Below are 143,424 nucleotides of genomic sequence, written 5' to 3'. Positions count from 1 at the left end.
GTTCCTTGCGTGTGGTCGTGCGTAGGGCCGTGCCCTTGTCAGCGAGTGAGGGCTCCAAAAATTATTTTAAAATTTTGAGCATGTTCATGGAGTTGTGTAGGTCACGATGGTATATTTATATACCTCAGTTGAGCAATGTATGAGAATTTATTAGCTAGTATTGGTTATGTGCTTTAAATTAACGTTTTTATAGTTGTTTCTCATATAGAGAAGACTTATCCCGAGGACAAGCGCAGTCAAGGATGACTCGGGCGCTACGACCCTTCGACATACCAGTGAGTGGGCTTTTGGTTTTCAGTATATACTTATATACTTGATATCCCAGAAAATGCGTTTAAATGAAAGTATGCTTTGAAATGCCATGCATATAAATTTATATTCAGCATATGAATTAATATATGATGTATAATATGAATTGGTGCTATGGACGCTCAGGTAAGTACCAGATGAGTTATGTTTTATTATATGAGATATTTATAATATGACATGTGATTGAAAGCTCATAAACCTGCACCCCAGGTGATTGTGATTTAGCCAGAGATATGGTACATGCCTGTTTATAATGTCACATCCTGCACCCTATGCTCACATTGGATCCAATTTAGGTGCACAATCTTGTCGTACAGACCATCATAGGTGGTTCCGACTCATAGGTGACTAGCGATTTATCGCATAGCTATCATGAGTGCGTAGCATTGAGCATAACTATATTACACCCAGTCTTGTCGTACAGACCCTTTCAGTGGTTCCGACTAGTGTGCAGTGTAGTGCCGTATAGGTCACTTGTAGTGACTCCAGCTAGATTGATTATTGAGCTATGAATTTAACCGTACAGACTTTTGCAGGGGTTCCAGCTAATATGTTATTTTCCATGAATTTATTTTCACTTGAGTTACTTATTCTGTTTTATATTTTTGGCATGGGATACTTATGATTTTGGATATGTGAAGCATGATTTGATATATATATATATATATATATATATATATATATATATATATATTCCATTTATGGGAAAATTATACATGTTTTACGGGCGAGGGGTTAGAGCATTTGGTAAATGAAATGATTTTGAAAAGCTTTGTTTTTGCCCACTCACACTTTCTGTTTTGCGCCCCTCCAGGTTTTAGGTAGACTTGTTGTTGGTGACATTTGCGGATCTTGGCGGTTCTGACAAAGTATAATGTTCGTAGGACTTCTTCTGGTACTGTATAACTAGTACTTGTCCTACTGGAATGCACCTAAACTTCTATGCTCTAATTAGGTGTATTTACACTTGTATCTCATTCCTAGCACTTTCTACTTATTAGTGCACATTAATTAGCTTTCGGTTCTTATTTATTTGTATATTTCATATCCTTATTGCTTCCGCACTGTGCACATGGCTACATCACCCTCACGTGACGGGCAACACGCCTTGATTTTAGGTCGAGGTGTGTCAATCAGTATTTTTAACCTTAAACAACTTAAACTCTCCCTATGCTAGAGCCCACCTTAGCCCTGTTACTAGCTCCACCGTTGGTCGGGCGGCGGGCTAGCACCTAGCGCCTAAGCGGATTTAGGTAAATTTCTTATATATCTTGTAAATAAGTTTATATTGACATTTACAAAAAATTATACTTATATGAAATACATGCATAAGATAATAAAAGAATGATAAAATGCAAAAACAGTATCCAACAAGTCCAAAATTTAAAAACACATTAAGCATATATGCTATATAACCATAGTGAGGAGTATTGTAGGATGACACATGTACAACAAGTTCACAATTTAAAACAACATAAAATGGAAAATAGGAGGAAAATAAAGAAATTTAGTAATGTAAGATACTCATCTTTAGCATCCCGGAATTTAAGTTGATACACAACACACCTATTCTATAAAATTAACAAAATTTCAAGGTATAATTAGAACTTAGATTTTAAACAAATTTCATAAAATAAATAAAATAAAAAACCACCCAGCTACCTAGCACCGCCTAAAGCCACCCCGATTTTTCCAGCCGTTTTGCACAAAATCGCCTCAGTTCCAATGCGCCTAGGGCGTTTTTTAGAACATTGCTTATGCACCGTTGGATTAGGTTCTTTCATCACAATCTCATCCATTGGTTTATTTATGTTTTAGGTTTATGTCTCTAAACTACCAATGTTAAATTTCATCATCACTTTTTTTTTATAAACTTTTCAACCTAAAAAATTAAACACAAAGCACAACATTTTTTTTTAAACAATTTGTCCCAGCTTCATTTTTCCCAACAATTGGATCTTCACTAATCACAATCCATGCTCAACTTAGCGATACATCTTCCTCAATCGAGTAATTTGTGCCTTTTTGTGATTTTTCCGCCATTGGTAGAAAAGGATGCAAGCAAATAGACAAAAAAAAATGTTACAAATAACAAATTTGGCAAATGAAACAAAAATTGAGAAGTTTCTGAATGATACAAGTTTTTGGAGAAAAATTATGTCATATTTATATTAAGGGTAATGCTAGGGAGACAAAATTTGTAGACAAAATTTCCAAACTAAATGATGTGTCACCTATAAAAATAAGCACGTTTATCAATGGTTAAGTAATAATCCAATCATCAACTTTCATGTTATTTAGCTTACAAAGTCTTGTTCACAAATTTAATGTCCCTAGCATTATCCTTAGTTTATATGTGAAGAAAAAAAGAATAACAAAACAAAACAAAACAAAAAATCTATCCGTTGAAATCATGCATTTGAAATTAGGAAATGTATTAGCTAGCTTTTATGATTCGAAACTGCTAATTAATGGGAAAGGGTTCACATTTATAAATCAAGAATCTAGTTTCCCATATAAATAACATTCATTCTTCACTGTGAATAAGTAGTCATTTCTACTCATTTAAAATTGTAGTCATTCTTTTTCTCTACAAACGAGTTTTTGAGATGAGTAGTTATTCTTTCTAAGATGTATTACAGTTTGATATGTATACAACTCTCAGTTGGTATAATAAGTAACTGTCTCGCATTATCACAAACCTAATACATATATTTGCAATGTGAAGCAATTTATGCACACTCGTTTTTCTACTTCTCGAATACTCTGTTTATTTTTAACTTAATTCTAATGTGATTTACGCAATACAAGATTTAAAAAATGCACAGAAATCACTTTCCTATATGAAATTGAGCTATATGACTATAACTGTAAGTAAGAAAATATATACTGAACAATAAACATTAAAACGTAGTACTAGTGCCAACTAGCCCTTATTTAGTCACATGTTTCAAATTTCCCTTTTTCTATTGAATCCAAAAACAAAAGCACAAGGGAGCAAACTTTATGGCATAATTTAAGAATCTTTGTGCACAATTTCATGGCAGTAAGCATACTGATCCATTAAGTATCATCAATCAATAAAATCAAATGACATAAGAATCAATGTATAAAAATCAAATTGACAGAAGAATCAATACATAAAAATAAGCATGAACAACAAATCAAATACATAGTGTGTCATGATTCATTAATCTCCCAAATGCATGTGCAAAAGCTCAGTGTCAGCGTGCCATGAATTCAATGAATGTATCCTTCCCAATTGCATGTGTGTATCCATTGGCTGATTAAGAATTTTGACATCGAAAGTTTGTAACGTAAAAGGTTAAAAAAAAAATTGGACAAAAAGAATATCGAGAGAATAAAAAATAACACTCTTTATATATAAATCATGGTAAAAACAACATTACCTATTGCAAAGTCTACCTAAATGTCTTTTTTAGACAGGCCATAAAGCTTTTACTATACTTTATGAAGAAAGAAAATAAAACAGGTTTTTCTTACAATACTTAAGAAATTTTCTCTAATAGCTTTAGCTTATCTAAGTAAAAGGTCAACTTCTTGGGCTTTATCACTTTTAAGTCCACTCGGAATGCTAGCCCATATTGGGTGAGGGTCATGTTATGTGAAACGGTCCATTCCATTTAATATTAGTAAAATGAAGTAAGAAACAACGAGGTCTTCTTCCTTGCGGAAAAGCTTATGTAACCTCACGTCTCCTCCATGGATGCATCATGCACCAGAATTTTGATTAGACCAACTATATATCATCTAACAAAATAAACAAAGTGTTGGACGTAACCCATACATAACCCTAGACGTAGGTCGGACCCTCCGTCGAAACATTTGGAGGGTCCCTAAAGAACGTCCCTCCATAGGTGTTTTCGGGCCTCCAGAGGATCTTTGGGACCACCTTGTCCTTGTATGTGTGTATCACCCATATACTGAAGATGCGTAGGCACGTTCGGAGGATCGTTTCATAAATTCACATAGTTTAATCTGTTGAAGTTTTTGGGAACAAGTAGCTGAACAATATGCTTACTTAACCCACTTCCTTTCTGCACTTTTCCATTTTGGCTTCTGGTACAGAGCTCCGTTAAGAAAGAAATGTCAACGAAAACACAAAAAAAAGTGTTGGAAAAAACAAAATGGCCGGTGAGTTAGAAGATCAACAGAAAGAATCGCATTTTAAAGACATTACTATATCCCTAAGGTCCTTGGACCCTGCATGATTATAGAGACAATGCAGAACTATAGCAGAAACCCTGTCGGTGACAATGCGTTAAATCTCCCTCCTCAAGTCAAAACCTCTGTGCCACAGATACAATCATTTACAACAACAGAAATGAATCAGTTCTCCTGAGTCCAGATCTTCACCGTCTTGTCATTGCCAAGTGCACCAGAAGCAATTATGTTCTTAGTTGGGTGACATGATACTGATATAACAGTGTCAGTGTGACCTTCCAATTTCTGAACTACCTTCCTGCTTTGCAATTCCCACAAGTACAAACAATTATCTTCAGAACCACTTACAATGTATATCCCATTTGTCACAGAAAATGCGGAAGAAATGCAGAATCTCGAGCTCTTGTGACCGGTGTAAGTCTTTAGACATTTCCCAGTTGAAAAGTTCCAGAGCCTCTGCAGACACAAGATAGAAATTCCAGATCAGCTGTATGCAATAATTACTTCCGGAAAATGAATATAGTGCTCAGTTGCTCACAGTCTTCTTCTTTATTTTTTTGTTTCATAAAAGAAAATGAAGATGTAGGAGAGAGGGAAGGCCCGGAAGGGTGGAGAAGAAAGAGATGACATGAGACGAGAATATTAGCCAACCACTTCCTCCCTCTCTAAAAAGTAAAAAGGTTGGTGAATGTGCATGTAATAATAACCGTTCCAGCTTATCAAATTGTTTTAACATAGTCAATTGTTCTCCCTATTGTACTTTCATGCACATAACATCATAGCCAAAGGACAAACCCACTTGTTTGTCTTCAAATCATGCACAGGGAACATACCAAAAATTGCAAAAGGAAATGGGCAGAAAACCAAAAAGTATTAGAAATGTGGCGAAGCATGTCAAAAAAGAGGGAGCATTACCAATTTACCACAGGAAATACCCATATGCCCTAACTCAGTTTTCCAAGGAAAATTTATTGAACCTACAATCTAGTTCAAGCTGCATTGTTCAAAAAAGCACGCAAAAAGCAGTAAAGTCCGATCTGTCAGATGCTGAAAGCAATGTGTCAAATGTGGCATCAACAGATAAACCTGGCCTAAACAACTAGTTCAGATGTTTCAGAACCAATTATCAGGCATTTCACCAATAAATAAATAACATCATACGAAAAGGTTGAAACTTGAGTACGAACAAGTACGACGGAATTAATATTTTGTCATGAGTCCCCTCCTAACGTCTACTTTCCACTACCCAATTAACAGAGTTCGAATCAGTATTTAGCCTCCACCATCATGAATTTTGAAGCTCTTAATCTTATAAGTTGAAGTGAGCATCGATAGCGAATTCAAACAAAGCCATTCAAATTAAAAACGATAATCATAAATTACGAAAAACAAGAAGAAATGGGGATTGGGATTACCAGAGTGTCATCCAAGGTGCCAACAAGAATGTACTTTCCATTAGGCGCAAACTTAACAAACGAAACCGGAGGATTCTCATCGTCAATCAATGTCTTGGTGCAGTGGCCAGTGGAGGCATCCCAGGTCCTGCACAACCCATCGTAGCTGCTCGAAACGATAACCGAGCCATCCCGATTGAAATCAACGGCGGTGACAGGGTCGGAGTGAGCCGGCAAAACCTTCAAGCATTTCCCGGTCTTGACATCCCAAATACGCACCGTTTCGTCGAAGGAACCGGAGACGATCATATTGGACTGAGGGTTGAAGTTGGCGCAGAAGACGTAGTTGGTGTGGCCATGGAGGGTCTTGATGGTTTGGCCGGTGGCGACGTCCCAGAGGCGGAGGGTCTTGTCGTCGGAGGCGGAGACCATTAAGCGAGAGTCGGCCGAGAAGGCGAGATCGGAGACGCCCTGGGAGTGGCCTTCGAAGGTCTGGGCGGCGGAGATGGTGGGAGTGGAGGAGTCATCGGGGAAGGAAAGGGAGTAGGTGCGGATGGTCTTGTCGGCGGAAGCGGAACCGAGGAGGCCGCCGTCGGAGGAGAATTTGACACCGGAGATGGCGCTCTTGTGGCCCGTTAAGGTTTCGCAGAGGGTGTAGGGTTTGAAGGTCGTGGATGGTTCCTTCGACATTGGCGATTGATTAGGTTTAGGTTGCTGATTTTGGGGGGTTTGGGTTTTCCGGGGTTTTAGGATTTTCGGAGGGAGGGACTGTGACTCTGAGTGAGAATAGCTCAAGTACTCATTTGGATAGTTGGAAAATGAGTCCGGATGGATAACAGCATCTCCAAATAAACACGTATACAAGAGCAACTCCACCTTGCAGCCTTACCAGCCAATCCACTATTCAATCAATCTTTTAAACAGTAACTGCTTTTTGTATCTCCACCTTTGCACTTGAATAGTCTTGGTAATAGGTAATAAAATATTATTATTTTTTTTTTACAAAATAATACTAAATAAATTTATTTGTAATTTCAAATAAGATATTTTAAATCGTTCTCGTTGCGCCACGTGTCATTTACCCAAAACGACTATTATTGGTCATAGATTTCGATAAGATTTTTATCCAATGTCATCATGCAACGTGTCATTATCTTTTCAGAATATTTGAGGATAGATTTCGATCAGATTTTAAATCGTTTTCGTTGCGCCACGTGTCATTATCCGAAAAGATAATTATTGGTGATGGATTTCGATAAGATTTTTATCCAATGTCGTGGTGCTACGTGTTGTTATCTTTTCAGAATCTTTTAGGATAGATTTCGATGAGATTTTTAACGAATGACGGCATGCCACGTGGCACTATCTACAACCTAATCATTTCAGAATCCTCTATATAATCCATCATCCATCCTGTTAAATCTCACACCAATTTTCTCAATATCTCTATCATTATTCAAAGTTTCTGCTTCCTTCTTCACCAAATCAAAATCTGTATCATTATTCATAGTTTCTACTTACAATGTCTTCTTCTTCAAGCATGATGTGGGAAATCGATCAAGAAGAGGAAGAATTGTTTAACCAATCTGAAGGAATGTTCAATCTCCATATAGCCCAAAATGAGAAGGAAGAGGATGAGGAGTGGAGAATGAGAGATGACGAAGCAAGAATGGCCAGAGACTCACATTCCTGTCGAGTCATCCAAGCTGTGGGTCAGATATGTGATAGGAACATATTTATGCGACTTAGTTAGCTTGTTCTTGTGCATTTGTGTTGTTATTTCTTAGTTAATTATGTATTTTAAGCTATTTTCGTGTGTTTGTAGGTCATAATAACAAAGTTGGCAAGAAAATGCATTTTGGAGCATTTTTTAGCCAAGATTGGATAGTGCAAGCATGGAGACATGAGGATGGACGTTTTTGAAGATTTGAAGGCTAGAAATCAACATGTGTGTGTGCAAGTGTGTTGACCTACAACTCCAAACATCCATCCACTACACCCATTACATCCACTCATTACCAAACATCCACCCACTACACCCATTACATCCACTCATTACCACAACACTCACCCACTACACCCATTACATCCACTCATTACAACTCCATACACTCCTCTCCCTAGCCTATAAATACATCCACCCTTCACCATAATCCAGGGGCCATCATCCAAAGACACCACATCATCTACACAACTCTCCACCCTTCACCATAACTCACCTATATCCATCCACCACCACAAGAGACCATCCATTCACCACTCACACCTTGGTGCCGCATATTTGCAAGGAAGGAGGATTGCTTTGAGTTGTGCTAGTCATTCAATTTGGATTGCTGGAGCATTCTAGGTGTATTCTACTTTGGTTTTCAATGTTTAATTTCAATTGTTTCTGTTTAATTGCAAGTATGAGGAACTAAACCTCTTTTGGCTAGAGGAGAATTCGAAACCATGAATATATTTGCAATATGAATTGATTTCTTCCAATTGTGATTTGATAAGTTGTGATTGCAATTCAATTATCTATTTTATTCATAACGGATTTGTGTATGTTTATTAAGGATGCATACTTAGTTTTCATGCATGAATTTGATGCTAGGATATAAATAAGTTTCACCTAATCGTTATAAGTTTATATTCATGAGTAGTGAAGGTTGCTTGTCACAATCGCGTTAATTGAATTCTTGGCAAACGTATCATGCATTCAGAGTTACAATTGCCTCGTCAACGCTTATGATTTTCATGGAACTTAATGATCTTTAATTGTATCTCTATTATGCATTCATATAGGGGACTTTTAGAGAATGATTTGGGTTGTCGCATGCATTCATCCAATTCAATGAGTAAAGGAAAATATGAGGGTTAATTTGTGCATCACGGTTAATCTGGGGTGTTGAGCATCATAGTTTGTTGAAAAGCAATTGGAGATTGATTTGTATGCAAGTGTGTCATGTGTGGAGAAAGACCTTCTAGCTAGCCCATCATCCATCCAAAACAACCAATTTCATGCAAATCTGTTTAGTTCTAGTTTCTGTTTAGTTTTACTTTATTTTCGTCCAAAACGCAATCCCCTTTTACTTTAGTGTGTCTAATTAGTTAGAATCTATTTTAGTTTGTGTTTTTAAGTGTTTTGAGTCTATAGAGTCTAGTTAAGTGTTTTTAAGTTTCTTTTTGTAAGTCAGTTTAGTTTAGATTAGCAATCCCTCCTAATCCCCGATCTAGAACGATCCCTACTTATATATATACTACAATTGTCAAAAGAGGGTTTAATTTGAGTGCTTAACTTTAATCGCATCAAATTTTGGCGCCATTGCCGGGGATTAGCAATTTTGCTAATCCCTTGTTATTTCTTTTTGTTTATTTTCATGTTTTTTGTTTTAGTTACTGACTTTGTTTCTATTTGTGTCTCTTATTTTTACTTATGATATTTGATTTAGTTTTGTTTCCTTGATTTCAAGTACTAGAGAAGCAAGACATGGATTTTGCTACTATTCAAGCTCAATTGGCGAAACTTACTTCTCAATTGTCACAATATGCCGAAAGGACCACAATGCAAAGTGTCCCTACAGATGGTGTGTCCCATGGGCAAGGATATCCAACTCATCAATGTTCTCAATTCGCTGCGAATGAAGATGCTTGGGGTTATCAAGGCCGTAGCCAATCAGGGGACAGCATGTTTTCCAACGCTTACAATTCGGATTGGAGAGATTATTCAGATTACATGTGTGGAGACCGCAATAATTCCAACAAGATGGATATTGGCAGCAAGAAGAGGAGTTCTATCACTGGCCATATGAACCATCACAGCCACCACAACAATCTACCCAATTCAATTCAGGTACATCTTTGAATAATGATATGTTTAATAAGTTACTCACCTCTTTGAACCAGGATGTAAAAAACCGAAACAAAGAGGTGCAAAATCAAGCCAAGAAGACAGGCGAATTGGAAAAGCAATTTGGGCAAATTATGGAGTTCACGGCACAAATTCAAGAGCAAAGTGAATTCTCCAACTCAACTGTTGAAAATTTGAAGGAAGATTTTGAAAGCCATGATGCTATCACTTTGGGAAGTGTTATGGAGGTTGAAGGTGAACTGAAGACATCCAAACCAAGCCAAAACATGGATGAACAGCTGATGCTCGAAGAAGAAGAGAGTAACAAGGCCACGGCAAGGAAAGAACCACCCTTGCCACAGCCCTATATGCCTTCTATGCCGTCCACTACAACCAAGGTAAGCCTAAATTTAATTTGTCCTGACCCCGTTTCACCAAATGTCCTTATTCCTTGCAGGATCATACAATCCAAGGAAGAATAGGGTGAGAAAGACATCTTTAAAACCTTTCCAAAGAATCAAGAGCAAGAAGTGGATGGGGAATGTCTAGAATTCATCAAAGAAGATACATTTGAAACGAAAATTCCCAAAAAAGTTGGATTTTATGACATAGGACAAGTCATAACTCTCAAAACACTAAATCTAGCCAAGTCCCATATCCTTGCAACCTTCAAAGATGTGGTGTTCGTAATTGAGTTTGTGTTGGAGCAAGCAAGTAAGCCATCTTCTCCAACTTCGATTTTATTATATACTAACTTGCTGATTTTGATGATTCAGGCACCTACACTAGAATTTAAACCATTGCCGGATCATGTCAAGTATCACCGTCCATTCAAGGATCAATTCCATGCTATGGGCCCTATCCAAGTTTAGAAGGAGGTATCGTCCAGCTGGAAGACGTTAAAGCAAGTGCTTCTTGGAGGGCAACCCATGTATTCAAATAAGGAAGATTTTTGAATTGCTCCACAATCAGTTTTGCGTTTCTAAAAACCTTCCCTTTTCTGTAGTTTTATTTTGCCATGATTGTCATTTTTATTTGTTGCTTGTTTAATTGTTTTTTGTGTGGGTTTATTTTTGAAACACTGACAGTTATGCAAGGTATTTTTACATTCATAAAAAAGGACAGGAACATTAAGCAGATAAATACAAGAGGGAGCCTTCACAAAGGCTGCTTAGGAGAAGTCTCAGTATTCGGCGGAGCCTCAGCAGTCGGCGGAGCCCCAGAAGGAGGAGGCATCAGAGGTTGATCATTTAGAGCTTCATTACGCGGTACAGCCCCAGAAGACGAAGGCAAATGCTATTGGAACAAACCCACAAACCTCTGATGATCAAGTAAAATATGACCATCAGATTCCTGCATCTGGTCAATCTTCCTCTTCATGTTTGTAGCATAATTATGTGCGAGCCTATGCAATTGTTTATTCTCATGCTTAAGCCCTCTAATCTCATGCTTGAGACTTATCACTTCAGCCGCCAATGATTTAACTTGACGGGTTCGGGCAAATAGGCGTTGGGCCATATTCGACACGGAACCTGCGCATTGCACACTGAGAGCCAGAGAATCTTTAACAGCCAACTCATCAGATCATTTGGCAAGTAGTCTGTTATCTTTAGGAGTGACAAGGTTCTTGGCCACCACCGCAGTTGTCATATCATTCTTCATCACCGAATCCCCAACAGTAAGGGGACCAGTAGGGGATATGAAGGATGGGCGCCATATGTTGTCTGGAGAAGGCGGGACTGCCTCTTCACCAAGGTTCAAGTCAAAACGACGGTCGGAGGGGCCAGACATTTTCAGAGGTGTTAAAGAAAGAAGAGGTCGGACAAGTCAAGTTTGTAGAAGTGCAAGAAGGGAGTTTCTACGGGCAGAAACTCAAGTGTGCTTTGAACGTCCTGCGTACCTCTATAAAAATCAGTACTCGACGGGATTTCAGAGATCGAAGAGGCGAGCTCATAAATCGAAGAGGCTAACTCAAAAATCGAAAAGGCGCTAGCTTTCTCAAAAGCTGGGCTTGCTCAGAAACCACAGCCAATCCTCTTTTCCAGATTTGTCCGCACTTGTCACATGCAACTCTGCACTCGACGGGATTTCAGAGATCGAAGAGGCGAGCTCAGAACTCGAAGAGGCAAGCTCAGAAATCGGAGAGGCATCTGCTTTTCCAGATGTGTCAGCATTTGTCACATGCAGACTCAGATTTGTAGAAATCACGGGCAGTTTGTTGAAGCGCCGATTCTAGATATCGAAGAGGCACTTGCTTTTCCAGACGTGTCAGCGCCTGTCACATGCACACTCAGCCTTGCGAAAATTACCGGCAATCTGTCAAAGATCTCTTGTGAAGTAGAAAGCACGTGAAGTTCAATATTAAATCATCCAACGATTGCTGACAAGAGTCAAAGAATAGTACCGGTTATTAATTCCTATAAATGTCACCCTTCACCCTCCATTGCAAGGCAGACATACATAACCCTTCTTCTTCTCCGAGAATGCCTTTCCAACAAACCCTCTCGAGTCACTCAGTGTTCCTTATTCCTTGGAGTACCTCTGCAAACAACTCATCCAAAGAAAAAGTATTTCATATCATGAAGGTTGAAAGCAAGAGTATCTCATATCATGTTTTCTCCCTGTCCTTCTCCTTGTCGTTGTTTTGGGACAAGGAGAAAGAGAGCAATCAGCCAGCACTTGGTATCAATCTTCCGATCTGGAACCGAGTGCCTGGAACCCCTTCCTGATTGCTTACCTAGCCTTGCTCTCGAGTACTCATCTTTATCATCTTATGCTTCCTCTTCGTCTACCACATCTACCTGGGGAACAGATAAGAGAAGTGAAAATGATACCTCGAATCATGTGGAGACAATGTGCTAATTCATCCGCAGCTAGGGACAAGGAGAAAGAAAGCAAGAGGTGGGCACTTGGAAGGATTGAAGAAAGAAACAGACCAACACCTCTACCTCGTACCTGCCCGCCGTGCAAAAGAAACAAGCAGAGAAGAATGTAGACTGCACAATCAAATCAACCCAGCAGAAGGAGTCTGATTTGAAACCAAGGAACTCTGATATTCCTCGCTCAGAATTCCAAACCAGTTTGAGATCAAAGCTGTGGAAAGTCAACAAGATTATCTATCTCCAAAACCAGATTTGCGTTCTTAAACTCTACTCTGTCTGTTTTTTTTTTTTACTTTGCCATACTTGTCATGTTTATTCGTTGTTTGTTTATTTGCTTGTTTTTGTGTGAGTATATGCTTGAAACATTGAGGACAATGTTTGATTTAAGTGTGAGGGGGTAACCAAGTTGTTTTGCATGAAATTCATAGAAGTTTATCACCCATTACTTCTAGTGTTGTTCCTTGCTGTTTTTAAGTGTTTTTAAGCTGTTTTGGAGTGTTTTAGTGTGTGTTGACATAAAAATTCGAAAATCTCATAAAAATTTGAAAAATTGTTTTGAAAAAAAACCCAAGAAGAGTTGTTTTTGTGTGTTTATTTGTGTCTTAGGGTACCTTCCAACACAATGATGAGGATTTGGTTTTTAATTACATGACTGTTAAAGAGAGTTATAAACATGGATGAAATTTTGATTTACTCTTTGATGTATGCTTGGTTGTGGTTATAATTTAAGAATTCACATGCAATCATAAAAGGAAAAATCAGTTTTTTTTGTAACATGCTTGAAAGAAGGAACTCAAACTAACATTACATCATTGAGAGACTTAGGCCTAAACGTTTATTTGGAGAGTTATTAATCTGTGCAATTTTTTTGTTTTCTAAAGTCGTTGCATGATCTCATTATTCTTTGCTTGGTTGTTACTTAGAAGGTGTTTCATCATTTTGTTCCAAATGCTAGAACTCATGCTTATTTCATTTAAAGCATGTTATTGATTTGCATAACACATATTCAAGATGAAGTTGTTTAGTGAGCCAAGAGCCAAAAAGCCTATCCCGTTCATTATGTGTTTAAGTTTAACCCCGTTGAGTCTTGTGTTGCCTATGTTCTTTGTTACCCACACTATCCTCACCTAGCCTAGATTAGGACCATCCATACCCTTGTTCTTGAAGCATAGTAAAGCATAATTTAGAAGGAATTCCTTTTGTTGAACTCTTGCAGAAAAACAAGTGTGGGGGAAGTGATTCTTGTGTGTGTGTGCGCCAAAGTCCTTCATAAGGCACGGGTAGAAAAGGAAAAGAAAAAGAAAAATTCGTGGAAAATAGAATGAAAAGAAGAAAAGTTGTGAAAAGAGTTGAAAAATTTATGAGAAAGAGCTCTAAAGTGTTGTTTGTTGAAGAAAGGGTCCAAAGCATTGAATTCGACCCTAAGTGTTGCATGAATCTTCCCTTTGTGTTTAAAAGTTGATTTTTGCATTCTAAAGTAAATTTCAAGTGTTGATTCCATTATTTTGCTTGTTATCGCTTTAAGAACGTTTGTTATTCCTTTCCATTACTTTGCTTGCTATCGCTTTAAGAACGTTTGTTATTCCTATCCTTTCTTTGTTAGCCATTACCCCCAAGCCCTGTTACAACCCTTGACTTCAATCTTGAGTGTTGTGTGTTTCAATTTATGGAGTTTGAAATTGATATGAGCATATGGTGTCACTGGTTCTCGCATCTAAGTAGTAGCATTCCATTTATGAGATCATATATATACATGAATTAATAATTCTAGAAATTGCTTCTTTGTTGAAAAACATATGTGAGTACTAGTTTTCATGTTTACATCAATCTTCTCACATATACATAATATAGGGAGTGTAGTCAGAAATTCTTGTGTGAAAATAAGAGTGTATCTAGTAAGGAATTGAGGAAATTCTCTAAGGCATGTTACTATATTCAAAATGCTGTTTTAATTGATTAAATGTGAGCTAGTGAATGGTGACTGTGATTAAGTATGCTCGAGGGTAAGGAATGCTTAAATCTATGTAAGTGGTGATCTTTGGCATGTCATGTTTCATTGAAAATCCCTAACGCAAATGTTGGAAGGTTAGGTTGTGTTTTGTTTGTTTTGTTTCGTTTTGTTTCTTTTGTTTTGCTCGAGGACTAGCAAAAGCTAAGTGTGGGGGAATTTGATAGGAACATATTTATGCGACTTGGTTAGCTTGTTCTTGTGCATTTGTGTTGTTATTTCTTAGTTAACTATGTATTTTAAGCTATTTTCGTGTGTTTGTAGGTCATAATAACAAAGTTGGCAAGAAAGTGCATTTTGGAGCATTTTTGAGCATTTTTGAGCCAAGATTGGATAGTGCAAGCATGGAGACATGAGGATGGACGTTTTTGAAGATTTGAAGGCTAGAAATCAACATGTGTGTGTGCAAGTGTGTTGACCTACAACTCCAAACATCCATCCACTACACCCATTACATCCACTCATTACCAAACATCCACCCACTACACCCATTACATCCACTCATTACCACAACACTCACCCACTACACCCATTACATCCACTCATTACAACTCCATACACTCCTCTCCCTAGCCTATAAATACATCCACCCTTCACCATAATCTAAGGGCCATCATCCAAAGACACCACATCATCTACACAACTCTCCACCCTTCACCATAACTCACCTATATCCATCCACCACCACAAGAGACCATCCATTCACCACTCACACCTTGCTGCCGCATATTTGCAAGGAAGGAGGATTGCTTGGAGTTGTGCTAGTCATTCAATTTGGATTGTTGGAGCATTCTAGGTGTATTCTACTTTGGTTTTCAATGTTTAATTTCAATTGTTTCTGTTTAATTGCAAGTATGAGGAACTAAACCACTTTTGGCTAGAGGAGAATTCAAAACCATGAATATATTTGCAATATGAATTGATTTCTTCCAATTGTGATTGCAATTCAATTATCTATTTTATTCATAACGGATTTGTGTATGTTTATTAAGGATGCATACTTAGTTTTCATGCATGAATTTGATGCTAGGATATAAATAAGTTTCACCTAATCGTTACAAGTTTATATTCATGAGTAGTGAAAGTTGCTTGTCACAATCGCGTTAATTGAATTCTTGGCAAACGTATCATGCATTCATAGTTACAATTGCCTCGTCAACGCTTATGATTTTCATGGAACTTAATGATCTTTAATTGTATCTCTATTATGCATTCATATAGGGGACTTTTAGAGAATGATTTGGGTTGTCGCATGCATTCATCCAATTCAATGAGTAAAGGAAAATCTGAGGGTTAATTTGTGCATCACGGTTAATCTGGGGTGTTGAGCATCATAGTTTGTTGAAAAGCAATTGGAGATTGATTTGTATGCAAGTGTGTCATGTGTGGAGAAAGACCTTCTAGCTAGCCCATTATCCATCCAAAACAACCAATTTCATGCAAATCTGTTTAGTTCTAGTTTCTGTTTAGTTTTACTTTATTTTCGTCCAAAACCCAATCCCCCTTTACTTTAGTGTGTCTAATTAGTTAGAATCTATTTTAGTTTGTGTTTTTAAGTGTTTTGAGTCTATAGAGTCTAGTTAAGTGTTTTTAAGTTTCTTTTTGTAAGTCAGTTTAGTTTAAATTAGCAATCCCTCCTAATCCCCGGTCCAGAACAATCCCTACTTATACATTTACTACAATTGTCAAAAGAGGGTTTAATTTGAGGGCTTAACTTTCATCGCATCAATATGCAAGTCCACCCATTCCAGAAACCTTGATAGAAGCAGGCAACAACGAGGTGATGAGCTGTTGGACGATTATTTTATCTATAATCGTGCATTTCCTGATACGTACTTCAGACATCGTTTTAGAATGGAATGACATTTGTTCAACAAAATCATGATTACTGTTTGCAACCATGATTCTTACTTTCAGCAAAAGAAGGATGCTTGTGGTGCTATGGGTCTCATTCCCGAGCAAAAAATTACTTCTGCGCTGCGGATGCTTGCGTATGGAGCATCTGCAGACCAAGTGGATGAGATAGCGAGGATGGGGAAATCAACCATTCTTAAGTCCCTGATGAGGTTTTGTGGAGTAATCGAATCTATCTACACCGCATAGTACCTCCGGAAACCTATTCACATGGACTTGGAAAGGCTTCTGAAGAAGGCCGAGATGTGAGGTTTTCCTGGGATGATTGGGAGCATTGATTATATGCATTGGACGTGGAAAAACTGTCCAAGTGCATGGCAAGGCACTTATGGAGACAGAAAATGAGCAAAAAGTATCATTTTGGAGGCGGTGGCATACTTTGATACATGGATTTGGCACGCCTTTTTCGGGGTTCCGGGAGCTCAAAATGACTTCAACGTCCTTGCCTAATCCCCAGTGTTCAACGATGTCCTGCAAGGAAAGGCACCAAAAGTCACGTATGAGGTCAACAGACGTATGTACGACGGGCCATACTACCTAGCTGACGGCATTTACCCAAGGTGGTCAACACTTGTCAAAATAGTGCCACGTCTGTAAAGTGCAAAGGAAAAACACTTTGCAAGGTGTCAAGAGGGGTGCAGGAAGGATGTGGAGCGTTGTTTCGGTATCCTTCAAGCTCGTTGGGCGATCGTCAAAGGTGCTACCAGATTGTTTGATGTAGAGTCACTTCGATCCATCATGATGACGTGCATCATTCTTCACAACATGATTGTGGAAGATGAGTACGATTATGAAGCCGTTGATGAATGTGAGCCAAACACGATGAACAATTCAAGAACACGTATATATTGTGCTCATGACGCCACCGATGAGCCCGTGCAACATGAGCCATTAGAAAGGGATAGACGTTACAATGAAAGGGTCATTCAACGATATACTGCATTTCAAAGGCCAAACATGCACAATGCCAGGCAAAATGACTTGATAGAGCACCAGTGGGCATTGAAACAAGCTGAAGATAATTAAGTTCATTTAGTGAGGTTTTTTTTATTTGGTATGTTTATGTAATTTTATTTGATGTGTTTTATTTTAGTTCATTTAGTGAGGTTTTTATTATTTGGTGTGTTTATGTAATTTTATTTGGAATGTTTTATTTTAGTGAGGTTTTTATTATTTGGTGTGTTTATGTAATTTTATTTGGTACGTTTTATTTGGTGCTCATTTCATGATTTTTTTTATTTGGTGTGTTTATGTCATTTGAATAAAGATTCTCTTATAGTATAAATATATTACCATATTAAATAAATTTACTCTCACTTTAAATAAAGTACTAAATTCAATAAATTGGAAACAACATAAAATACTCAATTAATAAATAATAAATTACAACCCAAGGTGATTGGAAAACTATGGGTGATTACAAAAAGTACTCTATTCATCATCACTTAACCAATTTGTGATGCTAGGACCATCTCCTCTTGTTCTCGCTTCTCTTGCACGCCTCCTACGCACCACATCCTCTTTCTCCGACTTCCAAAAATATTTAGAATTTGGAGACTTCCCTTCTAAGGCGTGTTCATAATCTCACAATCTCGTTGAGCCATTCTTTCTTCTCTAACTAGTTCCCTTTCTTGCCTAAGTAGCTCTCTTTCTCTCTGATTAGCTTGAAACTCTCTCTCCACAACTGCAGCTTTTGCCTCCTCTCTAGCCTTATCAGCCGCAAATTTCGCCATTTCCCGTGCCAAAGTCAATTCACAATGGCGAGCAAGTTCTTCCATGTACTTTGCATAATCATGCTTGGAAGCACTACCTTTTCTCTTTGAAGCCTTCTTACCTTGAGGCCTAATTGGATAACGGGTCGAACCCGACGCTTGTTCAGGGATAGGCGCTTCGGACACTTCTTTTGCATCATCTTCATATGAGCCATTATCAGGTGTAGAGTATAGCGGGGTACTGTTCATAACAACTTCTGGACCGACAGGCACAACTCTGAATTTAGGACAATCTTTGACAATATTCCAACATTCCCACCGGTTGAATGATTTCTTTTTGCTTTTGGCACCATACTAAGCTTGTGCTTGAATTAGCTACACAATGGGGGAGAAGAAATAATTATAATCAAAGTAGGTAACAAATAAATAATACAAACAAATAAATATTGTTGATGCACAAAATCAGTGAGGACTTTGGTACAACAGAAAGTGTTAAGTTTATGACCTTCGCTAGATTGCTCTAGTCACTAGTGTGGATAAGTATGTAAATGGATAGAGACAGGGAAGCAAACACAAGATGTACGTGATTCACCCACATTGGCTACGTCCACGGAGTAGAGGAGTTCTCATTAATTATGAAAGGTTTACACAAGTACTTAGGTTCAAGCTCTCATTTAGTGAGCATTAGTGAATGATTTAGTACAAATGACATTAGGAAATATTGTGAGAGAATGATCACTATTTATAGAAGAGAGTTTCTAGTTTCATTCTGACATTGACATGTGTCGTGCTATGATTGGCCTCTGATGTCGACATGTGTCGCGTTATGATTGGCCTCTGATGTTGACATATGTCGTGTTGTGATTGCCTTCCTGGTTGGAGGGAGACTCTTGTGGGTCCTTGGTGGTATAATGTTGACCGGTGTTTAGTAGTTTTGGGATTGGTCAAGTATGGTACAAAAAGTGCTCCTCTAAGTTCCCGAGTGAGGGAAGCTCCTCGGTTGGGGACTTGCAAGATCCAAGCCATTGAGTAATCACGAAACTTCTAAGTACCGAAGTGTGGTATCATTTTCACTTGCCTTATCTGTCTCATAAGTAAGAGTCCCCTAAGTCGCTGAGTTATGAGATTTGCTGAATGAGGTAACATATAAGGTAAGCAATCAGACTTTCAAACAAGTAACCTAGATCAGAGGTTTGACTTCGGCTTCCGGTTGATTGTTCTCCTCCTCCTTGTGTCGTAAACAGCAACAAGGATAAGGAGAAGCAAATGGAGAAGAGATGATATGAGATACTTTTGCTTTTGAAGAAGTAACTTTCCACAATCTTATTTTTGAACTGGGCTGGAGGGTTTTCAGGTTTCCTCCAGAGTATAAGGCTGACTCAAGAATTGAAGGTCAAAACAAGTCCATCAAATCTAGAGTATGTTCGACCCTGATGATATGGGATACTTTTGTTGTTGACAAAGTAGTGGATGTATCGGCACGTGTACTGTTACGCTTGTCTCCACATGTTTCCTTGTATCCTTCTCACTTGCCCTATCTGTTCCTCAGGCAGATGTGGTATCTTCTCTAGAAGCATATGATGTTGAAGATGAGTACTCGAGAGCAATGCCAGGTAAGTAGTCAGGCAAGGGGTTCCAGGCAGTCAATTCCTGACTGGAAGCTTGATTCCAAGTGCTGACTGATTGCTCTCTTTCTCCTTGTCTTGCAGATAAGAACAAGGCCGAAGGAAAAGACAGCGAAAAAGCATGATATGGGATACTCTTGCTTTTAACCCTGATGATATGAGATACTTTTGCTCTGGTGTGGCTTGTTTGCGGATGTATTATCAGGGGGAAAAAGAACTGAGTATTTCGAGAGACTCTGCTGAGAGTGCCCTTTCGGATGTGAAGAAAAGTTGAGCATTTTTTTTATTTGCAGGTCTGCCTGGCTGTGGAGGATGAAGGTTGACATATATAGGAATTATCCCAACAGCAAGTGGTAACGCTGTTCCTTTACCCTTATCGGTCATAGCAATGTAGTGGGAGCTGCAAGATTCACATGTTTTAACTTTGTGAGAGCACTTTGAAAAAGTGGTATGTGGTATCTGGAAAGTTGATGTTGCGTGTGAAGATTGCAGACAAGCTTTATCCAAGGAAATCTGGCTCTCGAAGTTCGGAGAGCGGTGCCTCTTCGATTTTCGAACAAGCAATCTTGTCGGGGATCTGGCTCTCGAGATTCGAAGAACGGTGACTCTTCGATTTTTGAGAAAGCAATCATGTTGGCAGTCAGGCTCTTAAGATTTGGAGAGCGGTGCCTCTTCGATTTTTTGAGCAAGTAATCTTTTTGGGAGTATAGCTCTCGAGATTCGAAGAGATGTGCCTTTTCAATTTTTGAGCAAGTAATCCTGTTGGGAGTCTGGCTCTTGAGATTTGGAGGGCAGTGCCTCTTCGATTTTTGAGAAAGCAATCCTGGTGGGAGTTTGGCTCTCGAGATTCGGGGAGCGGTGCCTCTTCGATTTTTAAGCAAGTAATCATGTTGGGAGTGTTTTCTCGATGTGAGTACAGGTTGGGCATTTTTGCCAATCTGCCTTGCCACGGAGCACAAAGGTTGACACACATAGGGACTTTCCAGTTATCAAGCAGTGGTGCTGTTCCTTTACCCTTATGGGTAATGCTAGGGTAGCTGATCCTTCAAAATTTTTATGTGTCTAAACTTTGTCAGAGATCTTTGGCAAAGTTATCTGTGGTACCCGAGGAGCTGTTGTTGCGTGTGAAAAGTGGTGCCTCTTCGGAATCCGGAGAATGGTGCCTCTTCGATTTTTGAACCAAATGCCCTGTTGCCCTTTCTTTTATAAGGGTACCAATTGTGTGCAAGAAGTACATTCAGAGAGTTATTACTTGTAGGAATTTTCCCCTTACTTCAAAGATTTATTGAACCTCATTTCTCCTTCATAATTTCTAAGAATGTATGGCCTATCTGACCGTCGTTTTGACTTGAACTTTGGTGAAGAGGCAACCATGCCTTCTCAAGACAACATATGGCGCCCATCCTTCTTATCCTCTACTGGTCCTTTTACCGTTGGGGACTCTGTGATGAAGAATGATATGACCGCTGCGGTGGTGGCCAGGAACCTTTTCAATCCCAAAGATAATAGACTACTTTCCAAACAGTCGGAGGAGTTAGCTGTTAAGGATTCTTTGGCTCTCATTGTTTAGTGTGCAGGTTCTGTGTCTAATATGGCACAACGCCTATTTGCTCGAACCCGTCAAGTTGAATCATTAGCGGCTGAAGTGATAAGTCTCAAATAGAATATCAGAGGGCTCAAGCACAAGAATAAACAGTTGCACAGGCTCGCACATGACTATGCTACAAACATGAAGAGGAAGCTCGACCAGCTGCAGGAATCTGATGTTCAGATTTTACTTGACCATCAGAGGTTTGTGGGTTTGTTCCAAAGGCATTTATTGCCTTCGTCTTCTGGAGCTGTACCGCGTAATGAAGCTCCAAATGATCAACCTTTGGTGCCTCCTCCTTCTGGGGTTTTGCCTAGTACTGAGGCTCCGAATAATCACCCTATGGTGCCTCCTCTTTCTGGGGCTCTGCCGACTGCTGAGACTTCTCCTGAGAAACCTTTGTGAAGGCTCCCTCTTGTTTGTTTATTTTGATTCATGTATATGTACATATTTGTAACTTATCGGAGATATCCATAAATAAGCTTTGCTTCATTTCAACGTATTGTGTTAAATACACCAAGGCCTTATTCACAAAGTTCTTTGAATTTTTCCTTTTGTTGAAGCTTTGTGAGTGAAGCATGTAGGTTGAGGCAGTGCTCCCTTAATTTCCCGAGTGAGGAAAACTTCTCGGTTGGAGACTTGAAAAAATCCAAGTCACTGAGTGGTCGTGAGACTTCCGAGTATCAAGGTGCAGTAATATATGATAGGAGTCCCCCAAGTCTCTAGTCGAGGGAGTTGATGAAGGAGGTGTATTGCTAGTAGCCAAGTTTCCAAAGTAACAAAACTTCACTATTTTCCTTTCTAAGTGGTAGCCCAAAACTCCTCCTTCATATATATTTGTTATGAAAGTTGTTAGGCCCAAAGAAGATGATGCCTAGGCAAATTTTTTTTATTACTATTATTTTTTTTTTTTTGAATTTTCGAATTTCCAAATTTTTGAATTTTCCCAATTTCCAAAAAAAAAAATATATATATATATATATATATATATTTTAAGCTTTGAAGGTGAAGCTTTGAGGTTGAAGCTTTGTTGGGTACCATGAATTGATTTTGCTTCACACTAACTTGATCAAAATAGTGTGAAGTTTTGTAGGTGAAGCTTTTGTGGGTGAAGCTTTTGTGGTGGGTGAAGCTTTTGTTGGTGAAGCTTTTATGAGTGAAGCTTTTGTGATAGGGGCTTTTGTGGTGGGTGAAGCTTTTGTGGGTGAAGTTTTTGTGGTTGGGAAAGCTTTTGTTGGTGAAGCTTTTGTGGTGGGTGAAGCTTTTGTTGGTGAAGCTTTTATGGGTGAAGCTTTTGTGGGTGAAGCTATTATGGGGGAAGCTATTGTGGGTAAAGCTTTGGAGTTGAAGCTTTGTAGGTGAAGCTTTGTAGTTGAACCTTTTGTTGGGTACCATGAATTGATTTTGCTTCACACTATCTTGATCAAGATAGTGTGAAGCTTTTGAGAATTTGTAGTTGTCCTCCATTGGTGAAGCTTTTGTGGTAAACCTTTGTTGGGTACCACGACTTGATTTTGCTTCACACTATCTTGATCAAGATAGTGTGAAACTTTTGAGAATTTGTAATTGTCCTCTATTGATGAAGCTTTGTTGAATTTCCCATTTTTTTTATTTTTTATTTTTTGGAAACTAGAAATTTGAAAATGTGGGAGAGACAACATATACAAATTTTGCTTCCACACTGTTGAGCAAGAGATTGTGATGCAAGCCACACCTTGTAGTAGTCGAAGGTTTGGATGAACCATATAAATTGAATTTGCTTCGAACAATCTTGAATTTGCAAAAAGGTTTGAGAATTGTAGTTGCCCTCTATTGATGAAGCTTTTGTTGGCACCATAAATTGGTTTTGCTTCACACTGTCTTGATCAAGAGTGTGTGAAGCTTTTGAGAATTGTGGTTGAACTCCTTTGATTAAGCTTTTGTTGGCACCATAAATTGGTTTTGCTTCACACTGTCTTGATCAAGAGTGTGTGAAGCTTTTGAGAATTGTGGTTGAACTCCTTTGATGAAGCTTTTGTTGGCACCATAAATTAGTTTTGCTTCACACTGTCTTGATCAAGAGTGTGTAAAGCTTTTGAGAATTGTGGTTGCCCTCCATTGATGAAGCTCTTGTTGGCACCATAAATTGGTTTTGCTTCACACTGTCTTGATCAAGAGTGTGTGAAGCTTTTGAAATTGTGGTTGAACTCCTTTAATGAAGCTCTTGTTGGCACCATAAATTGGTTTTGCTTCACACTGTCTTGATTAAGAGTGTGTGAAGCTTTTAAGAATTGTGGTTGAACTCCTTTGATGAAGCTTTTGTTGGCACCATAAATTTGTTTTACTTCACACTCTCTTGATCAAGAGTGTGTGAAGTTTTTGAGAATTGTGGTTGCCCTCCATTGATGAAGCTCTTGTTGGCACCATAAATTTGTTTTACTTCACACTCTCTTGATCAAGAGTGTGTGAAGCTTTTGAGAATTGTGGTTGCCTTCCATTGATGAAGCTCTTGTTGGGCATAAGTGCTCCCCTAGTTGAGTTGTCAAGCTTGAGGGTTTTTGAATATTTGTGAATGCTAGGAGTTCACATGTACAAGTTGTACCACTCGTCTTCTAGTAGGTGGAATGAATGGTGAGTTGCTTTCATCACTTGGTTGGTGGTACGAAAGTGAGTTCCTTCATCACATTTCATCACCTGGTTGGTGACACAAGGATGAGTTCCTTCTTCACCTGGTTGGTGGCATGAATGACAAGTTGTCAAATGATATTAGAGTACGGGTTGTACATTTCATCACCTGGTTGGTGGCATGAAGATGAGTTCCTTCTTCACCTGGTTGGTGGCATGAGTGGCAAGTTGCCAAATGATATTAGAGTACAGGTTGTACATTTCATCACCTAGTTGGTGGCATGAAGGAGAGTACGGGTTGTATAATTCATTACCTGGTTGGTGGCATAAAGGAGAGTACGTGTTGTACATTTCATCACCTGGTTGGTGACATGAAGATGGGTTCCTTATTCACATTTCATCACCTGGTTGGTGAGAATAAGGGTAAGGTGTCGAGGCACATTGTAGCAAGTGTCGAAGACACAAAGTATGTTGAACCCTTTCGAAGCATAGTTGGCTTATGTATGGATGTGTTCGAATGTATGATGTTTATGTATGAATGTGTTGGAATGTATGATGTTTATGTATGAATGTGTTGGAATGTATGATGTTTATGTTGATTGATATGAGTGATGCTTATGAATGTTTGCTATGCATGAAGGGATCCATGATTTTGATATGTGAACCATGTTGGTTGTAACACTTAGTATCACATACTTTGTGTCAAAGTACACATGTTGAAGCTCTGAGTTAGAATATAAGGGTAGGTCAGCGTAGACCAAATGTTCCAGTGCTAGGAACGCAAAAGACTCAGAATAAATTGTCTGAATTCCCTTTTCTTTAAATATTTGCCGAATGGCTTGTGTGACAAAAGATCTCAAGTGTTTGAGAGTCAAAACATTTGTAATGTGTATGCTTTCTTATAATAGCATTTCCTTCAGTACCTAGTCCTCCACTTTGAAAGAGTGAGGCTTGGCCCCATAGTCATAATAGTCGACGGTACGTTCATCCCTGGTTGTCTATCTTGATACGAACTTTTATCCCTCTTGTTGTAATGGGCTTGCTGAGAGTAAAAAGCATTCCTCTTACCAAGAGACAGATACGTTTGGTGACTTAGCGAGTAGCTAAATGAGGCAGGAGATGATGCAATGGGTGTCTGAATGGCCAAGATCTCCTCACTTGGTATAACTTGACTTCCACTTCCCACTTGTTGATAGGGTTTAACCATATGGGGGTTCCCTTAGTATGTCATTGCTTCGGCGGATGCGTGGTTGTAAGTATGTGCTATCACCTCAAAGTAAGTCTTCCAAGTGTTGGCATTGATCATGTACTTGAAGAAACAATCACATAGGTCTGCTGTGAAGGCCTTGAGGGCGGTCTTATCATCTGCCTCAGCGCAGCGAGAATACTCATGGCTGAAGCGACCGGCATACTCTTGTAATGACTCGTCCGGTTTCTGGCGAATAGTGTACAAGTCATCTGCAGAATGCAAGTGATCGGTCTAGAAGATGTGTTGAGAGACAAACAGTTTCCTCAGTTCCTCAAATGAGTCTACTATCTCAGGTGGAAGACGGTAATACCAGTTTAGAGCTCCACCAGAGATGGTGGTGGGGAAGAGAAGACATCGTTCTTCGTCGGTGTGCATCTGATATGCCATGGTGGACTCAAAGAGGTTAAGGTGTTCAATTGGGTCCTCCCTTCCAATATAGAGTTGTAAACCAAGTTTTTGTTTTGTCTTCCCTTGAAGGGGGTGTCGATGATCCTTCTTGTGAGAGGGACAGGCCTAGGTTGGTTCCAGTTAGGTATCTCAGCCTGACGTTCGACCTTCAACTTGTTTACTTCCTTAATGAGCTGTAGGACAAGGGAGTCTTGAGTGGAGTCATATACCACTGGAATTTTCTTTCGTAAGTCTCCATCGTTTCTTAGAAGTAGGAAAGTTTGAGCAAGAGCGTGTGGTTTTTCCTTGGACTCGCCGTACTGACTTCTAGGGCGAGTCTGTCGGAATACCTCAGAGTCCCATGTACTTTCATGTTCCTCTGGGACCTGTCGTTCATTCTCTAGATTGGCAGCTGGCCTGGGTTGTGGGATAGGACTGAGTCTTTCAGAAACCCTTGGGTCATTGATCTTCGAGCATATGTGGAGGGGATTCTTTCGACATTGCTTTAGGAAGCCTCGGTAGTCGCGATAAACGGCTTTCGATTCTTCCAACCCTTCTGCAATGAGGTGTCTTCCTCCACTTCTCCTGTTTCGGGTCGAAGCATCTGGGTTGAGAGAAGTCACATGTTGATCAATGTTTTGATGATTAGCTTGCTCCTCATCAGGGATACCCATGTCGAATGAAGGTGACCCTCCGTGTTGGGGTGCACCCAGATGATGGTTGATGTCCACAGAGGCAACGAGCTCACGTGTTTGAGTACGCCTAGTTTTGTGGAGCATCTCAAAGAGCTTCTCATACTGCTTCTGGAAGACCTTATTCTTCATTGCTATCTTGCTGTTCTGAGCTTCTAGCTCATCGACTTTAGCTTGAAGAGCAACCATGTTTCCTTCCTTCTTTCGTTGCTTCGCACTAGGTGTAAGAGGGGTGTCATTCTGTGTGTTGTGGCTTCCTTCACTCCCCAAGTTTGAGAGGGATGTCTGGTCAAAAGAGAGTGTACGAATGGTGGAAACCAGCTTGACAAAGCTGAAGAGAGTGGGAATAAGTGTCGTTCCCACAGGCGGCGCCAAATGTTGATACAAAAAATCAGTGAGGACTTTGGTACAACAGAAAGTATTAAGTTTGTGACCTTCGCTAGGTTGCTCCGATCACTAGTGTGGATAAGTATGTAAATGGATAGAGACAGGGAAGTAAACACAAGATGTACGTGGTTCACCCACATTGGCTACGTCCACGGAGTAGAGGAGTTCTCATTAATTGTAATGGTTTACACAAGTACATTGGTTCAAGCTCTCCTTTAGTGAGTACTAGTGAATGATTTAGTACAAATGACATTAGGAAATATTGTGAGAGAATGATCTCTATTTATAGAAGAGAGTTTCTAGTTTCATTCTGACATTGACACGTGTCGTGCTGTGATTAGCCTCTGATGTCAACACGTGTCGCATTATGATTGGCCTCTGATGTTGACATGTGTCGCATTGTGATTGGTCTCCTAGTTGGAGGGAGACTCTTATGGGTCCTTGGCGGTATAATGTTGACCGGTGTTTAGTAGTTTCGGGGTTGGTCAAGTATGGTACAAACAAATATAATTAAAGTAGGTAACAAATAAATAATACAAACAAAAAATTATAGTCAAAGTATGTAACAAATAAATAATACAAACAAATAATTATAATTAAAGTAGGTAACAAATAAATATAATTAAAGTAGGAAACAAATAAATAATACAAACAAAAAATTATAATCAAAGTATGTAACAAATAAATAATACAAACAAATAATTATAATTAAAGTATGTAACAAACAAATAATTACAATGTAAATTTGGGTATAGTACAAACAAATAAATAATATATTGTTACCTGATCCGTGCAATTTTCCCCACTTCGAAGATTACTACTTGCTTGTGCCAAAGCGTCTCTCCAAATACTAAACGATTGGCTAAGTAATTTCCAACGACTAGACATCGATTCTTTGGTTCCACTCCCACCCATTTTTTCAAGATAATTGGTATGAATAAGACTCCACATTTCTCGTAACTGCATCTCATTACCCGTACGCGAACTATGAGTAACTTCAACCCAGATAGTACACAATGCAACATCTTCAAGAAGCGTCCAATTCGTACCTTCATCAGTAGTCATTTTGTTGAAAAAAATTGGATTGAAACTTTAAGAGAAAGATAGGAATGTGTTTGAAAGTAGTTGAGAAAATATGAAATTGTGGTGTAAAGTAGATGATAATGAGAAGGTATTTATAGAAAAGTAGAAACATTTTTTTTTAATTTTCAGATTTTTTTTCAGATTTTTTACAATTTTTTTAAAAAAATTATTCAAATAATTAATCTCTGCCGTTGGATTTAAAAAAAAATTGAATTCCAACACTCCAGATTGTGCCACGTGTCACAACGGTAACTTTTCTTAATTTTAAAACTATTTTTCTTTTATTTATAAAGCATATTAATATCGACCGTTGATCTCAGATCGAACGGTTGATATTAAATAAGATTTTTTTTTTTTACCGTTGAGATCCAACGGTCCAAATTAAAGAGTCGTTGAGATCGAACGGACCGTGGGAAGCCACATGGCTTCCCAACGGTAACTTTTTTGTCTGAAAAGTCTGCTGACTTTTCTGAAAACTGGTCGGGCGATGCGCCCCCACGCGCGAGTGGGATGCACGCGCTTGACAGAAAAAAATAAAAAAAGGGTCAGACGCCAAGGCTGGCGTCAGCCTGGCGTCACACCCACTCGGGGGCTCGAGCTGTTAGCTCTTCACAGGCCCGAAGCTCGAGCCTCACCTCCGCTCGGTTTCCTTCAAGGCTAGAGCAAGTTCACAGGGCCTCGGGCCCTTTCCTCTCCCATGTCCCCCGAGCAATGTCCATGGGTGGACTTGCTCTAACAATAAAAAATAAAAATAAAAACTTTCTTCAATTGAGCCTTTCATTTTTATGTGGTGCTGCTGACACCGCTAAGTTGATTAAAGACAGTTTTTGCTGTCAAATTTCGCAGCAGTTGTGAACTCATTTAATGATTTTTTAATAAATGTGATGCAATATATAATAAATATTGGGTGTGTTATCCACAAATCTCATTTTACTTTTCACTCATTTCTTGATAATTTTTGTCCGTTGATCTGTCAAAGTGAGTTACGGGTCCCTTTCCTACAGTGAATTACAAATCCACGAGTAAGGAACTGCTGAGCAAGCGATTCAGAACGACTACAAACAGAAGATCCTCTAATAGTTATAATAATTGTAGTCATTGAACCAAATTTCAACAGTCCGGATAGCCTACTCAGCAAGCTCAATATATATGAATCCAGAGGGGATTCGGTTCCCAAGAGTAATTGTAAGTAGTACTTTAAGTATTTGTTTATGACTTTAGTCTCTCTAGTATTATCTTGGTATTTAATATAACTGAGTTTTAATGAAAAGCCCGTTGTACTGTTCACTTTAACAAAAAAAAACCATATTTTTATACTAAAAAGTCAAACCTGGTACTATTCATTTTACCCTTTATTTTGTCCTTATCGTTAAAACTCAAAGTTTTCAAGCCCTTATCATTAGTTTTCCATTTAATATATCTGGAGGTTCTGGATTCGATGATTCGAGCTAGTAAGTCTACTTGATTGTGGCTAGGTTATGTTGAAATTCTCCATAGCCTCTGGCCCTGAAGAGATAGCCTCTGGCCCTGAAGAGGTGGATAATGATGGCTTAACACCAATCGTCCTCCTTTCCTTTTAAGAAAAAATAAATAAAAATAAAAAATGGATACTTTGGATGCGGTCCCTAATCTTTAACATTTTTTGACTAAAACCTTAATGTTATTCAAAGTTTGATCAAAGTCCCTTGACTTTTACACCTCATTATATTACAATTAATATTTATAGTTTTATAGTTTTGACATTAATTGTTTGATATTTTATGAGATTTATAATCATATAAATTTAAATCCCTCGTTATAATACTATTAGAAACGGTTATAATAAAAAAAAAATTCAAACATTTTGATTGAATAAATGGATAAAAACTATGTAAAAATAAGAAATAAGAAATGGCAAAAGAATGTATCCATAGTGTTAAAAAAATGGTACATTTCACATATAACAAAGTGGTACATTAATAAAGAAGAATGGGTACATTATAAATAAATTAGGGTACAGAAAAAAAATTAAAAAATTATGAGTACAAATGAATTTTTTTTTAAAATATAGGCACTAAAAGAAATTAATACATGGGTACAAAATAAAACTAAAAAGAAAATACTACAAATTTAAAAAAATGTTGCAAATTAATAGTGGGTACAAACTAAAAATATAAATATATGATACAAAGTTTAGACATAAAACATAAATATACCATATGTAATTTTTCTATCATTGATTAAATATACAATGTCATGTGGCGGTGTACACATGGATACAAATACAAATAAAACTTTAAAAAATATGGGCACAAAAAGAAACTAATATATGGGTACAAATTAAAAATGAAAAGAAAATTGGTACAAATTAAAAATAGGTACAAACTAAAAATAAAAATATATGATAAAAAATTTAGCCATAAATATAAATATACTAATTTTAACATTTTTAACACTAAAGGAATATATTTAAAAATAAAAATATTTTATTATTCAAATAATTAATGATGTTATTAATATCCAAGGACCTTGATCAAAAATTGAAAATGAATAGGATTTTAATCAATGGAGTAGCAAAATAAAGGATGTGAACCTAATTTCTCCAATAAAAAATTGTACAAAATGTCAAATTGCCACATAAGCCATCAAATATCATTTTGATGTTTAAAATTTGACATTTCTTTTAAAGATGTTCTAAGGGTGAAAGGGAATGCAAATTTCTAAACTATCTATTAACAAAACTCTCTTGACAAACAAAGAGGGCTGAAAAAAAAAATTTGATCTTCTATTACAAAATAAAACGATGACAAATTTTGTTGTTTTTTTCTTCTTTCCTCACTCACATGTCATCACATCATTTTTCTAATTTTTAAATTTTAAAGAATAAAAATTTAAACCTATTTCATGTTCTTTCTCTCTGTTTTTCACATTTCTCTCAAACTTCTCTCTTTCATATATTTTTTTTAATTATATTTTTACACAGTGTATATGTGTGTGGTTTCATCTTCAAACCGTTTAATTTTTTCAGTTTTATTTGAAGATTAGCACTATTAAAAAAAAGTAACTCAAATCGAAAATTGATTAGTTATCTGAATGAATAAAATAAATGAACAACTCATTATAAGAATAAGAAATTAAACAGTTCTACTTATAATAGTGAAGATATGTAAAAACTTTTACACATTTTATATTGGAAAAAATTGTTCATAATGATCATGTTTTTCGTATGTTATAGTTCTACTTATAATAGTGAAGATATGTAAAAACTTTTACACATTTTATATTGGATAAAATTGTTCATAATGATCATGTTTTTCGTATGTTATCAATCATACGATCGATCGCGACATCATCAATTTGAATCGTTGTGCCGTTAAAGTTTGATTGTTATATTGTTAATTTTGTATCGTTACTATAAACTCAAAATTTTCTACAACGAATAACAAAAGAGCACGTGTAGAATTTATTTGAATTATCATATTGAAATTTGAGTTATAAACTACTTTTTTGCCTTGCCTTTGTTTAAGAATTTGTTGCTTTGTTCTTTTAGTTCTCTACGTTGTAGGTTGGTGCTAGAAGCGAAAGAGACGAGTACTTACAACTTCAAAGAAATGAAGCAATTAACACACAGGAAAGTTGTAATAAGTTTGATAACATATGTACACAGCAATAGCAGTCTAGCACTACATTCCGCGAGGCGGAGTTTCAGAAGACTAGACATACCTCTTTTAACCAACCCCTTTCATTTCTCTTCTTCCTCCTATCCAAAAACTCCCGTCTTTGCATACAGTCAGTAAAACTACCTGCCAAGTTAACCTCACAGAGACCCTAACACTACAACATGCTTACATGCGGGGAACAAGATAGCGAACAAACAACGATAAGGTTAGAGCAACTCCACCCATGGAGCCCTCCCCCCTGGCAATCCACTATTCAATCCACCCTATTGAACAGTAACTGCCTTAAATGAATAGTAATTACCATTAATGAACAGTAATTGCCATTTACATCTCCACCCTTGGAACCCTCCCCCTGGCAATAAGCAATAAAAATAATAGTTTTTTATGTTTGTTTAAATAATAAAAAATTACAAAAGCTATCTCTCTCTCTCTCTGACACAAAAAAAATAAAAAAATACAAAACCCTCGGGCCACAGGCCCGTCGACTCCCCACCCCCCCTTCGCTCGACCTCCCACCCTCACTCGGGCCCTTCCCCGCTGGATTTGCTCCCACCGGCCCGAGGGCCCTTTCTCCTCGCCTGACTCCCGAGCAACCAGCAAGGCTGGAGTTGCTCTTAGAGAAGGGGTAAAAACTAATTACAACAACACTACCGAAGATTAGATGGGAGGCCTGTGCATCAGGGTTATCTGGAACCAAAAGAAATTGGCCTTGTACAGAATGTGGGATAAATCTGAGCAGTGGAATGGGTTATACGCGTACCTTGACTTGTACCACTGTGGCCTACATATAAATCTACTTGGCTGCTACTTGTTACATCAGGAGGACCGATGTACAGATGTAGGCTCAAAACTAGCACTCCACCACTACAATCATTGCAAATACTTTGTTCTGCTTGGTAAAATCAACACCGAAAGAAGACACTGGTATACAGATTTTACCATCTGCTGAAGCTTGAGTTCTCTGTCACTGGATATGATTTTCGCAAATCTTGAGGATGTTTATCGATAGTTCCAAACCACGGACTTGACCTTCCACCAACCCAGTGCTCACTACTTGTCCTCATACTCATACAGGCTGAAGGAGACTGATCATGTGACAGTAAGTAATACGAACTGTGGTGTTCCTCTCTGCAAAAAGACTGAGTCAAATCCAAATGCCCCCAGGGCAATGATCTCAGACCTAACTCTTGAGAGTGCTGAAAGGTGGAAGACGATCTAGAATACAAATGCCCCATGCCATGACAAGGACCTAAAGAAGCATATTTTCCGGAATCCAAATCTGGTGATTGCTCCCTAGCAGAAAGCCCCAGAAGGGGTGTCGTTGTAGAGTCTTCTTCTATTGTTATTCCCTTGTTAGATGCAAAGTCCATGATCTGTCTCTCATCAAGTCCTAACCCCATAAGCAAGTCCCACATGTTTCGCAGTGCTTCCCGTTGGTTGTTAATCACTTGATCCCTCATTGCCATTTCAAACTGAAGCTCAGTATTTGCCATTCCCTATATTAATCGAAGTAAAATTGTTACGCCAAACAGAAAGTTTACCACAAATATGCAAAAATAAGAAATTGAGCTGTAGAAAATATTAAATATGGTAATATTGATGCAACTCATAGCAGTTAGCAGTATACTAATGCAACTCTAAGAATATCTTAAGAAAACTTGTGTCATTGGCATTAGATAAGCATTTTTCTCGAGAGAACATAAAATGTATGCCAATGATCTTGCTCAAGTTCTTTTTTGGTCAAGAGTTTTAAATAAATGCATATTCAACTCAAAACAGTCATTTCCTAATTTATTTTGTCCAGTATATGTATATTCAGTCTGGGTTTAATCAACTCACCAAGAGCCTGTATTGACTAAGAATACGCAAGTACGTTTTATTTCCATTGTTACTAATGGCCTCCTCAATCATATTTTGAAGATTGCATCGATGCTTCTCATTTGCTTCGATATCCTACAAAAGGTAGAGTTGGCAACTTGGCAATAAAATCAAAAGCTGATAAAAGTTGTTTTTTTTTTTTTTTTGTGAGTTTGATTACATATTACCATATGGTAATTAACACCAGATTCATCATTGTCCCGGATGTTATCCAGAATAACTTGTCGCCTCGTTCTCATGGCCTCTAAAATTTCACCATCGTTTCCAATAGCCTGTAACACAGTTAAGGTACTCAAGAATTAGTTTATATTATTATCAGAAAAAAAGCAATAGGCCCAGACGATATACCAATCGAAGTGTGGAAATTTTTGGGAGAGACAGGTATAACATGGCTCACTGACCTTTTCAATAGGATTTTGAAAACGAAGAAGATGCCAAATGAGTGGCGAACGAGCACTTTGGTGCCTATCTACAAGAATAAGGGCGACATACAAAATTGCATGAACTATAGGGGTATTAAGCTAATGAGTCATACAATGAAGCTCTGGGAGAGAGTCATTGAGCATAGATTGAGGCAAGAGACACGGGTTTCGGACAACCAATTCGGGTTCATGCCAGGGCGCTCAACCATGGAGGCAATCTATCTCTTACGAAGATTGATGGAAAGATATAGAGATGGGAAAAAGGATTTACACATGGTCTTTATAGATTTGGAAAAAGCGTATGATAGGGTCCCAAGAGACATTCTTTGGAGGATTTTAGAGAAGAAAGGAGTACGAGTAGCATATATCCAAGCTATAAAGGATATGTATGAAGGAGCAAAGACTGCCGTAAGAACTCATGAAGGACAAACCGAAAGCTTTCCCATAACTGTAGGATTACATCAAGGCTCATCCTTAAGTCCTTACCTTTTTGCGTTGGTAATGGATGAGTTAACAAGACATATTCAAGATGATATTCCTTGGTGTATGCTTTTCGCAGACGATATAGTGTTGATAGATGAAACTCAGGAAGGGGTAAATGCAAAGCTTAACCTTTGGAGAGAAGTGTTGGAATCTAAAGGTCTTCGCCTAAGCCGATCAAAGACAGAATATATGGAGTGCAAGTTCAGTGCAAATGGAGGCCAAAACGAGTTAGGGGTGAGGATCGGAGATCAAGAAATACCAAAGAGCGACCGTTTTCGTTACCTAGGATCTATCTTGCAAAAGAACGGAGAATTAGATGGAGATCTCAACCATAGAATACAAGCTGGATGGATGAAGTGGAAGAGTGCATCCGGCGTGTTATGTGACCGCCGTATGCCACTGAAGCTCAAGGGAAAATTTTATAGGACGGCAATAAGGCCGGCGATGCTGTATGGCACAGAATGTTGGGCGGTGAAACATCAACACGTACACAAAATGGGTGTAGCGGAGATGAGGATGCTTCGTTGGATGTGTGGGCATACAAGAAAGGATAAGATTAGGAATGAGGATATCCGGGGTAAAGTAGGAGTAGCCGAAATTGAAGGAAATATGAGAGAAAATCGGTTACGGTGGTTTGGACATGTGCAAAGAAGGCCTACTGACGCTCCGATTAGAAGATGCGACGATGGGACAGAGGTTCAGGGCCGAAGGGGTAGAGGAAGACCTAGGAAAACTTTGGAAGAGACTCTAAGAAAAGACTTAGAGTACTTGGATCTAACGAAGGACATGACACAGGATCGAGCACAATGGCGTTCTAAGATTCATATAGCCGATCCCACTCAGTGACTTGGATTTTCCAAGTCGCCAACCGAGAAGTTTTCCTCACTCGAAAAATTAAGGGAACACTACCCCAACCTACATGCTCCACTCAGAAAGCTTCAACATACAAGCTTCAACAAAAGAAAATTCAAAGAACTTAGCGAAGAAGGCTTTGGTGTATTTAACACAATACGTTGAAATGAAGGAAAGCTTATTTATTGATATCCCCGATAAGCTACAAATATGTACATATACATGAGTCAAAATAAACACACAAGAGGGAGCCTTCACAAAGGTTGCTTAGGAGAAGTCTCAGCAGTCGGTAGAGCCCCAGAAAGAGAAGGCACCGGAGGGGGATCATTTGGAGCCTCAGTACTGGACAGAACCCTAGAAGGAGGAGGCATCAGAGGTTGATCATTTGGAGCTTCATTACGCGGTACAGCCCCAGAAGACGAAGGCAATAAATGCCTTTGGAACAAACCTACAAATCTCTGATGATTAAGTAAAACCTGACCATCAGTTTCCTTCATCTGGTCAAGCTTCCTCTTCATGTTTGTAGCATAGTCATGTGCGAGCCGGTGCAACTGTTTATTCTCATGCTTGAGCCCTCTAATCTCCTGTTTGAGACTCATCACTTCAGCCGCCAATGATTCAACTTGGCGGGTTCGAGCAAATAGGCGTTGGGCCATATTAGACACAGAACCTGCACACTGAACACTGAGAGCCAGCGAATCCTTAACAGCTAACTCATCAGACCGTTTGGAAAGTAGTCTGTTATCTTTGGGAGTGAGAAGGTTCCTGGCCACCACCGCAGCGGTCATATCATTCTTCATCACGGAATCCCCAACGGTAAGAGGACCAGTAGGGGAGACGAAGGATGGGCGCCATATGTTGTCTGGAGAAGGCGGGGCTGCCTCTTCAACAAGGTTCAAGTCAAAACGACGGTCGGAGGGGCCAGACATTTTCAAAGGTGTTGAAGAGAGAAGAGGTCGGACAAATCAAGATCTTAGAAGTGCAAGAATGAAGCTTCTACTGGTGGAGATTCAAGTGTGCTTTGGAACTTAATGCCAGCCCTTATAAAAATCTGCACTCGACGGAGCTTCAGAAATCGAAGAGGCGCCTGCTCAGAAATCGAAGAGGCGTTTGCTTTCTCAAAAGCTGGGCTGCTTAGAGATCACGAGGGTTGATCTCAGAAATCTAAGAGGCGTTTGCTTTCTCAAAAGTTGGGCTGCTCAAAGACCACGAAGGCTGGTCTCAGAAATTGAAGAGGCGCTCGCTTTCTCAAAAGCTGGGCTCCCCAGAGACCACGAGGGCCGATCTCAGAAATCGAAGAGGCACCTACTTTTCCAGCCTTGTCAGCACCTGTCACACGCACACTCAGCTTTGCGGAAATTATGGGCATTCTGTCGAAGACTTCTGGGGAAGTAGAAAACACATGAATCTTACTGTTCAATCACCCACTTCCCACACGCAACAATAGCTCATGGGTACCACAGAAAACTTTGCCAAAGTTCTCTGCCAAAGTTGAGCACGTGAAGCTTGCAGCTCCCACTACATCGCTCTGACCAAGAAGGGTAAAAGAATAGCAAAGAAACAGCACTAACAAAGTTTAGACCCATAAATTTTGAAGGTCTAGCTACCATATTATTACCCACAAGGGTAAAGGAACAGTACCACTGCTGGATAATTGGACAGTCCCTGTGTGTCAACCTCTGTGCTTCGTGGCAAGGTAGACTAGCAAACATGCCCAACCTTTACTCACATTCGAGAAAACACTCCCAACAAGATTGCTTGCTCCAAAATCGAAGAGGCACCGTCCTCCGAATCTCGAGAGCCAAACTCCCAACATGACTACTTTCTTAAAAATCGAAGAGAGGGTAAAGGAACAGTACCATTGCTGGATAATTGGAAAGTCCCTGTGTGTCAACCTCTGTGCTTCGTGGCAAGGTAGACTAGCAAACATGCCCAACCTTTACTCACATTCGAGAAAACACTCCCAACAAGATTGCTTGCTCCAAAATCGAAGAGGCACCGCCCTCCGAATCTCGAGAGCCAGACTCCCAACATGATTAATTTCTCAAAAATCGAAGAGACACTGCTCCCCGAATCTTCGAGAGCCAGACCCCCAGCGTGACTGCTTTCTCAAAAATCGATGAGGCATCGTTCTTCGAATCAATCGAAGAGGCGCTCGCTTTCTCAAAAGCTGGGCTGCTCAGAGACCACGAGGGCCGATCTCAGAAATCGAAGAGGCACCTACTTTTCTAGCCTTGTCAGCACCTGTCACACGCACACTCAGCTTTGCAGAAATTATGGGCATTCTGTCGAAGACTTCTGGTGAAGTAGAAAGCACATGAATCTTACTGTTCAATCACCCACTTCCCACACGCAACAATAGCTCATGGGTACCACAGATAACTTTGCCAAAGTTCTCTGCCAAAGTTGAGCACGTGAAGCTTGCAGCTCCCACTACATCGCTCTGACCAAGAAAGGTAAAAGAATAGCAAAGAAACAACACTAACAAAGTTTAGACACATAAATTTTGAAGGTCTAGCTACCATATTATTACCCACAAGGGTAAAGGAACAGTACCACTGCTGGATAATTGGAAACTCCCTGTGTGTCAACCTCTGTGCTTCGTGGCAAGGTAGACTAGCAAACATGCCCAACCTTTACTCACATTCGAGAAAACACTCCCAACAAGATTGCTTGCTCCAAAATCGAAGAGGCACCGTCCTCCGAATCTCGAGAGCCAGACTCCCAACATGACTACTTTCTCAAAATCGAAGAGAGGGTAAAGGAACAGTACCATTGCTGGATAATTAGAAAGTCCCTGTGTATCAACATTTGTGCTTCGTGGCAAGGTAGACTAGCAAAAATGCCCAACCTTTACTCACATTCGAGACAACACTCCCAACAAGATTGCTTGCTCCAAAATCGAAGAGGCACCGCCCTCCGAATCTCGAGAGCCAGACTCCCAACATGATTACTTCCTCAAAAATCGAAGAGACACTGCTCTCCGAATCTCGAGAGCCAGACCCCCAGCATGATTGCTTTCTCAAAAATCGAAGAGGCATTGTTCTCCGAATCTCGAGAGCCAGATACCACAGACCACTTTTTCAAAGTGCTCTGACAGAGTTAAAACATGTGAAACTGACAGCTCCCACTACCGTGCTATGACCAAGCAGGGTAAAGGAATAGCATTACTACTTGTTAGGGAGACTCCTATATATGTCAACCTCCATCCCCAACGGACAGGCAGACCTGCAAAAATGCTCAACCCTTCATCATATCTGAGAGGGCACTCCCAACGAAGCCTTTCGAAATATTCAGCTTTCTTTCCCCCCGATAATACCTCTGCAAACAAGCTATACTAGAGCAAGAATATCTCATATCATCAGGGTTAAAAGCAAGAGTATCCCATATCATGCTTTTTCCCTGTCTTTTCCTTTGGCCTTGTTTTTACCTGCAAGACAAGGAGAAAGAGAGCAATCAGTCAGCACTTGGAATCAAGCTTCCAGCCAAGAACTGACTGCCTGGAACCCCTTACCTGATTACTTACCTGGCATTGCTCTCGAGTACTCATCTTCAACATCTTATGTTTCCAGGGAAGATTCCGCATCTGCTTGAGGAACAGATAGGGCAAGTGCGAAGGATACAAGGAAGCATGTGGAGACAAGCGTAACAGCACACGTGCCGATACATCCATTACTCTGTCAAAAGCAAAAGTATCCCATATCAGCAGGGTGGAACGTACTCTAGATTTGATGGACTTGTTTTGACCCTCAAATTCTTCAGTCGGCCTTATACTCTGGAGGAAACCAGAAAACCCTCCAGCTCAGTTCAAGAATAAGCCTGTGGAAAGTTACTTCTTCAAAAGCAAAAGTATCTCATATCATCTCTTCTCATTTTTCTTCTCTTTATCCTTCATGCTGCTGCAAGATGGGGAGAAGGTGAACAATCAGTCGGAGCTCTGATTGCTTACCTTGTCTGTCACCTCTTTCAGCAGACCCCCTAGCTCGGCGACTTGGGGGACTCCTACTACATGGTTTGTATCGCGCTTGACCAAGCCTGAAACTACAAGTAAGCTTCAAGTGAAATTGATACATTACCTTGTGCATCTCCACCAGTTAAAGATACCACCCTTGGATGGAGGAAGAGTACTTCCAGAGAAGATGCCACATCTACCTATGAGACAGATAAGGCAAGTCAAGACGACTCCACACTCCGATACTTAGAAGTTTCGTGATTACGAGATCATTCTCCCACAATATTTCTTAATGTCATTTGTACTAAATCATTCACTTGTACTCACTAAAGGAGAGCTTGAACCTATATACTTGTGTAAACCCTTCACAATTAATGAGAACTCTTCTATTCCGTGGACGTAGCCAATATGGGTGAACCACGTACATCTTGTGTTTGCTTTCCTATCTCTATCCATTTATATACTTATCCACACTAATGACCGGAGCAATCTAGCGAAGATCACAAAAAGCGACCGTTTTCGCTACCTAGGATCTATCTTGCAAGAGAACGGAGAATTAGATGGAGATCTCAACCATAGAATACGAGCTGGATGGATGAAGTGTAAGAATGCATCCGGCGTGTTGTGTGACCGTCGTAGGCCACTGAAGCTCAAGGGAAAATTTTATAGGACGGCAATAAGGCCAGCGATGTTGTATGGCACAGAATGTTGGGCGGTGAAGCATCAACACGTACACAAAAGGGGTGTAGCGGAGATGAGGATGCTTCGTGGGATGTGTGGGCACACGAGAAAGGATAAGATTGGGAATGAGGATATCCGAGGTAAAGTAGGAGTAGCCGAAATTGTAGGAAAGATGAGAGAAAATCGGCTCCGGTGATTTGGACATGTGCAAAGAAGGCCGAATGACGCTCCGGTTCGAAGATGTGACTACGGGACAGAGGTTCAGGGCCGAAGGGGTAGAGGAAGACCTAGGAAAACTTTGGAAGAGACTCTAAGAAAATACTTAGAGTACTTGGATCTAACGGAGGACATGACACAAAACCGAGCGCAATGGCGTTCTAGGATTCATATAGCCGACCCCACTTAGTGGGAAAAGGCTTTGTTGTTGTTGTTGTTGTTGTATTTATCATATTCAGCTCCCCAATAAAGTAAATAAATGCAAGAAAGTTAACATTACTTCATCTCCAGATCTAGTTGAAGCTACAAAACCTCTTTACAAAACAAGAAAAGTGGGAACGAAAAGTGGGAACGAAAAGAAATTATAGTCCATAACAAAGTTGTTTCTCGGGAATGTGATGGCTTTTATTTGGAGCAAAAAATCTGAACTAATTTAATTGAGATGAATTGTGGGTACAAGACAATGTGCAGAGTACAAACTCTTTTCGATAAAGCTGCATTGTATGCAGGACCTTCTAACCTGTTGTTTTGCTATAGCATCGTCAAGATGTTGGAGTTCAATCCGGTTACGAAGGTTGGTTTCCTCAAGCTCAAATGATGCCTTCTGTAAGTTTATCCTTTCCTGAACATTTTCACTGGTTTCATGGCTCAAAATATTCAACCACGAAAGTTCATCGTCAGCAGCCTTTTCAACAGGTTTGACACCTAGCTGTGATTCCTTTTCAGCTAGTTCTTTTCTCAATTGACAAACCTCAATCTGCAGTCCGAAATAGGTCATCTTCCAAGAAAATAAAAGTTGTAAATAAAATCTTATAGATGAAACCAATTAAACCACTTACCTGAAGACTGTCAATCATTTGTTGGTAGTCTGATACATGGGTATCAATAGTGTCAATGTTTTTCTGTGAAGTAAACATGATCGTTCTTAGAATTTCAGTGCATATATAAAAGTACAAGTCTAGCCAGTGACACACGAGTACAAGATAAGAAATTTTCAGCAAATCCAACAAATTCGTGCATAGAAGAAACCCATATGAAAGACAAAATTGGTAGTTCAACAAAGGCAATATGCAGCATAGACAAATCACTCATCAAAGAACCACATGCTAGTATGAAACATAAGTGGGAAGTTAAACCACAATCCGAATTTTAAAATTCTTAATTTCTTAATAGCGTACTACAATTGAGATCATGACAGATTAGTAGATTAATCAATCTCAAAATGAAAACTGAATATTAATTTCTTCAATGTCGAAATGGACGACTACTTAATCATGTTTTGATGATCCAAATTGAATGCCTTCATGCATATTTGGCTCTCACCTGGATGTGTGTCTTTATCTCCTTTGCTCGATCAGCATATTTCAAGGTATTCACAGTGTGATGATATTGACTGTCCAAAGGGGATACAGTAGCAACCATGATAGTTTGAGAATTGCCACTCAAACCATCTTTGAGTATTCGTGTCAATTTGCTGCAAAACTAATAACATTAACTACAGTAGCAGGAAGCTAACTACAGCAGCAGGAAGGACTTCAGGATAAAAATTATAATCATATACCTATTACGGTAAGGAACATAAGCAAGACCCTTCTTTTGCTGTTTCCCAAGTGCATTTATGCAGCTTGCTAAAGCAAGAAGTGAACGGTTAATATTTGCTCCATCCCTTAACTTTTGGCCTCCACTGTTTGTTTCCGAAGCTCGTTCACTACCAGCAAGATCCACAAGTGCAAGTTTTCCTCGCATTACTTGATTACGATACTTGTTTCTCTGTTTCCTTTTTACTTTTATTTCCAGCACTGCATGTGATCTGGTAAACAGGAAAAACTTTGTATGAATCTTAAGGTTACACAGTTACACTTTACTTTCAAAATGTGGTGAGGTTTTGCTGATTTTGGTGGAACTATGAAAACAACAATAGCACCTATTACTTTAAACGCTTGTTACTAGTATTGTAACTTCTGTGATCTGCATTCAATTGCAAAATATTCTCACCTTCTAAAAATAAACTCCATACAGAATTTTTCTATTTGATGTAGTACATTTTAATAGTTGAATTGTGAGTTGCTGTTTGAAACGAATCATACGCAAGTATAACCAAGACACCTGACGGCAGAAGAATTCACAGAACCTATTGAACAGGCACCTAAACCTAATAAAGCTACACAGTTATTGGTATCTAAGGTATGGTAGAATCTGTAATAGAAGGTTTAGGCAAATGAAATTGGAAAAAAGTGGTTTCTATGTACAGCTTATTGGCCTAAGCATGATTAAAAGTTTAAAACTCAAATGGACAACAACGATAATGGTATGTCCACAGCACACAAATGAATTCAACCTACCGAGAAGATGTTGCATTAGCCTCTGTGCTTTCAGTTTTCCGTCGGCTATTCCCCAAGTTTAAGAGTTCAAGAATCTTATCTGCTGATTGTACCTGAATAAGTAAGACATGTCACAAAGGATGAGTAAGAACCCTTCTCAAAGTACATAATTGGTTCGTCCAATTCAAGAATCACTTTCATATTAGTGCTAAAAAGAGACTCAAAAGAACTAACAAATTACTTTTAACAAAATGGAAAAATAAAAATACGGAAAGAGATTGATAATTATTCACAGATAGTCAAACCAGATGTAAACAGATGGCTAAGTGTCAACCTTGATACACCTCAGCCCAGCAACAATTACTCCTTGCTCTGGGTCCTCTCTGAGTTCCAAATGGCCAGATGACTTTTCAAGCAAATCATAGATGACCTAAATATTGTGGAAATAAAATATGAAACAATTTTTTCAAAAAGAACACAGGCACTGTTAATGAATTTAATTTCTTAATAAATTGCATGCCCCACCTCATTGTAGACTTCAAGATATGAACAGGAAACTTCAAATTCAACAGAGTTCTTGTCCTTCTTTATTAGATCAAAAATTGTATGCAGACTAAGAACCATAAGTCCTGGATCATCTTGTGTCCCAACCATCGTATAAGTTTTACCACTGAAAAAGTAAAGTGACAAAGTTCAAGACATTCTGGAGAATATTAAGTAATGGACAATGCAAATTATGAATGGTGAGATCATACACCTGTAAGCATGACGACTTTACTTATACAGTTCTTTTTAATTTGCACATCTATACATTGAGCTCAGAACTGAAATACATACTCCAAGGACTACGGTTTAGTGAGGGCGAACGACTGAGTTGCATAAATGAAAATTGCCTCACTTGGTAAAGTCATGCAAAACCTTGAGACCTTAAGAGGTGAAAAAAACAAAAAAAAAAGAATAGATCGGTTTAGTACCTCCCGGTAGAACCATATGCAAACACAGTTGCATTGAGGCCGTGAACAACCCCAGATATCACGGAAGATATGCATTTTGTGTAGACATCCTGGATATATTCAAACATTGTCAAGACAAATACTTTAAATACAAGCAACCAAAAAAATATAAGAAACTATACCGAATCAAGTGTTTCAAGCAGATATATACATCATAACAAATCATGAGGAATAAAAAAGCGTAAGATTCGGTATTCGATGTACCAAATTAGAAGAAACCGGATCGAACACATGATCAAAAGAATACTTTTTTTCCTTTGTCCGGTTCTGTTTTCGTTCAAGGTAGTCCTTTGACAGATCAGGATCTAACACAAGCACCTCCTACAAGTAAAATTTCAAATTCCGAATAATATCATTCAGATTCCACAAATTCACATAAAAGTCATATCAAAGTATCCAAAAGTTATAACGCCAGCCCAAACCTTATTGTCAACTACGCGAACAATGTCGCGACCGCGCTCTCGCAGCCTAAACGGCCTGCATTTCACAGCAACCTGCAGCAATGCGAGCTCGCAATCAGTTACCTGAAGGCTGAAACAAGGCAATGCAATTTCTGTGATGCTATGAAATCTACACAGCAGCAAATACTAACCGTGAGTGTTGTAGTTTTCTTCGTCCCCGGAGCTGTAATGGTAGGCATGTTCGATCAACATCGGTTCATCTTCCGCCACCACCACCACCAAAACCCTAAACCCTAACAGTTGGAGCAGGTCAACGCAGCTGAATTTCTGAGTGTGTTTTCCACAATTCAAAAAATTAAAAAATTCATTAAGCTTTTGGAATCGCATTTGCTCCGGATTCCTTCAAAATTCCTCTACATTTCAGGAAACGACATTTTCTTCGGAAATCGAAGCACGAATCGAAGAGCGAGAAGACGTGGGACGAACGACTCGAAGGCTCGTTTCGGCAGTCGAGAGGGCAGGAGAGAGAAAATGACAAAATCTCTGTCAGATGAGACGGGAAATGATTCGTTGCTCTCCGCGTATCTTTGTAATGTAACGGATTGTAATAAATGGGACCGGCTGGTTACTGGTCAGAGCAATTAACGCTGGTAAATGAGATGAGACTTGAGGGGAGACTGGTGTTAAACAGCCCTAATTATGGGTGGGCGGTTTGGTCTAAATTTTTTTGCGGTTTGGTTCAGTATGATTTTGAAGTCAAAATCGAAATGAAACTAAACCGTTTGGTTTGATTCGATGCGATTTCAAACGGTTTTGGTTTTATTTTTAAGAAAAAAAATTGTACATTTAAAATTATACATCTAGCTACGCATAAAACGGTCTCATTTTTTACACAATCCATTAATTAATGAACACAATTGTGTGAGGATGTTTTGATAATCTATTTCCATCTAAAATTAGGACAATATATGCAGCAAACAAACCTACAGCAACAATATATGCAGCAAACAAATATGTATGGGTGGTTTGGTATGAGATCCCAAACCAAAAATGGGATCCCGAATTACGAACAGAAAATTTTCAGGACGGGAATTTGAAGACCAATCCCAAACCAAAATTTTGATACTCCCAATTTTCGGGATTTTCAAAATATTTTCTGTATTTCGGGATGGTTTGGTATTCCAGCCCTACAAATAGGCAACAAGCAAACCTACAGAAAATGATGAATTATGATATTCTACTAATTCTAGTGTGGTTGAGTAGATACTAAATGCATGGAACTGTAATAAACAACCAATTAAACATGACATCTAATATGAACATCTAATTAAATGTTTATTAGTATTTGTGTTGCGATTCAATTTTGGTGCGGTTTTCAAAAGCCAAAATCAAAACCAAACTGTTTCCCTACATTACGGTTCGGTTTCAAAGCCAAAACTGTTTCAAAACCGCAAAATCAAATCGTTGGGTGCAATCCAATTTGGTTCGTGTTTCGATTTCGGTTTTCGATTCTAAGTGTCCACCCCTAGCTCCAATCTTAGTCCAATCAATCAAACAATTCCTTATAATTACATCAAGTGGCTCAATAAGAAGGGCGCAAACTGAAATTTCCTCTAAATATGTGATCACAAACCTGTTGTCCTCTTTTTTCTCAAAAAAAAAAATAAAAAATCAAACAACTCCTTAAGAAATTTCCTCTAAATATGTGATCACAAGTAATATATCACATATGTTTTGGGCACAATAAAAAACTTATCGTGTTATTATGATTGGGAAAGGAGGGTTTTAATACTCCTTGTTTAATTATTTAAATTTAAATTTTATATATATATATATATATATATATGTATATATATATATATATATATATATATATATATATTAAAATGACCCAAAGAGGCAGAATGTCAACTTTAAGATCATCTCCAACTCTTGGGCTAAAGCCTAAAATTTTTAGCTCATAAAATGTAGGTTTTAGCTCAGAAACAACTTTTCTGCTTCAACCCTTTTGGACTAAATGTTTTAGCCCGAAATTATTAAAAAATAAATTTAGGCTAATTTTTCTTTTAAAGTAATTTTTTTAATAAAAATATGTACACTATCATAATTTAATTTTATGAACTTTTTAACCTAAAAATATTTAAATTCCAATAAATATTGAAAAATCACTAAATTTGGATGAATTTTGAGTTAAATAATTTTTTTAATTATTTTAGCCTTTTGATTTAAATTTGGGCCGTTAGATCTTTTTTTTACCGTTAAATTTAATTATATTCGATCTCAGTAGTTGGATTCAATAAATCCTGGGAGACATGCCCATGTGGGTGGTGTCCCGCTGGTGGTGCCCACACCATTTTCTGGGCTAAATTTTGGAGGGAATTTAGATTTTGTTTGGCGTTTAGCTTTTAGCCCACACATTTAGCATGAGTTGGACTGGGTTTGGAGGGGGAATAATACCTTTGGGTTTGATCTAAAGAATTGGTTTAGTGAAAAGCAAGAAAAGATTTGAAATCTCTAACTCGAGCTCAAACTCTCACGAATGTATTTCTTGGGATCACCGGTATACTACCCCCTCGTGATATTAGAGTTGCATGAGAAGGATTATTAGTTTGCTATCATAGAGAGCAAATGTTAGCAAATATAGATTATAATAGTTGGTCAAGAAAGTGCACTCATATACTATCATCTATTAAAAATGGATGCCATTGATTCAGTAAATGTGCAAGGTGTGTAGTCATTGTTAAGAGGATTCTGAAAAAGAAAAAAAAAAAATTAGAATGTCATGTTCTTTAGAGGCTTTTAGATAAGAGTTCAAAACCAAATTATTGAAATCACTTAAAGTGCTTTTAGAACCATTATTTAACCAAATGTAAGTTAATTTTGAAAAAACACTTAAAGTGTTTCATGCAAGAAATACATAATTGATGCTTCTTTTTAAATGCATTTCAAGTGCTTTTAAAATCTAAAAAACTTTCACCTAAAACGTTTTTGGCCATTTTAAAAACTGGTTGGTAGAAGCATATGAATAAAAATAACTCCAAATATGTAAGGATCAAAATCACCCCCAAAAAAACAATAACAAGTATGAATAGATCGGAAAAAATGACTACGATCGAAATGATTCAAGATATAGGGCCCATAATGACAACTACGATTGTAAATGGACAAAAATGAAATAGTAATCGATACTGAGGGACCACTACTGTAATCTCCCCTTTTAATACGTTCTGGACAAAGACAGTGAATTTTGCATTGTATTGAACTTAAGACCATCTCCAACCCTGGGCTAAAAGCCAAATTACCCCCCAAATTACCCCCCCCAAACACTCTCCAACCCATGCTAAAATTTTAGGCTAAATGCCAAATGCTATTTCTGGGCCAAATACCCCCAGCTTTCCCCCCGGGCTAAATGCGAAATGTTTATTGGAATTTAAATTTTTTTAGATTAAAATGTTCATAAAATTAATTTACAATAATCTACATATTTATTTAAAAAAAATTGATTTAAGAAAAAAATTTAGGCTAATTTCATTCTTTAATAATTCCGGGCTAAAATTTTAGGGTAGAAGGGTTGGAGCAAAAAAGATGTTTCTGAGCTAAAAGCTAAATTTTCCGGGCTAAAAAATTTGGCTTTTAGCCCAAGGGTTGGAGATGATCTAAGTCAGTTAAGTGGGTTTCCAAGAAGCCAAAATTTAGTAATTAAATGGATATTGTTTGCCTGTTTGGTATGGTGTCTCCATCCTACTTTCGGTGAAAGGTAAAAAGTGAAAAGATTGTTAAGATAACATAATTAGTTGAAGAAATAATACACAAGAAGGCTTTTATTTTATTTTATTTTTTATGGTAAAAAAGAAGCTTTTATTTCACTAACAGAAAAGTTATCCGTACAAACAAAGGTGGTGCTACTTATTGTGTGGCTTAGTGGAACGCTTTTTTTATTGGTATAAACTGTCGATGTACGCAAAAAAAGAAAAAGGTGGTGCTATCCACAAATGATTTGTATTTTCTACACACTCTTTTCAATTTTCGATTGTTAAATCAAATAAATTAAAAAGAATCAAATAACAAAAATTAACAAAATGTATAAAAAAAAAAGAAAATGTGAATAGCATCACCCAAGCTATCCTCTATAATCATGAGCCTAACTAATTCTATGAAATATGACGAGTGTCATCATCTGAGGAGTTTATTATAGGGGATGTTTTTTTCTTCTTCTACACGCTAACGAAAGAATGTTGAAGACGTTTCTCATTGGGTGTGTGCATAATGTCCTAATGTGTCCAAGACAAGCCCAGCTGTACATATTAAGAAAATTCATATTTTTTTTTCGTGTCTTTTCGGCTTTTTTTTGTTTACAAAAAAAATGATAGAGTGATATTTCATTAATTATCATAAAATACAAGAGTGTTATTGGGTACATAGGTTTAATGAACAATCAATTGATGTAGAGTGAGTTTGCACAATTAGATAAATAAGAGTAAGCCCTTAGAAGGTTACCACAAGCACAAACGCACAATCGCCAAGCGCACAATTGCCACTAGTACTGATCTGTTACAATAAACGATATATAAAACAAAAGTTAAACTGGCAACCACATTGGTCATCGTTGATAACGAGACCACATAAAATCATCACACTAGAGCAAGACCACATCAAATCATTGTTGACAAATGAGACTACAAAACTCATCGCTTAAAGGCGAAGACCAATCTAACCATCATAACACGACCACGACACTTGCGAGTGAAACACAACTACACCACTCTGAGAAGGGAACCATTGGTCAACTCATCGCAGTGGGGGACAATGACATTCTTGCCAAGGAGAAATTTTTAGTTGTGACAAGAATACAAGTAATACACCACGTGTTTTAATAAGAGTGGTGAGAAATTTTATTTTTTAAGTTATTAACTTTTTATCACACATATCTCACCATTTGTATAACGACACATGGTGTACCATCTCGTGTACCAGTCACACTGAAAAATCTCTCCTTGCTAAGGCCACCTGCATATTCACCGGTCGAGTGGGATTCAGGCATCCAAAAATCAAACACCACAAGATCAAGTCGCATAAGGCAGCGGAACCACCAGGTACCGAACGCCCAAACAAAGCAAAGCAACCGAGTCAAAGAAAGTGTCACCACCATGGAAAAAGAGCTGACGACGGTGGATCCAACCCACCTACAACCACAAATCCAACCCTAAACCACGAAATCAAGAGCCAAATCAAAGAACAACCTTGAGAGGGCATGGCCGAATCTGGGTATAAAACTGAATTCCATGAAAAACTGCTCACAAATGGTGGGAGAGAAATGCGGATAGGGGAGAGGAGGTACGTGAAGGCCGAAAAAGGGGGTAGGCTTGTGGTTAGAGGGCTGAGCTGTGGATGGGAAGGGAGGGGAGGGGAGAGAAAGCTGGGATGGGGGAGAAGGGGGAGATAAGAAGGGATAGGACGAGAAGGAAGAAGCTGCCACCGGCCCCCAGCCATAGCCAGAGGCTGGCGGCTATGTAGGTAACATGCTAGGGTTTTTTGAAAGGAGAGAGATGGCTCTTGCCAAGAGAGGATAGGTGCGTGAGAAAGAGAAAGGAACAAGTAGGAGGTTGCCTTTTATTTTCTTTAGGAACTAAATTTTAAAATCAATGAGAAAAATTAATTTTTCTTCCATGATACTATTTGGATTCAAATTTACACTATCGGCCCGTGTAGTCAAGGCCATTAGATGAGTACCATTTTTAAACCGTGGGATGATGAAATGGTTGAGATAATTTTCAATTATTATTATTAAGAAATAATATTGTGATTTTAATCATGATATTATCTCTTAGTAATATATTGAATTATTTAAACCTGATATTTGTCTAAATCCCAATTGATTTGAATAATGATGGAATACGGGGATATGCATAAAGCACGACAACAGATAAATATGTATGCAGGATGAGATGATTATCATGAAAAGCACAAATGGTATATACCTTTTGGTTTTGGGCACGTAAATGTGTTTTTTGGGATTATATTCCATCTTATTTTGCGTGCATGGATACACCTGGATCAATGTGGTGGAAATAGAGTTCTAGTTAGACTAGGTGACAGTCTGGCGGCATGGGTTTTTTGGAAGGAAAACATGGGCTTTTTTAAAGCATGGTGATGGTATTGTCAGATTAAAAGCAAAGTCATAAGAATTGATGATATGCTTGCCGTGTGAAAGGGTTTCAAAGGGACACATGTTGCTCATCTGATAGAAGACTACGGGCATAAAGAGACTAAGAAGATTTCTGCCGAAATATATTAGAAGATAATATCAGTTGTTTTGGTATTGTTTTGGAGTATATTCGGAAAAGGACTCTTTTGGATTGGCGGTCAAGGAAACTCGGCTATAAATACATACGCAATGGTAAAGGAAAAAGCCCCCTCCAATTCAACACATAACTGCCCTGCGCAAATTCTCTCAACAACTTTGAGATTTTTATTTTCTCTTTTCGCTGACACATCTTCCGTTGGCATCAACAGCACTGTGAAAGCAACCAGTGATATCTTAAGTCGGCATAAATAGCTTTGTCGCCATAGAATCAGCCGATCTCGCAGCATCTTCCGTTGGCATCAATAGCACTGCGGCGAGGACGGTTGGTTACCTATCCAAGTCTCAGTCGAGAAGGATTTCCGAATCCTTATTGATTGAGGTCATCTCATTAGCCTTCTCGGCGAAGTGGGATGTTACAGTTTACTGAGCTCGGCGCATTGCACGCTGAGTTATTTTATGATTGGATACTCTCAAGTGGGATTTAGAGTTCGGCTTTCAGACGGTCGAACCACGTTCACTATTAAGACTTATATTCGCTTTGAGTATTTGTGCCCTTACACTTTGGTGTCGATTCGGCGTGAGTTTACTCTGACGAATAACATCACTATGACCGAATCCGACGACGACGATTTGTGAACTTCGTAAGAATAATAGCGTTGTCTTCAGGTTCGAGAACCCAAGAGGTCGAGACGTGTTCCTTCCTTGGTCGCAATCGCAAGATGCAGAAGTCAGCCGCGCACCCAACGCAACATCAACAAATTTACTCCTCGGCCGAGCTCGGCTGACGAGTTGGCACGCCCCGCATTCACTGAAGGACGTAGTTAGCTTATAGATTACTCGGCCTGCGCGCCACGTAGGCTCGGTAGTTTTTAGGACCAACAGATACGTATCATTGAGGAGTTAAAAATTTAATGGTTAGAATTTGCACACAAAAATCTAAGAATAATACTTGCATTTTTCCTTTGGGAATGAACTCATTCCCCACGTGCAAATAAAATATCTTCATTGAAAAAACTTCCTAATCGAAACAATTCAATTTCTTAAGATTCATTTGTAGATCATCCCTACAAAAAATAATTTGGATCGGAGTTTGTTTACATCCAAATGTATCAAATAAATCAACAATGTAGGTACCAAGTTACATATTCATGTTGACCCATCTATGTATTTGATACATTTACATGACTAAATGAACTCCAGTTCGAATGAGTTTTTGTAGGAATAATCTTCAAATTAAAATTAAGAAATTAAATGGTTCTGATTATGAAATTTTTACGGTGATGATACATTCTTATAGTGGGAGAATGAGCTGATTTCCGAGAACACAAGTATTATCCAGAAGTTTTGCAACGGGATTTTAATAAAATTTGTACGACTGAGTGCTGGATTCTATTATAGCCAGAGTCAGAATCAAATATCAAAACAATTTTGTATTTAAGGTTCAGGGTTTTCCAATACAAGAACTCTGGATTATTTTCTTTAGTGAGGTCTCATTAAAGTTATCTTTAGTACCTATGAAAGGTAACTAAAGAGATGTCGCATCGCATGCATATGGAGAAGGATTCGAACTCTGGCCATGAAAAACAATCAACATCGCTGCTTCACCCACCCGTTTTATTCACCTTGCTAAATGGATGTTAAAATTGCAGCTCTAATGCAAGTGGTGAATAGCCCTTGTCCTTTCTCATTAGCCAGTCTTAATCCCAATTTTCTCCATATCCATAACGTACTTGGCGTTTGTGCATTGATCAGTCCATTGCGGCAACGCCACCATCGGAACCCCCAAACTAAAAGCTTACAATGTCGAGTTCCAACCACAATGCTCCTATGCAACATAAGTGGAAAGATAACCACAATGTCAATTTTAAAACTTCTTAATAGCTAACTGCAAATGAGATCATAACAGATTAACAAATTGAACAGTGATCGTCAAATGAGTAACAGTGTGATGAACCAATTGAATAGGCCGAGATGCATATTTGGCACTTACCTGGATGTACGTCTTTATTTCCTTTGCCCTATCAGCATGCTTCAAAGTATTCACAGCGTGATGATGCTAACTGTCCACAGGGGATAGCAACCATGATCGTTTGAAAATTGCAACTCAAACCATCTTCGAGTATTCATGTCAATTTGCTGCAAAACTAATCACATTAAGTACAGTAGCAGGAAGGCACAGCACCAGGGAGGACTTCAGGATAACAATTACAATCACATACCTAATACGGTGAGGAACATAAGCAAGACCATTCTTTTGCTGTTCGCCCAGTGCATTTATCCAGTTTGCTAAGGCAAGAAGTGCATGGTTAATATTTGCTCCATCCCATAATTTTTGGCCTCCACTGTTTGTTTCCAATGCTCGTTCACTGCTAGCAAGATCCAGAAGTGCAAGTTTGCCTTGCATTAGCATTTCTTGATTCTGGTACTTGTTCCTTTCTTTTCTTTTTACTTTTATTTCCAGCACTGCATGTGATCTGGTTAATGGGAAAACGAATCAATGGCAAGTATAACCAAACACCTGACCACTGAAAGATATTCATGGAAGCTGTTGAACATGCACCTAAATCTAGAAAAGCTATACGGCCCTTGGTATTTAAGGTATAGTAGAATCTCTAATAGAAGGTTTATAGAAATGAACTCTTAAGGATTGTGGTTTCTAAGTACAGCCTACTTTCCATCTGCAGCACACAAATGAATTCAACTTACCGAGAAGATGTTCCATTAGCCTATGTGCTTTCAGTTTTCCGACAGCTATTCCCAAGTTTAAGAGTTCAAGAATCTTATCAGCAGATTATACCTGAATGAACAGTGTTTAAAAGGTTAAACTCAGTCCAAGTGGCACTAATAGCAGTATGGAGCTACCAATCTCTTTGCCAAATAGTTAACCATCTTTCTATGAGAAATACTAGAATCATTTTCTGTCCACTTGAGCATCAAACTATCATTAAGTCCTCACTGTCGTGTCTACCAATAGTCCCGACAAGAACACTGCCCGCTCTTAAAATGGTGAAAACGAGTAGCGTCTCTCAAAATGATTTCTCTGCCCACAAGCTTGGAAATAAATTTGATGGCAGAATGACAATCATTACAAACTCTAAGGTTCTTCATGATCCTCAACGTCGTGTTCTCTGGAGTATTTATTAGCCCAAATGCAATGGCAAGTTTCTCACTGTGATGTTTAAGCATCTTCTCCTTCACTTCTTCACCAACATCATGCAATACTGAGTCAGTGTCAGGAACAAAACCCATATTTTTAATCTCTTTCCATATCTTTTCCATCATCTTGTAGATTGCCTCTTTCTGCGTGTGAACTCCATCATCAACCCCAAACACATGAACTTTGTTTTGAATCTGAATCCAACTAAATCCTTGTTCTTTCTTCACTCCCTTATTCTTCATGGACCTTCTAACTTGTGCAGCTTCTTCCCATCTTCCACAAGCTGAATACAGATTAGCAAGGGCTGAGTAGGCCCCACTGTTGTCTGGATCAATAAGCAGCAATCTTTCAGCTGCAACCTTTGCTAGATCTACATTTTTATGAACCTTACAACAAGATAAAAGTGAACCCCAAGCTATAACATCTGGTTCAACTGGCAAACTTTGTATAAAATTGAATGCTTCTTGAAGCAATCCAGCGCGCCCAAGCAGATCAATCATGCATGCATAATGGCTATGGGTGGGTTCGATTTTGTGGACGTTCCTCATTAAATTATAGTAGCTTCTGCCCTGTTCTACCAATCCCACATGTATACAGGCAGAGAGCACGCCGACATAAGTTATATGGTCAGGCTTAATACCATGTGACAGCATCTTCTCAAACAGTTCAATGGCATCTTCCCCGTGACCATGTTGAGCCAGGGCTATGATCATGGAAGTCCAAGAAACCGTATCTCTATTCAAGTAAATCAAATTGAATACTTTCTTTGCACCACCGATGCTTCCAGCTTTGGAATACATTGAAATTAGAGCATTGCTTACAGAAACTGAATGCACTTCCCCCGACCTCATGGCACTTGCATGAATTTGTTTTCCATAGTCTAAAGAAGCCAAGCTCGAACTGACACTTAACATAGCTGCTAAGGTGTAGCTGTTTGGCTTGGGGCCTTGTTTTATCATTGACATGAAGAGCTCCAAAGCATCATTATTCAACCCATTCTGTACATAACCAACAATCATTGCTGTCCATGCAACCACATCACGGTCTCTCAATGAGTCAAATATCTGCCTGGCTGGCATTATATCCCCAAGCTTTATGTACCCATGCAATAGGGCGGTAAAAGCTATAACATTGAGATCGGAAGTCGCGCTTTGCTCTAAAATCTTTTGAGCAATTGCCAACCCACCAGATTTAGCATACATTGTGATCAAAGCATTTTTCACCGCATCGTATGTGCCCAGCTCAGCTCTTACAATATGGGCATGGATTTGCTTCCCAAGTTCCAACTTCTCAAGGTTAGCACAAGCTGACAGAATGCTTGCTAAGGTGAACTTGTCGGGCTGTAGAACAGAATCCTGAAGCATACATGAGAAGGTAGTCAGTGCTTCCATGTCAAGGCCATGCTGATTGTATCCTGCAATCAACGAATTCCAAGAAACAATGTCGTGCTCCTTCATTTGCTTAAACTGAGCAAGAGCAAGGTCAGCACAACCGCATTGCATATGCAAAGAAATCATAGCATTCCAGCTCGATGTGTTTTTCAACCTCATCCTATCGAAAACAATCTTCGCGGTCCTGGGATCACCAGATTTTGCATACATGTTTAAAAGACAGTTGGCAACAGAAACATAACCGCCAACCGCAAGTTTAACAACAAATGAATGAACCTTTCTACCAATCTCCAAAGCCTTAACAGCACCACATGCGGAAAGAATGTTAGTAAGGGTGAACTGGGTCACGGGAACTCCATCCGCAATCATCTGCACAAACATCTGAATGGCATTCCCGTAACGGCCCATCTGATTGTAACCCACGATCATTGCGGTCCAGGAAACGGAGTCCTGTTGTGGCATTGCGTTGAAAACGCTCAGTGCTTCGTCAAACCTTCCCTGCTTTGCATAAGCGGAGAGAATAGTGTTCCATGAGAGTGTATTCCTTAGGGGCATTTCGTCGAACACGCGGTGGGCATCGGAAGCAGAGCCGGTTTTGAGGTAAACGGTCATGAGGTTGTTCATCAAAAACACACTGCAGAGGTGAAGGCCGGATTTGATGACCTGGGCATGGATTGATTTTCCGGCAAGTAAGTCTCGCTTTCTGAGGCTTGCTTGCAGCTGATATGCGTAGAAGTCCGAACGGGAGGCCGGATTTGAGGCCTCCATTGGAATTACTAAGAACTAGACAGTAACTAATGAATGTACAAATCCAGTGGCGAATTTGCCTGCTTTCAAAGTGATGGTATGCATTTCTCGTCGTCCACCTTTTTACTATATGTTTTTCATTAGCTTTTCACAATTCGCTCGCCCAATTCATTTTCCTGCCCTTCCATCGAGTGACACCTTTTGAGGTATTATTTGACGGACACCTTGTCGTGGTGTCGATTTCGAACTTTTTATTATTACCAGGTTTGGGGGACATTCATTAAAACCAAAATCTAAAATATCGATCATATAGAAAATATCGGTAGTTTAAAAATACGGAAATTTCGATGAAAATATCGAGATATTATCGATATCGATAAAAATTGAATAAAAACCACGGAAATTGTAAGAAAAATTTAGAAATTTTTATTGAAACTTTGCAGGATATTTATTTAGTCAATTATTTATTAGTTTATCACAAAAAATTGAAGGAAATGCATTGCATGATGGATTTAACTGATTTAAGTTGATTATATAGTGAGATGGCAAACATTGTGAATGTAGAAAATATGTAGTAATTAATGAAAAAAGTTTAAACACACCATAATCATTTATATATAATGAATTAGTACAATATTTTACACTTTATACATTGCATGGTAAGATACATGAATAACTTAGTAGCACCACATAGAGTTCCTATAAGGTTCAAAATTTTCACTATCTTCATCATCTCTATGTGTAGAGTAAGTGTAAAATGGGAGGGGTTCGAATCCCCTTCGTGTTTTTTTAAATATAGAAATTTATCCTAGATTAGGTAACCAACGAGATTTGAATCCACATCGTAGTGCAAGGGCAACACATCTCTCTACCATTGTGATAGCCAATTATACTGAGGTTTTGGAGGGTATCAATTAGTGAGGGTGAAAGGTATTAAATTGGTGGAGCCGGATTAGTTTATTCGGTGTGTAATACGGCAAGTCAAATTGAAACATGCATCCCGTCTCTCAGAAACTCTCTCAAGAGCACGTGAGACTAACACCCCAAACCCCCGAATCCCCTCTCTATGCGTGAAATTGAAACATGCAATTGTCACCTCTCTCTCTCTCTCTCTTTCTCTCTCTCTCTCTCAAGCTGTCATGTCATTCAAAAAGAGAAACACAGGGAGCGCATGCAGATCCCAGGACCCATCACCACCGTCCAATCCAACTTGTGTACTTCTCTCCCACCCGGACCGTCCGATGCTCACCAACTCCATTCTACAGAACTCTGATTCAAATCAAAGCTCACGCATTTAGCTTTCATTGTTGACTGAGCTTCAAGAGATAACAGAGAGCAAAAGAAGAAGCGGAGAGAAAGAGAGAGAGAGGAAATGGCGGGAACGAGTGGGAGTGGGAGGAGTGAGAGCGAGAAAGAGAAGACCAAGATAAGGGAGAGGCAAATGAGGGCCATCACCACCAAAATCTTCCACGGCTTGCGCAAGCACCGCGGCTACCGCCTCTTTCCTCGAGGCGACATCAACGAGGTGCTCCGGCATCTCGCCACAGAGGCAGGCTAGCTCGTTGAACCTGACGACACTACCTACCGCCCACCGAACGTAACGCACCTCCCTCTTTTTTCAGTTTTTCCTTTCCTTTGCTTTCCTACATTTTCTAACCATCCAAACACATTTTGTTTTGTTTCCTTTCATTTCTTAATTTGTGGATGGAAGGCTCCTAGTTGCTACTCGGCTTGTGGAACCCCCAAAGCGACCACTCCAGTGGCAACATCGACACCAACCCCAAGCAGTAGCATGGTGATTGAAGGTGGTGAGTGTTAACCACAACATCTCCAAGTCGATTCCCTGCCTTTAAGTATTTTTGGGTTTCATCTCGCGATATTATCGATAATATCACGATATATTGCCCAAATAATGTATTAAAATGCTGAAAATATCGTCTTCGATATTATCGCGATAATATCGACAAAAATATCGATATATTGATGATAATGAAGGGGATAAGTGTGAAAATATCGTCCTCTTAAAAAAACGATATTATCGGTGAAATATCGCCGATAATATCGATATTTAAGACCTTGATTAAAACTACCAGCGTCAAGACATATCTAAATGGGTTGTATTCAATTTGGAATTTGAGAGATTTTAATATATTTATAAATTCATGGATTTTTATGGAGTCTAATTGATTTTTAGAGATTCTATGTAAATTTTTGATTCAATTCCCTCAAAATCTCTTGGGGAGAGGTAAGATTTATAGATGCTTAAAATACACTACAAAATCTCTTAAATTCCCTCTAATTCCTCAACTTTTTCAAATTGTTTAAAATCAAATTCTAATTGAATACACCTGAAATGTTATAAACTTTTTTAAAATTCTAATTGAATACACCTGGATTTCTAAAGACAAAATCTCTTAAATTCCCTCTAATTCCTCAACTTTTTCAAATTGTTTAAAATCAAATTCTAATTGAATACACCTGAAATGTTATAAACTTTTTTAAAATCCTAATTGAATACACCTAGATTTCTAAAGATTTTAATAAACTATCTTAAAATCCTGATTGAATATATATTCAATTTTAGATAATCACTTAAATTCCTGATTGAATAGCCAAAATTCATTAAAAGAATTAAAATCACTCAAAATCTCAATTGAATACACTCTTGAGCCTGAAGAATTTATGCATGGTATGTAAGCCGACGGTCACGGTATGAATTTATGTAGGAGTTTACAGATTGTGCACTAACGAGAATTATTGGGAAACTCAAACTCTGTGGGTTAACACACAAAGGCAATGACCTTACTAGCTGAGTCAACCCTCGTTGGCATATCTATTACTAATTTTGTTTCCAAGAATTTGAATAGTTTATAACTTGGAAGTGACTAGGTCTCAAATAATTTATTTCTCCATCTTTTAGTGTATGTGTATCATTGTGTGTGTGTATATATTATGTCCTTGCAAAAAATAGGCGAATATAGTTCTTAAAAAAAAAAAAACTACAATATCTACAATTTGACTCAAAAATATTAGGGATAGAAATTTGAACTCCGGTCATAAAAAATACTCTACACCGCTACATCACCCATTTAATTAACCTTGCTAACTTAGATATATAAAAAGGAAAACTAATGAAAATGGTTTGAAAACTTTGAGTTTTAGCGATAAAGACAAAAAAAAAAAGGGTCAAATGAATATTACCAGGATTAACTTTTTAATATAAAAATGTGATTTTTCGTTGAAGTGAGCAGTACTGAGAATTTTTCGTTAAAGTTCCTTATATAAAATGCAGCTTTAATTGATGAATAAAAAGTTGCGACAAGTGCATAACATGAACGAAATTAAGCTTTATTAGAAAACTTGGTGTTACTTACATTATACATATAATAAAACCCAAACTCGGGTGCACTGTTCACGAGCAGTGTGCGGACCAAAATGCCCCTCAATTCGTTTGTTAAGCCACATTTTTGCCATCTTTTCTACAGTTAAATGACTTCCTTGCCCTCCGAGGCCACGTGTTCATCCTCTCCGGTTTTGATTTCTTTGGGTGCTTCGGTGCTCCTTCCTTTTTTCTTTGTTGTTGTTGCTCTTCTAACCCTATTTTTTCTCCCTTTTTGATCGCATCTCTCACCCCTCGCGCCGATCAGTCAATTTGTAAAAATTTCCTCTCTTTCCCGTCGATGTCGCTGCTTGGGCGTTGATCCTCACCGCTTTGGATTTCTTTGGGTGCTTCGTAGTTGTCTGCTCTCTCTTCTCTCTTCACATCTGTTGGTCTCAAAGTGAATAGTTTTGTGTTGAGTTCTTCTAATCTTGCATCTACAATTTCTTTATGCAACTGTATGGATGGTGTTCTGTTCAATTTTAGATGTTCGAATGGGTTGTTGCTTTCGGAGTTTTCGTTTGATGACAGAGATGGGGCTTTTTGGGGAGAAACTTTTAATCCTTGAGTTTGTTAGTTAGGTTGTGTTGTGGGTCTTGACAAATTTATAACAAAAGCAGCTTGACGATGAAATGATCTAACCAAAGGAGGGGGAGAGAGTGGGAGGGGGAGTGAGAGAGCTCTGTGTAGAAGAGTGTCGAAACGACAAGATCTGCAATTGGAAAGAAGCCGATGGCGGCAAATTCTACTGTGCTAGGTACTTAGGGTTTTTTTGAAATCACGTGATATTTTCTTTTCAAACCAGGGCTTCTGTTTTATATTAGAAAATAATGCATATTTTTTAGCATCCATGTCGTATATATTTATATACAATTATTAATATATTTATATATATTTATTAATATACATCAATGTATATTTTTAATTAACGTATTGATGACATATTTTATCCTAATATTTAGAAAATAGCCGATATTAGAGTTTTTAAATTTTTATGGGCTTAATTATTAGGTTGCTGAAGGAGGATTTGAATTCGATTTTTTTCACAATTCAGACCATTCATTAGTTAGAACAAAGCAAGGTTTTGATTGTTTTAGAAAACTTCTTTCTCCTCACTCTAGAAGAGAACTGAGAAGATTCTGAAAGGTAATTGCTTTCCAATAGTTCTCTTTCTGTTTACTTATTTTCAGTTTGGATCCCGAGATCATATAGGGCAACGACACAATATTTTATATTTTCTTGATTCTAACAACTCTTCCTATAATACAGTTGGTTTCATTCTTTTCAAATTGTGTGTAAATTCCATCTGGGTTCTTCAAATTCTAGCCCCCCAAATTTGAGCAATTTGTGTTACCCGGTTAGTCATTTTCATGTTCATTATGTAATTGCAGACATTACTCTAACGTGTTCAATCGGTATCATAATTTCTGATAAGTGCATATGTCCATTGAACGCATCAACTTAAATATATATATATATATATATATATATATATATATATATATATATATATATGTATGTGACTACTTGAATCGGGACTTATCGAATCAAGGCAGCTGCAAGGAAATTTGAGCCTTGGCCTGTAGAGATACGATTTTGCAAGGAAGCTAGGTACCTTCTAGACTTATTGGATATGAAGATTTGTATGATTGAATTTGTGATTAATACACTTGGATTTTATTAATTTTTTCTTGATTTTATAGAGTTTTTCATTTAAATTTGTGGGTTTTAGTATAAATAAATTGTGAGTTTTGGAAAATTCTTCATTAAATTTCTGGGTTCTTTTGATGTGGATTTATGTGAGATTAATCAACTGCAATGTCGGACATGATAATATAGGTGGGCATGTTCATATTTTTTTTCAATGTTCTCATATAAACTCCTAGTGTTGAAATAGTCAGCTATTAATGATGGATTAATCAAAGTTGGGCATGAGTTCATATGTTTTTCAATGTTTTTATAAAAACAACGCAATTTTCACATGGTTTTGAGTAGAATAATGGTGTTTTAAATAACATAGTGGGAGATTCATTTGTGATCATTTGAAAATAAATTCTGAATACTACACTACCATTCTGCTTAAAGCGCCCCAATACATGCATAATTTGAATGAATATGTAAATGTTACTTAAGAAACTAACAACATACAAAATTTAAATGGTTCTATTTGTTTCTATCTTTTTTTGGATTTGTTTGCTATTGGCCATTATGATTTTGTCTGGCTAATGGACTCTGAAAATGTGTTTTAGCTTTTTTAATTCAAAAAACTTAAACTGATTTTGTTTGCCGACGATGTGTTATGAGGTATTGCTATAACATGGAGAAATTGACACTAATTCTATTATTATGTGTACATTAGTTTGTAATATCTAATCTTAAAATATTTTTTTTTGGTTGTCAGAACGAAGAAGAAGGCATTCAAATTACTTTTTCTCCAATCCATTTCATCAATTTATCTGTGCAGATATTCTTAATTACTGCTGATATCTACTGCTGATATCCTACATCTCCCACCTTGCAGAAACTACAAGGTATGCTTCCACTCCTCATGGTGGCTGATATCCTACAAGGTATGCTTCCTGGTGGTTGATTGCCTAACGACATACAATGTCATCTTCAGACGCACAAGCATCAATAATCTCAAGGCCATAGTATCCACACATATGTTGTTGATGAAATTTCCAACCCCTTATGGCAATGGTTACATCAGAGGAGATCAACTTAGTGCACGATCATGTTACAACACTTCGATCAAGCAACAACACTTGCATGTGCCCAAGGAAACCCTTTCTATACATGACTAAGTCATAAAGACCAGCCCAGACGAAGCCAACTTGGATCTTCACGGTGGCAACAGTGAACTCGACGATTCTCGAGATGCCTTTTTCACCCAGCAAGCACAACCCGCTGAAGAGTTGGAGAAGGTCTCTATCTCAAAAGATTATCCGGATCGCATGGTGAAGATTGGTACCACCTTGTCACCACCCATTCGGTTGGCATTGATCTCTTTTTTGCAAGAGAACACTGAGGTCTTCGCTTGGTCATACGAGGACATGACAGGCATCTCTCTCGATATAATCTGTCATCGCTTAAGTATTGACCCCAAGATAAAGCTAGTGAGACAGAAGCGAAGATCTTATGACGCTGAACAGTACGAGGCAATGAAAGCAGAAGTTGAAAAACTCAAAGGCATAGGCTTCGTCCGCGAAGTCAATTATCCAACGTGGGTAGCAAATGTTGTCCTTGTTAAGAAGAATCCGACCAAGGAAAGTCTCATGCTTCAAAAGGTCTTGTGGAGAATGTGTGTCGATTACACCGACATAAACAAAAGATGCCTGAAGGATAGTTTTCCTCTTCCTCTCATAGACAGACTTATAGACTCTACGGCAGGGTGTGAACTTCTGAGCTTCATGGATGCTTGCTCAGGATACAACCAAATCTTCATGAACCCTCCGGACTAAGAACACACAGCCTTCATTACTGACAGATGACTATATTGCTATAAAGTCATGCCTTTCGGCCTAAAGAATGCAAGAGCGACTTATCAGAAACTGGTCAATTCAATGTTCACCGAACAGATTGGGAAGAGCATGGAAGTTTACGTTGATGATATGCTAGTCAAGAGCAAACATGCTGACCAACACATCACCAACCTATCTGAAACTTTCACCATTCTGAAGAGGTATCGAATGAGGTTGAACCCCAACAAATGTGCCTTCGACGTAGGCTCTGGCAAATTCTTAGGTTTCATGATAAGCCAACGAGGCATTGAGGCTAATCCCGAGAAGATCAAAGCAATCCTCGACATGAAGGAACCGGTAACTTCAAATGACATCCAGAGCCTTACTGGCAAGGTGGCAGCCTTAACTAGGTTCATCTCTAAGGCCACAGACAGATGTACTCCTTTCTTCAAAGCACTTAAGGGAAGTAAGAAGTACATTACATGGACTGATGAATGTGCTGAGGCATTCAAGAACCTTAAAGACTACATTAGTAAAGCCCATTTGTTTTCCAAACCTGAGGTTGGTGACACTCTCATTATCTATCTATCGGTATCGACTTCAGCAGTAAGTTCCGTTCTCATTTGAAATGATGGTAATGTCGAAAGGCCTGTCTACTACGCTAGCAAGGCCTTACAAGATGTGAAGACACGATACTCCAACATTCAGAAATTGGCTCTAACATTGGTCATGTCTGCTCGAAAACTTTGCCTTTACTTCCAAGCACACTCCATCATCGTGCTTACCAATCATCCTCTTCGACAGATACTCTAAAGTCCTAACACTTCCAGGCAAATGATCAAATGGGCGATAACATTGGGTGAGTTTGACATCTCCTACCAACCAAAGCCAGCTGAGAAGAGCCAAGTAGTGGCAAACTTCATCGTCGACCTCACATATCCTGTTGACATTGTTTCTACGCCTAAAGAAGTGGTTTCATTACCCTCGGAAGCTCAGAAAATAGAACCAATAGCCCCAGCATGGAGTCTATATGTTGATGGCTCGTCCAACCAACAGGGTTGTGGAGCAAGACTAGTCCTTACGACCTCTGACAAAGTGGCGATGGAGTATCCTATTCGTTTCAAATTCAAGGCGTCGAACAATGAGGCCGAATATGAAGCCCTCATAGCAGGCTTACGTTTGGCCAAACACCTTGGGGTTAAATGAATTGATATCTTCGGTAACTCTCAATTGGTGGTTAACCAGGTCACCAACAACTTTGACGCTAAGGATAGCTCTATGGCAACATATCTGGCACAAACACAATTGTTGCTCAAGCACTTCCACTCCAGATCACCCAAATTCCTCAAGCGGCAAATAGTCATGCAGATGCTTTGGCTCGCCTCGCCTCAACAGTGGAAGACAAGATTGGGAGAAAAATTCAGGTCGAATTGTTGGCAGCACCAAGCACCATGGCTGCGGAAGTGTGCAACTTACAACAAGGAGATAGTTGGATTACCCTAATTTATAGATTCCTTGCTCATGGCACCCTTCCAAATGACAAAGTCCAAGCTAAGCATATTCGATACAAGGCTACCCGTTACTTAATCATTAACGACCAACTCTACAAGCGGGGTTTTAACCTACCATACCTAAGATGCCTTACGCCCGCAGAGGGGGAAACTGCCCTTCGGGAAATACATGAAGGAGTCTGCGGAGATCATGATGGATCTTGATCCCTAGCACACAAGGGTTTTGGCCAAGGATATTACTGGCCAACACTCCACCAAGATGCCATCAGAATATCCCGCTCATGTGATAAGTGTCAACGCTACGCAACTATTCCTTACTCCCCTCCCGAGCCGCTCACTCCTATGATCAGCCCTTGGCCCTTCGCCCAATGGGGACTTGATTTGATTGGCCCAATGCCTGCAGGGAAGGGCAAAGTTCGCTATGCAATCGTTGCAGTTGACTACTTCACAAAGTGGGCCGAAGTAGAACCTTTAGCAATCATTATTGAGGCAAAAATAAAAGACTTCGTATGGAATAAGTTCAGGATATTCTGCTCTAAGTTCAACATCAGCTTATGTTTTGCCTCCCCAGCTCATCCCCAGTCTAATGGACAAGTTGAAGCCATCAACAAAATAATCAAGCGAACATTGAAAATCAGCTTGGACAAGGCTAAAGGTTGTTGGCCAGAATTTGTACCCCAAGTTCTTTGGTCATACCGCACTTCGTATCGGACATCAACAGGAGAAACCCCATTCTCACTTGCCTTTGGTACAGAGGCAGTTGTCCTAGTTGAGCTTAAGCAAGCAACGTTCCAAGTTCGGAACTATGTGCAAAGCGAAAATGACAAACAACTTACCCTCAACTTAGATCTAGTCGAGGAACACAGAAACCAGGCCCACTTGAGGAATGTCGCCTACAAGCAGCGCATCTCCAACTACTATGACTTAAGGTTCAAACCTTGTTCTTTCAAAGTGGGGGACTATGTATTGAAGAAAAGATTACTCTGCGACAAAGTCCCGAGTGAAGAAACACTTAGTCCAAACTGGGATAGACCGTTTGAAGTTGTTGGCATCAGTCGCCTTGGCTCCTACAAGCTTAGAAGCTCCGATGGCAAGACCCTTGGCCATCCATGGAACGCTGATCACTTGAAGTACTATTACAAGTAAACTCATGTTGTACAAGTGTTAAGCTTCAGCCATTCGACATCCTATGTAACGAAAACTATTTGGCATGAATTCAATAAAGAGGTGATTTAGATAACTCGATCCTAATCCTCTTACATTCCTAACAATGAAACACTCGGGTTCAAAGCTTCAACATGAATGTTTCCAACATGAAACAAAGTCTAAGTATATGTCAACAAGACTATACTAATAAACGAACAGCTTCACAATATATTCGTTTAATCATACATTCCAACACATTCATACATAAGCCAACCGTGCTTTGAAAGGGTTCAACATATTTTGTGTCATTCGACACTTGCTACAATGTGCCTAAACACCTTGCCCTTATTCTCACCAACCAGGTGATGAAATGTACAACCCGTACTTTCCTTCATGCCACCAACCAGGTGATGAAATGTACAACCCGTACTCTAATATCATTTGGCAACTTGCCACTCATGCCACCAACCAGGTGAAGAAGGAACTCATCTTCATGCCACCAACTAGGTGATGAAATGTACAACCCGTACTCTCATTCATGCCACCAACCAAGTGATGAAATGTACAACCTGTACTCTAATATCATTTCGCAACTTGCCACTCATACCACCAACCAGGTGAAGAAGGAATTCATCTTCATGCCACCAACCAGGTGATGAAATGTACAACCCGTACTCTCCTTCATGCCACCAACCAAGTGATGAAATGTACAACCCGTACTCTAATATCATTCGGCAACTTGCCATTCATGTCACCAACCAAATGATGAAATGTACAACCCGTACTCTCATTCATGCCACCAACCAGGTGATGAAATGTACAACCCGTACACTAATATCATTTGGCAACTTGCCACTCATGCCACCAACCAAGTGAAGAAGGAACTCATCTTCATGTCACCAACCAGGTGATGAAATGTACAACCCGTACTCTAATATCATTTGGCGACTTGTCATTCATGCCACCAACCAGGGAAAGAAGGAACTCATCCTCGTGCCACCAACCATGTGATGAAAGGTGATGAAGGAACTCATATTCGTACCACCAACCAAGTGAAGAAAACAACTCACCATTCATTCCACCTACCACAAGACGAGTGATACAACTTGTACATGTGAACTCCTAGCATTCACAAATAATCAAAAACCCTTAAGCTTGACAACTCAATTAGAGGAGCACTTATGCCCAACAAGAGTTATAGTCACCAACAAAGTCTTATTGCAAGCCAACAACAACTTCAGTGCATGGCATATGAAGATCAAGGTATTCAGCCCTCTTGCATCTGCTTCAAACATTTCCCCTCTGTAACAATGCAAACACTACAACTCGAAGAAAGCTTCACACACTCTTGATCAAGACAGTGTGAAGCAAAACCAATTTATGGTGCCAACAAGAGCTTCATCAAAGGAGTTCAACCACAATTCTCAAAAGCTTCACACACTCTTGATCAAGACAGTGTGAAGCAAAACCAATTTATGGTGTCAACAACAAGAGCTTCATCAATGGAGGGCAACTACAATTCTCAAAAGCTTCACACTCTTGATCAAGAGAGTGTGAAGCAAAACCAATTTATGGTGCCAATAAGAGCTTCATCAAAGGAGTTCAACCACAATTCTCAAAAGCTTCACACACTCTTGATCAAGACAGTGTGAAGCAAAACCAATTTATGGTGCCAACAAGAGCTTCATCAATGGAGGGCAACCACAATTCTCAAAAGCTTCACACACTCTTAATCAAGACAGTGTGAAACAAAACCAATTTATGGTATCAACAAAAACTTCATCAATGGAGGGCAAATACAATTCTCAAACCTTTGAAGCAAATTCAAGGCTGTTCGAAGCAAATTCAATTTTTATGGTTTATCCAAACCTTCGACTACTACAAGGTGTGTCTTGCATCACAATCTCTTGATCAACAGTATGGAAGCAAAATTTGTATATGAATCAAAATTTGTATATGTTGTCTCTCCCACAATTCAAAAAAGCTTCATCAATGGAGGACAACTACAAATTCTCAAAAGCTTTACACTATCTTGATCAAGATAGTGTGAAGCAAAATCAATTCATGGTACCCAAAAAAAAGCTTCACCTACAAAGCTTCAACACAAAAGCTTCACCAACAAAAGTTTCACACTATCTTGATCAAGATAGTGTGAAGCAAAATCAATACATGGTACCCAACGAAAGCTTCAACTCCAAAGCTTCACCTACAAAGCTTCACCTACAAAAGCTTCAACGCAAAAGCTTCACCCACAAAAGCTTCAACACAAAAGCTTCATCAATAAAAGCTTCATCAATGGAGGACAACTACAAATTCTCAAAAGCTTCACACTATCTTGATCAAGATAGTGTGAAGCAAAATCAATTCATGGTACCCAACAAAAGCTTCAACTCCAAAGCTTCACCTACAAAGCTTCAACTCTAAAGCTTCAACTCCAAAGCTTCACCTACAAAGCTTCAACTCTAAAGCTTCACCTACAAAGCTTCAACTCCAAAGCTTCACCTACAAAAGCTTGACCCACAAAAGCTTGATCTACAAAAGCTTCACCTACAAAAGCTTCACCTACAAAAGTTTGACCCACAAAAGCTTCACTTACAAAAGCTTCACCCACAAAAGCTTAACCCACAAAAGCTTGACCCACAAAAGCTTCACCTACAAAAGCTTGACCCACAAAAGCTTAACCCACAAAACTTCACCCACAAAAGCTTCACCCACAAAAGCTTAACCCACAAAAGCTTGACCCACAAAAGCTTCACCTACAAAAGCTTGACCCACAAAAGCTTAACCCACAAAACTTCACCCACAAAAGCTTCACCTACAAAACTTCAACACAAAAGCTTCACCGACAAAAGCTTCACACTATCTTGATCAAGATAGTGTGAAGCAAAATCAATTCATGGTGCCCAACAAAGCTTGACCTACAAAAGCTTGACCCACAAAAGCTTCACCCACAAAAGCTTGACCCATAAAAGCTTGACCCACAAAAGCTTGACCCACAAAAGCTTCACCTACAAAACTTCAACACAAAAGCTTCACTTACAAAAGCTTCACACTATCTTGATCAAGATAGTGTGAAGCAAAATCAATTCATGGTGCCCAACAAAGCTTCAACCTCAAAGCTTCACCTACAAAGCTTCACCTACAAAGCTTCAACACCAAAGCTTCACCTACAAAACTTTAAAATATATATATATATATATATATATATTTTTTTTTTTTTTTGAGAAATTCGAAAATTAAAAAATTCGAAAATTCGAAAAAAAAAAAAATTGCCTAGGCCTCTTCTTTGGGCCTAACAACTTTCATAACAAATATATATGAAGAAGAAGTTTTGGGCTACCACTTAGAAAGGAAATGCCTCATTCGTCAACTCTCTCGACCGGAGACTTGGGGGACTCCTACCATATGCTACTGCACCTTGATACTCGGAAGTCTCACGACCACTCAGTGACTTGGATTTTTCAAGTTTCCAAACGAGAAGTTTTCCTCACTCGGGAAATTAAGGGAGCACTACCTTAACCTACATGCTTCACTCACAAAGCTTCAACATACAAGCTTTAACAAAAGGAAAAATTCAAAGAACTTAGTAAAGAAGACATTGGTGTATTTAACACAATACGTTGAAATGAAGCAAATCTTGTTTATTGATATCTCCAATAAGTTACAAATATGTACATATACATGAATCAAAATAAACAAACAAGAGGGAGCCTTCACAAAGGTTGCTCAGGAGAAGTCTCAGCAGTCGGCAGAGCACCAGAAAGATGAGGCACCAGAGGGTGATTATTCGAAGCCTCAGTACTAGGCAGAACCCCAGAAGGAGGAGGCACCAAAGGTTGATCATTTGGAGCTTCATTACGCGGTACAGCCATAGAAGACGAAGGCAATAAATGCCTTTGGAACAAACCCACAAACCTCTGATGATCAAGTAAAATCTAACCATCAGATTCCTGCAGCTGGTCGAGCTTCATCTTCATGTTTGTAGCATAGTCATGTGCGAGCCTGTGCAACTGTTTATTCTCATGTTTGAGCCCTTTGATCTCCTGTTTAAGACTTATCACTTCAACCGTCAATGATTCAACTTGGCGGGTTCGAGCAAATAGGCGTTGGGCCATATTAGACACAGAACCTGCACACTGAACACTGAGAGCCAGAGAATCCTTAACAGTCAACTCATCAGACCGTTTAGAAAGTAATCTGTTATCTTTGGGAGTGAGAAGGTTCCTGGCCACCACCGCAGCGGTCATATCATTCTTCATCACAGAGTCCCTAACGGTAAAAGGACCAGTAGGAGATAAGAAGGATGGGTGCCTTATGTTGTCTTGAAAAGGCATTGCTGCATCTTCACCAAAGTTCAAGTCAAAACGACGGTCGGATGGGCCAGACATTCTCAGAAATTATGAAGGAGAAATGAGGTGTAATAAATCTCTGAAGTAAGGGGAAAATTCCTACAAGCAATAACTCTCTAAATGTACTTCTTGCACACAATTGGTGCCCTTATAAAAGAAAAGGCAACAGGGTCGTTGGTTCAAAAATCGAAGAGGCACCACTTTCCGGATTTCGAAGAGGCACAATTTTCCACACGCAACATCAGCTTCTCGAGTACCACAGATAACTTTGCCAAAGATTTCTGGCAAAGTTTAGACACATAAATTTTGAAGGTCCAGCTACCCTACTATTATCCACAAGGGTAAAGGAACAACACCATTGCTTGATAACTAGAAAGTTCCAATGTGTGTCAACCTCCGTGCTCCGTGGCAAGGCAGACTGGCAAAAATGCCCAACCTTTACTCACATCGAGAAAACACTCCCAACAGGATTACTTGCTTAAAAATCGAAGAGGCACCGCTCCCCGAATCTCGAGAGCCAAACTCCCAACATGATTACTTTCTCAAAAATCGAAGAGGCACCGTTCTCTGAATCTCGAGAGTCAGATCCCCGACAGGATTGCTTGTTCGAAAATCAAAGAGGCACCGCTCTCCGAACTTCGAGAGCCAGATTTCCTTGGATAAAGCTTGTCTGTAATCTTCACACGCAACATCAGCTTTCCAGATACTACAGACCACTTTTCCAAAGCGCTTTGAGAAAGTTAAAACATGTGAATCTTGCAGCTCCCACTACATTGCTATGACCAAGAAGGGTAAAGGAATAATATTATTACTTGCTCAAAAATCGAAGAGGCATCGCCCTTCGAATCTCGAGAGCCAGACTCCCAACAGGATTACTTTCTCAAAAATCGAAGAGGCACCACTCTCCGAATCTCAAGAGCCAGACTCCCAACAGGATTGCTTTCTCAAAAATCGAAGAGGCACTGCTCTCCGAATCTTGAGAGCCAGATCCCCGACAGAATTGCTTGTTCGAAAACTGAAGAGGTATCGTTCTTCGAACTTCGAGAGCCAGATTTCCTTGGATAAAGCTTGTCTGCAATCTTTACACGCAACATCAGCTTTCCAGATACCACATACCACTTTTTCAAAGTGCTCTGACAAAGTTAAAACACGTGAAGCTTGCAGCTCCCACTACATTGCTACGACCAAGAAGGGTAAAGGAATAACATTACTACTTGTTGTTAGGGAGACTCCTATATATGTCGACCTTCATCCTCTACGGACAGGCAGACCTACAAAAATGCTCAACCCTTCCTCATATCTAAGAGGCCACTCCCAATGAAGCCTCTCAAAATACTCAGCTTTCTTCCCCCCTAATAATACGTATGCAAACCAGCCACACCAAAGCAAGAATATCTCATATCATCAGGGTCAAAAGCAAGAGTATCCCATATCATGCTTTTTCCTTGTCTTTTCCTTTGCCCTTATTCTTACTTGCAAGACAAGGAGAAAGAGAGCAATCAGTCAGCACTTGGAATCAAGCTTCCAATCAGGAACTGACTGCCTAGAACCCCTTGCCTGATTACTTACCTGGCATTGCTCTCGAGTACTCATCTTCAACATCTTATGCTTCCAGAAAAGATACCATATCTGCCTGAGGAACAGATATGGCAAGTGAGAAGGATACAAGGAAGCATATGGAGACAAGCGCAACAGAACACATGCCGATTCATCTATTACTTCGTCAACAGCAAAAGTATCCCATATCATCAAGGTCAAACGCACTCTTGATTTGATGGAATTGTTTTGACCCTCAAATTCTTAAGTCGGCCTTATCCTCTGGAGGAAACCAGAAAACCCTTCAGCCCAGTTCAAGAATAAGCATGTGGAAAGTTACTTCTTCAAAAGCAAAAGTATCTCATATCATCTCTTCTCCATTTGCTTCTCCTTATCCTTGTTGTTGTTTACGACACAAGGAGAAGGAGAACAATCAACCGGAGGCCGAAGTCGAACCTCCGATTCAGGTTGCTTGCTTGGAAGTCTAATTGCTTGCCTTGTCTGTTACCTCTTTCAGCAAATCTCCTAGCTCGGCGACTTGGGGGACTCCTACTATAGGGTTTTGTATCGCACTTGACCAAGCCCGAAACTACAAGTAAGCTTCAAGTGAAATTGATACATTACCTTGTGCATCTTCATCGGTTAAAGATACCAACCCTGGATGGAGGAAAAGTACTTCCAGAGAAGATGCCACATCTACGTATGAGACAGATAAGGCAAGTGAAAATGATATCACACTTCGGTACTTAGAAGTTTCGTGATTACTCAATGGCTTGGATCTTGCAAGTCCCCAACCGAGGAGATTCCCTTACTTGAGAACTTAGGGAAGCACTGTATGTACCATACTTGACCAATCCCGAAACTACTGAGCACCGGTCAACGTTATACTATCAAGGACCCAGAAGAGTTTCCCTACAACCAGGAGGCCAATCACAGCGCGACATGTGTCGACATCAGAAGCCAATCATAGCGCGACACGTGTCAACATCAGAAGCCAATCACAACATGACACGTGTCAATGTCAGAATGAAACTAGAAACTCTGTTCTATAAATAGAGATCATTCTCTCACAATATTCATAATGTCATTTGTACTAAATCATTCACTAGTACTTACTAAAAGAGAGCTTGAACCTATGTACTTGTGTAAACCCTTCACAATTAATAAGAACTCCTCTACTCCGTGGACGTAGCCAATCTGGGTGAACCACGTACATCTTGTGTTTGCTTCCCTGTCCCTATCCATTTACTTACTTATCCACACTAGTGACCGGAGCAATCTAGCGAAGGTTACAAACTTAACACTTTCTGTTATACCAAAGTCCTCGCTGATTTTGTGCATCAACAAATTGAATTTTTGTAAGGATGATCTATGAATCGAGACTTACAAAATAGACAGTTCAAATCGTTGAAGTTCAATTTGGAGTGAGCCCCACATGTAATCCTCATGTTTTGAAAAAAAATGAGGATCCCTTTGCATAAAGGGCTGTATATATATAAGTTCAGGCTAAATCACTCATGGGCAACCAAAACTACTTGATTTCCAACATTTCTGCCACTAAAAAGTCCCACAAGAACTGCAGGAGCACTCTCAAGGCCTTCAGCTATGTCTTCCAGATACACTATTTTCCCTTCTCTGATGTAAGGGATCACCATGTCCAGAAACTTGGGGTAGAGGTGGAAATAATCAAACATGACGAAGCCTTCGATGCGAATCCGATTGTAGATGATAAAGACGAGGTTGCTTGCGGCTGTTTGAGATTGTAATATGAGATCAATCCGTATACCGCAATTCGGCCATGACGTCCCATGTTAATGAGCACAGCATCCAACATTTTTCCTCCAACGTTCTCAAAGTAAATGTCAATGCCTTCAGGGAAGTACCTTTTCAAAGCTGCCTCCAGGTCAGGCTTTTCCTTATAATCGAAAGCCTCATCAAATCCAAGCTTGTTCTTTAGTAGATCGACCTACAGCCATGAAGGCAAATTGTGGAATTTATGATACACACACACACACACAAATGGACTCGTTGAGAAAACCTGTTTTCTTTCCAATTTTCTTCAGCTTTAGAGTGTAGAATCACCTTTCAAAGTGCAGAACTTAAACTTTATGGGTTCTAATCTCGGATTAGTTGATGGCTTGGATTATGCGTTTTAAGTAGTATCAAGGTTGAATAAACTTTATCATATAGTGAGACTTTCTCGAAAGGTCCGTCCTTTATAAAAGAACGAACATCCTACAGAAAGAATCTCAGTTGCTTTAACTTGTTTTTCATACGGTAATATTTGACACCAAGTGGAAGGAGGATATGTACTTTATGGAGAGGGATTGGCAATGCCACACAATAGCCCAACCGCTTACTAGGTATCAAACTCAGCACAAATATTATACATCTCGCCATCCATTTGAATCGAACATGAGACATTTCACTTACAAATGAAGATGAATGCTACTAGACTGTGGTACTAGATGGTTTTAGTCGCTTGGACTTTGTTTGCTTAAACTTGCACTTAATGAGGGTTCTCCTTAATCGTTAATTTTATTCCTAAATGATCATAAAGCTAATAACTCACCTTCTCTTTACTTCCAACACTTCCAACAACATAGCATCCCATTAGCTTTGCAAACTGCCCAACAAGCTGACCAACTGCACCAGCTGCGGCAGAAACGAAGACATAATCTCTTTTCTTCGGCGAACAGTTTTCATGAAAACCAACGAAGGCAGTTATACCCGGCATGCCTAAATGATTCAAAGAAATAAAAGATTAAATAGTGATTGTACAAAGTATGAACATATATAACTCATAGTTTTGATGAAGAACTAACACATTCCAACAAGTCCAGTATATAGTAGGAAAGGGGAAAATCGGTGTGGTGGATTTTAAAGAGCTGTTCTGGTTCTGTGATGATGCTGTACTCTTCCCATCCTGTTGTCCCCCAAACCAAGTCACCTTCCTAGAACTCCGGGTGCCCCGACCCCAAAATTTTAGCCACTCCAAACCCATTTAATGGCTGAAAAAATGCATCAACAAGTATTTATTTTCAGATTTTTCATTTAGTGAATTCAGTTCTAACATGCTTAAGCCAGATGATTGAATCTCAACCCTCTAAAATGAGAAAGCATAGTGATTTCACACTCCGTCTTCTCCTTCCCCTATGCTATTCTTTGATTTATTCAATCCAAACGCTAAATAACAGAGACGAGTGTGGAGGATAAAGGAGAGTGAGAAAACATTTTTCTGATAAAATATACTTGAATATGGTCATTCGTGCTACGTGAGTCTGTAAACAGGAAAAAAAATTCTTCCTCTGCGCCACTTGCCGTTGCCATTGGCATTGCCGTTGCTCAACCAAAACCAAACTCTCTATATATCTTTTCAGGTCCTCTGTTTCTTTGAAAAATATGTAGCATTTAATTTACGGGTAATGCTAGGGTGACCAAAATTTTAAACCAAATTATATGATTGTTGATGATTGGATTAGTATGTTGATTAAAGTGCTTATTTTTTTATTGGTAACACGTCATTTGGTTTACTTAGCATTATCCTTAATATACGTATCAAAGTTTGCTTGATTTTGTTTGTCAACGTGTTTGAGGTGTTGTATGGTGGCATGTGTATGGTTGGATATATCTCCTTCCATTCCATTTCTGCTCAAGAAAGCTACGGTTATGTCATCATCTTAAGGAATCATAGACGGAACTAACACTATAGCGGCCAAGAAAAGTCCATGCTCCTAATCTTTAAGAGCATTCCATCACACGAATACACTGACATTGCCACATGGGGTCCCTTGTCATTCAAGCAACATAACCAAAGTATTTGTAGGAGTTTCGTCATCTGGGAAAAACAGTAACATTGACAATTTCGCACAGAAACATAGCTGCCTGTGTTTGATGTGTAAAGGATACTTTGTCCAGCAACAGCATGGGATTTCTAATCGCCAAAGCGTCGTCCATGAACCTTTACTAGGACATGAATTCTAGCTCATTCAACTGGGAAAAAAATTAGTCGTTTCACTCCATATACCCTGAAAATAAATCAATCAAAAGGAGGAGGAAGACAACCGTTGATTTTGGGACATGGAATCATCGCAGCCATATTTGAAACGAATACAGCGATGGTATTTCAGCAACCGTGAAAGAACATGTAGAGAACTGAACAAGATTACAAGGCAGAAAACTCTACATATTGATTTAAAAGGGTAACTATAAATAAGCAAACTTTTTTTATCATATACATAATTCCCAACAGAAATTTGTTGGAAAATAATTCGATAGAGAGGCCTAATCTGGAAACGGCGGAAGCAGCACTACAACTCTCGCCTTGAAAGTTCTACAGATGAATTTTCAAATGGGTTTCAGCATTCTGGAGATGAATTTTGTCGTCATTATTCGGGCATTACAAGTCATAGTGAATTGGAACAAGAGGTGAGTTGTTCAATTGCTCAGGTTACTGTTTAACTCTAGAATTTACTAACCACGAAGATTTTCGTGGAAAATTAACACTATTTACACATTTTCCCAGCATAAATGGTAACAGCGGCATTACCTTATAGATGAAACAAGCAACTTGCAAGCATTCACTATAGTCAATTTATGCTTCAACAGGGTCTTTTGCTCCCTCAGTTCTGTTCTCTTCAAGTGGTTTTTTGACTGTCTCAACCGTGGAGACTTCTTCCTTACCATCTTCGTCAGAACTACCCTTGTTGCTAACGAAGATCCCTAAAAAAAGTCACTCGCTTTAAAAATTTATAATACCAATTGAACGAATTATTATAACTAGTTGTCCTTCACCAACCTAGGAACCATGTTCCAGACGCAAGAAACAGAACAGATGTCACAGCAAGAGTTGTTATCCTCCAATTTTTAACATGGTCCTGCATATGAAAAGAACAAAACCCAAAACAGGAAAAACGAACATGGTGAGGATGCTAAACTGACAAGACAACCCTTCTATGAAAATTCACTCCAAATTGAACACTGGAATCAACTTCGTTCCCTTGCTGTCAGTATACCGCCTAGGAGCTGCTTCTCCAAATACCAGCAGTAATAGAGTGACATAATTATATCACCTAAACATCAGCAGTAATCTCCACTTCCTCAAACAAATTATATAGAAAAGAACTTTGAAGGCGCACCTGGAGTATTCCAGCAAGAGGCGAGGAAGGAACATCACCAAAGATGTGGATTGAAACAGTTGAGACAGCCATAGCCATTGGCCTAAGACTTGGTGTCACGCACCGCAGAGACACATAATTAACTGGAGCCTGCTAAGGAAAAGTGATTAACAGGGCAAACGTTATATAAAACTGGAATAGTATGTTATATTTATTATATATCAGTGAGCAGTCATTATCATATTATATGCTTCAGACCAACCACATATGTGTGGGTTTTCATCCCTACTGGTGGTGCTTATGTGCATAATCAAACGTTGAGTTATGGCGTTAAAGTTTAGTAGACAAGATCATACTCCTCATATACTAATCCACTCATTATTATAAGCAGACTATTACAAATTGAAGTTTAGCATGCCCAGTATGAATTGAAACCACCAATGTTCAACCCAAATCGGAAATTTTAAGATTACCTGGGTTGCAAACACAAGGAGCTCCCCCAATGCGAAGAGAACAACAAAACCATACAAGTTCCTTACACAGAAGGCACTGAAGCAAAATATTGCGCCTAGAAATGTTGCAACAGAGAGAAGCTGTGAAAGAAGCAAAGGGTTTCAACAGCACATTCTAATAAAACATGTTAAAGAAGACCGTATCGTAAACGCTGGACACAAGCAGAACTTACATTAAAAGCGTTATAAATTGTGGCAGTCACTGCATCAAGGATGAGCCCTCCAGCTAACGTCCCCAGAATTCCACAAACAATTGTAATAGCTCCGAACCACAAATCTGGCTTATTCTGTCCAAAGTTCCAATGAACGAGAATACTGTCAGAATTGTTAGAATATTATTTCCTTTATGCTAGACTGCCGTTATTAATATAGTCTATTATATTCTGATAATGCATTTATAAGGTAAAAGAGCTGATCCCATAAGTAATATCACAGGGAGATCATCGATATACCAACGCTTTTGATAGTTAAGGTCAAAATTCAGTTTCCTTTTAGCAAAAAAAGCAGGATTACATGACAAAAAAAGAAAAGAAAAACAAAAGAGCAAAGAGCTATACCATATGATAAATGTCATAACCAGCCTTTGGTCCCCAGTACGAGTAGGCTCCAATGACAAAGTTATATGACACATAACCTGCCAGTCAATTAAATAGTGAGTAAAAAAAATATAAATAATTTGTAAATAATAAATAGTAACCTTTAGTAGCACTCTATCAGAACTTTCTCCAGTTAAATTAGTGTAAGATTGCAAACATTACCACTTTTTTTTTTACCCAATACAGGTAAAACATGATCAAGATCTATAAGATTAAGTACAATTGAAATTATATTTTACTATATTAGGATAAAATTTTAGAAGAACAAGTAGAGGATGAGGGAGTACCTAAGACATTAGCAACATAAACTTTATCGAGCAAAAGCGCTTTCATATCTCTTGAGAATCTTGAGAGTTGGCTCAAAGACTTTTTAGCAGGGCTTGGCCTGAAATACACAAAAAGAAGAACAATCTAACAGATTAGAAATACCATTTTAGGATGTTAGATGTGTAATGATCCTGTCCTACCCTCTCTATTGATTCTATCACGCTGACATTACTAAAACTTTTTTTTCCGGTTGATTAGAGGGCTAGAGGCCAAAAGATCCAACAGCAGATTAAGAAGCAAGGTCTAGCCACAGGAGACACAAGGAAAAAGAGAACAATGTATTTATTTAAACATGTTACTAATGTGCCCATATCTGAAATGCAACTGGCATTTGAATTGCAGATGCATTGCAATGGTTTTTGTTATTTGACCACCCTACCTGGTAGTGCTCAGCAGGTTTTCCCAGTTGACAGAGAGCAGAATGGGAACACTTCTGAAGTGGGCTAATAATTCTATTTTTCTCATAATTACGAAGGACAGTGAAGATAACCAAGTAATAGGGAAAAAGATGGATGCAATCGTTACTTACCAAGAAGCTTTTTCTGTGACATCTGAATCTGCAGTTAGAAGCTAATCAGAATAAACATACAAATTTGGATAACAAATAACTTCTTGAAATTTAAAAAAAATATATCAAGCATCGGAGAACTGCTTCCACACTACCATTCATAGTCATTACGTTGACCATCTTAGATCCACCCGAAGTTCCTGTCCTTACAAACGCATCTAAGGAAAAGCTACAATGTAACTGATTATATCGATAAAAATGATTGAAGCTGAACAAGGTTTCTCACATTAATACTTTTTAAGATTAACAAGGGATATCTTTTAGAAATTAAAGAATGGAAAGTTCGCCCCATTGTTATCCTACATTACTAGTAAATGACAACACAAACTGTTCTTGGGACCATTTTCGAACTAAAAAAATACAGAGTAATATTTCTTTTTTGAAAAATGAAATCGACTTTGCAAAACAACAATAGAACATGAAATACCTTCAATTAAAGGACTAGTTGCTTCAATAGGTTCCAAAGTTTTTCTTGTGTCAGCAGGAGCAAGACCTAAAGTTACCAGTTAAGTTACATTACAACAAATCTGATGGATCGTACATAAAACATAAGCTTCTTTATCACAGACGATGCATCACAGAGTCACAAAAAGAACGAAATGATAAAATTCACCTTTCAACTCCAATGGTTTCATCACAAAAGCCAATACACAAAATGGAAGCATACTTAATGCCTCTCCCCAGAATGCATAACGCCAACTGAAACTGGATCCCACCTAAACATTGATCCAAAGCAGAATATCATTACGACAAGACATCTACCCCAGTGCAAAATCACCATGATATACAAGGATGCTACCAAAAGAGAAAATTGATTTATTCAATCCAATGACCACAAATAAAGAGAGGTGTATGAAAGGCTAAATTGCAGTTGAAATCAATTGCCCTTACTACTAAGAACTAAGAAGTTGAACAAGCCATTACCTTAGTACAAGGAGAGAAACGCTTAATTTTAAAACACTAGGATACATTCCAAATTCAGAAGTGAAAGGGAACCTTCAAGGGCAGAGAGTATTGCATGTTGTTTCTTGCAACCAACAATTTAAGTTATCGAACTTTTTGATTGGTTTTGTAGAATGGGAGGAAGAGAAAGTGAGGGAAAGGCCAGCAATCGTCTAGATACGTGAATAGCTATCTCTATTATTACAGACCCTAAAATATTGAACTGATTTTGTCAATGATGTCATGGATATCCAACAATATCATGTGAGGTGATTGGTACCATGAGTAAAAGCGGATAGATGAGCCTAGCCACAGTAAACCAATTAACAAGCTCCAATAGACCCGCCCTCACCCAAAAACAAAACAGAATTTTGAAAAATTCAACCAGCAGCCTTTATATATGTACAAATATGAAGTTAGCTTGCAAAATTTAAAACTTACAAATCCGCCGTAAACATAGCCCAAGGCAATTCCAGTTGGTATACACATGTAAAACATAGCAAGCCATGCTGTTTTCTGGGCCCACAATTGACAAATATTCAGCATAATTGTGAAAATAATCATCAAATACATCAAATATTGTCTACCTCTGAAACATATTTGATCGTAAAGAACAATAGGGAGGGATGAAGAGAAGGGAAAGAAACCAAACCTGAGTTGCAGGAGCATGGTCATCGATGAATGGTGCTGCAAGACTAATGAAAGATGCCTCACCAACTCCAACCAGCCTAGAATGGTAAACCTCAATCATAAACTCACAATCTAACACAGGAAGGTGATGCTGATGCAAAGAACAAAGCCAAAGTTGTAAAATCGGAGAATAGTACAGCATTGTTGCACTCACATGCGACATATTGCAATGGTCAAAAAGTTAATTGAACCACCACACCCGGCTGTGGCAAATGTCCAAATAGATAATCCAACTCCAATCAGCCTAAAAGGATTGTGACTGAAAAGACAACAATGCTTATGAATACTGTAAGTTAGCAACTCATCTCATGCATACTGTAAGTACTCACCTCTTTGCCAACGATGCAAAGATGGGTGAGGCCACAAGAAGCCCAACCATAAATGCAGATGACAGAGAGCCGTCTTCAAAATTGCTCAATTTAAAATCTCCCCTGTAAGAAACATGCCACCGTAAACCAAATACAACCAACAGATCAAAGGAATCGTGAAAAATAGTGCAAATTATTCAAACAAGTGACCCTAATTAAATGCTTCACCGATTTTCAAAAACTTATCGGAAATGAATCTAGTTTCTTGATAAAACAAAAAAATGGATAATAAATGCATATGCCACAACAGCCACTGGATTAGACAGTAGAATGCCAGATTAATATTGGCCTCTAAGGCTCCGAAACTCTCATAAGAAACTTAAAAAATCTTACTGAATTCCGGTACCCGCGGTGCAAATGCCGCTAGGATCACAAATCCCAATGCTACCGTTGACACCATTGCTGGCTATTGCTCCTCGATCGACATAATTAATCAAGTTAATCACACAGAACATCACGAGCAACCTGTTTTGCATACGAAATAAACAAAATATTAGATCACATTCCACGAGCAACCTCTTCCCTTCAAATGCAGCTTCAAAATTTGAAAATTTACTGGCTCAATTACATTTCCAGATAAGAAAAATGCAGAAAACCCAAGAATTTTTAATTCAGAAGTAATTTAAGGGAAACTGAGTTGGGAATGTTTACCTTTTGGGGGTGAACCATGATGGATATCGAGGTGAGTCTGAGATGGGGCTCTCCGACATAACTGGGTTGGGAGGATCGGACGGCGGAGTAGGGGTTGGAGGAGGCGGTTGATGGTGGTGCTGCTCCTGTTGCTTCTCTCGTTGTTGTGATTCCGCCATAATAATGATGAGATCATGAGAGAGAGAGAGGAGAGAAGAGGGAGGGGTGGAGAAAGAGAGCCTTGTTCCGCAAGCAACCTCCAAAGTTTACAGCACCCTCTGCCTCTGCCCCCTCTCTCTCCTCTCTCTCAGGAGGACACATCTTTAACCATGTTTTGAAACTCATTTTTATCCATTTATAGAAAATAATAACAAATATTCATTTTTACCAAAAATTTGTTTTAGTAGTATGGTCTACGGGTATTGCTATTCGAATGGCGAGAGTGAGTAGATTAATAATTATAAAATAATACTTGAGCAAACAAACCAACAATATATATCATAAGGCCATAGTTAAGAGTATTTTTATTTGTGAGAGTCACACTGCCATGTCAGGTTAGTACTAGTCCACATGTACAATATTTGGTGAGCAATAAGATCAATGTTTTGTGAACCTAAATTATAGAATAAGTGAATAGAGAAAAGACTACAAGTAGTGGATTGCTTTGGTAGTTAGAGTTTTCCTCTTCGTTCCTTGTGTCTTAGGTTCAAACATTCCCTCTCCTGTCTAGTGTAGAGAAACGTTGGTAATTCTCTCCCCCCATTTGACTTCTTGTTTATTTATCATTTTTCAATTGAGATTAGAATAATAATGTAGATGTCTGCATAGCCATATTAGTTAGAGCGTATGTGCTCTCCTTAGAGTTCAAGTCCACCTCATGACAATTTAGATTGGTTTAAAACGGTCCGGTTACAATTTCGTACTCTAATAACATAGAACTCGTTTTAGAAATGCTTTTAAAACTACTAAAAGCGCTTTCGGAAAAAAAAATTGTTTTTGGGTTTCAAAAGCACTTGAAGTGCATTTAGGAGAAGCACCAGTTATGTGCTTTAAGTTTAAAAAGCACTTCCAAACACACCCACAACAGAAGAAGAAAGTAGGTTTTGCAGTAGAGAATTACATCCACACTCACCCAAATTGCGTAAATCTGTTTCCACTAATTAATTCTTAAACTGTAACAACTTGACACCATTTTACACACATTAAACAGATACAGAAACCCAACTTTCTTATTCACCCGCTCATACCTACTCGGTTTCGAAACTGTACATCTCTAGAACCCAGCTCTCGGCAACGGAAAACCTGCATAGAGGAATACGCAAGCTCTAACATACGCGTTTATGTACACGTTCACAAATTTTTCAAGGCTGTATACGCAGAAGTATGGATGTCGCAGCACTCAGCATCCCACGAGAAGTCCATTTCCATGGCATCCGTTATCTTTCTCTTCCACTTCGACGGGTTGTTTTTCTTCAAACAACAGGACAGCAAATTTCAACAACTTTAGCATCTTGATAATAATTGGGAGTTTAGAAGAGAATCTGAAAGTTTAATGACCAGGTAAAGAATCGCATACAATTTCATCCAGGGCTTGGCTTAGAGTCATATTTCCAAACGTAGAGCTGATGAAACGTGAGAAATTAGTGGTCTCGTAGTTATGTTCGACAAAGTTCCTGTTCAAAGTTATAGCCAATGAGACATTTATAATTATACTTTCAAATGAAATAACAGCACAAGAAAATATAACCATCTGTACGTTTTCATTCCGAAGAAGAAAACTTACCCGAACCCCTCGTCGTTGGAGTTTACTGTAATTGGAGCAGCTCCGTATATTAAAGCTTTTAGCTACATACAATGAATAATTGGACATCAGACAAGGAAAATTATTTCCGTAAGTACATTTCTCCAGAAATTTTAAAAAGTATTAAAATCAAAACTAAAAGGAGAAAAGACAAGAACATAAACTAATACTGGGGAGACGGAAAGAGATAACTAACTGGAACTTGAAGGTCAGGGTCATGAAAAGATTGGCATAAGATAATATCAGATCCTGCGAAAACCAAATGTGATAACGCTTCATCATTCCCATCTATGAATTGTACATTTGCATCCTGCAGCCATAGGAGAACACAAAATATGTATAGGTGACGCGAAAAGCATGCAACAACTTTTGTTCTCACATCAAAGAAATACTGCCACTTACGACCTAATGGTTACATACATCAAAAGAATAAAAAGAATCTCATAAACACAACTATGGGTTGCATTTAGCTTGAACATATTAGGGTCTGCAGAAACTTTTGTTAAGACGGAAAAGATCAAAATACAAAAGCAATATTCTATAATTTACCACAAATGTCCTCAACACAATGAACAAGAGGCAATGCGACCTGTACCTTCAAGGGTTCATGCAATGATCCCAACTTGTTTACGCTTGATATTTTGCCAATCCCCATGACGATGAACTGTAGGAAGACACTTAACCATCACATCCACGAGAAACAATCTAGAAAAACAACTTAAATACCAGGTTCTTTAAGGAAAGTTTTCCGAAAGAAATGGCTAGTTATTTCTTCCCTTGCTACCAAGCACATTGACCATTATTTTTTTTGAAATTATCCTCTGCACATCGTAAAGGCGTTCAGCAAGTCTCGGCCACTAAGCCATACAATTTTCTGATGAGAAAAGAAAAAGGGGAAGTAACTACCTGTACATCAATCCTGCTAGTTTTCGAAAATACTTCCCTAAGCTTCTCCAGATCAACATCTGATACTTTAGAGAAGATGCATCCAACCTGATAAAATATTCGTAATTTGTTGCATTTCCAGTAAAAATCAGAAAACAAGTATAAAACCTTCCATAAAAAACATAGGTGAAAGGAAGATAAAACAAAAAGAAAGTTAAGTTATTCTGAAGACAAGGCTTCCCTGAGCAAGCAGTCCCATACCATAGATTAATTTCTGAAAGACAATCAAGGCTTAACTCGTTATGTGGATTATTTTGTCAGATAACACACATCTAACTGAAGAATGTTAATTTTGTCCATGTTTTCAACTTTTCACCCACCTAACATGGTTACCTAAGAAATAATAGGTTGTAACACACCAAGTACAAGCTAATGAAAACTAGGTGTTCACAGCTCAAATAACCTCAGATGCATACGTACAAGAAAAGTAGAAGCATGCTCGGATAACCCAAGGTGCTGCAGCAATGCAGCTTTGCAGACTGTTTTCCCTTTCATATCCTTCGCATTATACTGTACAGGAAGAAAGTTGTCCGTGGACGGATCCCAGGTGGAGTTGTCAAATCCACAAGGAGCAATAATCACTTTGTTTCTGAAAGAAAATGGGAACACTACGTGAATTTTCTTTCAGTGTAAGAAATCAGAAGAATCTGCATGAATGTTTGAGTGAGCTACTTACTTGTGAATGTTCAAGGTAGGATCCAACCCATGACTCAGACTCTGAATAACCCTGCCTTTTGAAAGTATGGATGACATAATGACAACTTTATTGGAGTAAACAACTCCACCCTGCAAATTTATAGAAAATAAAACCTCCAGGAAATCCATGCCGAATATTAAAGGAAACTAGAGCTCCCGATAAAGAATGGACTTTGAAGAATGGGAAATAATATTGAATAACAAATGAAATGAGCTGGAAACCAGGACATCATAGCAATGCTGCCCTTTTATGTGTTCTCCAAACTTATATATGGAAGCTGAAATTTGAGGGAATACAATGAAAAAGCAAACATAAAAGAACTAGAGCCTATGTATTGCAACCGTTCATAAATAAATATACTTTATTACCTTGGCCTCCTTCACAATTGTATCATAACCGAGCCAATTTCCATTCAGTTGAAAGTTGAAATGATATATTGATTCTCATTTGAATATTTTAAATTTTATGTATCTACAATTTGAATTAAACAGTAAATCATTCATAAAGTCACCAGGTCAAGGCTGGAATGCATTCTTATTTCACATCATACTCAGGAAAAACAGAAACAATACTCAAATCCTAACCCATGTTGTTACATTGTCAAAATTGGAAAAATTGCGGGAAGTTTCTCAGACATAAGATAAAATAGTGACTTTAACGTCAGAAGACTATAACATGCAGTCATTGAAAAATATCTATCCAACTGTGTATATTATGCGTTAGTTACATGACATAAGATATATAAAGGACGGTGAATTCCTGTATTATCTTGCAAAAAATTATCAAGAGAAGAGAGACAGAATAGCTATGGAATATACCTTCAAGATATTAACGAGATGTGCCTTGGTATTATCTTGCAAACGATCAGGACGGTGAAGTCTAGCAGGATCGAGTCCGCATAACTCTAGTTTCTCTGGATGCTCAAGACACTAAAGTATCGGTACACAGAGCATTATAAATTGGATCCATGTGAGTATGTAAAGTTAAAAAGAAAAATATACAGCTACTTGCCTGTGAGTTGAGGTCATGGCATGTCAATAGAATTCTTGTACCTTCAAGTCCCTGTACAGATGAGGAAAAACAATTATACGGTGGCAAGAATTCCATGCCAAAAATAAATAAATGTTTTTCTCTAACCTGCAACCACAAGTTGGGAAGGGGCAAGAAAAATACAACAAGATACAACAACAACAACAACAACAAAGCCTTTTCCCACTAAGTGGGGTCGGCTATATGAATCCTAGAACGCCATTGCGCTCGGTTTTGTGTCATGTCCTCCGTTAGATCCAAGTACTCAAGTCTTTTCTTAGGGTCTCTGCCAAAGTTTTCCTAGGTCTTCCTCTACCCCTTCGGCCCTGAACCTCTGTCCCGTAGTCACATTTTCGAACCGGAGCGTCAGTAGGCCTTCTTTGCACATGTCCAAACCACCGGAACCGATTTTCTCTCATATTTCCTTCAATTTTGGCTACTCCTACTTTACCTCGGATATCCTCATTCCCAATCTTATCCTTTCTCGTGTGCCCATACATCCCACAAAGCATCCTCATCTCCGCTACACCCATTTTGTGTACGTGTTGATGCTTCACCGCCCAACATTATGTGCCATACAACATCGCTGGCCTTATTGTCGTCCTATAAAATTTTCCCTTGAGCTTCAGTGGCCTACGACGGTCACACAACACGCCGGATGCACTCTTACACTTCATCCATCCAGCTTGTATTCTATGGTTGAAATCTCCATCTAATTCTCCGTTCTCTTGCAAGATAGATCCTAGGTAGCGAAAACGATCACTTTTTGTGATCTTCGCTAGATTGCTCCGGTCATTAGTGTGGATAAGTATATAAATGGATAGAGATAGGAAAGCAAACACAAGATGTACGTGGTTCACCCAGATTGGCTACGTCCACGGAATAGAGGAGTTCTCATTAATTGTGAAGGGTTTACACAAGTACATAGGTTCAAGCTCTCCCTTAGTAAGTACAAGTGAATGATTTAGTACAAATGACATTAGGAAATATTGTGGGAGAATGATCTCGTAACCACGAAACTTCTAAGTACTGGAGTGTGGTATCGTCTTGACTTTCCTTACCTGTCTCATAGGTAGATGTGGCATCTTCTCTGGAAGTACTCTTCCTCCATCCAGGGGTGGTATCTGTAACTGGTGGAGATGCACAAGGTAATGTATCAATGTCACTTGAAGCTTACTTGTAGTTTCAGGCTTGGTCAAGCGCGATACAAACCATGTAGTAGGAGTCCCCCAAGTCGCCGAGCTAGGGGATCTGCTGAAAGAGGTGACAGACAAGGTAAGCAATCAGAGCTCCGGCTGATTGTTCACATTCTCCCTATCTTGCAGGCAGCATGAAGGATAAAGAGAAGAAAAATGAGAAGAGATGATATGGGATACTTTTGCTTTTGAAGAAGTAACTTTCCACAGGCTTATTCTTGAACTGGGCTGGAGGGTTTTCTGGTTTCCTCCAGAGATAAGGCCGACTGAAGAATTTGAGGGTCAAAACAAGTCCATCAAATCTAGAGTATGTTCGACCCTGCTGATATGGGATACTTTTGCTTTTGACAGAGTAATGGAAGTATCGGCACGTGTGCTGTTACGCTTGTCTCCACATGCTTCCTTGTATCCTTCTCACTTGCCCTATCTGTTCCTCAGGCAGATGCGGGATCTTCCCTGGAAGCATAAGATGTTGAAGATGAGTACTCGAGAGCAATGCCAGGTAAGTAATCAGGTAAGGGGTTCCAGGCAGTCAGTTCCTGGCTGGAAGCTTGATTCCAAGTGCTGACTGATTGCTCTCTTTCTCCTTGTCTTGCAGGTAAGAACAAGGCCAAAGGAAAAGACAGGGAAAAAGCATGATATGGGATACTCTTGCTTTTAACCCTGATGATATGAGATATTCTTGCTCTAGTATAGCTTGTTTACAGAGGTATTATCGGGGGGAAAGAAAGCTGAATATTTCGAAAGGCTTCGTTGGGAGTGCCCTCTCAGATAAGAGGAAGGGTTGAGCATTTTTGCAGGTCTGCCTGTCCGTTGGGGATGGAGGTCGACATATATAGGAGTCTCCCTAACATCAAGTAATAATGCTATTCCTTTACCCTGCTTGGTCATAGCACGGTAGTGGGAGCTGCCAGCTTCACAAGTTTTAACTCTGTCAGAGCACTTTGAAAAAGTGGTCTGTGGTATCTGGAAAGCTGATGTTGCGTGTGAAGATTACAGACAAGCTTTATCCAAGGAGATCCAGCTCTTGAAGTTGGGAAAGTGGTGCCTCTTCGGTTTTCGAACAAGCAATCCTGTCGGGGATCTGGCTCTCGAGATTCGGAGAACGATGCCTCTTCGATTTTTGAGAAAGCAATCCTACTGGGGGTCTGGCTCTCGAGATTCGGAGAGCGGTGTCTTTGATTTTTGAGAAAGTAATTATGTTGGGAGTCTGGCTCTCAAGATTCGGAGGGCGGTGCCTCTTCGATTTTGGAGCAAGCAATCTTGTTGGGAGTGTTTTCTCGAATGTGAGTAAAGGTTGGGCATGTTTGCTAGTCTACCTTGCCACGAAGCACAGAGGTTGACACACAGGGACTTTCCAATTATCCAGCAGTGGTACTGTTCCTTTACCCTCTTCGATTTTTGAGAAAGTAATCATGTTAGGAGTCTGGCTCTCGAGATTCGGAGGGCGGTGCCTCTTCGATTTTGGAGCCAGCAATCTTGTTGGGAGTGTTTTCTCGAATGTGAGTAAAGGTTAAAGCAGCCCATGACATCAGTACTGTGATGGACATTTAAGGTACTTAGATTGGCTTCCATGTTGACCACATAAAGTTTTCTGCCTTTCCACATCCTTTACAAATTTCCTTAAACAAGGTGCGAGTTGTATAATGCAGGACAGACATGTTACCACGTAAGCAAGCTGTTAGCATCATACCATCTTCCCCACTACATATTTTCCATAATTCACAGTGAGACATTGCCCTCAAATTATATCCATAGGAAAAGGAGCTTCCTTATTCGGTCCTTATTAAGTAGCTAATTAAGTTATAGCATCTCAACCAGGAATCAAATTTGAAGTATGTATGGCTAAGTACACGATGGGCTGCACACACTTAGCTATTTATTAGATCACTCTGTACACATACATTATAAATTTGTGTAAATGTATATTAAATACGTCTTCCAAGTTGCATTGCATTAAGTTTCATCAAATAAAATGAATTACTTGCAAATTTATTCTTTGAAAATGAATATTAAAAGAAAGGTTCATGCTCGGGAGCAAAGAGAAGGATGTGGTAGTACTTATTTAATGGTATTCAATATAGAGCAAAGAAAATACAGTTTTAAGCTGTACCTGTTTAACAGTAATATCCCAGAAAAGTGGCCCAATAATAGCAGTCTCCCAGTTGTGGATATGTATCACATCAGGACGCTTTCCAGATTTTACAATATAATCCAATGAAGCACGGGAGAAATAGGTAAACCTGAATGCATCAAATACATGAACCATCACAGAAGAAATTGTTCATGGCAGAGCTAGATACCATATTAGATATAATCTCCTAAATATGGAGATACGGCACCACAAAAGTTAGGCCTTTTCTTGTATAGAGAGAGTAAGATACCCATGAGTATCTGAAATTCATGATGGTTTTAAAAGCCCAAAGTGCTCAATATAATTTTATTTCTATGAGAGCATACTAGTTCAAAGAAACCCACTTTCAGTTCATAATACTTTAAGAAAAGGCCAATCTTACGAACCTATGTTTTAGTAAGGTTTCCTCCTCTAAGAACCTCATCAAAATACAACCCAAAGATAAATGGTCAAGAATATGAGTGAAAATTATACTGACCTTTCAAAGTCATCTGAGTAGCCATATAGCCTCTCACGATTGAAAAATGATGAGTAGTATACTGGTTGAATTAATGTAACTCCAATGCCATAGACAACTCTGCATAACAAGTAGATAAAGCTAGATAAATACAGATTTTCAAACATAACACTATAACAACACAGATGCTTTTCTAATAAAAGAGCTAGTTAGAAGTTAGTTGGTACTTTGGATCTAGAACACAGATGCGCACACACCCAAACAGACAGACACGTGAAAGACCTCACCATCACACAGTCCAAGTCGATCAACGTACTAATCAGGTTTCTTAATTTTTCCCCTTTTAGTCTTATGATCCTCAGCAAGAGAGGGCCCATTTAAAAAATAAAAAACATAGCCACAATAGGCTCATGATCATAATACCATGGCCAGTTAATGGGCAATACCCATGAGCCTGGTCAAGTCTGACGTCATATGTTACTGTTAGAACTCAAGTTCTCACCCAAACGGGTTAGCCAAATGTTGTCAGCGGTGTACATTGAACCCAGATATATTCGACTATTACCAAACTGAATTTTCTAAAGCAAATATAAATATAGTGTACAAAGAAACAACTCAAGCTTACCCAGTCCAGATTTTGTTCCCATGCAACTGACCATTGTAATACGAATAACATTCTGCCTCAATTTCTTTTAGGCCTCGAACTTCGTTTAAGTCCAAGCTTGAAAACCTAATCACAAGGTACAGTCATGAATGAAATCATTAGTAATTGTCTAGTTTTCTAGGAAAATTTATTAAAAGGTTTATAGGAACTCGTGTACAAAATAAGTCCATCCTTTTCATTGAATGCACTTTTTCTACCAAAAAACATTCTATAAACCATCGTTTTAAGAAACCATTAGATCCTTCTTTCCCAAAATTTTATCTTCGGAAACAACAATTTGAACAAAGAAAAAGAGAATATTCACATTTTCCATATTCTGCAATCCTACAGGCTTTCTATCTTCATGACCGCGCATTCTAATGAAATAAGCGGCAAGTCTAGAGTACTTCAGATCCCATGAGAAAAGAACAGACCTAAGTGAACATACTTGGTGTAACTATCCCTTCCATCAGCATTACTACATCAGACTTGGTTTCCTCTATCTCCCTTGGCTGTTAGGAATGCGGCAGGCAACTGAATTAAGCAAGAGCTACCTAGTAGATTTCTTGGACTACACGAGGATATGTCAATAGCATACTACTGCCAGAGTACCTACAACAGGTTTCACTAAACCAGTATTATTGTCACAGTTTCATCTTTTCTTCTAGTTATCAACTTATGATCATCCACACATACTCATGAGAGCAGTTTTTGTCTTAAAGTTCTCTATCAAAGAAAACAATATTTAGGTCTTCCATAGTTAAGCACTCTGAGTAAAGAGAAACAAAAATTACAAAGGAGGTCCCATAATTACTTTGGAAGTATCACCTCCACCAAATTCCCCTTCCTTTGTAGTGCACAAGACAAGCCTGTCACATATGAAGCCAAGGATCCGAAAGAGACCAGGGGTGCCATTTCCGTGCAGACATGGACAATGTGAAAGCCATTCCTGAAAGTTTCAAAATAAAACATAACATCACTTTTTGAAAGAGAAAGAAGCAACAAAAAGAATGAGAGTAAACTGCCAATCTCCCCCTGAACTTTCACCTAACTTTTGATTTACCCCCTAAACTCTTAAATTGGAAAATCAAGGACACTAATTTTTTTGGCCGATTCCCCCCCCCCCTCCCTCGGCTGTTAGTTTTCCACAGATTCCAGCATTATCTGCACACCACATGACTTTCCCTTGAGTACAAAAGCGTCACTTCGCTAGACCTTCAGATGCAAAAGCTATAGAATCACACAAATTTGCACAGGTCAACATTCAGAAATCTAGGGTTTTCAATTATTTTAAAGAACAAAGTGACCAAACTACCTCAAATGTTGTGCATATGTTTCCATTTAACAAAAATTTGGATGGAAAAAATGAAAAACTAACAGCAGGGGGAAGCCTGCCAAAAAAATTATTTTCAGTCCTTAATTTTCCAATTAAAAAGTTTTTGTTGGGGGGGGGGGGGGGGTGGGGGGTGTGGAGGGGAATTGAAAGATTGGTATATTGTCTTCCAAGTGTTCAAAACGTAAAACTTTGTTTGTCAAATATGCAAACCACTACCTTTTGATTCTCTCGGAGAAGTGACGAAGTTCAGCTAGAATCTCAGTGTCTCCTTTCTGCAGGGTGTCATTAAATACTTCAGGTAAGCTAAATTTGTTATCCATAACCAGCCTTCTCAAATCGGATGCCTCCACGGTAGTAACCATTCCATTGAGGACCATTGAATCTATCCGAAAGAGTAGCTCCCAACAGCTTACCCTATCTGGTTTACAGTACATCAACAGAAAGACACTATTAAACTAACCCTCATGAACTCTATATGATCACCGACAATTGTCCAAAACAAGTAAAACAACAAAGATTTCATCACATAATGGTACATAAGCCTAAATTAGACCTTTAGTTCCCATAGTTTAGGCTCAATTCAACTGTACTTTTTATAATTCCAATTTCAATAAGTTCATTTGTATAGATTAGTTCCCCAACATTTTCAACGTGCTCCAAATTTACATTTCTGTCACATTGTTTGACAAAAACTTTCAAATTATAACCAAAGCATGTTCATCATGACCCGACTTCACATTGTTAAAAACACCACACCAAATTCTTAGAGTTCAGAATACAAGAAATACTAATACTTATCAGGGATGATTAAGGTACCTTGAGGTCTTGCAATGGCAGCCTGCTTTTCCAGCTCCAGTTGCTCAATCCTATCCACCAACAGCTCTTTCTCTCTGTTGATTTTGTTGAGTTCTTCTACCGCCTTAAAACGTTGCTGGTTTAACTGCAGAATATCTAAATTTTCATTCCAAAATTGCAATGGAATTAAAACAAGTTAAAAATAAATAAATAAACAAAGAGAGAAAAAAAAACATGAATTGCAATTGAGGAGTTTGGTCTTGGCTTACTCTTCTGAGCTTCTCTGAAGAGTTTCCAAATGCCTTCGGCCCGAGAGACGGACTCCGCACTTCCATCGCCCTTAACCCTGAAATTAATTGAGCTTGGAATGATTAGATCAAAGTAAAGCAGAAAATTTAGGTTTTAGAAAATAATGATAACAATTAAGTGACTGACTTCATTTCTGAGGAGGAGGAGGAGGAGGCATTGACGGCGGAGCAGCAAACTAGTGGAGTTGGAGGTTTCTGATGCGGTGGTTGCCACTGCCACGGGCGGAGGATCGAGCTGCTCATCAGCGCCGTCATTTTTCCGACCAAACGGTGTGAGTAATGGAGGAGGACGAGACGATAAAAGTCGTGATTTTCTTTTCTGTAGGGGTGTATTCAATTGTGAATGCGAGAGATTTTAATAGATTTATAAATTCATGGATTTTTATGGAGTTTAATTGATTTGTAGAGATTCTATATAAAATTTTGATTCAATTCCCTCGAAATCTCATGGGAAGAGGTGAGATTTATGAATGTTTAAAATACACTATGAAATCTCTCCAATTTCCTCTAATTCCTCAACTTTCTCAAATTCTTTAAAATCAATTTCTAATTGAATACACTTGGAATGTTATAAATTTCTTTAAAATCTTAATTGAATACACTTGAATTTATAAGGATTTTAATAAACTATTTTAAAATTCTAATTGAATACACCTAGAATTTCAGAGAATCACTTAAAATCATGATTGAATACCCCTAGATTCATTAAAAGAATTAAAATTTATTAAAATCTCAATTGAATACATCCCGTAATTTATTAATTTTGACTTAATTAGCGTTGAAATCAGAATTACTTTTATTAAAATATTACTTACCTGTATCCGCAACCCAACCGGCAACTCTACTGAATTCGTTCTTTTTTGTTTTTGATAACGGGTTAGGTGATTTTCTGTCGGGTTGGATCGGCAACAAATATTTCAATACCAATTTAGGAAAGTTTTGGACCCCAATATTAATTTTAATTTTGGGTTATCATAATTTATCAGAAATTTCGAAACATAATTTAGATTTCCTACAGTTTGCAAGACTTTGATCAATTCATACACGATATGCAATTTGTTTATACCATATTTAGGATCTCGTATTTAGACCTCGTATAAATACTCGGGGAACGTAAATGTAATTATGTAATAAAGGAAGGGGCAAATATGTAATTAGGAGAGGAGCCCTTATTCTATAAAAGGGCCTCCTCACCCTCACAATTCCTAAGTCTCCTCATCCCTCTCAAAGCTCTCACTCTCAGAGCGCTCTCTCCCTCACTTCTCAGAGAAATATAATACAATCAATGTGGACGTAGCCCAAACCTTGGGGTGAACCACGATACATCTTGTGTCATTTACATTTCATGCAGATTCACGGTCGGATTTACGTTGTTCCAAGACCTCCGATTTTGTGCATCAACATTTGATGCCGTCTGTGGGAAACGATATAAAAAGTTGTGTCGGTTCTTTTTTCATTTTTTCACCTCCACCGTGAATTTGCAAAACCCACACAGAAACACAAACTTTGCACACTCCATTACTCTACTTTGCACACCCATTTGATTCGACCAGTGATGATCCAATGCTTAAGCAAAAGCTTACTCGACTCTGCAAAACAACAACATTCAAAACCATGTATGTAGTCAGAGTAGATCGAATCACTCAAGTTTCTCATCCGCTACAAAGCCCAAGCCCACCACCGCCACACCACACTCGTCTTCCTCGTCTGCGCACCCCCAAGCCCTAAACAACTATCAGAACAGCATCGTTAACACGACGCCCTCGCTTCCAATCGGTTCCATGACCACTGACGGCCTCCTCTACGACGCATTACAACCTCCATTCACGACGACGCCACCACGACGTCAACCCAGAACGGGATTCTGTGGAACGTTCTGGAGACGGAGGTTCCGACATCAGAGTTGTTGCTGTTGCAACAATCAAGTTCCGACGTTAGAATCGTTCTCCGACGAGCTTAGTGAGTCGTTATCCCATTTCAATGATTTCAACCAAATAATTCAAAACCATCGTCGAAAAAGCTGCTCTTATTTCAAGCCCAGCAGACTACTTTCTCTCTCGGTTGGTATCTCAAGTTTCGATTTTGGATTCGGGTTCGGGTCGAATGAGTTCGGGTTGTTGAGAAAATGGATCCTCCACTGATCAACGAGTGTTCCTTCTGGGCTTTGTAGCTAATCCACAAACCGAAGAGAGTCGAGTCCAATCCAATCCAGATGGCCAATTCGTGCTGCTGCTGCTGCTGCACCTGGATAACCCACGATTCATAGTGAAGAACTGCAGAGAGGATGCTTCTCCTCTCTCCGCCACTTCCACTGCTTGCACTATCCTCAGTGTCCAACCTTCCTCCTCCGTCGCCGAGCTTAAAGCCGCCTTCTTCGCCAAAGTGAAGCAGTTTCATCCAGATGTAAATAAGGGGAAAGATGCTGATACGATGATCCGTCCGCGTCATCATCCCTGGAGAGTCGAACATGGCCGCCAATTCAGTCCGAGTCGCCGCCGCCCAAATGACCTTCGTCAACGATCTCGCCGCCAATTTTGCCACCTGCTCTCGCCTCGTCAAACTGTTGCCGGAGTAAAATTGATCTACTTTTCAAAAAGTTTTTCATTTATTGGTGCCAAAGATGGTGACAGTCTGAAAATAGCAGAACCTCTAGAGGGTCCAATTTTGCAGCAATACTGCTCCTTGGCAAGAGAATTTGGGATTTGGTTGTCACGAGGAGGGTCCACATATATTGAGCCCTTCACAGTAGGCCCGCATCAATAATCCGATAGCCGGAACCCTGTTCTCGAAGCTCTCCGACGACATCGTTCTGAACATCCTCGTCAAGCTCAAGGAGGACCCGCGGGACTGGGCTCGACTCGCCTGCACCTGCACCAAGATCTCCTCCATGATCCGCTACACTGCTTTTTACAGTAGATGAGGCACCAAAGCTAGATGCAGGGCATGCCGCATGTGGCTCCATCCAACCCATACGGCCTGGACCAGGTCCCATGGCACGAGGATCATCGCTGGGACAGGAACAGGAACTTTCTTCAGTTTTTGGAATTTTCTTCTTGCTTCAGATCTCTACCGAGGGATGAGTGGGCTGTATTAGTTGAAAGAATATTTCAAAAATAGGAAAAGAGAAAAAGAAAAGTAAAAGGCAATTGGCTGGCGACAGTAATGCAACTTTGTTGCTTTCCTATCATGCTTCCCTACTTTTTCATCCCAGTAAGCAGAAAGAATCCAACCCCTGCAGTTTGAAAAGCAGAGACGCAGTGGGAAATAAAGCAGAAATGCAGAAAGCAAAAGCAAGGAGCGGGGAGATCAAGAAAAGCATCAGCCAAAGAGAAAGTAAAAGTGAGGAATAAACATCCCATCAGAATAATGTGATTTACTTTTGTTATTTTTGAATGATGTAATTTATTTTATCTTTCGAAAACATCTGTAAAAACCCCCATCAGAGGGTAAAAAAATAAAAAAAAGCCCAAAATAATGGGCTGGCATGTTGTGGAGAGCAAAGGCCCATAAACCCAAAATAGCACCAACTAGGTTATTAAAAGTACGCCCAGTACTCCCCAATTATTCGGCAACCCGCCGCTATTACTACCAACTAGGTGACCAAAAGTACACCCAGTACTCCACAATTGTTCGGCAACCCGCCACTATTACCACCAACCAGGTGATCAAAAGTACGCCAAATACTCCAAATTATACATGAGCATTACTAATGTCATTCATACATAAACATTCATGAGCATCACTCATGACAATCATACATAAACATTCATGACCATCATTCATGTCAACATTCATGAGCATCACTCATGACAACATTCATGAGCATCACTCATGACAACATCCATGAGCATCACTCATGTCAATCAACATAAACATTCATGAGCATCACTCATGTCAATCAGCTTCAAAAGCTTTTTTTACAAAAGCTCTAGCTTCAAAAGCTTCATTTACAGAGCTCCAGCTTCAAAAGCTTCATTTACAAAAGCTCTAGCTTCAAAAGCTTCATTTACAGAGCTCCAGCTTCAAAACTTCACTTGCAAAGCTTCACCTACAAAACTTCAGTGCAGGGTATACAAATACCACATCCGAACAACCGCCACTTCGGCCCATATATGGATTCAATTTGAAGTCTCCAGCCAACAGACTCTATTGACCGAAGACTTGGGGGACTACATCATGTACCATATATTGGGCCTCAACTGGGCCTCATGAAAAATATTTGGGGGACTTAGCCCATTACTTATGTATTGAGGAGCGTGCCCTTATTCTATAAAAGGGACTCCCTCACTTTCATTAAAGAGCACCCATTGTTCATGTACTGAGGAGCGAGCTCTTATTCTATAAAAGGGACTCCCTCACCTTCAAACGTCGCAAGACGAGCCAACCAAGGCAACATAAGCCACGAGCCGAACAGCCTCACAGGGTGTACTACTTCTAGTTGAACGTCATTTCAGATTGAGCACTGCCTCATATCGAGCATCAGTTTAAGACAGCATCTAGTTACTTCGGCCCATACATGGACTGAATTTCAAGTCTCTAGCCAAAAGACTATATTAATTGAAGACTTGGGGGACTACTGTTTATACCATATTTAGGGCCTTGTATTTAGACCTCGTATAAATACTCGGGAGACGTAAATGTAATTATGTAATAAAGGAAGGGGCAAATATGTAATTAGGGGAGGAGCCCTTATTCTATAAAAGGGCCTCCTCACCTTCACAATTCCTAAGTCTCTCCTCACCCTTCTCAAAGCTCTCACTCTCAGAGCTCTCTCTCCCTCATTTCTTAGAGAAATATAATACAATCAGTGTGAACGTAGCCCAAACCTTGGGGTGAACCACGATACATCTTGTGTCATTTACATTTCATGCAGATTCACGGTCGGTTTAACGTTGTTCCAAGACCTCCGGTTTTGTACATCAACACAATTCATGCTCATGGTTCATCTCAAACTATCATGTGGAGACCACTTCATGCACCTAAACTCGAAATTAATTTAGATGGCTCGGTGGTGGGTTCTAAGACTGCCGCTGGGTTCGTCATTAGATATGCTAATGGTTCACCTATTATGGTTGGCGCCTACAATCCTAGAGAAGCTACAGTTTTCCACCATTTAATATATTTTTCTATTTTTTGTGATCTTTGTACGTTAGTACGTGTGGATTATATATATATATATATATATATATATATATATATATATATATATATATATATATATATATATATATATATATATAAGATAATGTTTGTGAAGTTTGCATTTCATTTCCCTTTCCAAATTGATACTTAATTTTTCGAATATTTCTATGAAAATATCAGCAATTTCGTGGATATTTTAAACACGGATAGTAACGGACAAAGCAAAGGTGAATCAACAGCCAAAATTAAAAGTAAGATACAAGATTTTTTTTCGATAGAAAAAAAGTAAGATGCACGATATTTTTGATAAAAAGAAATAGTGCTTTCATGGACTTTCTAGTTGAACTCTTGAACCAAAAGCCAACCTAAGCAAAGGCGAGTCCTTCACAAGAAACAGATGGATTCTGATCTGAAACTTGCACCTGCCTCACACTAGTCTCAATCTCAAATTTTCTCATTCTTTATTTTTTCTAATAAAAATATGGATCGCCTACAATGCGACGTCCCACTCAGAAATACGAATATTAAGCAAGATCTAACGGGTGGCTTTAACTCCTTGTATGCAAAGATCTAACCCCCTAATTTTCATAAACCACTAAGCAGTACGTACCATGGAAGAAAAGTTACCAAAATATATCCGAAAATACTTCCCAATGCACCTTGGGTGTCATTTTGTTTAGGGTAAATCATCAAAATGGTCCATGAGATTCCAAATCGATAAAAGTGGTCCATGAGATTGTCCACCATCCATCATTTTGGTCATTCCGTTAAAAACTCCATGAAGTGTCCCGGAGCTCTTGGCCAGAAGTTTGGACAATTTTCAAAGCTTCATAACTCAATCGTTTCTTAACCAAATTCGACCCATAATATATCAAAATGAAGATTGGAAAGTGTAGAATAAGATTATACCTATTTCGAAGCCCAATGGTTGCCGGAAAATAGCCTTAAAGTTGACTGGTCGTCAGAGTGAAAACTTGAAAACTCGCCGGAAACTGGGTAAACTTTAAACGTTCATAACTTCTTCAATACTCAACGAAATCAAGTGATTCAAAAATGAAAATCATACTTCTCGAGACCAAGACAGCCACTTTCAAGCTGTTTTCCGGCTAAACCACGGCGATTTAGCCGTACAAAAAAAAAACACCATTCTCTGTCTCATTGAGAAGTATGATTTTTGTTTTTGAATCACTTGATTTCGTTGAGTATTGAAGAAATTATAAACGTTTAAAGTTTACCCAATTTCCGATGAGTTTTCAAGTTTTGACGAAAAACCAATCAACTTTGAGGTTATTTTCTGACAATCTACAACAACCATTGGGCTTCAAAATAGATATAATCTTATTCTACACTTTCCTATCTTCATTTTGATATATTATGAATCTAATTTGACTAAAAAACGATTGAGTTATGAAACTTTGAAAATTGCCCAAACTTCTGACCAAGAGCTTCGGAACACTTGACGGAATTTTTAACAAAATAACCGAAATGATGGATAATGGACAATCTCATGGACCACTTCTATCAATTTAGAATCTCAAGGACCAAAGTAATGAGTTATGCAAATCTCATAAACCATTTTGACGATTTACCCTTTTGTTTATTAGTAGGCGGAGGGGAGTCTTGCAAAACCAAAAATAAAGCCACAAAATGCATCTTCATCCCCACTCTCCAGCACCCAAAAAACTACATCCTACATTATTTGACACTGGAAATACATTTGAATTTGCAACCAAAAAAATCTCCTACAGCTTCAGGATAATTTAGTCCCAAAACATCAACTCCACTTTAACAAGAGCAAAATACAATGTTGGTTAGACTTAAATTGACCAAAGAAATTTTTTTATTTTTTTGTTTTTTTATATTTTTGTCAAGTGAAGCGAAAAAAATTCCCCTTCCTTCACTTCCCTTCCCTGTGGCTGGTCACTCTAATGACCGAGCTTACGCTTGCGATTTTGTTTAGCCATCCTTTCCCTCCTTTCTTCTTCTTCTATCAACCTAGCCTGCTCTTCGTCCTCCCTTCTTGCGATTAGCGCACTGCAACATCACAACAAATATATCATCTCAGAAAGGCTCATACACCACAATGTACGTTATCTATCAGATACAAGTGCAGTTAGAGTTAAGAAATCACATAATCATGATACTTTACTGATAGTGAAACACCATGCTTACCTTCGTCTCTCCTCCTTCATAATATCTTCAAAGTTCGCCTCCATATCACTATCGTCGTCGTCACTAGCGTATCTTTCTGGTTGACTGCAAGAATTTCGGATTGATAATTAGAACAATATTATACAGTTCCTAACTTCGTTAACCACCAAAGTTTCAAACCAAGATGAAAATTCTTGAAATGGGCATCTACCAATACGCTCAGCTCTAGTAATGGCCAACACCAGGCAACTTTCAATCACTGATTTTACAAAAATCATTCCATAAATTCCAATTTGTTAAGATCAGGCATGTCATCAAGTTAAAATACCTTCAGGCTTCAATTGTATATAAAAAAAAATGTATTCAACGTAGCAGAATGAAATATAAACAAACATATTTGGCGGGCATTTAACTTTTACATTGTTAACCATGAATTGACCAAAAAGAGCTAAACTGCATCCAGTAGCCTAATGTCATTTCAGCAAAGCTGAATTTTGAAATCAACCTCAGGCTTTACAACCATTTAAAAATTAAGAACAGAAGAATAAAAAATAATGAAAACGCTACTTACCGAAACATTTTTCTGATCTCACTTCTAAAATCCAGACCCGGTTCATCATCATCTGGGTGCCGTCTCATAGGCTTCTTTTTGGGAGCATGCTCTTGAGACACAGGACGTGACGAGATTTGCCTTTGCATTTGTGGCTTGTTTATGTGCTAAATTCCATGAAAAGTTAACAGATATTATGCACTTATAAAAAAAACTACAGAAGTAGGTCTCTGGAAAATTTGCCATTCAAGGGAAAGAAAATATGTAGCAGATGGTGGGATTCATACCTGAGGTCTTGACAATCCTGATGACTGTTTCAGTAACACTTTGGGCTTATTAGATTCTTGTACTTCTTTTTTTTGTTGCAACTGCTGCCTTGGAATAGATGACTGCAACTTTGAAAGAGGTGGTCTGGGCACACCAGACATGGGATTCTTTAGGCCTGGTGTAGAAGCTTTCCTCTCAGTGGTTGAAGCAGGCATCTTAGACGGCAATCTTTTTGTCTCTAGAGGCCGGCCAGGCACATTTCCACCTATGCTACCAAGCTGTCTTCTCGAGTCCATTGATGTTGAATCGGGTCGTCTACTGGCAGAACTCAACTTATTGGGCCCCACTTTAGAATGCATCTGTCCATTCATAGATACCAGTTTCCTTTCATCACGACGGCCAGGTACAACTCTACCATTATTTGCTGAAGGTACATGTCTGCCATTATTTGCTGAAGGTACATGTCTACCATTATTTGCTGAAAGTACATGTCTGCCATTATTTGCCGAAGGTACATGTCTTCCATTATTTGAGGAAGGTACAGGTCTGGCATTATTTGATGAAGGTATATGTCTGCCATTATTTGATGAAGGTATAAGTCTGCCATTATTTGTCGCCATTTGACTAGACCGCACCTCTTTAACATCAGCAAAAAACCCGTATAAGTTCCTCAATGAAAATAGAATGTTCAATGACCCATAAATAGAGAGCCAGATAAGAGGTATTAGATCACAACACACCAGAATTTGGAACAGAGACATTTTGAGGTGGTCGATCCTTTGTAGAGGCTGGGGGCTCTGCATCGTCAGAAAGTAAAAACGAGTAATCTCTTGTATCCTTGATCTTTTGTACTTTACTCTTAACCTGCACCTTCCAGAAATTCCATTAGCACATAATAAGGCAACTAGAAGACTAATTCAGAGGGAAAACACCAACAAAAACAATTTGCTCCAAGCACCTCATTAATGACTTTGGGTTTCTGATCATTTGATACAGATTTCGATCCAGCAGAGGTTGATCCAGAGCTCTTCTTGTTCTGCAAAGGCAAGTGCCATCATCAAATTAATGCACTATAACTTATAGACATGTTTTTGTGTTAAAACAAAAAAGAAGAGTTGCAACAAAATATTTTTCTGCAACAAGATTTTAGGCATGTAAAAAATCTTATTAAGCATATCATTGTAAACATTAGCATGTTCATAAAATGAAGAGAGTTCCAAGAAAAAAAAAATTTTGTTACATAAAAAGGAATAGCCAATGCCAGGGTTAAAAACTAAACAAAATAAGCAGCAAGACACAAATCAGGCATGCCAAGTAAGTAAAGTTTCAAGATATAAACCTATACGGGTAAATCTAGAAATTCCCAGACCCTCACCAAGAATCGAGTGATCAGTAACCCTTTCATCAAATTTAAGATTAGAACCAATAAAGGAGGTGGAAGGCAAAAGCAACTCCAAAATGGTTCTAGCAACAATAAGATTGTAAATTACACCACATGGAAAGAAGAATCTCAAATAATATGCATGTCAAATCAATTTCTTTGAACAAACTAAAGTTCCCAAAAATTTCCACAAATAACAAGATACGACATAACACACAAATTACAGGGCCAAAACTATCCCATAATCATTTTGGGATCAAGACGGCATAAGTGGACTCATTATATGTGTAAAGTGTAGACCAATTGTATATGACAGGTACAGAAAAAAGTCAATGTGAGCAAGTAATGTTATGAATTTATGAGCTATATCAAAAAGAGGGAGTAATAATACATACATGATGGACAGAGTTGGTAGCACTGGATGTTAGGTGCTTGGTTTCTAACAACGATTTGCTTTCTTGAATCACTCTCTCAGCAATAACTGGTTGAGATGGGCCAAAGAAAGATCCAAAACTGCAGAATAAGTAGGGAAACAATTCAAAATCAATTTCAAAACTTCTATTTTACCAATTACCACTATATTGTCCACAGAAAAATTATGAAACAAATCATCTGTCTGATAACCTCATCACAAAAAACAGAAAACAAGGAACTGCAAATAAAGTTGCAAGGATGACACCCTTCAGAATGTATTCTCATTTCTCTATATTACTTTCAGACGGTGATATCCCTGGAAAAAAAAACATTAGCCTGTCCTAGAAATTGCAACTATAAAACCTATATCGTTAGAGTCTCTGGTAGAATGCAAGCAAATAAATACATTACAGAACTATTTTAGTTGCATCACTTACTGCTTCCCTACAACTTCAGATAACAAGGCCAGATATTGTTCATCAAATAATCATTGGTTACTTACAATAAGGAACCATTGAACCTAGTAGTAGAAACAAACAGAACCGCCTGCCTTGTCTTACTAAGAAAGCATGGATTTTCCACGAAGGAAAAACAGCGGTCATATAGAAGGAAAAACAGTGGTTATACAGTAGTTACTCACTTGTCATAGGGGAGCTTCTTCTTTTTATTACTGGGGTTGGCCAAAGAAGAACCACTTTTCTTCTTTCGTAATTGTTCTTTCAAGCGTTGTCTCAACTCAAGGTATGCCAATGCTTCCTTGGTAGGCTTTGGATCTTCCTCTTCCTCTTCATACTCTTCACCATCCTCATCGTCCTCATAATCCTCATATTCGTCGCCTGACTGACCATAATCCTATCCCAAAAAATTGTCAAACTAATTTTCTCCAAAAAATAATAGAGTATCAATATCGAAAATTTACATATAATAAAAAACAAATAGACGAAGATCCGAAATTTGCTTACATCTCTATCATATCCCCGCATTTCCCTCTCGAATTGAACAATTACAAATGCAAAGTACCTGAAAAATCACAAAAGAAAACCCTAATTTTTATTATGCTGAACTGAAACAATTGTTCAAAATCGGCAATTTTCGTCAAATCAAACAATTATAACCAAAACCCATATAGGCTCTGTTTGATTCCATGGATTTGGCATTGCATTTGTGCCCTAATTTTGAAATTGGCCAACCCAATGCCGAATCTGCAGTCCTGATGCATAAATTTCATTCCGAAACTATGAAATTCCAATTCCAAATCTCCTTAAACTGCAAAATCAGAACGAAACTACTCACCTGAAATTCCTTTCAACCACAACGCCGATCGAAAATCTTGAGGCCTCTGAAATTGAGGATAATCTGTGCGGAGCCGCTAAAAGTGCGATTCCAATTCGTCTGCCTTCAAGCCCTAGGTATCGAAAACCAAGTTCGATTGAAGACAAATGGATACGATGCGATCAGAAATCTCGAAGAGAGAATCTGCAAGCCCTAATTTGTACAGCTTTGGGGTTCGACCAGTTACTCTGAAATGGAGAGTCCAATTTTCGGAATAAAACTAGCGTGCCCGCGCGTTGGAACTATTGGATGTAAAAATGCATAAAAAACACATGAGAATACGGTGTAAAATGATACGTAAGCCAGTTTTGTGCTGAGAAGGCAGGCACACATCTTAATCAAAATGAAAAATTATGTCTAAGGATTAGATCTAGTATATTTCAGCTAATGATACAACTGCCTCTGAATTCTATGTTGCAAACTTGCCTATTGAAAGGCCTTTGAATTTATAGCCTAAATCAGCATTGCACCATTAACTCACATTATTAAATCGGAATAAAAACACTGAAAAACATATGAACTCATGCCCAACTGTGATATCTGAACAAAACAAAGCCTTCAGATCAAAGCAAAAAACTGAAGATGGTCACCTGAATTCAATAAAAACTGAAATATGATTACTCTTAAGCATGTTTTTTTTTCAGGAATCAGTAAAACTTGAAAATATCCCAAACAGACTCTTATACCTCATGTATCCAATAGAGCATGAATTTCTAAAGGAAAAACTTGAAATCATATACGTAAGAGTTGTGTTCCCTCAGCCAGATAAAAGTGAGAAAGACAAAGTTTTCCAAAATTCTAATAACTTTACATATTATCAATTTCGCAACAAAACACATTGGTTCCAGCATTAACAACATAAAAAGTTTTAAAATTGCAACAAAACACATTGGTCCCAACATTATTAAACTTGACCCTACACTACATATCAAAATTTACTCATTGCTCTCACAAATCCAAAATAATGTAGATATCACTCTTCTAATTTTATCACGACTACCTCAAATCTTATGAATCAAGCATAACCATCACAACAAGTCAAATGAAAAAAAGCAGCTGTGGATTTAAATAAAATTGCTAGCACAAAAATCAGCAAGAAAATATGCATTACCAATTAACAACCCAAACATGCACAAAAAAGGGCCCAAATCACCAAAACAAAACCAAAAAAAAAAAAAAAAAAAAAAAAAAAATTCAGCCACAAAGAAAATAAAGGAAAAAACAAATAATACATTTATATACCTTTAGCACAGAGAGTTCCAAGAATCAGAATCAAAAATCCAAAAATCTGAAAGGGACAGTTTTCCGGATCAAGAAAACAAAATGCATCAGACACGCACAATAACGATCCAACGAAAAACAAAAGATCGAAACCATATAAGCTGATAAACATGCAAAACTCACCTGGAAACGTTGGATTAGGTCGGTCTCAACCAAGTTCGAAGCGAACCCAAGATGGGCACAAAATTTCTGAAATCAAAGAGCAAAGCCCATGAGATATTAACAAAAAGCGTCCAAAGGGCTTCTTTAGCCAATTCACTTTGCAGCGCATGCATCTTAAGTTGAAGTATGTAAAACTAAAATTGCAATTTAACCATTCTACATCACCGCCCTTCATTTTTTTTTTTTCTTCTGAGTTTCTTTCAAATCAAACCTAAAGCAGCCAAAACCCAAAAAGAGCATGAAACAAAGTTTACTATCTCTATCTGCAATTTAATCCATGCGGTCCAATAGAAAATCAAATAAGCAAATGAAATGAAAACACCGAACTAATTATAGAAATTTAATTAGTACAAAAAACCCAGGTAGAATGTCAATTCATAAATCACATGTAATCACAGATAAATAACAATCTTGGTATTTGTGAACTAAGGATAAGCTGATTTAGAATCACGATTCGTAATATTAGTCTTCAGATCTGTAAGCGACCAACAATCTGTCAGAGCAATACCATTTTGTTTTTCCACTAATCCACATGAGATGAAACCCAAACATGTCAAAAAAATTTGTGCCTTTCAACACAGTCAACACATGGATTAGTCCATTGACATTTAGCTTAATGAACCATTGTTCTTTAGCTTTACCACATGGCTGCAATTTTATATACAAACATTAGTCATTTAACACAAATTTTCAAGATTGTCTGCGTGTTCACCAAAAACACAAAGGCTTCCAAAATTCCAACGACCCTTTTAATTTCTTCTCAAAAATTCAAAATCCATTTTGATCCAAACTGGAAAAAAAGCAAAACCATAAAAAAGCACACGCAAATAATTTTAAAACAACTGCACTCGCACAGTTTATATCACCAAGAACATATAAAAAAAATTTAAATCACAATCTAAACTAATGTTTCCTCTCCTCCTCTCCGTGTTTGTAACCCCTTGCAACATAAAACCCAGAAAAACAAACCTTCACACAACCTCAACAACTCCTCTCATAAAAAACTACGAATCCATTTAAATCCAATAATTACCAATCCATGTCCGAATAGGAAAAAAAGCAGAAGCGCAAAAAAATTACAACAACGTTGCAAATACCAGCAAATAAGAGATTTGCCAACTGAAGAACAAAAACTCAAAATTCTCCTTTAACAGGGAAAACCCAAGAGAGCACCACAATTGACAATAAAAGGAAACGATTAAGGTTTCATCAAAACAAAGGAAAAACCAAAAATAAAAACCAAAAGAAAATGATTATAAAATATACCTTAGTTGGATCACACTTGTTCCACAGCGGGCTGCAAAGACGCCACCCTTGAAAAGAGGTGTAAATCGGCCAAAAACCCAGCCACAACCCAGAAATCTCAAACGGAAAAAAGAGGAAACAGCATGAATTCTTTACCTCAATTAGAGATGTCGAAACCCTCGGAACGCAAAAAATCCCAAATCTAAATAGACGCACAACGGCCCGGCAACCACAAAATCCCTTAAACCACGAAAATCAGCAACCCCGTGAAAGAAAGCACGGATATCACAGGGAAATAGAGGATTGGAAGAAAGAACGGCAAAACGAAAAGAGCAAAAGCCGAAATAAGGAAAAGCAACGAAGGTACAAAATCCTAACTCGTTAAGAAGACTCGAAGTCGAGAGAATAAGATGAGCGATGCGTGGAAAACATGGACACAAACGGAAAGAAAACAGAGAAGCGAGGGCAGTTCCGTCCGGACACTGGTGATCTACAGTGCCGGGGAATCTCACGTTTAGTATATATGAATTTAAATACATTCCATCAAGTAAATATGTTACGATAGGTGAGCTATTCTCATTGCGCCACATCACATCAGTTTATAACCTAAGTATTGTCCTTTCCGTTTGCCTCTCGCTTCTCCGGACAATTTGGCAAAAATTTCAAAATTCCATTTTTGTCATTGTCCCTATTTCTTTTCTCTGCGTTGTATTCAAGGTTTAAAAAGACATTAAGCGCTACACGGGTAGCCAGCTGAAGCTTTAAATCTAGGCACAGAGCTTAGTGCTAAGCGAATTAGGTGAGTTCAAATAAATTTATTATATATCATTTAAATAAGTGTTAATTTATACATAAAAATATATAATTATATTGAGATAACAAAAACTACAAAATAAAATGATATATAGGTTTAAAGTATTAGAACATAAAGAAAATGTGGAAAACAAGCTTAGAATATGTGTTCAGTATTCAATAAGTCTCTTACAATTTATTAAAAAAATAAAAATAAAAATAAAAGTTGTATATTTTTTGTCTAAGCTAGAATCGCGATTTAGATAGATCTGATAGGACAGACTCCTAAGACCATCTTCAACCCTGGCCTATAACTTATTTTTCCCCTTTTGTTCTCCCCACTCCCGAGACTCCTAAGACCATCTCCAATCCTGACCTATAACTTATTTTTCCCTTCTGTTCTCCCCCCCCAACAAAAATCCAATCCAACCCAAGCTTAAAATTGGACCTAAAACCTAAAACAAAGCCAAATTTAGCACAAGATTTAGCCCAGGATTAGTGGGGCTGGCCCACCACATATGTATATTTTATTTAGTAAATTCGTTGAATCCAATGGTTAAGATCTAATTTGATGAAATTCAATGGTAAAAAAAAAAATTAACGGTCCAAATTTAAGTCTAACGGCTAAAATAATAATTTTTATTATGCTGAACTAAAGCAACTATTCAAAATTGGCAATTTTCGTCAAATCAAACAATTATAACCAAAACCCATATAGGCTATATTCGATTCCATGGATTTGGCATTGCATTTGTGCCCTAATTTTGAAATTGGCCAACCCAATGCCAAATCCGCAGTCCGGATGCATAAATTTCATTTCGAAACTATGAAATTCCAATCCCAAATCTCCTTAAATTGAAGATCAGAACAAAACTACTCACCTGAAATTCCTTTCAACCACAACGCCGATCGAAAATCTTGAGGCCTCTGAAATCGAGGATAATATGTGTGGAGCCGCTAAAAGTGCGATCCAATTCGTCTGCCTTCAAGCCTTAGGTATCGAAAACCAAGTTCGATTGAAGACAAATGGATACGATGCGATCAGAAATCTCGAAGAGAGAATCTACAAGCCCTAATTTGTACAGCTTTGGGGTTCGACTGGTTACTTTGAAATGGAGAGTCCAATTTTCGGAATAAAACTAGCAATAGTGGCGGCGCGTTGCTGCGGGTGTTAAAACTATTGGATGTAAAAATGCATAAAAAAACATGAGAATATGGTGTAAAATGATATGTAAGCCAGTTTTGTACTGAGAAGGCAGGCACACATCTTAATCAAAGTGAAAAATGATGTCTAAGGATTAGATCTAGTGACACACCCCGACTTAAATCAAGGTGTGATAGCCGTCACGTGAGGGTGACATAGCCATGTGCGCAGCGCGGAAGTGATAATGATATAAAAATGCGAGTGAAAATGGTATGAAGATTGGACGTACATATTGTACGGACGAGGAAGACTCGAGAGAGAGAGGATGAAGGTTGCACGTGTGTGTGTGTGTCTTGATCCGGATTGGGCACCCATATACAATCCTTAAGCTCTAATTGGGCCACCAATTATAGGCTAAAAATCATCCAAAACAACCCCAAATTTCAATTGGGTCCAAAGAAGTTGGAAATGAGATTATTGGTCCATTTCTTTAGTCCATTTATACATTCACAACCCAATGCTCAAGGGTAAAATTGACATTTTCACGCTATCGGGGATAAAATACATTATAATTTAGGATGGGTCATCACATCTAGTATATTCCGAAACTATGAAATTCCAATCCCAAATTTTTAGAGTTGCAACAAAACATGTTTGGCATTGAACTTAAAAATTATTTTTGAATATAAAAATTTGAAAACTTGTTTGGTTTAACTCTTGAAAACAATTTTTTTTTTCTTTTCCAATTATGTATTTGTTTTAAGATATACAAAACATATGAAATTAAACCTTAAACATATTATTTTTATATCCATGTGCTAATACAACACATATATGCTCGATAATCAAAATAAATTTCAAGTCTTAGATAATAAATATTACATTAAAACATTCAAGAAAACCAATAAACTTTGAGACTAATTGTTATTGACATAATCAAGCCACATTGATCCGGCTATGTGGTCTCTAACATCATTCATAACATTGTTGTCATTCAAATGCATGTTTTCCCCTTCTTGATTCGCCCCCGAGCTTTCTTCATCTACCACATCAACGTCATTGTCTTCAAATTGTTGAAACAAATCATCATTCCTTGATTGCATTCTAATGAAATTGTGCACGGCACAACATGCAACGGGAATGCGTCTTTGCTTCCTAATTGGATAATTTGGCATCAACTTTAGAATAGGAAAACGATTCTTAAGCACTCCAATGCTTCGTTCAACAACATTACGTAGTGATGAGTACCTAAAGTTGAACAATTCCATTGCTCCTCTTGGACGTTTACCTCTTCCTCTAAAATCACACAAGTGATAACGCACTTTGCGATATGGTGCAAGAAACCCACTCATGTTGGCATAGCCGGAATCAACAACATAATATTTTCCTATTCCAAGAACAATGCATATAAGTATTTCACTTGAGCCAAATACAATAAGAAAAAAAATTAAAAGCAATTTGATATGTTACAATGACTTCGTACATTCTTTAGGCATTGGAAACCTATTCTCTTCTCTTGTTATTGCATCCATCAACACTCTTGAGTCATTAGCTATTCCTTCCAATCCGGTGTAGACATATGTGAACATCATGTTAAATGAACATGCCAACATAATATACACTAACTTTTCTACCTCGGTATGAAATTTGTTTTGATGAAGGAGCCCATGCACTGATATGTGTTCCATCAATAGCGCCAATGCAATTCTACCATTTTATAGTTCAAATCATAACATGTTAGTACACAAAATATAGTTTACTTCAACCTAAGTTCTTATTCTAGAGCTTTAAACATGTATCTTTCTAGGTTTTGTAGAAAAATAATAGTCATGATCTAACTAAATAATAAAATGTACTTTATAAATACATTACCTGAAACCATGGGTCGTACTTCGGATTCCCAAAATCTCAGAAGGTGTCACATCCATATTTGGAGGTTGAATTATACAAGTACCAAGTCGACATATTGCTTTGAGAACTCGGTTAAATTGTCTTAACACAGTCTCTTTAGAATGTTGAAAAGTTTCAGCAATTACCCTGTTGCAGATTGTATAACTGATAGTAAACAAAAACATGCATACGGCCTCCTCTACACAAACTGATCTATCATTTTGTAGAAAGTTCAATTCTCTCAATGTCGAGCATAAATTCCTGAACGTGTTTTAATCCATCCTTACAATATCAAATAACCTATGTGGATGTCCATTCAATAAGTTTATCACATATTGGCGGCCTGAAAAGTGTGAAGTCATGCATGACTTTTTATTTAAACGTGAGAAATGGTCATATAATTTTGTAACTAAAAACAACTCTCCAAGTGAATCATCCAAATCAAATGATGAATCACTTTTTGAACTTGAACCATTATTGTCCACTTCATTTGAATCCATCCTATATAGACATACAAATAATTATATTATACAACTATCAAGTAATTAATAGCTAAACAAAGTGACAAGACAATACTATAGGATAATAACATAACATTAATCATATTACCAAAACTAGTCATTTCCATACTCATTTAATTATAGTTCATCATAAAGCAAAATATCTTAATACCAAACACAAAAGCATATCCATAGTCATCTTACTAACCATTATATAATACAATAAATACCTTAATATAAGTTGCCCAAACTTCGTCCGATGCTTGAATAGTGTTTGCAACAGGTTCCCAACCCATCCCAGTATGATTAACAAGCTTGGAAAACTCACGGTGAATCTTCCGCAATCGATTATATTTTTGCTTCGATTTTTCACGAGTGTATCTCTTACCATATTTGTCAAACAACTTCATGCCAATAGCATCCCACTGATTCTTTTCTAAAGTGTTGGTTTGCAAGCATTTTTTTGTCTTTTCCTACAACATACTAATAAAGTAGTTTTCAATAGGTTTTGGCCAATTAGCTTTATCATCAAGGTCATTTTCAAAGTCCTTGTTTGACATCCCTCAGACACGTGCTAGAACAATGTAAACAGAAACATCGAAATTAATACAAAGCTAAAAGCTACATTTTCTTAAGACCAAAAGACTAATATTCATTTTCACACATTTCCTACTTAAAAAGTTCTCTAGCATTTTCTGCAGTACAGATTATTAATGTTAAAACTCAAGCAATTACTAAAGATAATAGACTAATATCCAATCTATCTGCATAAATATTAAGTTCACTAAATTTGATGTTACTAGGTCAAAGAAACAACATCCTATTTCTATGCCAATACATCAAGTTTCTCAATACATCAACTTCAGGTGATGGGGATCAACTACCGAAGGTTATGGACGCTCTATCAGAAATTTAGGGGGCAATTAGGTAACCACTGCAACTATAATATTATAATATATACATATAAGAAATTCTTTTTCTTTGTAGTTTTGTTGCATATGTAAACTTGGTGTTCTAAAAACTGAAAATAATATAGTACATTGCAATAATATGAATGGTGAGGGTAACGATAAAAGGTCAAACCAACACCAGCATTTCCAATGAACAAAATGCAGAGGTATACAATGTTGACTATAGCAGCAAGCACACAACAACATACTCAAAGCTTACAACTTTGCAGATGGTCATTGTGACTAACAATAACAGTGATCATAACAAAAAAGACCTTTTAATCGATGTGGATACAAATTTCTTCCTCCTTGATCTTGGACAAAATTACACTTACAAAACAATTAACACCTTAGGGTCAAGGCCAAGAGCCTCATGTGCCCACGATGAATTGGGAGGGAGGGCTTTGGCCGAAGAACCTCCGATGCCAAAGTTAGAATTTAGAGAGAAAAATGTTTAGAGAGTTTTTGGAATTTTGCAAGAGTGTGAACCTAGGTTTTTATAGAAAAGTGGGTAATATTTATAGGGCATGGCCGATCCTCTTTAGAGAAAGAGTGGCCGGCCCTTTATGTATATTTTGGGTGTTATTTGGTGATTTAATTAGCAATTAATATATTGATTAGGAATAAATATATTAATTGGCTAATTAACATAATAAAAGGAATGTTTTTTGGGAGGTTATGTAATGATAGCTTAATTGTTTAGCTAAAAGAGAGGGAAAAAAGGTAAAAATATTTGGAATGAGATAGGTTTTGGGAATTACCTTGTAAAAGGGATTTGATGAGATGAATTTTGAATTGTTACCTTTTTTTGGGCATTTTTGACTTGATTAAAGGATGATTGCCCGCTGCTCGCGCGTAGGAATCTCGTTGTACCTCAAGGGTATTTTTGTCCTCTCTTGTCTAGGAATTCACGTGTTGCCTTGTGATTATTTTTGGCTCCACAAATGCCCCTACACCTGTTGGGCTGCTAGCAGAAAAGGGCAACAGGTGTAGAGATTTTCTTGCCTTGGGAAACTTTGAATTGTTTCCTATTTTGATGATTATTCTCTCTTTTAATAGGAAATTAGATCATTCTAGGAAAATGAAATAATTTTTTCTCAAAGCTTATTTAAGTCCACCTTAAATGGAAATCAACTTTGGAGAGCAATTTATTTTACCCTACAAGAGAGAGAGAGAGAGAGAGAGAGAGAGCTTAGAGGATATTTGTTCCCCTTCCTCTAGCAATCTTCTACATCTTGCCCGTGCAAATGATCGTCTTTCGTTGCTTGCTTCGTCTTCACGTTGCTTCTAGGTAAGAAAAATATAATTTCCTTGTCTTCATAATTTTTTGGAAGCCTCAGGGCTTGAAATTTGGCTTGACGGAAGTCGAGGATTTGTGAAAGAGTGGCTTGGGAGGCCACGACAAGGTTGTGTCGTGTGCACCTTCATATATCTTTGGGCGCTGGCGTGAGAAGCCAGGTCGTGGGGCCTGGCAGTTTTGCTGGGCTTCTGCGACTTGGTTCCCCATTTTTTTTTTGCCGAGATATGCTCCTTTTTTTTTTGAACAACCCTCTAATGAATCTTCCTTGTACTTTTTGTTAAATTCCTTTAAGTATGTCTTCCTTGAGTCACAAGAATGATAATGGTGTGCCGCCATTGTATCGTCAAGGCGGGTCTTTGAACAAAGTGGGCTACTTCAAAGCTGCTCACTTCAAGATTAGCTCCGATGATTTGTTTAGAGACTTTCTTGAGGCATATTGGCATGCCATTCCGTCGGGAGTGCGTGTGAAGCGAGTTAAGAATGGTCGCAGCCGGGAACCATGTAGTGGAACTCAGAGAGCCATCAAGTTTCACCCCTACTATTTTGTGTTAGGCTCCATAAGATGTGCCACCGCCCAATGTTCTCCGAACGCGGTCCGTGTGATGGTGGGATTCCACAATCTAAGCCAATTCTTTGACTTAGATCTAACCGTCAATGAATTTTGGTACTTCTTTGACATAGGTCACATAGATGGAGTTGGGCAGCTATGATCTCGCCATAGGCTTTTTGATAATTCGAGCAAGGGAGATCATGATTGGGCCAAAGAGACTTTGGAGATAAGTGGAGAATATGAGTCTAATTCTTCCCCAGAGCTATGTGTACTAATGGTCTTCATATCTGGTAAGCAAGCTGCTTAATCTTCTCGACTGCTTTGCTTTAGTGCCAAGCTATTATTCAATTTTCTGATTGTCTTCCGCTGTTTTTGTAGATTCAGAATTTGGCTCCACTCCTAAGGCTTCTCTAAACATGAAAAAAGTGCATGTTGCTATGGGTATCCCTTCCGAGATGACTCTTTCACCCAGCAAGCACAACCTGCTGAAGAGTTGGAGAAGGTCTCTATCTCAAAAGATTATCCGGATCGCATGGTAAAGATTGGCACTACTTTGTCACCACCCATTCGGTTGGCATTGATCTCTTTTTTGCAAGAGAACACTGAGGTATTGGCCTGGTCATACGAGGACATGCCAGGCATCTCTCCCGATATCATCTGTCATCACTTAAGTATGGACCCCAAGACCAAGCCAGTGAGACAGAAGCGAAGATCTTATGACGCTGAATGGTACGAGGCAATGAAGGCAGAAGTTGAAAAACTCAAAGGCATAGGCTTCGTCCTCGAAGTCAATTATCCAACGTGGGTAGCAAATGTTATCCTTGTTAAGAAGAATCCGACCAGGGAAAGTCTCATGCTCCAAAAGGTCTTGTGGATAATGTGTGTCGATTACACCGACCTAAATAAAGGATGCCTGAATGATAGCTTTCCTCTTCCTCTCATAGACAGACTTATAGACTCTATGGCAAGGTGTGAACTCCTGAGCTTCATGGATGCTTACTCAAGATACAAGCAAATCCTCATGAACCCTCCGGACCAAGAACACACAGCCTTCACTACTGACAGGGGACTATATTGCTATAAAGTCATGACCTTCGACCTAAAGAATGCAGGAGCAACTTATCAGAGACTGGTCAATTCAATGTTCGCCGAACAGATTGGGAAGAGCATGGAAGTTTACGTTGATGATATGCTAGTCAAGAGAAAACATGTTGACCAACACATCACCAACCTATCTGAAACTTTCACCATTATGAAGAGGTATCGAATGAGGTTGAACCCCAATAAATGTGCCTTCGGTGTAGGCTCTGGCAAATTCTTAGGCTTCATGATAAGCCAACGAGGCATTGAGGTTAATCCTGAGAAGATCAAAGCAATCATCGACATGAAGGAACCGGTAACTTCAAAAGACGTCCAGAGCCTTACTGGCAAGGTGACAGCCTTAACTAGGTTCATCTCTAAGGCCACAGACAGATATGCTCCTTTTTTCAAAGCACTTAAGGGAAGTAAGAAGTACATTACATGGACTGATGAATGTGCTGAGACATTCAAGAACCTCAAAGACTATATGAGTAAAGCCCCTCTGTTTTCTAAACCTGAGGTTGGTGACACTCTCATTATCTATCCGTCGATATCGACTTCAGCAGTAAGTTCCGTTCTCATTCGAAAAGATGGTAATGTCGAACGGCCTGTCTACTACACTAGCAAGGCCTTACAAGATGCAGAGACACAATACTCCAACATTGAGAAACTGGGCTACCACTTTCATAACAAATATATATGAAGGAGGAGTTTTGGGCTACCACTTAGAAAGGAAAATTGTGAAGTTTTGTTAGTTTAGAAACTTAGCTACTAGCAAGACACCTCATTTGTCAAGTCCCTCGACCGGAGACTTGGGGGACTCTTACCATATGCTATTGCACCTTGATACTCGGAAGTCTCACGACCACTCGGGAAGTTTTCCTCACTCGGGAAATTAAGGGAGCACTACCTCAACATATAAGCTTCTCTCACAAAGCTTCAACATACAAGCTTCAACAAAAGAAAAATTCAAAGAACTTAGTGAAGAAGGCTTTGGTATATTTAACATAATACGTTGAAACGAAGCAAAGCTTATTTATTGATATCTCCGATAAGTTACAAATATGTACATATACATGAATCAAAATAAACAAACAAGAGGGAACCTTCATAAAGGTTGCTCAGGAGAAGTCTCAGCAGTTGGCAGAGCCCTAGAAAGAGTAGGCATCGGAGGGTGATCATTCGGAGCCTCAGTACTGGGAAGAACCCCAGAAAGAGAAGAGACCGAAGGTTGATTATTTGAAGCTTCATTACACGGTACAGCCCCAGAAGACGAAGGCAATAAATGCCTTTGGAACAAACCCACAAACCTCTGATGATTAAGTAAAATCTGACCATCAGATTCCTACAGCTGGTCAAGCTTCCTCTTCATGTTTGTAGCATAGTCATGTGTGAGCCTGTACACCTGTTTATTCTCATGCTTGAGCCCTCTAATATCCTATTTGAGACTTAACACTTCAGCCGCCAATGATTCAACTTGGCGGGTTCGAGCAAATAGGCGTTGGGCCATATTAGACACAGTACCTGCACACTGAATACTGAAAGCCAGAGAATCCTTAACAGCCAACTCATCAAACCGTTTGGAAAGTAATCTGTTATCTTTGAGAGTGAGAATGTTCCTGGCCACCACCGCGGTGGTCATATCATTCTTCATCACAGAGTCCCCAACGGTAAGAGGACCAGTAGGGGATAAGAAGGATGAGCGCCATATGTTGTCTTGATGAGACATAGTTGCCTCTTCACCAAAGTTCAAGTCAAAACAACAGTCGGATGGGCTAGACATTTTCAGAAATGATGAAGGAGAAATGAGGTTCAATAAATCTCTGAAGTACAAAAATAAGGGGAAAATTCCTACAAGCAATAACTCTCTGAATGTACTTCTTGCACACAATTGGTGCCCTTATAAAAGAAAGGGCAACAAGGCCGTTGGTTCAAAAATCGAAGAGGCACCACTCTTCGGATTTCGAAGAGGCACCACTCTCCACACGCAACATCAGCTCATCGGGTACCACATATAACTTTGCCAAATATCTTTGACAAAGTTTAGATACATAAATTTTGAAGGTCCAGCTACCCTACTATTACCCACAAGGGTAAAGGAATAACATCACTGCTTGATAACTGGAAAGTCCCTATGTGTGTCAACCTTCGTGCTCTGTGGCAAAGCAGACTGGCAAAAATGTCCAACCTTTACTCACATTCGAGAAAACACTCCCAACAAGATTGCTTGCAAAAAAATCGAAGAAGCATCGCTCTACGAATCTCGAGAGCTAGACTCCCAACAGGATTACTTGCTCAAAAATCGAAGAGGCACTGCCCTCCGAATATCGAGAGCCAGACTCCCAACAAGATTACTTTCTCAAAAATTAAAGAGGCACCGCTCTCCGAATCTCAAGAGCCAGACTCCTAACATGATTACTTTCACAAAAATCGAAGAGGCACCGCTTTTCGAATCTCAAGAGCCAGACTCCCAACATGATTGTTTTCTCAAAAATCGAAGAGGCACCGTTTTTCGAATCTCAAGAATTAGATCCCCGACAGGATTGCTTGTTCGAAAACCGAACAGGCACCGCTCTCCGAACTTCGAGAGCCAAATTTTCTTGGATAAAGCTTGTCTGCAATCTTCACACGCAACATCAACTTTCCAGATACCACAGACCACTTTTTCAAAGTGCTCTGACAAAGTTAAAACATGTGAATCTTGCAGCTCCCACTACATTGCTACGACCGAGAAGGGTAAAGGAACAGCGTTACTACTTGCTGTTGGGACAATTCATATATAAGTCGTCTTCCATCCTCCACAGCCACGCATACCTGCAAATAAAAAAAAATGCTCAACTTTAATTCACATCTGAGAGGGCACTCCCAGCAGAGTCTTTCGAAATACTCAGCTTCTTTCCCCCTCCGATAATACTTATGCAAACAAACCACACCAGAGCAAGAGTATCTCATATCATTAGGGTTAAAATCAAGAGTATCCCATATCATATTTTTTCTTTGTCTTTTCCTTTGCCCTTGCTCTTACCTGCAGGACAAGGAGAAAAAACGCAATCAGTCGGAACCTGAAATCAAACTTCCGATATGGAGCTGATTGCCTAGAATCTTTGCATGGTTGTTTGCCTAACATTGCTCTGGAGTACTCATCCTCAACTGTTGTCAAGCTCACGAAGTCCTTCGGCAAATACCTCAGAATAGTTGATACGATATTGACGCTTTATACTAAAGTTGCCACGCATGGATGAGTCGCTGAGAAGTAGTGCTCTGAAAGACCATTTACATGCAAAGGTTGCATTCCACTCATGCATCGGGGACAAATGCTGTAAGAGATTGAAGCAGAAGGATCAATGATGAGCTGGAACATATCACTATAGCACGATGCCCTTCCTGCAGAACCACACAACCCAGACAGAGGAGTCTAAATCAAATCCAAACCCAGCATTGCTGCCCTATCCGAAGAACTCGAAAAGCTTCAACAACCTTTCGCTGACACCATCGCTAAAGAGCAAAGCTTCGCCATACCACACCCACTACTTTGTCGACAGTAAAAGTATCCCATATCATTAGGGTCGAACGTACTCTAGATTTGATGGACTTGTTTTGACCCTCAAATTCTTGAGTTGGCCTTATACTTTGGAGGAAACCAGAAAACCCTCTAGCCCAGTTCAAGAATAAGCCTGTGGAAAGTTACTTTTTCAAAAGTAAAAATATATCATATCATATCATTTCTTCTCCATTTGCTTCTCCTTATCCTTGTTGCTGTTTATGACACAAGGAGAAGGAGAACAATCAACCGAAAGCCGAAGTCGAACCTCCGATCCAGGTTGTTTGCTTGGAAGTCTGATTGCTTACCTTGTCTGTTACCTCCTTCGGCAAATCTCCTAGCTCGGCGACTTGGGGGACTCCTACTATAGGGTTTGTATCGCACTTGACCAAGCCCCGAAACTACAAGTAAGCTTCAAGTGAAATTGATACATTACCTTGTGCATCTTCATCGATTAAAGATACCATCCTTGGATGGAGGAAAAGTACTTCCAGAGAAGATGTCACATCTACATATGAGACAGATAAGACAAGTGAAAATGATACCACACTTCGGTACTTAGAAGTTTCGTGATTATTCAATGGCTTGGATCTTACAAGTCCTCAACCGAGGAGCTTTCCTCACTCAGGAACTTAGGGGAGCACTGTTTTTACCATACTTGACCAATCCCGAAACTACTGAGCACCAGTCAACGTTATACCGTTAAGGACCCAGAAGAGTTTCCCTCCAACCAAGAGACCAATCACAGCGCGACACGTGTTGACATCAGAAGCCAATCATAGCGCAACACGTGTCAACATTAAAAGCCAATCACAACATGACACGTGTCAATGTCAGAATGAAACTAGAAACTCTCTTCTATAAATAGAGATCATTCTCTCACAATATTTCCTAATGTCATTTGTACTAAATCATTCACTAGTACTCACTAAAGGAAAGCTTGAACCTATGTACTTGTGTAAACCTTTCACAATTAATAAGAACTCCTCTACTCCGTGGACGTAGCCAATCTGGGTGAACCACGTACATCTTGTGTTTGCTTCCCTGTCTCTATCCATTTACATACTTATCCACGCTAGTGATTGGAGCAATCTAGCGAAGGTCACAAACTTAACACTTTCTGTTATACCAAAGTCCTCACCAATTTTGTGCATCAACACAGTGAATGGCGTTGGTTGCTTAGTCCTTTTCGTAGGGAAAAAGATGGGTTGCCCCTAGAGAGGTGATAAAACAAATCAAAGTTGAGGCGTTGACTCGTCATATCACCGTGGTAAAGTCTGCTACAAATGAAGGTGGGAAAAAGAGACCTTCCTCGCCTGCTCAAGAGATACATGCTAAGAAGAAAATAAAGACTTCTTCCACTGCTCATGAAGGTTCACTGGTTGCTCATAAGCTTGTGATTAACTTGACTTCCTCTAAGGGCGAGAAAGAAAGAACTGCTAGATCTGTGTCGGTAACGCCTATTGCTCCGAAGGCTACTAGCTTAATTGATGAAAGGATTGCCCAGTGCAGAAGTTCCTCCATGCCTCCGATGCTGAAGTTTATGCCAAAACGTTCGTCTGGAGCTAAGTTTGGCTCACCTTTGGAAAGGCTTGCTACTATGAAGAGTGACAAGGTGCACCTACCTGCTAAAGTGGCTCAAAAACCTGCTTCCTCCACTGCTACGACCAACTCGTCTGCTGATAAGAAGGAAACTGCTCATGTAGGCAGGCTTGAAAAATCCACCAAGACTATTTCTGGGGAAGTTGCTGAGATTTGCGCACTTTTGAAGCCATATCTACTTGAAGATATGGATATATGTGACAAGTTTGTTGATTGCGTCAAGGAGATTGTTGGTCTGAGTCTTTTCGCAAAGCACACATTCGAGTATAGGAAGACTGCTCTGCTAGCCATAATGCAGAAAACAACGATTTTGGTAGCCGAGTCTATATTCCTTGACCAAGAAGATACCAAGGCTGCTAAATAGATGGCAAGAACCATGGTTACCAAAGCTTACTCCTCGATAGAAAAAAATCAAGAAATTAGAATATGAGCTTGCTGCTTTGAAGGGATCTAACATTTCTGCCCCCACTTCTCTGCAGTTTGAGACTACTCGCCAAGAGATCATCGATTTGAAAACTAGGTTTGATGCGATCCAAGTAAAGTATGAAAGTGCAGAAAAGGAAATCGAGTGTTACATACCTCAGATTCAAGATCTTGAGCATTCCATCTCTGAATTCCACTCTGCTGCTTATGCAAAGGATGAAGAACTGATCGTTGCTTACAACCAAGTGATCCACTTTAAAAAGGTTGTTGATAGGCTTGAGCCTCAAGCGGAACTTTAAAGTGCTTTGAAGATCAACGACAATCTGAAGAAGGAAGTAGATGAGTTGCAGCAGTTCGTGCTTGCTTGCTTGAGGAAAATAAGCAGTTGAAGGGTGAGAAGGCTAGGTTCGAGGCTTCGCTTACTCAGGGTCAAACCGATCGTCTGATTTTGAGTTTTCCAGTAAAGATTTCAAGACCTTCTCTATTTCTTTAGAAGACTTGCTTACCTTTACTTTTGAGTCTTCTATCGGTAAAGTAGTTGGAGAAGTTGGTGCCCAGGCTGGGGTAGCCGAGGGTAAAGCGTCAGATGATGCCATTGCTGAGAACATCAAGGCTACTGAAGGTGTGGCGACCGCTTAGCGAGAAATGTCCAAGCTATTGAATAGTAGTCTTCTAGGTAGCCTTTAGGATTTTCTTTGTTTTCCTTTGTTGCTTTTGCTTGAACTATTTTGGTCTTTGCTAGTTGTTTATCAATTTTGCTAGAAAATTTAATAAACTTGCTTCCTTCGCTTTTCTCCATTTTCGCTTCTTTTTGTCCATGCCCTAACCTTTAGACCTTATAGACCAGTGGCAGGTGAGCTACTTTTTTATGAGCAGACAGGCCTGCATAGCCTACACAGCCGTAGGTGTTGGTGTAGAACTTTTGCAAAGTTGTTAGCAATAAGGTTGGCAGCTGGATGCCTTACTTACAGAAGCAGACGAATCCGCGTAACCACTAGGCTGTTAACCTTGCCTTTATCCAATTCCATATGTTGTGTAGCAAGTATCACAACACTTTAGATCTTGGTGCAGGTTGTTCTGCGCTTGGCAGAGGTGAAGCTTATCGACTACGTAGCATGTCGACAGTGGATAAAGTTTCGTATATGCACACTAGCTTGTTCAACCTTTCACAAGAATGTGCGGTTGTATAAGTCTAGCGTGGTTTTATTACTCGAAGGGCAAGCCGTAGGCAGTCTTCCAGAAACCGTAGGCTACCTTAGTGCACTCGGTAGCAGCTTTAGGTTTCTAGGGCAGCCGTCTGTAGGGTGTATTGTGTAATGTGCCCCCTCTGTCTCTAGGGCCCGGTTCTTCGTGGATTAGGCCAAGAGACCCAAAATCCTTCTATTAGCTAAGCCTTGAAAAAGACCATAGTGGCTACTTCTAGGAATCCTAGCGCAAGCCATTGTGCATCTAGTTATACTAGGGTAGCCAAGCTCATCCACGTCTGGATATTCGGAGTGTTGAGTTTATCCCCTCGCTTTGGAGAACATGGTTGGTCCCTCGAGGGGTGTAATTCATCCGGTGAGTCCCAAAAAAGGGTGCGATCTTCTTTTGAAGTGCATGAGAGATAAGTTGTTGTAGATATATAATTGAGCCAAGTTGCAAATTACTTCTTGAATTCTTCTTTGAAAAATGAACGAATAACTTAGCTGTAAAAGACTGCATAACAACTGGATAGTCCTCGACTTACGAAGTGGTGCCCGTTGAGTTGCTTGAGTCTTTGGGTCTTGATATAGTGGGAAGTCACATATGGTATTTCCTCAAATTGTAGGCGTTTCATTGCTTCTCGATCTCTTTGTCATTCATGGTGGCGAGGGTGTAGTTACCCTTGCCGCCTACTCTGCTGATTTTGTACGGACCTTCCCAGATGGGATCCATCTTTTTTGAGCCTTCTCTGCGGGCAGTGATGAAGGTTTTTCTTAAGACTAGATTTCTGGGGTTGGAACTGCCGAATCTTGGCCCTTTTATTGTAGCTGGAAATGAGCTGTTGTTGGTAAGCTGCGATGCGGATGATTGTTTGCTCGCGCCTCTCCTCTGTTAGATCTAAGTTTGTGGCCATCTCTTTGCTATTCTGCTCAATGCTTGGTAGTAGAATGTTGATGCTTGGCACGATGATGTTGGGAGAAATGATTGCTTCTGAACCAAATGCCAAAGAGAAATGAGTCTCACTGGTTGCTCGTCTTTTGGTGGTGCGATATGCCCATAAGCATCCGGGGAGTTCATCTGGCTATTTTCCCTTTTTGTCGGTGAGGGATTTCTTGAGGCAGTCGAAGATCGTCTTGTTGGATGCTTTGGCCTGCCTATTGCCTTGAGGATATCTTGGCGTGGAAATGTGTTGCTTTGATGCCGTACTTTTGGAAGAACTTCGCCAAATCTTTTCCCACAAATTGCAGGCCGTTGTCGGTGACGATGGACTGAGGGATGCCAAATCGGTAAATGATGTTCCTCCATATGAAGCGTTTTATGTACGTCTGAGTGGTGGTCTTCATGGGCTTTGCTTCTACCTATTTGGTGAAGTAGTCGGTTGCCACGATCATCATGCACTTGCCCCCAATAGCAGGCGACATAGGCTCTACCAGGTCGATTGCCCATCGCACGAATGGCCAAGAACTCGTCTGCAGGTGTAGCTTGCTGGCAGACAGTCTTGGTACCGGTTTGTAGCATTGGCAGCGGTCGCATTTTTGTACTAACTCCTCAGTATCTTAGTGCATGGTAGGCCAGTAGTAACCTGTGTTAAGAGCCTTCTATGCTAAAGATCAGCCTCTAGAGTGATTCCGACAAACACCTTCGTGGATTAAGCTTAGAACCTTCAAGTCATTGGGAGGTGCTAGGCAGCAGAGATGTGGTCCGGTGTAGGATCTTCAGACTAGAATGCCATTCCACATATAGTAGCGTGCCGCCTCGATTTGGAGCTTCCTTGACTCCAATCTTTCAGTGGGTGGTGTGTCATTGATCAAGTAGTCTATAATAGAACTTTACCAGTTGGGAGTTACACTAACCTGTGACACTTCGGATGTTGGCTCTATCTCCATGCTTTGCTTGTCTAGATATTCCACCAGAATGGAGCGTTTAAATTGGTGGTTGAGAGTGAAGCCTAAACCGGCTAGCGCATCTGCATGGGCGTTGTTTATCGGTGGAACTTGAGTGAGAGTGTAAGTCTGAAATGCCTCAAGCTGCTGGCGTACTTTCTCTAGGTATTGTGCCATCCTTGGATGTTTTACCGTGTATTCCCCAGTAGCCTGGCTGGTGATTAGTTGGGAATCAAAATGAATTGCGAGTTTCTTCATCGCCAAGTCTTTTGCCATTCGGAGGCCTGCTAGTAGGGTCTCGTACTCTACTTCGTTATTGGATGCTTTGAAGCCTAGAGTGATCGCCTGCTCGAGCATTGAGCCTTTTGGGGTAACAAGGACCACGCTTGCTCCCGAGCCTTTGTAGTTGGATGCACCGTCAACATGCAAATGCCAGAAATCTTCACTTGGGGGTGCAACCATGGCTATGGTGTGTTCGGCTGCTTCTAGAGTATCGTTAGGCTGCTCTGTTGCATCTCCTAAGCTAGGTGCGAATTCTGCTATGAAGTCCGCTAAGGTTTGGGCCTTTATCGCTGTGCGAGGCCGGAAAACTAAACCATATTGGCCAAGTTCCAATGCTCATTTCATCACTCGTTGAGAAGAGTCCGGACCATGTAAGATTGATCGTAGAGGATACTGAGTCATGACAATGACTGTATGAGCTTGAAAGTATGGTTTGAGCTTCCGAGCCGCAACAACTAATGTCAAAATTAATTTTTTGATATTCGGATATCTTGTTTCCACATCGAAAAGAGTTTTAGAAGTGTAGAATACTGGCAGTTGGGCCCTCAGCTCTTCTCGTATGAAGGCAGAACTCACTGCTACTTCGGGGACTACCAGGTAAATGTATAAATCTTTTGCTGCTTCTGGTTTGGATAGTAAATGAGGTGATGTAAGATACTTATTCAAGTCTTGGAAAGCTTTTTCGCACTCTTCATCCCATTTGTCTTTTTGTGCCCTCTTGATAGCTTTGAAAAAAGGCTTGCATCGATTGGTGGACCGTGAGAGGAAGCGGTTGAGGGCAATTGCTCGTCCGGTCAAGCTTTGGATCTCCTTCAAGGTAGTTGGAGACTTCATCTCTAGGATCGTTCGGATTTGCTTGGGATGTGCTTTAATTCCTCGTTGGGTTACTAAGTACCCTAGGAATCGGCCTGAAGATAGTCCAAACATGCATTTGGAAGGGTTGACCTTCATCTTGTACTTTCTAAGGAAATTGAAAGTTTCTGCCAAGTTGCGAATGTGGTCTGACCGCTGCTTGCCCTATACCATGATATCGTCAACATAGACCTCCATGGTTATCCCAATTTGCTTCTTGAACATCATTTTCACTAGCCTTTGGTAAGTGGCTCCCACGTTCTTGAGGCCAAAAGGCATGACCTTGAAGCAGTAGGTGCCCCGCTCTATCATGAACGCGGTTTTCTCCTTGTCAGGCTCGTACATGGCTATTTGGTTGTAGCCGGAGTATGCGTCTAAGAAGCTGAGCAACTGGTTCCCAGAAGTTGAATCTACTAATAGATCGATCTGGGGGACAAGATAAGGGTCTTTTGGGCATGCTTTGTTGAGGTCGATGTAGTCTACGTAAACCCTTCATTTGCCCTTCTATTTCTTCATGACTAGTACGACATTGGCAAGCCATGTTGAGTGTGCTACCTCTTCTATATATCTGGCCTCCAATAACTTGTTAATTTCTACCTCAATGATCGCTACTCGCTCGGGTGTGAAATGTCTTTTCTTTTGGATCACCGTTTTGGAAGCGGGGTCGACGTGCAGCTTGTGGCAGCCTACCTCGGGGTCAATGTCGGGCATGTCGGATGATGACCATGCGAAGATGTTGATGCGATGAAAGTTAAGCACTCAAATTAAACCCTCTTTTGACAATTATAGTATATGTATAAGTAGGGATCGTTCTGGACCGGGGATTAGGAGGGATTGCTAATCTGAACTAAACTGACTTACAAAAAGAAACTTAAAAACACTTAACTAGACTCTATAGACTCAAAACACTTAAAAACACAAACTAAAACAGATTCTAACTAATTAGACACACTAAAGTAAAGGGGGATTGGGTTTTGGACGAAAATAAAGTAAAACAAAATAGAAACTAGAACTAAACAGATTTGCACGAAATTGGTTGTTTTGGATGGATGATGGGCTAGCTAGAATGTCTTTCTCCACACATGACACACTTGCATACAAATCAATCTCTAATTGCTTTTCAATAAACTATGATGCTCAACACCCCAGATTAACCGTGATGCACAAATTAACCCTCAGATTTTCCTTTACTCATTAAATTGGATGACTGCATGCGACAACCCAAATCATTCTCTAAAAGTCCCCTATATGAATGCATAATAGAGATACAATTAAAGATCATTACGTTCCATGAAAATCATAAGTGTTGATGAGGCAATTGTAACTATGAATGCATGATACGTTTGCCAAGAATTCAATTAACGCGATTGTGACAAGCAACCTTCACTACTCATGAATATAAACTTGTAACGATTAGGTGAAACTTATTTATATCCTAGCATCAAATTCATGCATGAAAACTAAGTATGCATCCTTAATAAACATACACAAATCCGTTATGAATAAAATAGATAATTGAATTGCCATCACAACTTATCAAATCACAATTAGAAGAAATCAATTCATACTGCAAATATATTCATGGTTTCGAATTCTCCTCTAGCCAAAAGAGGTTTAGTTCCTCATACTTGCAATTAAACAGAAACAATTGAAATTAAACATTGAAAACCAAAGTAGAATACACCTAGAATGCTCCAGCAATCCAAATTAAATGACTAGCACAACTCTAAGCAATCCTCTTTCCTTGCAAATATGCGGCACCATGGTGTGAGTGATGAATGGATGGTCTCTTGTGGTGGTGGATGGATATAGGTGAGTTGTGGTGAAGGGTGGAGAGTTGTGTAGATGATGTGGTGTCTTTGGATGATGGCCCCCAAATTATGGTGAAGGGTGGATGTATTTATAGGCTAGGGAGAAGAGTTTATGGAGTTGTAATGAGTGGATGTAATGGGTGTAGTGGGTGAATCTTGTGGTAATGAGTGGATGTAATGGGTGTAGTGGGTGGATGTTTGGTAATGAGTGGATGTAATGGTGTAGTGGGTTGTTGTAATGAGTGGATGTAAAGGGTGTAGTGGGTGGATGTTTGGTAATGAGTGGATGTAATGAGTGTAGTGGGTGGATGTAATGGGTGTAGTGGATGAGATTTTGGTAATGAGTGGATGTAATGGGTGTAGTGGATGGATGTTTGGAGAATGGATGTGTTGGGTGAAATGAGTGGATGTAGTGGTAGGTGAATGTGTGTGTTGGGTGAAATGAGTGTGCTAAAATGGTTATTTATATGGAGAGGATGATGCACAAACTTCAAATTTCGTCTATTCCTTTTGCTCCAAGCATTTGCCATCCATTCCATGCCTAAAAATGCTCCAAAATGCTCCAAAATGCACTTCTTTGCCACATTAACCCTTTGGACCTACAAACACACGAAAATAGCTTAAAATACTAAAATAACTACGAACTAACAACATAAATGCCAAGAAACAAGCTAACTAAGTCGCATAAATATGCTCCTATCAGACGTCTCGATTTTCTCTAAGGACAGTCGTGAGTTCTTCCTTCTCAACTAGGCTTAGACGTGAGCCAATTCTACCTGTCTTTTCCGATTGCTGGGGATCAAGAATGATGTATTCGGCGTCCTCTTCGGGTTTCCATCCTATCTTGTCTGCTTGGGAGCCATCTTCTTGATCCATCTACTGTAATTGCTATTTGGTAGCCTATTTGTCTTTTTGGACTTCAGTAGCCTCTACGGGGGTAAAAATCTTATTCTTTGATTCTTTCAACATTTGCACAGTGCATCGTTGGGATGAGGCCTGGTCAAACTTGATCTCTCTGACCCCTTTTCCTGGGATGCAGAATCATATTTTTTGATACTTGACTGAAATGACGGCATCCAGCTTGATCAACCAAGGTTTCCTAAAAATCCCATTGTAGGGAGATGGATCACTTACGATTGTGAACGTTTGCTTTGAGACGACTGGCAGTGTTTTCACGTCAAGTGTGATGTGGCCGATAGCAGTTGAGGTGTGTCCGTTTAATCCGGTAAGCACCTCTGCTCGGCCTATGATTGTGTTTTCCAGACCCATCTTCTGAATGACTGAGAGTTGAAGTAGGTTGACTGCACTTCCATTGTCAACCATCATCCTGTTAACTATAGCATGGGCTAGTTGGACATATATTACTAGTGCATCGTCGTGTAGGAAATTGATACTTTTTGCATCTTGTTCATTGAAGCCAATAATGGGTCCAGGTTGGGTATTGATTGCTTGGACTTGTGAGATTAATAAAGCATGCTCGATCTTCCTCTTTTTGGAGTTAATAGTGGCTTCTAAGTGCTCGGATTCGGCAAAAATGCCATTGATTCGAATCATCTTAGTTGGTGGCTCCTTATCATCGTCTGCATTCCTTCTTGGCTGCCCAGCTGGCTTGTCCAAGTATCTATCAACTTTGCCTTCTTTCACGAGCTTCTCTAGGTAGTTCTTCTAAGTGTAGCAGTCGTCGATTGTGTGATCGAGACCTTTGTGGAATGCGCAATACTTGGTATGGTCCAACTTGGAAGTACCTCCTTTTGATTGTTTCGACAGCTTGAACCACTACTCGTCCTTAATATCACGAAGGATTTGATGGATCAGAATTGAGAACTTCGAATAATGTTTGGTTATCGGGCCTTCTTTAGTTGTGGGTCGGTCTTTACGCTTGGCCTTCTGCATGTCCTTGCTAGGCTGCTTCCCGTCCTCCTTCTTTTGAGCAGCTGCCGACTCTTTTCGAGGTTGCTCGGGCGCCTTTTCTACTCGTCGAGCCTCATCCCAAAGTGCATGCTTCTCTGCTAGGGTAAAGGAATCTGCTAGAGTTAGTTCTTCTTTCATGATCATTTCTCCAAACAGTGGGTGGTCTGCTGGGAGTCCTTTTTGGAAGGCTGCACTTGCTATCGAGTCATCGCATCCGACGATCTTCGCCTTCTCTGCTTTGAACCTCTTCATGTAGTCGCGAAGTGACTTCTTTGGGTTTTTCTTTATGTTGAACAAGTGATCGGACTTTTTCTTGATCGAGCGGTAATATGAGTATTCTTTGGTGAAAACCAAGGAAAGATCATCAAAATTTTGGATAGATCATGGTGGCAAGGTGTGAAACCAATCTTGTGCCTCGCCTTGTAGAGTGGTGGCGAATATTTTTCACATAAGGGCGTCATTGTTCCGATAAAGGACCATCACACTTCTGTAGTGCTTCAAGTGCCTTTCTGGATCTCCATCTCCTTTAAAAGATGTGAAGTGTGGCATGCTAAACTTGCGTGAAGGCTCTGCCTGCTCGATCTCGTCCATGAAAGGTAACCTGCTTATGTTGGTCATATCCCGACTTAATGCTTCATCACCTATTTCGTTGTGTCGGAAATCATGCAACCATTCATTGAAAAGTATTTCTACCTCTTCTTGGATTTGCCTTTGTTGGGTTAGCGAAGCTCTGCCCCTGGTCTAGGCTGCTCTTCTACACTCTCGGCTCGTCTATGCCGCAGTTGTGGTATATGAGATAAATTCCTAGCAGGCGAGGGGTTTCTTCGCAAACTGCTGGTTGAACTTGAACCAGATTGAGTGACTGCTTCTCTCCATTCGTCATGCTACCTACTTTGATGTGATGTGGATAATGCTCCTTGCAGGCCTAACCACAAATGAACGCTTTGCCTAGAAGGCTGCTCATGTTGATTATCGGAGCGTGGCACCAACCGTGAATGTATACTTGTCTGTTGGCCTAATCGAGAGTGCACGTTCATCCGCGCGTTAAGACGAGAGTATACGCTGTCTCGAGGGCCCAATCGGGAATGTACACTACCCGAATGCTCGATTTGTGGTTGGTTGAGTGGCTGCTTGCTAAGACGCTGCTTGAGAGGTTATTCGTCTGCCTTTGTCCTACTTCGAGACACTTCATCTGAGGCACGTTGGATCTCGGTGCATTGCAAAAGTTGATTTACCAAGGTCGTCTATTGTGCAAGGGCGCTTGTCAATTCTATGACTTGTTGGGACAAGTTTTGTTCGCCATTCGGATTGGAAGAGCTTGGATGGAATGTGCCTCCTTGAGCAGTAGGAGGATGGTAGGCCCCGAGCAAGAGATTTGAGTTGGGAAATGTCAAATTCATGGATAAATGTGGTGAAAATGCCCCCGACTCGATGATTGGTTGAGATGGTCTCGGGCCGACTTAGGCTGCTTGGGAGACCACGAGAGCAGGCTGCTTGACGGGAGCAAGCTGGGCTGCAGAAGCAGGCTGGGCCACAAGAATGGGTTGCTCGGTGCATGATGCATGCGAGAGTGAGGCTTGGGCCGTGGCCTTAGTGCCGTAAGCCGCCTTGGTTGTCACGGCTCAGGCTGTGGTGAAGGCACCGTGGACCTCGCCATGGGTGGCTACCGAGGTAGCCACCACAGTGGTGGAGCCGCTCCACTTATTGTCACATTTAGCCTCGTGGATTGCCGTGGTCCCATTCCTTGGATTTTGGAATTTCCATTCGTGGAATTTTCTAAATTTCTAGCCATTGTATTCTTCTTTTACGTTTTATCAAAGAATCTTTGCAAATAAAAAATTCTAATAATAAGAACGTACGAAAAAATACAAGTGGACTAGAAAATAGAGAAAAACCTTTTTTATGCTAGAGTCTTTTACGAGTGTGGATTTCTCCTCTCAATGAAAGCACCAATTTGTGGATGCAAATTTTTTCCTCATTGATCTTGGACAAAATTGCACCTACAAAACAATTAACACATTAGGGTCAAGGCCAAGAGCCTCACGCGCCCATGATGAATTGGGGGGGCTTTGGTCGAAGAACCTCCGATGCCAAAGTTAGAATTTAGAGAGAAAAATGTTTAGAGAGTTTTTGGAATTTTGCAAGAGTGTGAAACTAGGTTTTTAGAGAAAAGTGGGTAATATTTATAGGGCATGGCCGGTCCTCTTTGAATAAAGAGTGGTCGGCCCTTTATGTATATTTAGGGTGTTATTTGGTGATTTAATTAGCAATTAATATATTGATTAGAAATAAATATATTAATTGGCTAATTAACATAATAAAAGGAATGTTTTTTGTGAGGTTATGTAATGATAGCTTAATTGTTTAGCTAAAAGAGAGGAAAAAAAGGTAAAAACATATAAGAAATGAGATAGGTTTTGGGAATTACCTTGTAAAAGGGATTTGATGAGATGGATTTTGAATTGTTACCTTTTTTGGGGCATTTTTGACTTGGTTAAAGAATGATTGCCCGCTGTTTGCGCGTTGGAATCTCGTTGTACCTCAAGGGTATTTTTGTCCTCTCTTGTCCAGGATTCCACGTGTTGCTTTGTGATTATTTTTGGCTCCACAACCGATACTTGTTACTCTGCAAAATTTGGGCACTTGAAGTTTTGATGTTTGCTTATTGATGTATGCTATTATGCTATTTTGGAAACAGGTACAAGGCTTGGAAGAAAGTGCAGAGTCACTGAGGGGAAGATGTTATAAGTTTTACAAGGGATGTCGAAAGTATACGTATGATGAGAAGTCTCTCTATCTCCTTATGCTTTCGAGCTGAATAATGAGACCACTTCATATGAAGAAACATATTACACCAAGAATAAACAGATTACACTAAGAATAAGGCACAAATACATGAATGCACAGTGGAAAACTATACCCTCTTCATATGAAGAATTTAAACCAAAACTTCCCCACAATCTCCCTAGTTCAAACCACGGAGTTTTTTACATCTTAAGAAAAGTAGATGGAATTGCAGAGGTTGTTTTTGTAGTTGTATAATTATTAGCAACTGTTATATGTATCTTATAAGAGAAAAATCATATCAATACGTTTTTTAACAAAATTGAAGAGAAAACAAAAATTGCAGGGTCTCCAAGTAAATTCCAAATAAAACCATAACTCCAAGTAGATTCCAAGTTCGAGATTTCCATACCTCGAACCGAAGGTGGCGTGGCGTCTGCTTCTCCAAAACTTGATCCTTGATAAATTGAACTTCCTTCTTCGATCTAACAATCAGAAAAATAGTATTCACACAAAAACCCAATACACAGAGAATAAGATAGGCATACACAGAGAGTAAGAAATCGACAACGCCAGCAAGAATGCCTCATTGCATTGGTAGAAGAACCCATCCAGACAAGAATCGAAAACAGATGACCTGTAGTACACTGACTAGTGACTACTAGGGCTGGGTTCAGTTCTTAATGGTTTGGTTTTTTGTCAAAACCAAAAGCGAACTGAAATTTTGGTTCGGTTCATTTTTTTTAGATTTTTTCTCGATTCGGTTTTTCCGGTTCGATTTCGGTCTAGTTTCCCTTTTTTTTTATTGTTTATTTTTATATAAAATAAAAGAAAGGTCTAATGGTCTATGACTATAGTCATCAAAAGATACAAAACATACAAGATGGAAAAGCTACAGATGCACAACAAACTTTAATCCTTCTGTTGTTGGGTGACAAATAATTAAAAATCAAAATCAAACATATTTTGGTTCTCTTTGAAATTTAGCTGTTGAGCTCATATTCCTCGTCATATTACTCGAAAGTATTGACACCTAAATACTAATTAATTTGACATTTGGAAAGTAATCTACAACTCATAAGTCATAAAGATGCAATCAGCAATCCTCCTCCTCCGGTAAAACTTGATTATTTATAATTATGTTTTTTTTTTAAATTTTTTAACAAACAGATACGAATGAAGACTGAAGTGGAGGCCACGAGCAAGAACATACAAATTCCATAACCTATTATGGAACAAACAAGGTTTGTTGTGTTCATAAAAAATTGGTCTACCCTATGTACTACATTTAAAGGATTGGTTTTGGTTTCGGTCTACCCTATGTACTACGTTTAAAGGATTGGTTTCGGTGTTGTGTTAAGAAAAATTTGAACAAACAGAACTGAATATAATGGTTCAGTTCTTAACTGAGAATGAGGAGAACCCTAATATAATTAAGGAATCTACCCCTTAAGCTACTCCAAACCCTATGTACTCTCACAAATTAATCAAATCCAGCATACCCAAAACAAATTGCAAAACCATGAAATTGAAAAGCTACATATCAGATTCATCAGAACCAACGAAATTGAAAAAAAAATTAAAAATCTGCAAAACGCATCAAGGGATGAGAGACTAACCTTGCAAAGGAGGGAATTTGTGGGTCGAGACTCGAAACAGCGAGAGGAAGTCATGCCTCCTGGGTCGCAGGTCACCGGTCACGGGGGTGAGAGACTGAGAGTGAGACGGCGACAGTGAGATGTGAGACAGGTCGCAGGTCGCTGGGAAGGAAGAAGACGAAGTGGAAGAGCGGTGGAGCTGGGAATGAGATGGTCCAGAGTGAGTACGTACAGAAGAGGAGAGGGAGGGAATGGGTTCGGTTCTATTTGGGGTTTCAGATTGAAGAAAAGAAGAAGAAGGCAGGCGATTGGTGCTACAAAATTTACAAATTAGACTAAAGGACGCCGTTCAAGGGAAAATAATAATATTTATTTATAATTAAATATGAAATGAAGTCGTTTTGCCTTACTTCGGTTTGATCCGATTTTCGAACCCCAGAAACCAAATCGAACTGAACTAGATTTGGTTCGGTTCGGTTTTTTTTTTACCTCAGTCTGGTTTGGTTCTCGGTTTTTTTCGGTTTTCGATTTTTTGAACTGGATTGAGGAAGCAGAGAGAGAGAGAGAGAGAGTTACAGAAAACTAAATCCGAAATTGGAGTCACAAATACGCAATGTGAAAATGGTCTCTTTGAATTGGATTGAGGAATTGCAGTCTCAAAGACCCAGAAACTCGAAAAAAGGGATTACATGTTCGTCTTTATTCTTGGTTGTTCATCGTTCGTCATTGGTGAGGCGCAAGGCCTACTTGCGGTCTGCACGACGCAGGATATGAAATCGTAAAAAAATAAAACAAAAAACCCTAAAATCTGACTTTTGTTGTTTTCAAATTATAATGGTTGTTTTTTAAATTTTTTGAGTCTAGTTTTGCAAAATGAGCCTACCAAACAGGTTTTTTTTAACCTTAAAACTTAAAAATTGCTTTCGAGTTAAAAACTTTGGACTCAAATCCAATATCAAACAGGCCCTTAGGTTTTAACCCACAAATAGAAGGGGAAAAATAGGTTATAGGCCAGGGTTGAAGATGGTCTTAGGAGTCTGTCCTATCAGATCAATCTAAATCGTGATTCTCGCTTAGACAAAAAATAGACAACTTTTATTTTATTGTTTTTTTTAATAAATTGTAAGAGACTTATTGAATACTGAACACATATTCTAAGCTTGTTTTCCACATTTTCATTATGTTCTAATACTTTAAACCTATATATCATTTTATTTTGTAGTTTTTGTTATCTCAATAGAATTATATATTTTTATGTATAAATTAACACTTATTTAGATGATAATTCTCCAGCTCTTCAGGAGTGGGTCGGATACACCTGCGACCCACCGAGTTATAGAATTGTACGTACACTAAGCTAATATCACACATGTTTGCACCTACCTAGACGGAAACCTACGTGCTTAGGGACGATACATAGAGAATACTCGGAAAAGATTATGATGAGTAGATTTTATATTATATATTTAACCCTATTCTTGGTATATTTTGGTTAATATTTTGGAAGAATTTTGATACTTTAAATTATATTTTCAATATAAGACTTCCAATTTCCTTTGGAGCAAAACAGGATCAAATGAATGAATTTTGGAGTAATTCCAGTTGAAGCACGTTCGTGAGTCACTCGTCCAAACCGTGTCAAAAAATCAAAATTTTCCACCAAGCAGCTATTTTCTGGCAATAAAATAAAAGAGCAGTGCGCAGTGTTGGAATAGTGATATTTTGGGCTTGAATTGCTTTTTTGGAGTTCAAGACGACCTCGGATGAGTTCGTGGCCTTCTGGAGATGTGTTCAGAATGTCCTAATCTTTAAAACAAGCTATCTTGGGACGGATTTGGAAGAGATTTGAGGCTAGAACGTGGCTGGACAGTTTTTGTGCAGTTTATCCTAACTTAATTAGGACTTTACGTTTTAATATATTTTGTTATTAGTTAGCTTCCTAGTGGAAATAAGAGACTTGGTTCTCAGGGATTGTGCCGCTGGCTTTTAGGGATATATTTAAGGTTTTAGTCGGCCCTAGTTTGGGGTTATGCTTTCTTTTATGCAACTTTGGAGACAGAGAATAATTGCTAGGGTTCTTAGAGATTTTCTACTTTAAGATGTTTTCATTCCTTTTCTTATTAATAATATTTTGTTTGATTTTTATTAAGAGTATGCGTAACTAATTCCTTTGCCAGGGCGAGACCATGAGCCTTAACATGAATATGTAATTTTATTAACTTGATTATGAATGGATGCATGTTTGCTTTGAATTATTAATCACCGCGATTAAAACTATCTATATATTTTAATGATTGATCACCATTAGAATATTTAGACAAGTAATTTGAGGAGGGCTTCTTGTGATTAGTAATTGTAAGTTCACTTCAGGCGAACATCACGCTCTTAAGAGTTGCATGGTTTTTCAAAGGGTTTTCACAAAGCCTAATGAGTCTTGCATGTTTATAATTGATCTAAACATCATAGACGGATTGCATGTTAAATATACGTTTTTGCTTGAACATCACTAGGAAAATATGCATTAGGAAAACCTAACCTTCAAAGCATGTATGTGGAAATTCATAAGTAGTTGATAGAATTGCATAGGATTGTGAAGGTGACGGCTAAACCCTAGATTTCTCTAAATTGTTAATTTTAAAAACGTTTTTCTTCTTTGCTGCCATTATTTCCAACTTTCAGATTTCTTATATTGTTAATTTAATCTATTTAAATTCATAAATCTCAAATCTTTGATAAAATCTGTTTTAATAATTAATTAAGAGTTAGTTTAATTACAAATTAGTCAAACAATCTTTAGGGACAACCACCTTGCATGAGCATCTAAACTACAGTTACTTTGTATTCTTGCAAGTATTTTCAATGATTTTAACCCTATTTTGCGCAGGTAAACTCAAACGCAACGTTAAGAGGACTTATCTGGCAGGCTTACCCAAAGGAGGAGGGAACGTATACAGAAACATCCACTGCAGAGAAAGCAAACTGTTCATAAAAACTCTAAAGGTTTACTTACATGTTGTGCATGAACAATGAGCGATAAGCCCTGGCACGACCCGAACTTTGATTCTGTTTTCCGGATCGCAGTGACTCTATTTGACAAGGCGTTTAGAAAACTTACCACACTGGATTTCTTCTCTTCATAACCTGGCGAGACTCTTTTTGAAATGGAATCGGCTAAAGGAGGATCCTCCAGTACATCTACAAGGTTTGCCAAATCTGGTACATCTTGAACTGCTTCAGGTTTATGACGGGGAATGTTTGCATTTTAAGGAAGGAGGGTTTCCAAGTCTAAAGGTATTAGGTATGACAAATTAGGAGTGGAAAAGATTATCACGGATGAGGGAGTAATGCCTTGTCTAGAAAAGTGAATAATCCAGCGCTGCAACTTGTCGAAGAAGGTCCGATCAGGCATTGAGCATTTAAAAAATTTAAAAGTTGCTAGAATTTTTCGATATGCCAGATGAATTAATCCAGCCACTACTTCCTGATAGTGGGGAAGATCATTGGAAAGTTGCTCACGTTCCAGCAGTTTACTTTTCTTATTGGAGAGGTGGGGCTGGGGATGTGAATTGATTAGAGATGATTCATCCGGTAACTTCTTCTGCCATGAGGAGGCTTCAAATATCCTATGGAAGGCATAGTTTAGGTTATGGCCTATATTTATTTACTTAGTTTATCATTCCCGGAAGGGGAATTCTAAACAAGTCTATCATGAACTCATGACTGAGCTTCTACTCCTGCTTATAACTTGAATTAATTCTTGTACTCTTTTACAACCAATATTTTTTGGCTTTTTATAATCACGCTTTCGGTTGACTGAAAAATAACTTCATTTATACGAATTATGCACAGCATCAAACGAAAATCACTGTACATGGGATGGGCTCCTCATGTTCAGTAGTGAATTTCCGAATGTTGTGAACGCCTTCCTACTAGTACAATAAGACCAGGGAAAGTGGTTCCTGAATGTTTTTAGTTTTTCTTTTCAACCAAAAAAACAAAAGAAAAGAAGAGATGTTACCCCCCCATGGTTTCAGTTTCACCTTAAGCAGTTAATGACTGAATTGACAATAAAAATAAAATAATTGCAATTACCTGGCCTGGGCATGGGCAGGGCCTTTCTTAAATATCATTTATCCTTTCCTCTGAAAAATGTAATAGCACCCTTTGTGGTCGGTCACAGAAACAAAGACAAAGTAAAACTGAGAGTCCTAGGTACTTCATTGGAAGCCCTCCCTACATTGCACCTGAAAACAGATGCTAACTCATCCATTCTCTTTTCGTGAGCATTATTCCCGGCTACCAAATGCTTTGCTCCAATCTCCGTTTTTATGCATTTCATGGGCTGAGTTGTCATCATTTTTTATAACTCGGAGGAATAGATCTCCTCTGTCTCAGCATTGCATCACATAGCTTTACAGCATCTACATTATCTCTTACATTATGTACTCTTACAATATTTGCTCCGCCCAGGACTGCGGCAGTGACAGAAGCAACAGTAGCAGCATCTCTCTCAGTCGCAGCAGTGCGATTACAAACTTCACCTAAAAATTTCTTTCTCGAAGGTCCAATTAGTATGGGCGCATGAGACAAAGCCAAACTTTTCCTCCCAATCTCTGCTTGAATATTTGGTAACCCCATTAAGATTTCCAAATTGTGTTCACGGTTCTTTGAAAATCCAAGTCCAGGGTCAATTATCATCCTCCAAGCGGGGATGCCTAATATTTCAGCTTCTCTCACCTTCGAGTATAACTCAGACACAACCTGCTTACAAACATTATCATATTGCAGGTTCTCACTGTTCTGCATTGTCAATGGATCTCCCCTCATGTGCATTGCAATGTAAGGAACTTTAAGGTCAGCAACGACTTTTAACATGTTAGAGTCCAACTGCCCGGCAGATACATCATTTACAATATGAGCACCCTTACTGACTGCTTCTTCCGCAACTTCTGAATAAAATGTGTCCACAGATACAATCTTTCCCTCTGCTTCAGGCAGCCCAATAACTGCTTCTAAGACAGGAATTAGTCTATCCAGTTCTTGTTGAACTGAAATCCTAGAAGCCATTGGCCGTGTAGACTGTGCGCCAATATCAATCATATCTGCCCCCTCTGAAATCATTGAACGGACCTGAGAAATTGCTGCCTCCACAGACTGAAACTTTCCTCCATCACTAAAACTATCTGGGGTCAAATTAAGGATACCCATTACCGAGGTTTTCGTTGACCAGTCCCAAAAGCCGTTTCCAATAGGCAAAACCCTCTTCAGTCCTTCCTTTCCAATGAGTGGTTCACCGCCCAATTTCTCCCAAGAATCAAAAAGCCCATCAGAATGGTTTGAGAAAGAATGCCAACAAGAAACTGTATCGTTGTCAATACTTGAACCCAGCAAATCCATTAGTGGGGCCATTACAAATGGTCTTTCCCAAATTCTTTCATGGGGGACCATAAGAATCTCAGAACTGATTCTTTGCTTTCCATAGAACAATATATCCAGGTCGATTGGCCTGGGACCATACCTAATACCATCAGTACGACCCATGTCCTTTTCAATTTTCTTCAGTGCTCCTAATAACTCATGAGGCCCAAGTTGTGTAACAGCTCTAACAGCAGAGTTGAGAAAATTAGGCTGATCAGTCACATAGGCTGGCGCTGTCTCATACAAGCAAGCATGTCTTGTGATGTGTATGCCCGATTTTCTCATTAACTGCAAGGCTTCATTGAAATTATGCAGTCTGTCACCCACATTGCTTCCCAAAGCAATCACTACCTCCTGGTCCGGAGAATGAACTTGTGCTGAGAAGTTTGGGGATGAATGTATGAAAGAAGAACACGATGCTGCATTGAAAGTGTAAACAAGCATTAGGAAGGCTGTTTAGGCCTCTGTACTCAAAATTAAGCATTAGTGATACAAATTCATAGTCTCTTTTCCCATCGACTGCCTTTGATGCTATTATACATGCAAGGATTTCTTCACCAATGAAAAACATATTTTTATATTGCTACGACATAAAAAAAAAAACACGAGTGAATGGAACTTGGGTTTACCTCGACAATACTTTGTGACATCATTCAATCGCTTGACTGTGGGCACGAGCAGCTTGACTATGTTCATGTTAGAACTAGGAAGCAATCTACAGTCGTATTACTATTAGTCAGTTTTTGACATTTCAATTTCTCAAACACCAAACTTGAAAGAAAAAGAAATTGAGTGGGGGGGGGGGGGGCGAAATTAACCTCACTCAAAGTTGGAAGTTGAATCGAGCAGAAGAGGAGAGCAGGGCAGCCACTTGGCGGGCGATTATTGTGAATTAGCTTCAAGGTGACCAACTGTTTGGAATGGAGCAGGAGCTAGGGCTAGAGAGGTAGCCCTCCCATGGCCGCAGCACTGCATTGATAATCCATTGAATTATTCTGCAATGGCATTGGGTGTGACTCAGACTCACAACAACAACAACAACAGAAGCACAGAAGCTAAGAAAAGAATCTGGAGAAGATAGCTCTCAACCAATTTCCCAAACCATATCAACACAACACTGCTAATCCCAATTTCACAAATTCTACAGCACCGAAATTTAATAAAGAAAATCACTTGGACCAAAACTAATTATATATATATATATATATATATATATATATATATATATGTAGAGAGAGAGAGAGAGAGAGAGAGAGAGAGTTTACCTTGTTCGGAGATAGGAGAAGTGGACAGTGGAGCGGAGAGCGCATAGAGAAGAGAGATACGAGAGAGTTAGCGCGGGTTACGTTAAAAGAGGGAGAGGCTGCTCGGGAGAAAAATTTGTCTGGAGCTAGCTAAACCTAGGACTCTTCCTGATTGAGTTTGGATACTTCTATTTACGTACACATTTTTATTCCTCACTTTTTAAATTTTTTTGCTATTAATCTTTTTTAATTCATTTAATCCAACAGTATTGTGTGATAAGCACCGTTCTAAAAATTCTCACCTAACACCGCTTAGGCCTTGTCTTGATGCTAGGCGGCTGACTACCGTTCCGATTAGTTTGTAGGTGTTTGAAAATTAAAAAAATGCGCCTACATTTGCTTAGTTGTCCACCTAGCCCACCTAATCTCATGAAGAATGTTTGTTCAATAAGAATAAAATGACACAAATTCTCTTAGTTTCTATTAGATTAATTTGGCTTTTTTATTTTATTTTATTTTATTAAATTGATGATATTTTTGTTATTTTGACCCTTATTTAATAGAGATTTTTTTACGAAACGATCAAAATAATTAACGATAACGATAGACAAACTCAAATACCACTTGTATCAATTTAAAATCACAATGAAAAAAGTGAAAAGTTAACCAATCTCAAGGGTGATTTCAAGCTAAGAAGCCAAAGATTTAAAATAAAAGTAGTTATAGTAGAAACACTTGTGAGCAACGCTACTTTCTGCTATCTTGAGAGAAGCAATCTCCAGCTGCAACGGGCAGCAGAGATTACAATTTTGTCAAAGCTGAATTCATCCATCAGCGAGTAACGGAACATGAAAACATTTACGGCGAAACGAACAAGTAGCGAGAAGGAGAAAATCATTAAAACTAATGAAAAAGCATAAAGTTAGGTTATCTAGGGAAAGGAAAATTCAAAATACAAAGGTATAACGACAGCGCATTTTAATCGATTCACCATGTCTCTAGGCATGCCATGCCACTAAACAATGGAGTATTACTCCCAAGTACAGTACACAAGGCCGCTCCTTCCAGGAAAATGATTCAACCAAAAAGCTTCACCAATAAGAAAAGCAGCATAAACAAAGTTGGCCCAAAGTGCTCAATCAACCGAAAACTAGTGTTTCCTGGCCCCCTTGCATTTTGAACCCCCCATTTCTCCGATAAGGGTTTGTTACACTGGGCAGAAAATAAAGCAAGAGGCGACTCAAGACGCAACCAAATCAGGTGTTTCCGCCTCGATCGATAACAAAGCAGTATGGACTTTGTCCAACCAACCGTCCAGCCTATCACGCAAAGATTGGATCTGTGGAATCCCCAATACTCTTGGCTGCACCCAGGACACATGCACCGTCTCCTCAACCTGATCGATTATTCCCTCAATCAGATGAACCTGCACTCAACATCTCTCCCATAATTATTAAATAGAAAATAGAAAGAAAACAACACTTTCTAACTACAGAATAAGTGAATAAATCATCCAACACCCTGCTTGTCTGCAATATAGAAAATCCAAATGCAAATCAGATTAACAAAGAAACTACCAAAATCCATACGATACATAATAATTACAAATCATAACGTATTCGGTCTCCTTTTATTTATAAAATTACCAGTGCCAAGTCTTCAGTAAACCCCGCAAAAACAGAGAGAAAAAAATCCGATTAATTACTTCCTTGTTAAGGCAGAAACTACTATCCTAAATCTTCCCTTGTTACAACTATTGTACAAGACAGCTATACAACTGCAAAACAATTAGATGCAATAAAGGCCTTAAATTTATTGTCCGAAACTAAATTGTATGTAAAATAATATTACAAATAAATACAAGAAAAACATATAATTATTTACACTCATTTGCATGTCACATGCTGCATGCTGCATGCTGCATGCTGCATGCTACATGCAACATACAATATATCCTAGGTCAGTTATATTGAATTGAAAGTGTGAAACCCACTACATATGTGCAAATAAGATTTGAAATGCCAATACCATATACATAGGATCTAACATGTCTCAAACGTGTTCATGTGATCAACTTTAGAATACTAGCACTTTACCAAGTAAAAAGTTCAGTCTCTCAAATCATAAGCATCTCATTTTAAAAAAAAAAAAATTGTTTCCCTATTCTGAATGCAAGAGTTATGAAAAGTATCGTTGTGAGTACTTAATCTTTACTTGTTACTAAGACATGCATTGAGAACTGTCGTCATAAAAATCAGTCTTCTCTAATGGTATACATCTGCAAGTGGGGAGAAATGAAAAGGCAGGGCTTGTAGAACTTTAGTTTGGACAATCCAAATTAATTCACTGTCCAAGTTTAAGAATACAGGAACTTACGGAAAGGCTCTTCACAAGAAGATGCTCCACATCCTCAACAGAAAGTTTGGTGCGCTCTGCAATGATACTCAATGGTATAGTCCGATCTTCAGATGGCCGGCTGCAAGGACCATATCAACTTAGTGAATAGTAGTTCAAAAGCACACACCTTTGTTACAGATTACAAGTGAAAGGACAATCTAGAACACACAAACCTGAAGATAATTTCCATCAAGCACAGAATGTTAATCTTCTCCAAAAGCTTCTTCTCATTTTCAACTAATGCTGGTTGTGCTCTCAGAGCAGCATTGTGCACACGACATAATTCTTGATACCGAACTAAATCACCAGAGTTGAACACTTGAAGAATATAGTAAAGCCACTCTACCTTTGTCCCTAGAAGGCTCTTAATCTGCATAGATTGTTAAAATTTGTCATCTACTAAAAAAGAAAAGTGAAGCGCAAATAACTTAGTATAATGTAGCCTACACATATCAGAAGAAACACATGGCAACTACATAGAAACTTTTTAGGTATGTACTTAATATCTATATAAGGTCATCCACTAAAACACTAATGGACAGTGCAAGCATCCACGGTAGGGTAGATAAGAGAAATTCAGATCCTAAAACCACATGGTTCACTAAACCATTATGCAAACCCAATGTACAAACATTTATCCATGTACAAAGAACCATGTATGCACATATCATACAAAGATCCAGGCAACTAGGTTTGAGATGACAATCACTTCATGATAGTCTATACCAGTAGAAATCAAAATTAATTTATCAGGCTCTAGGTGGGAAAGTGAAAATAAAACCGAAGTGAAAAAAGGGTACACGAATTGCGGTAATAACTGGTGACTGTACAGTGTATGATAAATAGCAGTATCAACAAGACTGCATTGCGAATCTACATACAGGCTTAGTTGCGCATTGCATGACTTAGTTTCTGATCAATTTCAAATCCAATGTCCTAGTATTTGGTGCAAAAAAATATCATATAAAGTAACAAAAACACCTTGTGCATCTTGAAAGGGAACTCTTCCAAGTAACACGCAGTGCACAGGAAGCAAAATATTATGAAACCAAACAAAATACTCTGCAAAAATGTTCTTACAATAGGATGCGCAAGCAGCTCTCCAAAGTTGTAGATATTATCTCCCAGGAGCGCAGAAAGGGACAAATCAAATGCCAGATCCTTAAATACGATGCAAACAACCAAACCGTTAAAAATTATCATGGATTAAACAAAATAAACTACCAATCAGTCACTAAGAAGTAAAAATAAAATTAAAAAGTTACCAAATATGAACAGTTGACTCATAGGCATCTGAAAGATAAATATTACTGTCCGCAGAGGCTACCACTCATGCCCTAATCACAACTGTTCAAATGCATACTGAACCAGTAAAAAATAAAAACTATGAAATGATACCCTTAATTAACTATGGGTTGAACAGAGTCAATGTTCAAGGCAGCCTGCACACTACAAGTGCACTTAGCCAAGTTAATGGATTCTCCTAGAAGGGTACTAACATGCAACTACAAACCTTTCCAGTTCTTGCAAACCAGAAATCCCCAATTAACTGACAGAAAAAGAATTGAATGCATTTCTCATCTTTTGCCCACCTATGCTACAATAAATAAAAATTATACTACACCATTTCTATTCAAGAACATAAAAGGTTAAGTTCCCTGACATTAATCCTATTCCATATTTGTCTAACCAATAACATCTTCACATTAAGTTGTATTCTCTAAACTACCCTATTAAAATTATGGTTACAATCATATGGGTAACTCATGATGGCAGGAAGTAGAAGATTGTCCATTCTCTTTATTTTATTCTTTTGGCATAATATATTTATAAGGCAAAGCATGCTTTGGAAGATTTGAATCCAAGCATGGAACTCAACAAATTATAACACTTGAAGCACGAAAATGCTTTGTGTTTCTACAAAACTAGTGATTTGGTGAAAGCAAAGCCAGAGACAGTTTAATAAATACACATGCATTTAAAAGATCCTGCAGACAGGAATATTTAGAAGAGATGTTTTGCCGAGGGAGATGCAATCATAAGAAATGGAAGATATTTAAATTTAACAAACAATTCGTCTCTATTATGTATGTGCAACTACAGATTTCAAGCCTTCTTGTAACATAAAGGTCGTACCCAGTGCACAAGGCTCCCGCTTTATGCAGGGTCTGAGAGAGGTGAATGTCGGCTAGCCTTACCCCCATTTTATGGAGAGGCTGCTCCCAAGTCTCGAACCCGAGACCTACCGCTCATGGACGAAGGCACTTGCCATCGCACCAAGTGCGACTTCTTGTAACATAACATTCCAAAATAATGATGGGATGTAGAAACTAGGAATAACTGCAAAGGAAAATGGTTCACGAATAAGAGTATCAATGCATACCAGCTTGAATGATTCTGAGAGCGACTCCACTGATGTGTATGCTAGATAAAGAAGAGCACTTTTGTAGAACTCAGCAAATTCTTGACGAAACTTATGATATTGAGATGATACCCAATAATAGCTAGCATATACAGATGGATCAATGTCAGTCATACTGTCAAGTGTAGTCTTTCCATCT

The 143,424-nt window shown here is 38.9% G+C and overlaps 8 protein-coding genes, 1 long non-coding RNA gene and 2 pseudogenes across 29 annotated transcripts in view; all 11 read right to left on the bottom strand.

Annotated features, from left to right (window-relative positions):
* Window positions 1–3,930: 3,930 nt before the first annotated feature.
* LOC126607211 (COMPASS-like H3K4 histone methylase component WDR5A) lies at window positions 3,931–6,726 on the bottom strand. The gene is made up of 2 exons (XM_050274732.1): window positions 5,910–6,726; window positions 3,931–4,950 (listed from the first exon to the last, which is right to left on the bottom strand). Exons 1-2 carry the CDS (start codon window positions 6,576–6,578, stop codon window positions 4,660–4,662), a joined length of 960 nt encoding a protein of 319 aa, XP_050130689.1. The 5' UTR covers window positions 6,579–6,726; the 3' UTR covers window positions 3,931–4,659.
* Window positions 6,727–31,425: 24,699 nt separating this feature from the next.
* Window positions 31,426–44,337, bottom strand: LOC126607202 (kinesin-like protein KIN-8B). Of its 3 annotated transcripts, XM_050274705.1 has the most exons (15): window positions 44,043–44,337; window positions 43,921–43,988; window positions 43,751–43,822; window positions 43,533–43,649; window positions 43,290–43,378; window positions 42,841–42,985; window positions 42,650–42,745; window positions 42,337–42,428; window positions 41,556–41,804; window positions 41,318–41,468; window positions 40,834–40,896; window positions 40,515–40,751; window positions 33,556–33,660; window positions 33,350–33,463; window positions 31,426–33,006 (listed from the first exon to the last, which is right to left on the bottom strand). In XM_050274705.1, the coding sequence occupies exons 2-15, from the start codon at window positions 43,966–43,968 to the stop codon at window positions 32,446–32,448; spliced, it is 2,139 nt and encodes a 712-aa protein (XP_050130662.1). In that variant the 5' UTR covers window positions 43,969–43,988; window positions 44,043–44,337; the 3' UTR covers window positions 31,426–32,445. The 3 variants fall into 3 exon arrangements, with proteins under 3 accessions (XP_050130662.1, XP_050130661.1, XP_050130663.1); XM_050274704.1 differs by having other exon boundaries at window positions 43,921–44,337; XM_050274706.1 differs by lacking the exons at window positions 43,290–43,378; window positions 43,533–43,649; window positions 43,751–43,822; window positions 43,921–43,988; window positions 44,043–44,337 and adding an exon at window positions 43,073–43,145.
* Window positions 44,338–48,236: 3,899 nt separating this feature from the next.
* Window positions 48,237–49,422, bottom strand: LOC126607221 (uncharacterized). The gene is made up of 2 exons (XR_007617530.1): window positions 49,028–49,422; window positions 48,237–48,912 (listed from the first exon to the last, which is right to left on the bottom strand). It is a non-coding gene; the product is annotated as an uncharacterized LOC126607221 (long non-coding RNA).
* A 2,018-nt stretch (window positions 49,423–51,440) lies between these two features.
* LOC126607201 (pentatricopeptide repeat-containing protein At2g22070-like) lies at window positions 51,441–55,562 on the bottom strand. 2 transcript variants are annotated; one of them, XM_050274703.1, is made up of 4 exons: window positions 52,740–55,562; window positions 52,253–52,507; window positions 52,024–52,169; window positions 51,441–51,858 (listed from the first exon to the last, which is right to left on the bottom strand). In XM_050274703.1, the coding sequence occupies exon 1, from the start codon at window positions 55,347–55,349 to the stop codon at window positions 52,998–53,000; it is 2,352 nt and encodes a 783-aa protein (XP_050130660.1). In that variant the 5' UTR covers window positions 55,350–55,562; the 3' UTR covers window positions 51,441–51,858; window positions 52,024–52,169; window positions 52,253–52,507; window positions 52,740–52,997. The 2 variants fall into 2 exon arrangements, with proteins under 2 accessions (XP_050130660.1, XP_050130659.1); XM_050274702.1 differs by having other exon boundaries at window positions 52,253–55,562.
* A 16,321-nt stretch (window positions 55,563–71,883) lies between these two features.
* LOC126607214 (2-alkenal reductase (NADP(+)-dependent)-like) lies at window positions 71,884–74,259 on the bottom strand (annotated as a pseudogene).
* Window positions 74,260–74,471: 212 nt separating this feature from the next.
* On the bottom strand, window positions 74,472–80,784 carry LOC126607204 (probable sphingolipid transporter spinster homolog 2). Of its 10 annotated transcripts, none has more exons than XM_050274711.1 (18): window positions 80,482–80,784; window positions 80,164–80,295; window positions 79,792–79,893; window positions 79,617–79,721; window positions 79,425–79,500; window positions 79,214–79,288; window positions 78,444–78,546; window positions 78,258–78,323; window positions 77,926–77,988; window positions 77,792–77,819; window positions 77,223–77,320; window positions 76,897–76,973; window positions 76,513–76,626; window positions 76,301–76,420; window positions 75,849–75,980; window positions 75,509–75,587; window positions 75,260–75,419; window positions 74,472–74,738 (listed from the first exon to the last, which is right to left on the bottom strand). In XM_050274711.1, the coding sequence occupies exons 1-18, from the start codon at window positions 80,637–80,639 to the stop codon at window positions 74,696–74,698; spliced, it is 1,731 nt and encodes a 576-aa protein (XP_050130668.1). In that variant the 5' UTR covers window positions 80,640–80,784; the 3' UTR covers window positions 74,472–74,695. The 10 variants fall into 10 exon arrangements, with proteins under 10 accessions (XP_050130668.1, XP_050130674.1, XP_050130669.1 ...); XM_050274717.1 differs by having other exon boundaries at window positions 74,474–74,738; window positions 75,260–75,432; window positions 80,482–80,783; XM_050274712.1 differs by lacking the exon at window positions 74,472–74,738 and adding an exon at window positions 74,811–75,076.
* An 813-nt stretch (window positions 80,785–81,597) lies between these two features.
* LOC126607203 (probable starch synthase 4, chloroplastic/amyloplastic) lies at window positions 81,598–92,125 on the bottom strand. Of its 2 annotated transcripts, none has more exons than XM_050274707.1 (18): window positions 91,929–92,125; window positions 91,763–91,839; window positions 91,515–91,649; window positions 90,915–91,116; window positions 90,177–90,311; window positions 89,345–89,449; window positions 88,741–88,839; window positions 88,242–88,371; window positions 84,915–84,965; window positions 84,722–84,832; window positions 83,883–83,992; window positions 83,627–83,795; window positions 83,168–83,254; window positions 82,857–82,925; window positions 82,458–82,571; window positions 82,244–82,305; window positions 82,037–82,133; window positions 81,598–81,930 (listed from the first exon to the last, which is right to left on the bottom strand). In XM_050274707.1, the coding sequence occupies exons 1-18, from the start codon at window positions 92,054–92,056 to the stop codon at window positions 81,811–81,813; spliced, it is 2,001 nt and encodes a 666-aa protein (XP_050130664.1). In that variant the 5' UTR covers window positions 92,057–92,125; the 3' UTR covers window positions 81,598–81,810. The 2 variants fall into 2 exon arrangements, with proteins under 2 accessions (XP_050130664.1, XP_050130665.1); XM_050274708.1 differs by having other exon boundaries at window positions 91,515–91,638; window positions 91,929–92,076.
* Window positions 92,126–98,578: 6,453 nt separating this feature from the next.
* LOC126607206 (uncharacterized) lies at window positions 98,579–107,482 on the bottom strand. 7 transcript variants are annotated; one of them, XM_050274721.1, is made up of 13 exons: window positions 105,883–106,120; window positions 105,748–105,778; window positions 103,000–103,226; window positions 102,822–102,916; window positions 102,669–102,726; window positions 102,347–102,558; window positions 101,688–101,805; window positions 100,870–100,947; window positions 100,652–100,775; window positions 99,932–100,548; window positions 99,666–99,811; window positions 99,116–99,199; window positions 98,579–98,977 (listed from the first exon to the last, which is right to left on the bottom strand). In XM_050274721.1, the coding sequence occupies exons 4-13, from the start codon at window positions 102,866–102,868 to the stop codon at window positions 98,869–98,871; spliced, it is 1,593 nt and encodes a 530-aa protein (XP_050130678.1). In that variant the 5' UTR covers window positions 102,869–102,916; window positions 103,000–103,226; window positions 105,748–105,778; window positions 105,883–106,120; the 3' UTR covers window positions 98,579–98,868. The 7 variants fall into 7 exon arrangements, with proteins under 7 accessions (XP_050130678.1, XP_050130679.1, XP_050130677.1 ...); XM_050274722.1 differs by having other exon boundaries at window positions 103,000–103,111; XM_050274720.1 differs by having other exon boundaries at window positions 105,748–106,120.
* Window positions 107,483–108,440: 958 nt separating this feature from the next.
* LOC126607210 (uncharacterized) lies at window positions 108,441–132,226 on the bottom strand (annotated as a pseudogene).
* A 3,531-nt stretch (window positions 132,227–135,757) lies between these two features.
* LOC126607207 (folate synthesis bifunctional protein, mitochondrial-like) lies at window positions 135,758–138,631 on the bottom strand. 2 transcript variants are annotated; one of them, XM_050274728.1, is made up of 4 exons: window positions 138,488–138,631; window positions 138,041–138,217; window positions 137,852–137,937; window positions 135,758–137,641 (listed from the first exon to the last, which is right to left on the bottom strand). In XM_050274728.1, the coding sequence occupies exons 3-4, from the start codon at window positions 137,916–137,918 to the stop codon at window positions 136,158–136,160; spliced, it is 1,551 nt and encodes a 516-aa protein (XP_050130685.1). In that variant the 5' UTR covers window positions 137,919–137,937; window positions 138,041–138,217; window positions 138,488–138,631; the 3' UTR covers window positions 135,758–136,157. The 2 variants fall into 2 exon arrangements, with proteins under 2 accessions (XP_050130685.1, XP_050130686.1); XM_050274729.1 differs by having other exon boundaries at window positions 135,920–137,641; window positions 138,041–138,191.
* Window positions 138,632–139,343: 712 nt separating this feature from the next.
* Window positions 139,344–143,424, bottom strand: part of LOC126607208 (26S proteasome non-ATPase regulatory subunit 13 homolog B-like) — a 6,477-nt gene continuing 2,396 nt past the window's right edge. Inside the window, exons 2-6 of the mRNA XM_050274730.1 lie at window positions 143,247–143,424; window positions 141,944–142,024; window positions 141,037–141,233; window positions 140,843–140,942; window positions 139,344–139,892 (exon numbers count right to left, since the gene is read on the bottom strand). The exon at window positions 143,247–143,424 is cut by the window's right edge and continues 269 nt beyond it. Coding sequence (XP_050130687.1) covers window positions 139,707–139,892; window positions 140,843–140,942; window positions 141,037–141,233; window positions 141,944–142,024; window positions 143,247–143,424 — 742 coding nt within the window. The 3' untranslated portion in view covers window positions 139,344–139,706. The remainder of the gene's footprint in view (window positions 139,893–140,842; window positions 140,943–141,036; window positions 141,234–141,943; window positions 142,025–143,246) is intronic.

The sequence above is a fragment of the Malus sylvestris genome, chromosome 16 (genome assembly GCF_916048215.2).
Source record: "Malus sylvestris chromosome 16, drMalSylv7.2, whole genome shotgun sequence".
In the NCBI taxonomy this organism is placed as follows: domain Eukaryota; kingdom Viridiplantae; phylum Streptophyta; class Magnoliopsida; order Rosales; family Rosaceae; genus Malus; species Malus sylvestris.
The sequence above is the reverse complement of the archived record's forward strand: the minus strand, read 5'-3'. Positions and strand labels throughout refer to the sequence as shown.

Bases quoted from the DNA above. Each gene is read 5' to 3' on its own strand.
- LOC126607206 (XM_050274723.1), bottom strand. From the start codon at position 102,868: ATGCAATGCCAAATCCATGGAATCAAACAGAGCCTATATGGGTTTTG. The intron at 101,806-102,346 runs GTGAGTAACTAC...CTTATTCTGCAG, and splicing joins AAGAAGCTCCCCTATGACAA to TTTTGGATCTTTCTTTGGCC. The intron at 100,776-100,869 runs GTGCTTGGAGCA...TGGAAGGTGCAG, and splicing joins AACCCAAAGTCATTAATGAG to GTTAAGAGTAAAGTACAAAA.
- LOC126607201 (XM_050274702.1), bottom strand. From the start codon at position 55,349: ATGGAGGCCTCAAATCCGGCCTCCCGTTCGGACTTCTACGCATATCAG.
- LOC126607204 (XM_050274709.1), bottom strand. From the start codon at position 80,639: ATGGCGGAATCACAACAACGAGAGAAGCAACAGGAGCAGCACCACCAT. The intron at 79,722-79,791 runs GTGAGTACTTAC...TTGTCTTTTCAG, and splicing joins TTTGCATCGTTGGCAAAGAG to TCACAATCCTTTTAGGCTGA. The intron at 78,324-78,443 runs GTGAATTTTATC...TGGTAACTTTAG, and splicing joins GAAACCATTGGAGTTGAAAG to GTCTTGCTCCTGCTGACACA.
- LOC126607207 (XM_050274728.1), bottom strand. From the start codon at position 137,918: ATGAACATAGTCAAGCTGCTCGTGCCCACAGTCAAGCGATTGAATGAT. The intron at 137,642-137,851 runs GTAAACCCAAGT...CTTTCAATGCAG, and splicing joins TGTCACAAAGTATTGTCGAG to CATCGTGTTCTTCTTTCATA.
- LOC126607211 (XM_050274732.1), bottom strand. From the start codon at position 6,578: ATGTCGAAGGAACCATCCACGACCTTCAAACCCTACACCCTCTGCGAA. The intron at 4,951-5,909 runs GTAATCCCAATC...TTGTGTCTGCAG, and splicing joins GCACCTTGGATGACACTCTG to AGGCTCTGGAACTTTTCAAC.
- LOC126607202 (XM_050274704.1), bottom strand. From the start codon at position 43,968: ATGCCTACCATTACAGCTCCGGGGACGAAGAAAACTACAACACTCACG. The intron at 43,650-43,750 runs GTTTGGGCTGGC...TTTTACTTGTAG, and splicing joins TTCGCGTAGTTGACAATAAG to GAGGTGCTTGTGTTAGATCC. The intron at 40,752-40,833 runs GTAAGTGGTTTA...TTCGGACTGCAG, and splicing joins AAATGATTGACAGTCTTCAG to ATTGAGGTTTGTCAATTGAG.
- LOC126607203 (XM_050274707.1), bottom strand. From the start codon at position 92,056: ATGACGGCGCTGATGAGCAGCTCGATCCTCCGCCCGTGGCAGTGGCAA. The intron at 82,926-83,167 runs GTAGTTACTTCC...GTCTTCCTACAG, and splicing joins CTAGCAGGATTGATGTACAG to TTCATCGTCATGGGGATTGG. The intron at 82,306-82,457 runs GTTAGTTATCTC...CATTGTATGTAG, and splicing joins ACCCTGACCTTCAAGTTCCA to CTAAAAGCTTTAATATACGG.